This window comes from Lygodium microphyllum, chromosome 25 (assembly GCF_053477565.2).
Source record: "Lygodium microphyllum isolate KBCC chromosome 25, Lygodium_microphyllum_v1.1.10, whole genome shotgun sequence".
Classification (NCBI taxonomy): domain Eukaryota; kingdom Viridiplantae; phylum Streptophyta; class Polypodiopsida; order Schizaeales; family Lygodiaceae; genus Lygodium; species Lygodium microphyllum.
Genome location: NC_141159.1, coordinates 67,588,185 through 67,732,363, shown reverse-complemented (window position 1 = coordinate 67,732,363; position 144,179 = coordinate 67,588,185). Strand labels below are relative to the sequence as shown.

Here is a 144,179-nt window from a genome sequence, read left to right as displayed (position 1 = left end):
TAAGTGGGAACGGTTGGAATACTTCCGCTACGTGGCAAACTCAGAAAGGCCTAGATCGCAAACCCCGTAACATTCCATGGGAGTGCTGGGCGGAGCCTTCTAGACCTTCTCTCTGATGGGCTACTAAGACGTGTCTTGCACGCGAACAGGCAGACACGTTACAAAATACATCATAGTAGCCACATACTACCACACAAAGTGGGTAGCGGCTAGGGCAACAAAGAAAAAAGATACAAAAACCACTCCCAAGTTCCTTTGGGAGCAAGTCGTCTCTAGGTTTTTGGCTACCCCATTGAACTAGTTAGCAACTAAGGCACTCATTTCATCAATGAAGTAATCAAGCACATGTTGTTCACCTTTCTAGTCATCCATAGAAACTCATTACCATACTATCCCAAGCCAATGGTCAAGCAAAAGCTGCAAAGAAAATCTTGATCAATATGCTAATGAAAATTGTCTCTACTTCGAGAAGCGATTGGGACAATAACCTAATGGCAACCTTGTGGCCGTATTGCATGACCTACAAAATGGCTACTAGATAAACATGATTTAAGCTAACCTTGGAATGGAAGCAATCTTATCGATCAAGTTCTTTGGTCCAAGCTTGCAAATAGCTATTCAAGAGAGATGAAAAGGCCAGGAGGCATGGATTGAATGTTTAAATGAATTGGAAAGACTATCCGAAAATCTATTTATTGCCACACATGCGCTCATTTGTGAAAGACACAAAGAAAGACCTAGTTTGACAAGCCTGTCAAACAACACGGTTTTGAAAAACGTGAGAGCGGATTTTTGAGCTCCAAATGGGCCTAAAATTTGCCCAAAAATGTGGAATTTAGGGAAAAATATTCAACATCAAAGGCGGCGGCTCCAGCTAGGACAATTTTAAGCACCAAGTGAAATACGACTTTTAAAAGGCGCCCGAGCGACACTTGTTGATTTTTGATAATTTTTCAGACTGCTGTGTGCGGTGTCAGGAGTTACCGATCAATGTGGGATGATAAGCCGGATGTCCAGGATTTTTCAGAGCTCAAATCGGAGCCAGGACGGGAAAATGGCCACAAAATGGTCAAGATATGAAAAGGTGGACACTTGGGAGGCCAAAATTGGGCATGCCTTTTGAGTTTGGACCCCCCCTCTTCAAAATTTTAAGCATACAAGATGAAAAAACGTGGAGAGAGAATATGAAGGACGAGGAGGTGCCATCATCTTCATGCCAAATTTTGCACCCTCTCTCCTCTCTCTCATGATTGGGGGGTTGCATACAACCCATGGAACAGATCTTGGGCCTTGATTCCCCCCTGTGGGCCGAGCATATCACCATCCTTCGCTCGTCCAATGATGGCCTGAATGGAGAATTCTGATTTTATTCTTTCTCTCTCCTCCCTCTCTCTCCCTTAAGGGGCTGTTCTTGTGTGGAAGAAGACAGTGAAGAATGGGAGAAAAGCTTGTCCGGATGAGACCGGATTGCTTCCGGATTGAAGTAGACATGAAGATTGCTGATTGTGAATATGTTGGACATTGAATGAGGGCTGACTCACAGTCCCATAGCAAAACTAAGAAACCGAGACCTGAAAATAAGTGGTAATGCTATTTTTACAAAGGAAAATGATCTTTTTATGCTATTTGCTTTATGAAATCTTGTTCATATGGGATGAAAGTTCATTATGATATTGTTTGCCATGAGTTTCAACTGTTTGTAACTTGAAAATCAGAAAATATAAGGTTACATGGTCGGAATTAATGTCAAAATACATGAAAACACGCGTTTTAAGGGTAAATTTGGGGGTTTTGCTATATAAATGAGAAATATGATATGTCACACCAACTAAATCTGAGTTTTTACTGTCAATGAACCTAAGGGCCACAGTACACAAGAAACTTTCATTTTCAGTCATTTTTTATTAAAGAAAAATAAGAAAAATACCAAAAATAGAAAAAATGGATTTAAAATTAGGAAAAATAAAAAATGGGCTGAGAAAAATTAGGAAAATTTATATCTATGTTTGTACAATGTATAACAATGGCAAAGCACGAGGTTGGCCTCGGTTTGTCCTCGTTTCTATGTTTTATGCGTATTTATTGTTCTTTTAAAATGAAGAAATGCATAGAAACACTATCTAACCAATCAATGATACAAAATGCTAAGAGTTGGATGAAGAGGGGATGAAACATTGGAAGATAAAAGAAAAGATTTGATTTATGCATTGCACTTGGCATATAGGAAACGCTTTAAATAAAGAGAATGGTAGCATGAGTATATAGCTCAGTGCCTCCTTTCAACGCAGCACGCGTTAGTGAAATTCATGGAAAGAATGCTTTATGCACTATGCACAATGCTAATCTTTCTTTTGTCTGAGCACATAGCCATACACGATTTGCATTAAGCATAATAATTAAAAGGTATCAGAAAAACCTCATGGATGCATGGCACCTGTCTTCCTTAGGTTGAGACCAACGATGAGTGTGAGAGGATGTCCTAAGCTATAGGTTAGTCGTTGGGTCCTAAGGGGAAAGTGTAGTGAGGAATGGTACATCCTGGAACGTAAAATATTGGTACGTTGAGAGGAGTTTGTGCTCGTTGGTGTTATATATTTAGCAACGCATCAAAGGGCCAATCCCTGCGATGTAGGAGAGCTGCAGTGGGGCTCCGACTATTAGTCGATGGAGTGCCTCCTATGTGCGTGTGACGAGGCGTTATGCCTATGTACTTTGGGATCTCCCTCTGAGGAGTTTAAGGGAAACGTTGGACTATAAACTATAAACGCATGAATTAAGCTTTAGGGCGGTTTGTCCTTTAGCATTAGATTGACGCTCCTGGTCCTCGAGGTCGTGAGGGTGTTTGTGTGTCATGAGCATGAGATCCAGCTAGTGCTATAGCCAATGCCGGCCCATTTCAAGTCCTATCAGTGGTGCGTTTTCCGGGAGCTACCTATAAGTGGCGGTTTTCGAATCTAGGGTTTCAAGGGACCCTAAATTATCCATAAAATGAGGTTTGTTCAAGGATGGAAAAACTTGGCTTTCCCCATACAAAACTTACTAATGGACTTAGTTAGTTATGTAGAGCATGAGTCCTCTGCGGAAGATAATTTATGTGATGAAAAGAGTGGCCAATTAGTGGTTACCCCATCCTCTAATACGATGGCATGGGCCGAGGTTCGCCTTGGTGTGGTCTCTACCCAAGAGAAATCATGTTTAACCATCCATCAACCTAGAGGGCATGAAACAAGCATGTTAGAAACTATGGTAGTCATAGCATCAACAAGTTAGCATGCTAAAGCCATAATGCCATGGAAAAGTGCTGATATACGATGGAATATGCTTGTGGTTGAAACATGCCGTGTAATGAGCCACCATGACGACATAGTAGGCATCACAAGGATGTTAGAAGCCCTAGTTGTCAAGGGAAAACCGTTGCTTAAAAGGCACGGTTCCCAAGTTTTAAGAAGTGGTAATGATAAATCTACTTTGGATAAGGACCAAAAGCTCTTATATAAACCCGTTATGGACTTTCCTTTTAAAGGAAAAGGTATGGAAGACCCTCTAAGAGGGGATCAAAATGACATGTTGAAACTTATAGGACTCCCTAGACCACTCAGTGAGTTAGTAGAAAGGGATGTCAATGAGGATATTAACCCCCCTTACACCGGAAAGGGTGGGGATGGAAGATGTTAAAGACCCTAAGAGGCTAGACCCAGATCATGGTGAATATGAAGATTTTAATGACCCAGTGTTGATCCCAAAAGGAAGGATTAAATGTCCTCCTCTTTATAGGGATCTCCCAGTGTTTTATGGGTTGCCAGATGAGGATCCGATGATTCATTTAAGAGAATATGACCTAACTTTCATTGCAAGTGGGTTCGACGATATACATTGGATGCTTGTATTCCCGAGTACCCTAAAGGGAGAGGCAAGGAAATGGTACTGGAGCCTCCCAAGAGGGTCGATCAAATCATTTGAGGAGTCTTGTGATAGGTTTCTAGATGAGTATGAAAAGAAGCTCCCTATGATTCAGGTCTTAGGGCAGCTTATGCAGTTTAGACATGAGTCTTATCCTTCTATTAAAGAGTATGCTAGAGCCTTTGATAGTACTCTTAGGCATTGGCCAAGAAGAGCCAGTGCACTACCAGATGATGTGCTATGTGAGCTCTTTCTGAATGGCTTAGAAATTAATACGCAAATCCAAGTGGGACTGCGGAATCCTAACTCGTTAAGGGAAGCAAAAATGGATGCCATTGATTATGAGAGTCATATTCAGAGATGTTGGGAAAACTTTTGGAGTTTTCCCCGCTCAGTACAAGTGCATCCTAGCTTCCAATCATTTCTGCAAGAAGACAGCTCACTTGTTGATACCAAGACAGCCTATGAGGGGAACCTTGGTGGCCAAAATCTCAAAGCAGAAAATGGCCATCCTATGAGTAGTAATGACATGCCTCTCAATGAATAGGTGCCAAGCCATGTAAGTCCCATTAGGGCTTGCAACACTTCCACGAGAGGTAGTTGTGATGGCAACATGGATAGAACCAATGGGCCTATGAGTGTTGATAAGCATTCTATGTGTGGTTCTAATTTTGTTGCTAGTAAGGCTCTTGAGAGACCTTTGGTGTCGGAATCCTGATTCCGGGTGGATGTTGTTCCCTTCAGTGAAAATATGGTTCTTATGGGAAAAAATTTGCAGTATGGACGTAAACAAGTAAAGACATCTTTTGTAAAGAGGATGTAAAATTCTAAAATTCCACCTGTGCTTCACAAAGGTCATAAGGATGTGAGGCCATTTGGCCATAGGGATAAGTTTGCATTGAGCTCGTTAGACCAGTGCAGCAAATTGAGGGAATGCAAGAATATTAAGGGAAATGTGAGATGGGTTTGGAGACCCAAAATCTCCAAAAGTATGGCAGGAGTGTCGGATGCAAGGCCAAGGATCCCATCTGGATATATTTTGTCGAACCCCCAAGAGGATAAGACCGGATATACATCTAACAATATGCATTGCCTTGGGATACACCCATGTGATGTGCCTAGGCTTGAAGCTCTAGTTTGGGTCGCAGCACTGATTTATGTGAAAACCCAAATAGGGGAGGTTCGAATGAGTGCAAAGCTATGATTATTTCTGCCAAAGGAGCCACTTAGGCGCTTGAACGACCAGTTTATTCGGATTACAATAAATGTAAGACATGCAAGCCCACTGAGGCCGTTCATTCAGCTCATAGTGCCCAAGAAGGGATCGGCCTTATCGATGAGTTATTTGTGGAAAGGCTTGGACTTGTAGCTCTACAAGAAAAAACCTAAGATCAAAAAATACAAGATCAAGCTTTTAGCTAACTTGCATGAGTAGCATGGGGCTAGTCGACCTATGATATGTTATCCTTGGCACCCTGGGTAGTCTGATAAGGTGTGATGTATATGCCAAGGACATCAGTATTACATGGACTAAAATGATATATCTAGGTTTAAGCTAGGAAGGCTAGCTGCTTTGGATATTACGTCCAGATTTTGTTAGGCTAAGAGGGCCAGTTGTCTGTTTAGTGCAGGTGCGATTAATGGTTTCTTGTTTTAGTTCTGTGCTAGACAGGTTTGAAGACGAGCTTGGAATGAGCCTTTGTTGCACAGAAGCTTCTCGTGGCCCTATCCAGGTGATATCTCTCCTTTATGAGTACCGTTTTTTTATGCTATATGTGTCTGTGTACTTGTTGGGGGATTTTTCTTTTCTTGTTGGGGACGGGAGTCCAAGGCATGAAGTCCCAAGTTTAGGTTAGGTATGTCTGAGGGAGGTCTGAGTAGTCGTTGCCTCTTGTAAAGACATTGTCAGGCATCAAAAGGCATGTTTTAGAAGGTAGTCCTGGTGACCCTATTCTGCTAGCCTGCTAGGCAGCCGTTCTAGGAGTTCTTGTTAGTTGTGAGGCAGTTAGATAAGTGTGCCAGAAGAAAAATAATGATGATAAGGGAAAAGAAACCTAAATATCTTAAAGGCAATAAATATATACAAAGGTGTGTGAAAAGGGGTTCTAACCCCCTGTCAAAATAGAAAAGAAAAGAAACAAAAATTTATAAGCAGTTGATCATCGCCTAGCAAAGGTCTGGTAGGTTCCTAGGAACGAGTCCCCAACCCAAGGCCGATGCCTTGTCTTCCTAGGGGTGGCATCTTGCTAGAAAAGAAGAAAGTTCGGAAGGTTGGAGTGAAAATAAAAGTGAGCGTTAGAAAAGGATTAAGTGTCGCCTTGTGCCTTGCGAGGGCTTGGTAGGTTCTTGGGTACCGAGACAGGACCTAAGGCCAATGCCCTGTTCTCCTTGGGTCACTATGCTCAGCTTCCTCCTTTTTACATACCCGAGTATGGAAAATAAAACTCTAAAAGAAAAGATGTGCTAAAAGAAAATACTTCTTGATCAGGCTATAGGAGTCCTCGCCTAGTAGGAGCTCCTGGTTGTGTTGTCCTTAGTACGGTAGGTAGTTCAGACCACCACTTAGGGCAACCTCTTTGATAGTTCTTTGTAGTTTGGCCATGTTGGAGCAGTCGGTTAGTGGCTAGCTTCGGACCTTTTATCAGATTATACTAGGCCTACTCCTTGTGGATATCATGCCTTGGTTTTGTCAGGGGGTAGGGTGAGCATTGTGCTGTGTTTTTAGCATATGTCTATTTTGTATCAGCTTGATGCTTCCTTTGGTTGTTTTGTGCAGATCTATTATGGGATTCGACGGGCTGAGTCGCCCTATCCCATGGTCGGCAATGAGAGTGGATTTTTGAGCTCGAAATGGACCTAAATTTACCAAAAAATGTGGAATTTAGGGGAAAAATATTCAACATCAAAGGCGGTGACTCCAGCTAGGACGATTTTAAGCACCAAGTGAAATACAATTTTTGATAATTTTTTAGACTACCGTACAGGGTGTCAGGAGTTTTCGGTCAATGTGGGATGACAAGCCGGATGCCCAGGATTTTTCAGAGCTCAAATCGGAGCCAGGACGGGAAAATGGCCACAAAATGGTCAAGATATGAAAAGGTGGACACTTGGGAGGCCAAAATTGGGCATGCCTTTTGAGTTTGGACCCCCCCTCTTCAAAATTTTAAGCATACAAGATGAAAAAACGTGGAGAGAGAAGATGAAGAAGGAGATGGAGGTGCCATCATCTTCACGCCAAATTTTGCACCCTCTCTCCTCTCTCTCATGATTGGGGGGTTGCATACAACCCATGGAACAGATCTTGGGCCTTGATTCCCCCGTGTGGGCCGAGCATATCGCCGTCCTTCGCTCCTCCAATGGTGGCCTGAATGGAGAATTCTGATTTTAGTCTTTCTCTCTCCTCCCTCTCTCTCCCTTAAGGAGCTGTTCTTGTGTGGAAGAAGACAATGAAGAATGGTGGAGGAAAGCTTGTCCGGATGAGACCGGATTGCTTCCGGATCGAAGTAGACATGAAGATTGCTGATTGTGAAGATGCTGGACATTGAATGAGGGTTGACTCGCAGTCCCATAGCAAAACCAAGAAATCGAGACCTGAAAATAAGCGGTAATGCTATTTTTACAAAGGAAAATGATCTTTTTATGCTATTTTCTTTATGAAATCTTGTTCATATGGGATGAAATTTCATTATGATATTTTTTTCCATGAGTCAACTGTTTGCAACCTGAAAATCAGAAAATATAAGGCTACATGGCCGGACTTAATGTCAAAATACATGAAAATATGTGTTTTAAGGGTAAATTTGGGGGTTTTACTTTATAAATGAGAAATATGATATGTCACACCAACTAAATCTGAGTTTTTTCTGTCAATGAACCTAAGGGCCACAGCCCACAAGCAACTTTCATTTTCAGTCATTTTTATTAAAGACAAATAGGAAAAAATGCCAAAAATGGGTTTAAAATTGGGAAAAATGGAAAATGGACTGAGAAAATTTAGAAAAAATTATATCTATGTTTGTGCAATTTATAACGATGGCAAAGCACGAGGTTGGCCTCGGTTTGTCCCCGTTTTTATGTTTTGTGCGTATTTATTGTTCTTTTAAAAGAGAGAAATGCATAGAAACCCTATCTAACCGATCAATGATACAAAATGCTAAGAGTTTGATGAAGAGGGACTGAAACACTAGAAGATAAAGAAAAGATTTGATTTATGCATTGCACTTGGCATATAGGAAACGGTTTAAATAAAGAGGATGGTAGCATGAGTATATGGCTCGGTGCCTCCTTTCAACGCAGCACGCGTTAATGAAATTCATGGAAAGAATGCTTTATGCACTATGCACGATGCTGATCTTTCTTTTGTCTGAGCACATAGCCATACACGATTTGCATTAAGCATAATAACTAAAAGGTATTAGAAAAACCTCCTGGATGCATGGCACATGTCTTCCTTAGGTTGAGACCAACGATGAGCGTGAGAGGATGTCCTAAGCTGTAGGTTAGTTGTTGGGTCCTAAGGGGAAAGTGTAGTGAGGAATGGTACATCCTGGAACGTAAAATATTGGTACCTTGAGAGGAGTTTGTGCTCATTGGTGTTATATGTTTAGCAGCGCATCAAAGGGCCAATCCCTGCGATGTAGGAGAGCTGCAGTGGGGCTCCGACTATTAGTCGATGGAGTGCCTCCTATGTGTGTGTGACGAGGCGTTATGCCTATGTACTTTGGGATCTCCCTCTGAGGAGTTTAAGGGAAACGTTGGACTATAAACTATAAACGCATGAATTAAGCTTTAGGGTGGTTTGTCAATTAGCGTTAAATTGACGCTCCTGGTCCGCGAGGCCGTGAGGGTGTTTGTGTGTCATGAGCATGAGGTCCCGGCTAGTGCTATAGCCAGTGCCGGCCCATTTCAGGTCCCATCAAAAGGTGACTTGGTGTTGCTATATTTGATCAAGGGCCGTAAGTAAAAAATGAAGTTTTGTGCATTAGGGCCATTCAAGGTCTATCAAATTAGTAGAACTAGCAATGTGGAGCTCAAAACACTTGATGGGGAGAGGATTGGCTTCTTCAATGGAAGTTGCATCAAGAAATACTACCCACTACATGAGCCCCCTATGTTGATGCCACCTATCAACATATGAGATGTGTCAATCACTAAAATTGACTTGAGAAACCTACTGCACTAGCTTATCTAGGCTATGTGTTATGATTGCACAAGACCATGTCCTTGATGCACTAATTGATGAGGGAGTTGACAACAATATAATCACACATGAGGATTGATTGGCCAACCAATCCCTACCAGAATCAACCCGTATGGGGGAAACGATCATCCTTTCTAGTAAAGCACAAGATCATGATTACCATCAAGATTGAAATCCTTCCTATTATCTTTTATGTACTTCCAAATACAAAGGGAGTGGGACAAAAAACATTATTGGGATTGATCTTCAAGAAAAAAACTCAATGAAATGTTGATTATGAGATCCAACGTATTCATCTCGCTCTTACCAACAACGATTGAATTGAACTCTGGGCTTCTCTGTAGTAGCCAGCAAGACACCAAGACCCCACAATCGAAGCAAGAATGGAACAACTCTATGACACTGCAAGCAAGAGCCAAAAACTCCCCACGCCACCCACACCACCTCCATCTCCTCACAAGTGGAGGCCTAAGTGTCTAGAGGTTGCAACCCTCCCACATACATTCATGCAAGCTACACCACCAAACTCCAATTGGCAATTGGTAAACTTTGGAGAAAACTACCTCTTCATCCCTAGAAAGTGTGCCACACACTGTCATTCCTAATTCACCTACAACAACCACAACACCTCTAAACATACCAACACTAGACAACAAATAAGCAAATCCTTTAGAGAGGTAAGGTAAAGTATATCATTGGTAAGTAACATGAAACCCAAACTTCTTATTGAGTTATTTCCCTCTCACCTCAGACCTTCCATTATAGAATTTGGAGACATGGCTATTGATATCGGTGAGATTATTGTCAACAACATTTGCTATCTTGACAATATATTCACCCTATTCACTCACAACTATGACTATTAGATGAAGACTCTGCAACAGTAGTAAGAGGCTTCCCTTGCTCTTGGACATAATATGATTTCATCTTCACCAAGCATGCCTCTATTTCCAAATAGTTCATTCCCACTCAAGTTAGTAAGTAGCATGCCATACATGGCTGATTGATGACATCTTTCAAATGTAGCCACATGGAAGCTCCAAAAAAAAATAGCAGACCTAGAGAAGCTAGCCACATCAAAACATAAATTCCTAAAAAAATGGTTCACCTTATGTGCACAATAGGAATGATGTGGTTGTTAGATAATGACAAATGTGGAGTAACGATGAGCCATCAAGAGGATCATTGAGTACGATCCCACTTACATTGCACCCACTTCTTTTCATGTGCTAACCATTACCCGCAACAGTCCTTTGGAAGATCATGTGCTGCTACATCCATACTTAGATAGAATCTTATGTGAGGAGGAACTACACATTTCCAACCGTCTCAACATGGGTGATTTCCTCACAAACGTGCTCACTTATATCACACATGCGGGCATAAGGCCAAGTGACATGGACCACTATGTTGCCATGGAATACAATCCAAATTTCTATGATTGGCTTCTGCAGAAAGGTCCGACAAAATCTCCTTAGTGTATATACCATGTGTCTCTCACCCATTCACTTGTACAAACTTCATTTTCTTCCAATTTTTCATTTTCTTTTTTTCAGCTGTAATAATCTATTGTATTCAGTGTTCCCATGCCCTACCATCCTTGCCCTTGCAAGCTAAGAAGCATTGCTAATTTTCCCAGGAGGGGACTCGAGAGTGTTCAAATGCAAATGCAATCATTTCAACTTTATTCATTCCATAGCTCTATTGAAAATTCTTAAATTCTAACAAGCAAAAAATGTGTGGTTATGTATCATAGTTCAAATCTCTCTTAACCACGATTTTTTCCATTTCTTACAGGGATACCAAAATGGCTAGAGTCGATGAAAAGGTTGTCCACAAGAGACATGGAAAGCCCCAAATCCCTTTCATGAATGCAAAATAATAAAAGTATAATATGAATGTAGAAATATTGCAAAATAGAGACTTGAGGTACATGCAAATACAAAATCTCAGACAGGTGGTGGAAAATCAACAAAAGGCAAAGGAATTGGTGGACCTGTGCTTTCTAATGAAGTATGTGAAAAATTTTAGAGGCAAGTTCAACCACCCAAAGTGCACTAATTTCCTTACAAATTATGATATGGACAAAAGAAAATAGGTACCATCATGGTGTAGATTGCTAAAGGGTTGCATAAGGTGAAATTTTCACTTTCATTAGGTTTAATGCACAATGCCTTAGGATTGCCATAGCGCCCTTTCAACCAAAGACAAAGAAAGATATGGTGGCCTAGTTCAATTTCATGAAGTAGCAAATGGGCAACAATGGAATCAAGTTCGAGGCTATACCAGACCTTGACTTGCAACTACAATCCAAGTTCATCCACACAATGTTCTAAGGTGCTCGATACAATGCTTCCATGAATAGGATCCACCTATGTTCAAGGATTTGGTGTTAGGATATATATTTGAATGCTTATACAAGAAGCACCATCCATGCAGCAGCTACACTACTCATTGAGCCTGTGAGCTTTGAAGGAGTCACAATAGGAAGCCGTAAACCCACCAGGGAAAAGGCCACTCGGAGAGCAACTATGGTTTCCTTTGGAGGAATACTAATGACCATCATTTAAGAAGCACTAAATGATCTCAATACCCCAAGAGAAGTAGTGATAGGTGCTTGAGAGGATACAACGACATCCAAAGCACAAGACACCATGAGCAAGATAGGATCTAGTGAGTAGGGACAACATGAGCAGACACATAAAGAGGAAGGATCCTAGGCCACTCTTAGTAAGAAAAATAGAGAATACAAACCCAAAGAGAAAGGAAGATAGAGGACGAGAGGAGAAAAAGAGAAAAAGAGGCCCAACAAGTGGAGTTGGAAGCCATAAAAGAGCAGAAAGAAGAGAAAGCTAGAATCGAAGAGGAGCCACAAAAGGATGATCAAGAGAAGAGCAAGGAAAAGGACTCTAGAAAAGGGGGGAAAGAAGAAGGATGCCGATAAGAAGCAGGGTGAACAAGAGAAGACTCCATCAGAAAAACAAGATGCACTAGAGACTGCCATGGAGGAGTCTAGGAAGACTGAGGCAGAACGGCAAGTCAAATAGAAGAAAGCTCAAGAAGAATATCACTAGGCTGTGCAAAACTTAGTAGAAGAGACATGCAGAAGAGAAGAGACACCAAGCTCCACCCTAAATCATCCAACTAGGCATTAGTTCAAGCAGGGCTGAAAGTACAGCAAGTGAGAAGGGTACAAGTCAGTAGAAGGTAAGGGGAAGGCACCTATCCGTCCTCTGCCACCACCACCACAATCTACTCAAGTAATAGAGAGAACCCAACTATCACATGTGCCATTACCATTGCCACTACTTCCTAGATCAGAGGGGGGTAGCTCGTCGATCTCAAATGGAGGCCGACAATGAGTGGAAGCTATCTATTCAATCTTGTCATGCGATCCATCACTAGGATCTGCCCTCATAGGATCAAAAAGGCCTGCTATTATAGAAGGAGTAGAACATGAAAGAAGAACAAAGAAGGTGCCATGTCTAGAGAAAACATCATCCCAAATTCCCCTCATCACACTAAGTATGGGACAAGACTTTGACGACCTCCTTAAGACATTGGAATAAACAAAGGGATAGGAAGGAGGAAGAAAGGAAGCAAGCAATACTCACCCTCCTGGAGAAGGACAAGGAGGCATATGCAACATTGTAGTGGCAATACACCAGGGACATATACAGCCTTAGAATAGAGCTAGCCAACTTGGCTAGGAGAGTTATGAATGATGGCAAGTATGAGGAAGTGATAGAACAACATAAACATGAGAAAGAAAGTAGGGAGAAGGATGAAGCATGACAAGAGGAAACCACTAAAAGCATGGTTGAACTTGAATGGAGGTCTAAAGAGCAAGATTAACAAATTGTGCAAATCCAAAAGGACGAGCAAGAAGTAAATTAGGTGAAAGAGAGGACCCTCAATCTTGTAAAATAGTGGGAGGAAGCCACAAAAGACAAGATGACCTTAAGAAGATCATAGCCACACTCACCTATGAGAATAAGTAGCTTCAACAAAGCAAGTAAGAGCATGTTTCCATTATAGAAGCTCTACAAAGTGGCAAGAGCCAGGGCTAGAGCAACCTAAGAAAAAGATTGATCATTGGGAATCAGAAAGCTCAAGACCCATGTAGAACCTTGCTGGCAAATTGACAAAGGCAAAGCACAACAAAAATATAGCTGAGGAGGATAGAACCCAATTGGTTGAGAAAATGATAAAAATCTAGCAGAAAGATTTATGAAGACCCTCACTAAGGTGACCAACCTAGGACAAGAGGACTCGATGGAGGAAGTGAAGAGAAAGCTCCAGTTGGCCAAGAAAGGCTTGCAAAACACCTTGGCACCACTTCCACAGCTACTAGAATATGAGCCCACTCAGGAGGAAGTGGTTTAGCAAATTGAACAAGAAGGCCTCATATGGGGGCAAGTGGTAAGATTGGGGTTTGTGATTCCTGAGGAGCCTACTCCCCCATTGCTGCCAGTTGATTGGGATGTGGAGGATGTTCTTGAACCATCCTGAACATAGCAACAACCCAAGGAATCATCCTCTTCAAGTGCTCACTAAGACCCAAAGCAATGAAGGCAAAAACAATTGAGTAAAACTAAATCTGAGGGGTGAACCACAACAAGTGCATGAGGTGACCTTTCTAAGGGAGCCTCAGGAGGTTAGCATACACTGGGAGGAAGAGGTTTTAGCCCTAGAAAGATTGGAGCCTTGGGACACACCTATGATCAACATCTTCAACAAGACTTCCAACCTCAAGCAGGTAATGCCAGTGAATGTCATAAGGCAATTGATTGAGATTGGGGCCATGCTAGGCGAGACCAGAAGTTGCAAGTTCCAAACTATCTTAAAGGAGAAGAAGCATGATATTGGCAGAAAAAGGTATTTGAAAAACCTAGACTAGTTCTTGGTTTTGATTCACAACCAGCTTGGAGATAGGCTATATATTGGAGGAAAGTGATGAGGCTTAGATGGCCTTTTGTGGACCATTGCCTAAGGAACAAGGAGATCCTATGTACCTACCCTACCCATGAAGTCATGGACTTGACTACAACCTCAAACTACATGAGAAATATCACTTTCCCTTGATATTCAATGTAAAAGCTAGAAATTGTGCAGATAGTCTCAAGTTCCAAGAGCAGGATCTAAATCCCTCATTCAAAAAGTTTGTAGACACATTCCAATTTTTATTTTTTTGTGGCAACCTATAATTATCTACCAATGTTGTTGCTGAGTCAAAAGAGAGCAACAGAGGAAAAGGGATCACACCCCTTTTTTTAAAATGTAAATGTGGACATAGATGGGTATGTCATGGCTATGCTCATACTCAAAACTACTATGCTACCTACCTTCTACCTGAATCTTTTGGAGGATATGAACAAGAGCTGGTTCCCCAATTGCAATTGCCCCTTCTTGCCTTCAACAATAGTGAATACATGTCGATCTGTTAAGTGATACATGATGAGTAAAGCTTTCCTGGAAAAATCCATGAGATCCCTCCTCACGTCAACCCAAGATTACAGGAGGGACAAGGAATAGTTATGTATTGTTACCCAAAAAAAGGAGAGAACCTTCACTTCCCCCCACTTTCCTCATATTCATTTAGGGTCCTCAAGGGCTAGACATATCAAGAATTGGCAGACATGTCTCCTTGAATATCACCTCATTGCACCAAAACTTCTCACTGATTGAGTCCTCAACAAGTGTGGGACAAACCTAGGGAATCTTGGTTCTCCTAGCACAGAGCCATCTCCAAATCGACATCCACCCACTAACACCCCACCACCGCACAACTTTTCCTTGCAAGTATCTTGAAGACCTAGGAGCACAATTAACAACCACAATTAACAACCACCCTTTCCTTCAACAGTAAGTAACCTCTTACCTCCCCATGCATGTCCTAGTCACCTTCACCAGTGCCAAGGGACTAGCACTTGTCTAGGAGGGGGAGAATATTAACATTTTTGAAAAGAAGCCACAAGAAGCAGGAACCAGAAAGCTACTAGAGTACGTTGAGGGAAGCTAAAGATTAAAAAAGCAAGAGGCACAAAAGTCAATGAGCATTCAAGAGTGACAACCTGAAGGAATAATGGATGCATGCAGTTGGCAAAAATTCAAAGCCTAGAAGAAGAGTGCTCATCAAAGTGGAAAAAAAAGACAAAAATAACATAAAAGAGCAAGGTGCTCTAGAAAAAATAGGATTTAAGAGAGAGGACCAAATAAATTTTGTAAAATCCTTTTCAAGCACCGGGCTCACTCCTATGTGAAATTGTAATTAGTGCACATCTAATGGTGCATGAGTAAGTGAGTTTGGACAATTAGATGGGACATTGAGCTTAAAGAGCAAACATCAAGAGATTACGAGCGGTGGGTACCTTGAGATAAGAGGTCCCAACCGAAGTTTAAATTCAAAGGCCACATATATATGGTGGGAAACCTTATTGTAAATCATTCCTACAACTAATTCAAAGTAGGCTTATCTCTTTCTTCTCCACTGTCTTTGCTTCCATCTCTGTATATCCATCTCACACTTGTAAAAGTTTTGAGAGATAGGAGAGCTTGTGAGCTTGCTCTCTGTTGTGTTGAAATGACCTCTTTTTTTGGCTGATTTTTGTTGTTTTTGAGAGCTAAATGGTTGATTTTATGAGATGATTGATTGGTTTAGAAGTGGTTTGATAGTGTTTTGGATAGGTTGGAATGGTTTTATTAAGCTCATGATGTTTATTAGTAGAGATGTGAAGTTCTGTTGATGTTCTGATATGTTCTGTTTGGTCCTGATAGCTTCTGTTGAGCTTCTGTTTTGTTCTGTTTTCTCTCTGTATGGAAGGATGGAGTATTGATTGATAGGGTCTGAGATTGTTTGAAAGCTTATTGAGTGCTTTTTGATGGTTTGGAATGGTTTTGGTATGAGTTAAGTGGTTTTGATGCTTTCTGTTGACCTTTTGTAACTCTCTGTTGAGCTTCTGATGAGCTTCTGTAGACCTTCTGTATGCCTCTGTATGTGTTCTGTTGGATGAGAGTGTAGCTTGGGAAAGTTTTCTAGCCTTGGAAAGAGGTGAATACAAGTGCAAAAGAGCTAAAAGAAGTCAAAGAAGTAGCTGCTGAAGACTTAAGTAAAGACTGGAGTGAAGTGACAGTGGTGAGCTATGAAGAGTCACTGTAGTGGCTCTGGTGCCTCTTCATATCAGACATACCTCTTGGGAGGTGCATCCATGACCTAAGAAGGATTATTGAGGGTTATTATTGAGTGATTTTAGTGAGGATATGATGTACTATTAATGGAGAGAGAGAGAGAGAGAGAGTTAGAGATAGTCAAATCTATCAAAATAGTGTGATTGTATGTGAGAGATTGAGAGAGAGAACTATGAAGACATTGAAGATGAATAATATGTGATTGATTTCCATTCAAAGATGGTGTATTCCTTTAATTTCTTTGTTCTATTGATGGATTTTGTGAAGATGTTGAAGAATATGGTTGATTCTATCAAATCCGTGGGAGATATCTACTATGATGCTGCGTGAAGAATTGTTGTTTTCTTTGTTTTGATGATCAAAAGAATGAAATAAAAGCTTCTTAATGTTACAAGATAGATTTTCTTGAAAGATAATTCCCTTTTCCTTGGTTTTCCTCTTGGGGCTCCATGTTTTTGGTGCGCAGTCGGGGAAGCTTGCCATCAACAAGCACTAGAAGAGGCTGAAAATGAAGGAAATGGCATTGCCAAGAAGAGAAGAATTCAATGGATGTTTGTAAAGTTCCTTCTTCCACTAAAGATTTGGAATTTCTCATAATCAAAGCCACTTTCCACAAGAAGTTCATCCCACAATGGCGGAAACATATCACCATCATGATGCATGCTCTATGTGTTGGACAGTTTCCTCTTCCTGTTGAAGCAGCAAAAACTTGCATCTTATTGGCAAACTGTTTGGGAACAAACTGAAGAGCAGAAACGGAGACAATGACCATCCATGGAAGATTTGGCATTCATTGAGAAGTTTCCAGACATCATCAAGTGGGAGATTGTGAAGAAGCTTCAGGAGTCTTGGTCTGTAGAGGTTCACAAAGACAAGAAGGAAAAGAGTTGGAATTTGTTTGTGGACGCTCAACAGCAAGATACATGGGATGCTTGGTGTACTGATAATCTTCTGTTTGTTCAATTGGAAACCCACTGGAAGTTGGTAGACAGAGTGTTTTTCACAACATACACTGTTGAAACCATCAGAAGCTAGCATTACTATGATAATGGCACCACCACAATGCTCAGACGTATGCATTTTGACACCTTCAGAACCGAATACCTTCCTCTGTGCAGTGGCATGAAAGCAGAATTCAGAGTCGTTGAAAAGGAAGAAGTAGAAGAAATGTTGGCAAGAGAGTCCTCGAGAGACTGAAGTCTTCTGTTATCCCTTTGTGGAGCACTTACAACATAGTGGAGCCAACCCCCTGATGAATGACGCAATAAAGAGGCAAGTGTTAGAACAAGTCCAGAGGTACGTGAGAAGAGAGAAAGCAAAAATCAGAGCTGAGAACGAGCTCGCAGTAGAAGCCGCCTTTGACGCCCTTGCGGAACTCTTTACAGAAGTCCCAATGGTACATCAAGCCCTTCCTCCTCCTGTTGGAGGTCCACTTCCAAGCCAAATCCATCCTGGAAATATTGATGGTAGGCCAGCAAATGTAGTTCCATTGCCTGTTTTTAAGGGAGAGTACAATGAAGACCCCGATCTTCATGTAGCAGAGTTTATGGTAGCATGTGTGGCTAACAATGCCAGAACCCCTAAGCATTGGTTAGCAATATTCCCCACCACTTTCAAGGGCGCGGCATTTCAATGGTATGAGAGACAAGCAATAGGAACTTTTGGCACATGGGACGACCCAGAAGTTGGCCTTCCTCACTAAATTCAGGCGTGAAGGTTTTGAAGAGCGGATGCGAGAGGAATTTATGAATTTAAGTCAGTCCTTTGGAGAGAGAGTAGAAGCTTATGTCTCACGAATGGAATCCATCCTAAAGAGATGGACTAACCATAATCTAGATGATGGCATTCAAAAGGGGGTGTTTCTCAGAGGATTACAACCAGAAGTTCGTAAGTTTGTGGAGCTGCAAAGACCAGCTACACTGCAAGCTGCAACAGAAGGTGCAAGACTGTACGATGAAGTGGAAGCTAGATTGGTGATGAATCCAAGAAGAGGAGTCCTACCTCCTCTGATGCCAGGAATGATGTATCCACCAAATGCAATCCCAGGGACTATCCCCTACCCCTACCAACAGATGCCCCCAGTATCACAGTACAGAGCACCAAATCCACAGTGGCCACCATCAATGCCTCAAATGATGGTTCAACCACAACAACAATGGTCCCAACCAATTTCCCCAATGCCAAATCAGCAACAACAGTGGAACCCTACCAACTAGAGCCAACAGCCAATAGTTCAAACAGGAGCTCTGAATCAGAATCAGATGAGAGACCCCTCTGCACCGGCCCAACTTGTTTATGCAGTGATTACAGAGACTCCTCAAAACCCTACTGTCAGTATCTCAGGAGGAGAAAGCTTGAAGGATTATTTATCCAACTCAGTTGCAAATATCAAAAAGGAGTTGATGGATGTGATTACAGAGCAGCTACAGATACTGAAAGTGAATACCACTAGCATATCCAATGTTGCAGGAGCAGGAAGAGATGTGATGCGATCAAATATTTGGTGTGGTAAGTGTCATCAAGCAGGCCATTTAGCCACTGAATGTACACAAAAACCAACCATTCCTGGAGCCTTCTGTTCCTACTGTTTGCGGAAGAACCATAGAGAGGATATTTGCTCTTTGAAGGAGATGCACGTTAGGAGAAGGAAGGAAGAAGATGCAAGATTCAACTTGCTGGAATCCAAAATGACAACACAGGATATTGGACCCAAGCCTAGAGAGTTTGGTCCTAATTTCGGACCCAGAAGTGGAGTGTTACAGATGCGGAGAAAAGGGACACATTTCACCAAATTGTCCAAATCCCAGAAGGTCAGTGGATTACAAGTCCTTATGCAGCCGATGTAAAGGAGAAGGCCACACTGCAAAAGACTGTCCAAGCCCAGCCCCAGTGAAAAACAGTGCTACTGATAGTCCGGCCAAGGCCCAAGAGCCTACCTCCAATTTAGTGGGATTGGAAGTTGCTGCCATCACGTGTGCAAAGAAGAAGGAACCACCTGTCCAGAAAGAAAATAATCCTCCTGCCAGAACAGTGAAGTTCAATCTTCCAACATAAGAACAGAACAGAACAGAGCCTTACAGTGCCGTACAGAGCACTACAGGGCCACAGAGAGTCACAGAGACAGTTCCAGAGACAGGACCAGAGGTCCTGGAGATAGAAGAGGAGGAAGTGCCACAAGTGGCAGAAGAAGTTCCCATGATGCCCCTGTTGGAAGAAAAAAGGAAAATAAAAATGGGTGTTGCCCCATTCCCAAACCAGTTAGAGAAGCCAGTGGATCCTATTAAGGAATATGATCTGGTCAGAGATCTAGATACCTTTAAACCAAACCTCACATTCCGACAATTATTGATGTTGTCTCCCAGTTGCCGAAAAAGGTTCAAAAGTATACTGACAAGAAGACGTGGCTTAAGGATTGATCCCTCAACAACAACAAAGTCCAACAAAGCTCCAAAGCCTGTAAAAGAAGTGGACGTGGCTAACGCCTTCCTAGATCCTAGTACCCCGAAGAATGGCGTGTGGATAGAAGGCTGCTTCATTGCAAATGCACTAATTGATGGTGGGTCATCAGCGAACATTATGACGGATGTGACAATGAAGGATCTAGGCCTACAAGGTGTGCAACCAACCCAATGGCTCATCAGACTGGCGGATCAGAGCAGAATCAAGCCTTTGGGCATTCTCCCGTATGTGAAGACTATAGTGGCTGGAAAAGATTATTGGCTAACCTATCTGGTGGTGAAGCCAAACTCTTATGGTACATCCTACCCCCTATTACTGGGCAGACCATGGATTTTTGAAGCCAGAGCAAGGACGGATTGGTTCAAAGGAACCTTGACCTTGGGTAGAGGACCTAATAAAGTGGTGCTGAAGTTATATGGTGCTCAAAAAGGACATGGATCCACCTCCTTAGAATTACCTTCTGACTCCCCTAATGAGGCTATAGATGGAACATCAGCAGACGAAGATGCTATCAAACAGATCCTTCCCAAGAAAACAGTGGCACGTTCCTTAACAGTGGATACTGTAAGCATACTTCATGCCTGAACCAGGAATGACTTCTGAGATTACCTCTGACAGTGAGATAGAGGCATGGATGTACTACTCTCCCTGTTACATGGCCAGAGTAGAGCCAGAGACATAGGTAGAAGATGAAACAGAGAACCTGTTCTTCTCTTACAGAGCTCCTATAGAGACAGAGCCAAAGACAGCGACAGAGACACCGGACAGAGACAGAGACAGAGACAGAGATCGAAGAGGATGGAGATGATATGGAAGAAGAAGGTTATGAACGCAAGATGGAAGAGTCTATCCCACCTGAAGAGGATACATATGAAGAAGAAGTTCCAGAAACATCAGAAGCAGACAAGCTCATGCTGTGGGACAGAATGGCGATGGTACCATTTGGTCTGGTAAATGGATTTTCTCATATGTAAAATCTTTATAAGAAATGGTTAAAGAAGACCAAGCCGTCTTTCAGCAGTGGCTCTTGCCGCCCTCACCCACCTTTGCCAAGAAAAGATGATGATGATGCACTGTGCCAACAAACACCAGTCTCACGATTCCAACCGTCATCAGAGGGTCCCTGTTATGTAATGTTCCTGGACTCGTCATCAAAAAATGAGTCTTCAAGCCAAGAGGTAACTAATCTTGAAACCAAACCCGAAACGGCCCTAATCCCATTTCAACATCTCAAGGGGCAACCTAAGTCCTTACTGCAAAAAGACGTTGGGTCTAGTGGGACATTAGAAGAGGACACTGTTGAGAAATAGACAAATGATGTATGCTCCAAGAGGAGCTGTCCTGAATCCCATATGCACAGTGAGGAGAGTGGAACAACTCAAAGCCTATAAAGCATTGTACTTGACTATGAAATGAATACAATATCATGATGCTTTGTACTTTCAGTTAAGTGTCTGTCATTGTCAATTCTACACAAGATTGTGTTTATGAGTCCAAGCTAATCTATCTTGGAACCTAATTCACTTGTGTAATAGTTTATCTCTACTTGTCCATGTCATTATGAACTTGGTCTTCATCTTTGATCCACCATAGCTTGTGTCATGTCCTAGATCCGCATCATTTAACATGGTATCAGAGCCCAGTTGGGCATGTCACAGCTCATACTCTGAATCTCTAGTCTCCCTTCACCTCTGGTAATCTCTAACCAGCCCACATTCAGCTCATACCTCCAGTTTCAACTTCAAATCTCAGTTGGACCTTGTGGCAGCCATAGCCAGACTGCACCTACCCACCTTGGAGCACTTGGATCTCTCTCTACGGCCCATATCTTCAAGTGAATCCTTCTGGAAGTATCTTCCCTTGCTCCAAGCGCTTCAGCCTATCACATCGGACAGCAACATTAGCATCCACAGCAGGCAGCATTGCGCGATTTCCAGAAACGGCGCAGTCTGAAACTGCGTGACGGTTCGTACAGCTGCACGCACAACACGCAGCGCAATCGACACAGCAACCATAGGGCTTTTGTAGCCCATGACATAAGCTTCATGGCCATGTAAAAATTTCTGAGAATGATCAAGTGTGTAATGCACACAGACCAAAAAACCAGGGTGCTACAGAAACCCTAATCCAGGAAGCCATATCCAGAAATTTGGAAGCTTGGAAACCTTATTCCTCTTTCTCATTACCATCATCAACAATGATTTTTGATCACTGAGGAATACTCTCTGAAGCTCATTACTAGTCTGGAAGTGTCCAAGGAAGCTCAGAAGCCACCCACGAAGTTCCTAAGAGGAAGCAGATCAAGTACCGACTAGTATCCATTAACACTCAACTAGTGTCAATTTGACACTGATTCTCTTGTGTCTCTTGACACATTAAAATACAATTTTTTGCTGGTTAACTGAAGATTAGCAACATGGCCGAGCTTGAGCAAATAGCAAAGTTTAATGGAGAAGGCTTCCATGCCTGGAAGGAAAAGACCATGTATCACCTAATGCAGAAAGACTTGTGGGACCTGTTTGAAGATGATGCAGATAACAAGAAGGAAGATGATGAAGACGGGTTCGTTGAAGAAGAACAGTTCAAATCCAAAGAATGGAAGAAGATGAATAATAAGGCACTAGGCATCATTGCCTGGGGACTTAGTGATGACGTGTTACATCATATATCTGGCATTAGAAATGCTAGAACCGCCTGGGAGGAACTTGATAAAATGTTTGGTACTCAAGCAAAGAATTCAAAGGTAAAACTTCTCATGCAGTTTTATAAACTGGATATCAAAGACAGTGCTTCTATGACCATACACATTAATAAGTTTAAGAGTTTAAAAACTCAACTTGCATCTCTTAAAAAGAATATTGAGGAAGATGAAGCAATAGCCGTACTGCTTGCAAGTGTAAACAAGGATCCATATGAAAATCTTGTGTCCACTTTGAGTAATGTTCCAAGCCTCACACTTAAAGATATTGAGCACTCACTACTCGACGAAGAAGGCAAAGTAAAAACCAAGAATGCAAAAGACAATGTCTCATCATCTAGGGAAAATCTTTTGTACACCAAAGGAGCTGCTGGACCTAAAGGAAGAGGTCGAGGATTCATCAACAACAATAACAAGGATCGGATTACATGTCACTATTGTGGTAAGACTGGCCATGTAGCCAGTGAATGTTTCCACAAGAAGAGAGCCCAACAATTGCAAAGTGATCATCACCAGAACCAATACATGGAGGAAAAAGAAGAAGAAGAATATGCTTCCACTACCATCAACAACTCTGACAAATTGTTTTGAAGAACTTTCATTGTATCTCTCATATGTTAGTGAATTTGATTTATATAACCCTTGCCAAGATGTAAAGTCTCATGCCAAGATGTAAAGTCTCAAGCTTTAACTTGACTAGGCTGCCTATGAGCTAGTCTTCCGGGCCATGTCATCATGAAGGGGGGGCAAAAGCCAGCAAGTGTAGGGACTCATCATTTGAGGGGGGGTGTTGAGAAATAGACAAATGATGTATGCTCCAAGAGGAGCTGTCTTGAATCCCATATGCACAGTGAGGAGAGTGGAACAACTCAAAGCCTATAAAGCATTGTACTTGACTATGAAATGAATACAATATCATGATGCTTTGTACTTTCAGTTAAGTGTCTGTCATTGTCAATTCTACACAAGATTGTGTTTATGAGTCCAAGCTAATCTATCTTGGAACCTAATTCACTTGTGTAATAGTTTATCTCTACTTGTCCATGTCATTATGAACTTGGTCTTCATCTTTGATCCACCATAGCTTGTGTCATGTCCTAGATCCGCATCATTTAACAGACACCACCCCCTTGAAGGAGACGGATCTGTACCCAGAAGCAGTCCGTGGGACCTTCATCCGTGAAGTAGAAGGTGAAAGGTAGTTAACCTTTGTGGATGCAGATGGCACTGAACGCCATTTGAAGGTGGGTCTCACCCATCATGGTTGTACCCAATAAGAATGGCAAACTTCGTATATGTGTGGATTTCCGCAAGTTGAATTCCAAGACAAAGAAGGATCACTTTCATATCCCTTTCACAAACCAACTGTTGGACACAGTGGCAGGACATGAGCTTTATTCCCTTCTGGATGGATTCAGCGGATATAACCAAGTGCAGATAGCAAAGGAAGATCAGTCTAAGACAACCTTCACCACAGAATGGGGGACCTACTCTTACCGAGTGATGCCGTTTGGGCTCTGCAATGCCCCTGCTACTTTCCAGTGAGTCATGATGGCCGCATTCCAAAATCATCTACACGACTTTATTGAGGTATATTTGGATGACTTCTGTGTCTATAGTTTGATCCGTGAACACTGGGGACATTTGGAACAATGCTTTGACCGATGCCCGGAGTATGGGATTTCTCTCAACCTCAACAAATGCATCTTTGGGTCTCTTCTGGAGTTCTATTGGGCCACATTGTCTCTGCACAAGGGATATCAACAGACCCTGCAAAGATTGAAAAGATTGCAGCTTTGACAACACCCACCAACCTCAAACAATTGAGGGGATTCCTAGGACATGTGGGTTACTACAGAAGGTTCATAGCTCATTTTGCAACAAAGGCAACCTCCTTGCACAAGCTTCTGAGGAAATATGCAGAGTTTATTTGGACGGAAGAATGTGACAAAGCCTTCAACACTCTGAAGCAGTGTCTGATCGAGGCACCCATTCTGCAACCTCCTGATTGGACGAAGGAGTTTCATGTACACACTGATGCATCAGTTGAAGGGCTAGGTGCTGTCCTATGTTAGAAGGGCTCCTCGAAGCTGGATCAGCCCATCTACTATGCAAGCCGAAAAGTCACTGATAGAGAGCGGAACTATACAATGACAGAGCTGGAGTGCTTGGCAATGGTGTTTGCCCTAGAGAAATTTTGCCACTACCTATTGTCTACCCACTTTAAATTTTATGTGGATCATGAGGCCCTATCCTTCCTGATGAACAAAGCAGACGTGAAAGGACGAATGATGAGATGGCTCCTTCTATTTCAAGAGTTTGACTTTGAGGTAATCACCAAACCTGGTTGTTCCCATGTTCTGGCTGATCATCTGTCGCGTATCCCACAGACTGCAGACGAGGAGCAAGATGATCCAGACCTCCCTGATGCTTTCCTATTCCTGGTCGAAACTGTAACCCCCTGGTATGCAGACATTGCCAATCTGCTGGCAACCCAACAGTACCCTCTTGCCATTTCTAGTCGGGAAAGGAAGAAGCTCATGTTAGAATCAGCCCCCTACACCCTGTTAGGCGGTGCACTATACAAGAAAGGCATAGATGAAGTGCTCAGAAGATGTGTTGCAAGAGACGAGATTGGGATTGTTCTGAAGGCTTGCCATGATGAGCCATGTGGGGGCCACTTTGCAGGAGAAGCCACAGCTAGGAAGGCTCTACTAGCAGGATACTGGTGTGGCTGACCATTCATAAGGATGCCTATGATTACTGTAAGCGATGTGATGCCTGTCAGCGAATGGGGAAACCCACCAAGACAAGTGTTATGCCACTGCAACCTATTCTTCCTTTGAAGCCATTTGAGAAGTGGGGCATCGACTTCGTAGGCCCAATCGATCGACCCACTAGAAGGAAACATAACAGATACATCTTGGTATGTACGGATTATGTCACAAAGTGGTGTGAAGTTAAAGCCCTAAAGCGGGACGATGGTAACAGCGTGGCCCTGTTCATGTGCTAGAATATCATCACCCGTTTTGGCAGCCCCCTAGAGCTGGTAAGTGACAGAGGCACTCATTTCATTAATAAAGTCATGGAAGAGTTGACAGAGCTGTATAAGATCCGCCATCGCAAGTCCACTCCTTACTACCCCAAAGCCAATGGCCAAGTCGAAGTCACCAATCGCATCCTCTGCTCGATTCTGACAAGAACAATTGCCGCACATCATCGTGATTGGGATGATCGACTTACAAAGGCCCTCTGGGCGTACAGAACCTCCCATAAAGCAGCAACAGGATAGACACCCTTCCAGCTGGTGTATGGTACAGAAGCTGTTTTCCCTGTTGAACTGGAATTGCCCTCTTTGCGAGTGGCTATCAAAGAGAGTTTGGGGGACAATGATTCACTACAACGCCGTCTCTTGCACTTGGAATGTTTGGACGAAACTCGCAGGATGGCTCTACAGTGCATGGAAGCCACGCAAGCTCGACATAAGGCTTACCATGACAGCTTCATCAAGCACAAGGAGTTCAGAGAAGGTGATTTGGTCCTAGCCTATGATTCACGATTTGGCAAGTTTCCTAGCAAGCTTCAACAGCGGTGGATGGGCCCATATAAGGTACTTGCTGTCAACCCTAATGGCTCTGTCCAAGTGCAGACCGTTGATGCCTCTGATGATCCCTTCCTGATCAATGAATATCGCCTAAAGAAGTACTTTCCTCCTTGGGGATCTTGACAATCACGGTGGATGCAACCCTCTGTCCCCTCAGCACCACCTCCTGCCCCGGATCTCTTATTCTCTATTTTCCACCAGCGACAATGGCGAGGTGGGTTCTGACAAATGGTATTTCCACCATTCCCTTGCTTAATTCGAAAAAAAAAATATTGGGAGAAAAGGACTTCGGTCCCTGTCATGCCGACCTATTCTTCGAGAAAAGGTGGAGACACCATCGGGAATAGGGGACAACAAGAAAACAGAAAAAAAACAAAGAAACAAAAGGAAAAAAATTGTTATGGGAGAAAAGGAAGAAATTCCATGTCATAGCAGGCCTCGTTCCAAGAAAAGGTGGTTAACACCCTTGGGCGAGAAGCTGGCTGTGGGAAAGGTGGCAACACCCAGTAGCCCACAAAGTGGATTCATCAGTTGATATCTCCAAGATCCAGTTCCGAAGCTGCCTCCCTTAGTACGATGTGTCCTGTGCCTTTCTGCAGAGCGTTTGACAGTCCTCTAACAGACACCATGTTCCTATTTAACCCCACGTTCGATCTAATGGCTACCTCCCTGGGTATGCCTCTTCAACAACTGACGACGCGATCTTCATTGACAAACAATCGAGTGACGCGAGCTTTCATCCTAACCGGATGGGGAAGTGAGTATGGGTTGCCCTTTGTATCTATCAAAGAGTGAGACAGAGGGTGGGCCGAGAGACCAGTCTTTTCCCTTTAAATCAAATGAGAGGTGAGAAGTGTGAATGAAGTGTTGCACGCACGGGACGGGCCTCTCAATGCACAAAGCACGATCTGTTTCTGTGCATTGCACTATAAGGCTCCTTGGCCTTCCTTCTCGCACCGTATGCCGGCACAGGGCGGGATGCACAGTTGCATCATCCAATGCGCACAAGGCATACAACCTCTGCACAAGTGACCGTGAGGATAACATCAATGGGTTTCAGGAAAGGGCTGCCCTTCTGTATCTATCAACCGAGTGTGAGACAGAGAGTGGGCTGAGTGTGACTGGTGTTTCCTCAATCACGTATTGAGAGGTGAGATTGAGGGACGTTACAATACTTGGAGTCAGGTACGTTCCCGTTTCCCTATGCACCCACGAGTTAGGTCTCTACCGTCATCACAGGACACGTCACCCTGTTCTGTACACTGCATTGTAAGGCTCCCTTGGCTTCCTCCTTGCACCTATGCCAAACGGGTTGGACGCACTAATGCATCATCAACTGTGCACCCTGGCATACTTCCTTTGCACCATCCCCCTTGTTGATTCGTAAACCGGGGTGTGAGATATGGGTTTTCATTCTGATTTCCTCGAGTGATATTAGTCATGGGGCGAGTGACTGCTCTTTCATTCCATTTGAGTGATTGTGCGTTGAGTGCAACATTCATCATCATCGGCGACTTTTCTGCGATTTCTTCAACCAGCTACTTCCCTGGGTGCTGCCGCGTGGTCCCTGCCACGAAGGACGTGTGCTGTGAAGATGCCTTGGTACCTCTTGCAGTCGACAACGACAGTGGATGTGTCATCGACAGTCAACCTTGATTCTCGACAATATGGGCCAAGTTTTTCTAACCCTACACCTTCTGTTATCAGTGACGTTCATGTTTTAAGTGTGGGGACGTTAGCGGTTGGTCTGTTGTGTGGTATTAGGTCCGTGTTGCTCGGTTAACCCTGTCTGTGAAGGTTTTAACTGTGGGGACGCGTCCCTGCGCGTCTACATTGGATACCCCTCTACATATGCCTCAACCTACTCATGCATGTATGCCATGCCTTGCTTTTACCCTGCTGGGGTCCCTTCCCCACCCACCCGTTCCCTTTTCACCCACCCTCGGGGCTGTTCCCTTGTAGTCTTCCTTCATTCCCTGATTTTGCAGTCCTGCCAAGTGCACGTACCCTACGTTCACCAAAATCCACATCCAACCTTATAGCCCTGTTCATCCCTTTGAAGTGACCATTTTTCCTTTTTACCCACCCCTGTTCCAGTGCACGGTTCTCGAGTTATTAATTTTTGACTCATTTTGCGTAAATTAGTCGATTTTCCATGTGAACGCACTTTGCTTGCTTCGGAACCGTGATCTGACATCATAGCCTTGACCACCACTTTCTCCCTAACATTTTTTGTTTTTACTCCGTGTCATTTTGATTCCTGGTTTGTCCAATATTAATTTTTGCGGTTTCTCGAGACTTTTTCGTGCGTCTTTTTGACATTTTTCCATGTGAACCTGCCCTATTTGCATCGGCATTCCAATTTGATTTGACAGCCGTGTCCATCACGCCTTCCCCCACCTTTTTCCTTCACCCTCTTTCGCCCTCTGGATTTTTAATTATTAATTTTTAAATGTATTTTCGGGTGTATTTTTGGTGATTTTCGCATGTGAACCCCTCCTACTTCCGTCGGAACTGCGTTCTACCATGACAACCCTATGCCACCCATTCCTGCAGACCTTTTTCATTTTTACTGCATGTCATTCCGACACGCGGTTCGTCCAATATTAATTTCCGATTCCATTTTTTAGTCTATTTTTTGGGTTTTTCCCATGTGAACATATCTTATCTTAGTTGAAACCATGTTTTGACGTGATAGGATTGTTGGGCACGTCTTTCTGCCCATTTTTCCTTCTTTGTACACCTCATTCCGATACACGGATCTTCCGATATTAATTTTTGTTTGCGTTTTCGAGGCCGTTTTTCGTGTTTTTTTCCATGTCAACGCCATGTCTTCCCCCCGGAACCCCCATTGCACGTTTCTTCTGTCTTCTCCCTGCCGTCCTGCACACCTTTTGTTTTTACAACATTTTGTTTCAATGCCCGGATTGAGAGATATTAATTTTTTCTTGTTTATACGTGTTTCGCGCAACTCGTCTCGCGCGTGAACGCGCCTATTTTCGATTTTACACGTCTCCACACGCCCCGGTCGCGTCCGAGTGCCCCGTACCAACATCCGGGCGCTCTTTCAATCCCGTCACGGCAAATTTTTTTACCCCGCCCCGCACACGCGCGCAGGACGGGGCACGCCTTTCTTTTCTTTCCTTTCTTTATTTAATTTATTATTATTATTTTAAACACAAAAACCCCCATTTATTATCCCCTCCCCCCATGGGCACCCATTCCCCCCCACCCCCCATGGTCACCCTATCCCCCCTCCCCCCCCCCACCCCCCATGGGCACCATCCCCACCCCCCATGGGCACCCATTCCCCCCCCACCCCCTATGGGCACCCACCCCCCATGGGCACCCATCCCCCCCCCCCCGCCCCCACCCCCCATGGACTCCCATCCCCCACGGGTCCCCACACCCCATGCGCACCCACCCCCTATGGGCACCCTCCCCTATCACCCCCCACCCCCCTTTCTCTCTCCCCGACACCCTTGCCCTCCCAACCACCTCCCTCCCTCTCTCCATCTCCCTGCGTCCCCCCTCCACTTCTCCATCTCCATCTTCTCCCTCCTCCTCCTCTTCTCCTCCCTCCCTCCTCTCCTCCTGCCTGCTCCTTGCCCACGCCTGAGGCAGCCGCCCCTCACCCCTGGATGCTGACTAACGCCCTCCGCCCCGGTCGCTGCCGCCGCGACGCCCGCCACTCCTGCTCCCTGGTCGCGCCCCGCCACCTCCTTCACGTCACGTCACGCCACCTGGCACACCCCTACCGCCTCCTCGTGGAGTCGCCGCCGCTGTGCAGCCCCTTTAACGCCTGGGCCCCACCACGTCACCACGCCTGGCGTTTTTGCCCCCGCCCCCCCTGCTGCCTCTTCATGGAGCCGCCGCCGCCGTGCAGCCCTTCGGACGCCTTGTCGCCACGCCTCCCTGGCACGCCCCCGCCCGCTGCTGGATCCGCCTACCATCCCCCCACCCAAGCCCCCAGTTCCACCCTGTTTCCCACCAATCCCACCCCACAACCCATCTTACCCCCCATAAGCCCCTATTCCCCCTACAGGCCCACCAACCCACACCCAACCCCTCACAGGCCCCCATTCCCCCCACAGGCCCCGTACCCCAACCTCCAAGACAAAAACCGCCGAACCACGTAGAAACCCGCAAACACCATTCTCCACCCCCTGTCCCACACGCGGTGTGTGTGCGCGTGTGGCTGTTCGTGGTTGTTCAAGTTCTTATGCGGGAGTCCGTTCGTGGCTGTTCACGCACGGGGACGCGCGTTAACTGGTCCATGCGGTAGTGAGCACCAGCCGGTTGTTCACATGTAGCTGACACGTGGTCCATTCTTGGGTATATTCCCGGATTTTTAATTTCCAAAACCCGAACAACCTTAAAAATACATTTAAAAATTAAAAAAATCATTAAAATACAATTAAAATTCAAAAAAAATCCATAAAAATCTTTAAAAATTTTCCAATATTTCTGTAGGAAATTGAAATATTTTTCCAAACTGGAAATCTCAGAAATAAATTTCAAAAAATTCTAAAAGTAAAAATTATTTTAAAAATACCCACAAAATGAGCAAAAATTCATTACAATTGGTAAAAATACCAATTTAATTGCAAAAAAAATCCTGAAATTTCCATAAACTTTTTTGCTTATTTTTGGAATATTTTCTATTTGAAAATGTTGTCCCATTTTATTCCATTATTATTTTATGATTAAAAAATGCTTCATTAAATGTCTAAATTCATGAAAAATCCTCTTTAATTCCAAACACAAGCTGAAAAATCTGAAAAAAATCCAGATACCTTGATTCTTTTTGGATTGTTGACCTACATTTGGGATTGAGAAGTGCGCATTCATTGCATACACATACACCCACCTTCAGGTATTTTTCCTTTTATTTTTTTTTCGCTACCCCAAAATTCACGCTTAATTTTTAACATGAATCCTAAACACCACCATGGCACGTGCGCTCGCGCCAAACACACATTTTTCTAATTAAAATTAATCAATCATTCACTTAGCATGCGCTATGTGCGCTTAAGAGGCACTTTAATATTTTTAATAACAATGAACAAGCCGTCACAAGAGCACGTGCTGGTAAAAAAGCGCTCCACATCACCTTAATTTTTAATAAATGAATTTTCATTAGAGACTCAGTCTGGTATCGAAGTCCAAGATTCGGATTAATGCACCGCTTCAACCTAATAATTTGTAATTAAAATTTTAAGAAGGAACCGCTGTTTTCTTGTTAAGGTTTATCACTTAATAAAATTCACCCATTGTTAATAATTCATAAAATGAACCTTTCATCAAATTAATCCCCCCTCACTGCATTTATTTCCCCTTTTTAATGAACTCACTTCGTGGGATGGGCGCGTACAAATCTATTAGTTGACACTGATGGCCAAGTTATGGTCCAGTCTTGATGTTTTTTTTTTGTAGTCTGATTTATCCATGTGATACGATTAAGGGTATGGTGTGTAGTTTTTTTTTCTCTTTATTGCCTGATACAGGGATTTGGGTGTTTGTATGGTGTATAGCATGAAGCTTTCGATTGCATATGTATAGAGATCATGTCGAATTTTTTCTAGGCTGTGGTTTGCTTGGGGATAGTTGGTCGAGTCACGTTTTACCACCTTGGTTGATATCTTATCCTTGGTTTTCGTCTGTTGCTTTGCAGGCATTCTCTTTGTTTGTCTGTGTTTGTGGTGTGTGTGTGTAACCATCTGAATGGCACCCTCTCGTACTCCTCCCCCAATCCAATATGTTCCTTTGACTTTACATGATTATTCTTTGTTATTGGATTCGGACGTTGTTGCTAAGGCGGGCTTGTCCAAGTTTGTGAGTCTTTCTTTCCCACTGGTTCTAGATGATCCTACCATTTGTGACGAGTTTTTAACCTCTTACAGTAAGAGGTCTGGTCCAGTCCATGGCACTACTGTTCTTCTGACACCGAAGAGTCTAGGCAAGGCTCTTGGTCTGCCATATCGTGGGGAGTCTGTCCCTACTGCCAGACAATTGTTCGCCAATGACGATATTTTGAAGCTGTTGCAGAAGCAAACTCAAGATGTTCTTGATCCGAAAAAGGTCATTACCACGTCAGGAGTGGGTGTCTCCATGATTTCCAATCCCCTATGGAAATAGCTATGCCAATTCCTTCAGGACAGGTTCATGCTTGCAAAATCCCCATCTCATTATCTTTCCAAGGAGTTGTTTACAGCTTCACGAATGATTTTGAAAGGCATAACTATTGATTGGAGTGCTTACCTCCTCTCCAAGATGGATCACCACTTTATCCGAGCTACTCGAGGAAATGTGACTAATGTTACATTTGGGTCCTTCCTCTATGTCTTCTTGCTACATGCTGCCCCTGCAAAGGAAGTTCCTTTACCTCCAATTGATCCTCCAGAAGTTCCTCCTCCGCCTCATAATGAAGATGATGATGTGATTATTGAGGATGATGATTCTCCTCCTCCCCTTGTCATTCAGAGAAAACGCCTGAAGAGGGTAGCTGATTCAGTGCATATTCCTCCTCCAGTTCTAGTGACAATTCCTGCCCAGTCTTGCAGCACCTTGCCTGCATTCCTTCAGACGCCAAATCTTTTCAGAGCCCATAGAGACGGGATGCTAGAACTTACTATTCCTTCTGTTCACCGCCTGGTAACAGGAGATGCTATTCCGTTCCTGTGCAAGGATATCCAGAGTTCTATTGAACTTTTGATGACTCCTGTATCCAGCAATTATATTCTTCATTTTATGATGAAGTTCAGCAGTCTAAGGAGGAACTGAATAAGACCAATACTGAGTTAGCCTCTGCTCAGGAGAAATTCTCTGACCTTTGTATGCAAATGGAGCAGGAGACTAAGCTCGTGGATACTCAGAAAGCTGAAATCTCTAAGTTGAAAGCTAAGTTGGCAGAAGCTAGGTCTCAAGTGGTTGCTGTAACAGAGGAGAGGTATAAGTTACAAAAGGAGAGTCAAGAGATGAAGGAGGTGATAATTGCCCAAGCAGAGAAGTTTACATCCACCACAGCTATCTTAGACCAGAGCCATGCTCAAATCCAGCAACTCAAAGATCAGTTGGCTCAATCTCGGTCTAATACATAGAGTCCTGTGTAACCAGTTTCTCTTTTATCCCCTGCAGACTTGGCAGCTCTTCAGAGACAGGCTACATTATGTCCCTTATTTCAGGCCAAGGTGGAAAGATTGCAATCTCGCATGGATTTGTTATGGTCTTCTTTTGAGCAGTATCAAGAATATGTTCCACCAGATCATTCCTTTTTTGTCCATTATCAACAACAGAAGTTGGCCTTCTATATAAAACTTTCCACGATGGATTTACCTATTCCAGAGGATAGTTGGAGTGGGGCCTGGTCATCAGATTTGCTGATAGAAGTAGTGCGGATGGTTTTTGAAGACTCTGTCACTCCAGATACGATGCTTCTGTCCTATATGTATTTGAGGGGTGATTTACTGATTCCAAATAATGAATATTTGGCTTGGTATGTCGGAGATGTGGTATTGCAAGCTTCTTTGTATGCCCGACATTTGGAGTTGAGGATTGATGAGATGTTTCAGGGATATTCTTCAAAGGTGGCTGAGTATACTGAGTTTTTATGGCACACTATGGTTGATGCTGTCATTTTGAATCACCATCAGGTCAAAGCTTCAGCTCATGCTCAGAACACTAACCAACTGAGGGTGGATCTTTTAGCCTATCTCTCCAACCAACCCCTATTTGATACTTCTTTCTTTGAAGCCTATCATCGTAGATCAGCTTTAGGTCCGTCCTTACCATGCCTAACTCATTATCAACAAATGGCTCATAGGTATGATGCTTATATTTCCCTTTTTCAATCTAACCCAAAGGTCATTTTACCCCTTCTTTTCCAACCTCAAGGATCTCCTCAAATTCCTATATTTACCTATTGTTCTTTTATTGAAGATCGAGTTTTTCTACCTCCTGCTCCTTGTCCTTCCCCATCCCCTGACATTCTATCAACTTTTCATGCTTATCTTTTAACACCTTTCTTAACAGAATCTCCTCAATTTTCAGCAAATCTTTCTTTAACCCATTCTTCATTTTATGATTTTGCCTATCCATTGCTTCATCCTCTTTCATTAGTCCCTCTTCCGTCTCCTAACACTTCTATTTCTAATCCTCCTCAGTTGGTTAGTAGGTATCCAAGTTTTGATCAGAAGATTCTTCAAAGAGGCTGGAGTTCAAATGATTCCCTTACTGGACCTCAAATCAATTGGCCATTGATCCCAGGAGAATGGATAAGTGCTAGTCAGGCTTATCAGAATTATCTGCATTTTGATCAACAATATTCTCAGTCTGCAGATCCTTCTGTGCACTTAACTGCTCATTTTACTTGGTACTTGGCGTATATGCATAGTCATTCTCATAATGATTCAAAGCCTATTCCAAAGTTGTGCATGAATGTCAATGTGAGCATTGATTCCCAGCAACTGGATGTATTGTACTTTCATGCCCTCTGTTTGCCTAGCAGATACCTTGTCTTGTTGGACAGGATGTGCTCCCTTCAGTTTTTTCAGAATCCTCCCAAGACATTTGTAGATGAATCTTTGTCCATGGATCGTTTTCGAAATCACCAAGCTTTCAAAAGGGATTATCTCCATTGATACCTTTGCCATGTATTGTGGATGATTTTTAATGATAAATCTCTCTTTTTGGAGGAGTCATTCAGATGGTTGTGTTGTGTGTAGTGTTTGTGTTGTGGGTTAATTTATGTAATAAGATCGTGGTGGTTGCCTATTCGATTTGCTTTCCTGCGAGCTACATTTTTGGAGAATTGCGGTGATGGTGTTGCTGGTTGGATAGTTGAAGATGCTGATGCAGAAGAAGAAACCTCTTATATCCTTTACAAGTTTGTTGTGATTTCCAGTTTGATAAGAAGTGTTAATGTATAAAGGGTTTTCCTTTCGTTGTATTCTTTCTATCAGATATAGGTTATAAGTTGGGGTCGTGGTTGGATGGACTGTTTTTAAAGATTTATTGAAGATCGCAGTTGAGCTTTTGAATGAACTTGTATTCCCTTTTTCCTAGGTCGCGAGGACACTTCCTTATTAAGTGTGGGGATATGTTGAGTGTTGAAATGACCTTTTTTTTTTGCTGATTTTTGTTGTTTTTGAGAGCTGAATTGTAATATTTCCACACAATAAAAGTTAGTTGGTTAGTTCAAAAGTTAGTTAGTTAATTAATAAGTTAGTAAGATTACTAACTAAAGACTAACTAAGGTAAAAACTAACTAACATTAATTATTAATAATTTTTATTTAATTTAAAATATTTTATGTAGAAAAATCAAGAGTCGTAAATTCGATATTTTTTTTCGAATCGGCAAGGACTGTGGCCACCCTTCACATAAATTACAACGTGAACGAAACTTATGAGTTATATTAATCACTAGGATAATGTGTATAGTTTGGATGGTCTAAAAATATTAGACTTTTGGACAAGACTAGAATATTTTAGATATTTTAGAGATTATCTTAATTTTTTATTTTTATTTTTAAAAGAGATATGGAGATTTCTAGAACTAGATGTCATTTAAAAGAAAAAAATAAGTGATGTGTTAGTTAGTTTGAAGATTTTATAAAAAGAAAAATAAAGAAAAGTGATTGGCAAAATCGCGCGCGCCGCGATCGCAATTTACAGGCAGTAGACAGCACTTCGAACAGAGAAAAGAAGAATGAATGAACTGAGAGCTTTCTAACCAAGTGTCTTTAGGTTTTACCCCCCTTTCGGAGCCAATCGAACCATCAGATTTATGATCTGAGCATCAGATCACTGATCTTTCCAAGATCCCCCTCCACAAAGAGCTCCACTTCTCAACCACAAGCCCTTTTCTCCAATTCACTATAAATAAGAGGCATGGGGGGCACTTAGAGGGATATAAGGAGACCCCGAGAGGCTGCAAGAGAGAAGAAGAGAGAAAGAAGAATACTCCTTCAACAGGCTGCGAGAAGCTAGAGAGAGAGAGAGAGAGAGAGAGAGAGAGAGAGAGAATAAGAGAAAGAGAAAGAGGAAGAGTTTATCTCAAATCCCTTGTCTCGATCTTTAACTAGGCCATATTCTCTTACCCTCTCTCATCTAAAATCTATCCCACCTTCCCTATCTCTCAAACTCCTCGTGGACGATGGCTCCAAAGCGACGAAGTGGAAAAACCATGGAAATCAACGCAACCGGTCAAGCAACGGGTATTGCCAATGATACGGGAGTGCCCGAGGTTGTGGGAGTTGCCACTACAAATGGAACATCGGGCGTGGCTAATGCGAGCGCAAGTAAAGATGAAGTTCCTAATGTCGCCATGCTGCCAAACTAGGTTATTCATTACTAGATTATTATTTTACAATATAAGATAATTACATAAGATATTAGCTTCCATATTCTTCACTTACATATTAAACTGATAACTCATCTAGAAAGACATATTGGTACAAGCATAAAATGATTAATCACTATGATTTGTAGCTAGAATAATTGAGATACTAAGGCATAGAATCATGATAGAATTAATGCCAAAGGTTATTGTACATATGTCTTTATGCGCATTCAATATAGTTATGATCAAATGCGACGAGGTTAAGAATTGATTAGTGATGGTTATAGAAACTGATTGTCTATTTAGGAATACTATAGATCATCTCGTTGAGTTGTTGACACAATATATTTCCTTAAGGGATTTTTCTTATGTTGGATAAGTGAATCCAAATGGAAAACTCATGCCTTGCTTAACATGTTATAAGAGGTGTACTCAACATTTCTTTATGGGGAGAAGAATCCTCATTAGAATGTAAGGTTACCTTAGGATAAGGTCTACCTTGGCTATGTGAAGCTATGATTTACATGATGGGATGATTGTCATTGCATTATTTGATACATATTTGAAAGGACTGTTTATGTTTACTAGAATCTAGATTTTTGATTGAAATTATTGTCAAACAGAATAAAAGGAAGGATTGCGCTAGGCTACCCCCAAGCTAGCGGCGAGACCCTACTCCAAGGGGGTCATGATTATCGCTACGAGAGGCTTGGACCGGCTCCATAGGCAAAAGCTCTGTCAATAGGGATAGTCTCGGGCAATAGGAATTGTAGGTGCCAGAGGGGGCCCTGGTTGTAAATCCTACATTGTTCCAAGAATCTGACGAGCCCCTTCGTTACCCAGGATGGGATCCTGGAACCCTAAATACTAGTTATGAGGGTGGAATCTTGGTGGATAGAATGTCCTTATGGAATTCTGTGTATCTTCTGCTGGGACGGAATGATGAAAATTGTAATAAACTTCCAATATAATAAAGAAGTTTGCTTTACTGTTCGAATTGTATGCATGTTAGTGAGATAAATTATGTGAAGGAACGTGTGACTTAATGGACTAATTAAGGAAGCTGGTTGTATATGTTCCAATAAATGTGTTGTAGGTAATTAAAAAACTAAAGATGACCCATCATTAGAGAAAAGCGGGTGGGCGTAACCCCTGACGGGTGCGTCCAATGGTAGGGTGGTCCTAGTTAGCTGGGAGCTTTTCTACATCGGAAAATAGAAATAGGAAGACGATAAATTGACCAAGTAGTCATTAGGTAGAACCGACTTGCATTGTTTTAGGGGGCCGGAATGGGATTTTGCCTTATGGGCAGGAGGATTGACGTACCGCACTCCCCTTCGTCTCCCATTCTCTTTGAACCAAGTGCAATGGCAAGTCCGCTTCAGATCGAGTAATCCTCTAAAAAGTGGAACTCGAAATTACTAACGCTAGCTGGCTGCTAGGAGACCCATCCGATTTTAGGAACCCAAGTCTTCAGGTCGATCCTAGTGGGTTCGGCCAGAACTCTCCCCTTGCGAAGTAGACTCGGTAGGGCCTAAGTGACAACCCCGTGATGTTCCAAGGGAGCACCGGGCAGCATCATTTATGGGAAAACCTACTGATGGACTACTAAAAGGTGTACCATGGATTGGGACTAGCGGACACCTCACAGTTTGTATCAGAGCACACGTTAATATAGATTACGACGTAAGCTTAAGAAAAATATTATTTTTTCTAAGCATAGCCTAGGACATGTTTTCTTCTCTTTATTAACGTATATTTTTTTAATTATGGTAGAGTAACGAATCTTGGAAGCAATTCTTGATCTTTCAAGTAATGTTTATGTCAGCTATGCATTCATCCAGTTTTTCCTAGAGAATTTAGATGATGCGAGTACTAGATCAGTTGTACAACCCGCCGCCTCTATATCATGAAAGACGGTGGATGATTAGTGGAGGATATTGCTATATCGATGCAAGCCGTCTAGCTTATCTTCAAAATAATCTGAAAATGGTAAAATGGATGGAAGATCTTAAAGTTGTTAAGATCTATCTATTTCATGAGGCCACTGTAAACTCAACCCTATATACTAGAGGCAAGAAGATCAAACTAAACCAATATATCTTTGGGGAAGTTACGAAGATCCTTCCGGCTGACAGAATAAAATTCATAGGTCGCTCTAGCCGCCGCAACTACAAAAAATACGGATTTCCTGAACTCCCTCAAAAATATAGATTCCTAGATATTTACTCTCCGAATCCAAGTTACTTCATAAAGGATGTATCACAGTGTCATACTTAGATTGTAATAGGGAATCTTTTCCTGAGAAAAAATAAGATGAGCCTGTGAGCCATCTGAATAGTGTATTTCCTTCCATATGATTACCTTGTACATCCGTTGTAATAAAAGATTGATTGATACTTTATCAATCAAAGAAATAATGCAATCTTATTTTTTTTTTTATCTTGAAACCTCTGAAATTGCAATTTAACTTTAGCATGGGAAGAGAGTTGATTTGAGAGTTGTTTCAGTAAACTAAGTGAGAGATATTTTGAGTACTGAACTCTATTATTGACGCTACATAGAGTTGTAAAATTTAACTTACGAATTGCTAAAAATTTCCCAGAATCTTGTACCCACAACAATTCCCAACGAAGCTCAAGAGAAAAGGAATCTTTTGAAGCAAGTCAAACCTCCAGAGTTTGATGGGAAATGCGAAAATGTGGAAGCTGATGCAGAAATTTGGATCGAATCGATGGAAGATTATTTTACTGCTGCTGGAACTATCCCAGCCAACCAAGCCATGATAGCTAAGCTAAAATTAATTAGCGAAGCTCCACTTTGGTGGAAGCAGTGGTGCCGAGATCAAGGTGTCCCTGAAAATACCATTACTTTGGACTTGCTGAAAGAAGTTGTAAGAGGAAGGTATTTACCTCCAGCTTATCGCACCCAAAAGATGAACGAGTTCTTCAATTTGAAGCAAATGGGACTGACCTTGGAAGCATACTACTCCAAGTTTGTTTCTCTTCTTAAATATGCACCCCCCATGGATACTGTTCAACAAGTGTCCAAGTTTTGCAATGGGCTAAATTATCCTCTGAACACTCGTTTAGAATCAATGTGCCCCATAGACCTCCAGGATGCTTTGATTCGAGCTGCTCCTATTGTGCGGGAAGTACAATCAAAGCCTAATAACAATAAGTTCTAGAGCTACAATAACCAGAACAAAGGAGGATTCAAAGGTCAAGCAAAAAGAACCCAAGGACAATTTTTCCAAGGACAAAAGAAGAAGGCAAATTTCAGGATTTGAATGGTGAAATAGCAACTACACAAGGTGAAACAGGGAAACCTAAAGTTCAATTAGCAAAAGCTTCTCAAATTGTGAAAGGCTTGAAGAAAGGATTACCTGTTTACTTGATCAAGCTTAACAAGATAAATCAAGATGATCATGCAGAAGAAGAACCATCCTGGTTAAAAGAGTATGCTGACATATTTCCTAAAGAGCTAACTGAGTTACCTCCAGAAAGAGAAGTTGATCATGAGATCAAACTTGTTCCAGGAGCCGCTCCAGTGGCAAAAAGACCTTACAAAATGTCTATTCCTGAAGCCATCGAACTAAAAGAGCAACTCAAGCAACTGCTAGAACAAGGGTATATCCAGCCAAGTAGTTCACCATGGGGAGCCCCAGTATTATTCCAAAAGAAGAAAGATGGAACTCTTCGTCTTTGTATCGACTCTACCGAGGGCTAAACCAGGTGACAGTAAAGAATAAGTACCCAATTCCAAGGATTGATGAGCTTCTTGATCGTCTACAAGGAGCAAAGATCTTTTCTAAGATTGATCTTCGGTCAGGATATTATCAGATTAGAGTCAAGAATGAAGATATTCCAAAGACCGCCTTCAACACAAGATACGGCCATTTCGAATTTATCGTGATGTCATTTGGGTTGACAAATGCTCCAACTACCTTCAACAGGTTAATGCAGGACATTTTTAGACCCCATCTTGATGACTTTGTCCTTATATTCTTTGATGATGTCCTAACTTATTCTAAGGAGGAAGAAGATCATGAACCACATCTTTGCATTGTCCTAGAGACAATGAGAATAGGCAAGTTGTATGCCAAGAAGAAGAAGTGTGCCTTCTTCAAAAGAAAGATTGAATACTTGGGATTCATAGTGTCTGTTGAGGGTATATCAGTAGATCCTGCCAAGGTCAAGGATGTTCAAGATTGGCCACCCCCAACCACTATCAAAGAAGTGAGAAGTTTTCTAGGTCTAACAGGATGGTATAGGGTATTCATCAAAAACTATGCTCAAATTACAACACCTCTTACAAATTTACGTAAGAAGAAAGTTGCCATTAATTGGACGCCAATCGAACAGTCTAGATTTGAGCAACTAAAGCATAGTCTGGTAACTGCTCCTATCCTAAGGCTACCTGACTTAAGCAAGGAATTTGAAGTTGTCACAGATGCCAGCTCTCTTGCATTGGGATGTGTACTAATGCAGAAAGGACATCCTATAACTTACTCTTCAAGAAAATTGAAAATCCATGAGCAGAAATATGCTACTCATGACCTAGAGTTATTAGCTGTGATTCATGCTCTCAAATTATGGAGACATTACTTGCTTGGAAATAAGTTTTCCTTAGTCACAGATCATAAAAGTCTTAAGTGGATTTTTACTCAGCGTGATCTTAATATGAGGCAACGACATTGGATCGAGGTTCTACAGGAATATGACTTTGAAATTAAGTTCAGACCCGGTAAAGAAAATGTAGTAGCAGATGCCCTTAGCCATAAAGCCTTCCTTAATGCTCTTATCACTGAAGAACCATCTAGGTTAGAAACTATGGCTACAATGGTATCGATGCCGACTAATCCTATCATCGAGTTGACCAAGGATGAAGCAAGTAAGGACCCAGACTATCAACAATTGTTTTGGGAAGTTCAAAATAAGGAACAAGATCCCAAACTCAAGACTAAGTATTAGAAATTCTCTATAGATGAAGATGAAGGACCTGTTTATTTCAGAATGAGACTATGCATTCCTTCAAGTCAGACTCTCAAGAGAAGGATACTTTGGGAAGCACATGATTCTCCTTTTTCAAGACACCCAGGATATGCAAAAACTCTTAATGCTGTCAGGAAAAGTTATTACTGGCAAAAACTCAAGGGTGATGTACTTAAGTATGTCACTGAATGTCTAAATTGCCAAAGGGTAAAATTTGAACACGTCAAGTTACCAGGAAAACTCTAGCCACTTGACATTCCCCAGATGAAATGGGAATTTATTAGCATGGACTTTGTAGTTGGGTTACTTTCTATACGAGGATATAACTCAATAATGGTGATACTAGACATGCTAACAAAGGTCGCTCATCTTCTCCCAACAAAAACCAATTACAAAGCTTCAGATATTGCTAGAATTTTTGTAAAATAGATTTTTAGGTTACATGGGTTACCTAAAAAGATCATCAGTGATCGTGATTCTCTTTTCACATCACACTTCTGGAAGAGTTTATTTGAAGCCATTGGAACCCAACTTTGTTTCAGTACTGCCTATCATCCACAAACTGATGGGCAGACAGAACGAGTTAATCAAGTAATTGAGGATATTCTGCATGCATATTGCAGCAAGGAACCTAAAAGGTGGATTCAGTATCTATCCTTAGTGGAATTTGCCTATAATGCATCCTATCATCAAAGTATTCAAATGACTCCATTTCAGGCACTATATGGTCAAGATTGTCGTATGCCACTTAATTTTTCCGATCCTACTCTAAGGGTAGAAGCCTTGAGAAAAATGTTAGAAGAAATGGATGATCAAATCAAGATCATCAGACAGGATATTCAAGCTGCCAAGGATCGACAAAAGGCATATGCTGATCTAAAAAGGCAAGAACGAATCTTCAAAGAGGGAGACATGGTCTTCATCCATGTCCATCCAAAGAAGAGTTCTTTGTCTTTAGGAGAGTTTAAGAAGCTAAGTCCAAGATATTGTGGACCCTATAAAATTCTCAAGTGCCTAGGACCAAGCGCTTACAAGATACAACTCCCTGAGAATATAAAAATCCACAATGTATTTCATGTTGGCTTATTGAAAGCATACGTAGCTAACCCTAACCATATCCTTGATGATGAACAAGTTGTAATACCTAGCCAAGGAGTCCTTGAGCTACAACTTGACAGAGTAATTGATGTAAGGGAGAGAAAATTGAGGAGTAGAACCCTTAGAGAATACCTTGTCCAATGGAAGGATTACCCTGAAGAAGATGCTTCATGGATAGATGAGGATGCTCTTCAAATAAAAGTTAGTTGGTTAGTTCAAAAGTTAGTTAGTTAATTAATAAGTTAGTAAGATTACTAACTAAAGACTAACTAAGGTAAAAACTAACTAACATTAATTATTAATAATTTTTATTTAGTTTAAAATATTTTATGTAAAAAAATCAAAGTCCTAAATTTGATTATTTTTTTTCGAATTGGAAAGGACCGTGGCCACCCTTCACATAAATTACAACATGAACGAAACTTATGAGTTATATTAATCACTAGGATAATGTGTATAGTTTGGATGGTCTAAAAATATTAGACTTTTGGACAAGACTAGAATATTTTAGATATTTTAGAGATTATCTTAATTTTTTATTTTTATTTTTAAAAGAGATATGGAGATTTCTAGAACTAGATGTCATTTAAAAGAAAAAAAATAAGTGATGTGTTAGTTAGTTTGAAGATTTTATAAAAAGAAAAATAAAGAAAAGTGACTGGCGAAATCGCACGCGCCGCGATTGCAGTTTACAAGCAGTAGACAGCACTTCGAACAGAGAAAAGAAGGAGTGAACTGAGAGCTTTCTAACCAAGTGTCTTTAGATTTTACCCCCCTTTCGAAGCCAATGGAACCATCAGATTTATGATCTGAGCATCAGATCACTGATCTTTCCAAGATCCCCCTCCACAAAGAGCTCCACTTCTCAACCACAAGCCCCCTTCTCCAAATTCACTATAAATAAGAGGCATAGGGGGCACTTAGAGGGATATAAGGAGACCCCGAGAGGCTGCGAGAGAGAAGAAGAGAGAAGGAAGAATACTCCTTCAACAGGCTGCGAGAAGCTAGAGAGAGAGAGAGAGAGAGAGAGAGAGAGAGAGAGAGAGAGAAAGAGAGAAAGAGAAAGAGGAAGAGAGTTAGCTCAAATCCCTTGTCTCGATCTTTAACTAGGCCATATTCTCTTACCCTCTCTCATCTAAAATCTATCCCACCTTCCCTATCTCTCAAACTCCTCGTGGACGATGGCTCCAAAGCAACGAAGTGGAAAAACCATGGAAATCAACGCAACCGGTCAAGCAATGGGTATTGCCAATGATACGGGAGTACCCGAGGTTGCGGGAGTTGCCACTACAAACGGAACATCGGGTGTGGCTAATGCGAGCGCGAGTAAAGATGAAGTTCCTAATGTCACCATGCTGCCAAACTAGGTTATTCATTACTAGATTATTATTTTATAATATAAGATAATTACATAAGATATTAGCTTCCATATTCTTCACTTACACATTAAACTGATAACTCGTCTAGAAAGACATATTAGTACAAGCATAATACGATTAATCACTATGATTTGTAGCTAGAATAGTTGAGATACTAAGGCATAGAATCAGGATAGAATTAATTGCCAAAGGTTATTGTACATATGTCTTTATGCGCATTCAATATAGTTATGATCAAATGCGACGAGGTTAAGAATTGATTAGTGATGGTTATAGAAACTGATTGTCTATTTAGGAATACTATAGATCATCTCGTTGAGTTATTGACACAATATATTTCCTTAAGGGATTTTGCTTATGTTGGATAAGTGAATCCAAATGGAAAACTCATGCCTTGCTTAACATGTTATAAGAGGTGTCCTCAACACTTCTTTATGGGGACAAGAATCCTCATTAGAATGTAAGGTTACCTTAGGATAAGGTCTACCTTGGCTATGTGAAGCTATGATTTACATGATGGGATGATTGTCATTGCATTATTTGATACATATTTGAAAGGACTGTTTATGTTTACTAGAATCTAGATTTTTTATTGAAATTATTGTCAAACAGAATAAAAGGAAGGATCGCGCTAGGCTACCCCCAAGCTAGCGGCGAGACCCTACTCCAAGGGGGTCATGATTATCGCTACTAGAGGCTTGGACCGGCTCCGTAGGCGAAAGGTCTGTCAGTAGGGATAGTCTCGGGCAGTAGGAATTGTAGGTGCCAGAGGGGGCCTTGGCTGTAAATCCTACATTGTTCCAAGAATCTGACGAGCCCCTTCATGACCCAAGATGGGATCCTGGAACCCTAAATACTAGTTATGAGGGTGGAATCTTGGTGGACAGAATGTCCTTATGGAATTCTATGTATCTTTCGCTGGGACGGAATGATGAAAATTGTAATAAAATTTCAATATAATAAAGAAGTTTGCTTTACTGCTCGAATTGTATGCATGTTAGTGAGATAAATTATGTGAAGGAACGTGTGACTTAATGGACTAATTAAGGAATCTGGTTGTATATGTTCCAATAAATGTGTTGTAGGTAATTAAAAAACTAAGATGACCCATCATCAGAGGAAAGCGGGTAGGCGTAACCCCCGACGGGTCCGTCCAATGGTAGGGTGGTCCCGGTTAACTGGGAGCTTTTCTACATCGGAAAATAGAAATAGGAAGACGATAAATTGACCAAGTAGTCATTAGGTAAAACCGACTTGCATTGTTTTAGGGGGCCGGAATGGGATTTTGCCTTATGGGCAGGAGGGTTGACGTACCGCACTCCCCTCCGTCTCCCATTCTCTTTGAAACAAGTGCAATGGCAAGTCCGCTTCAGATCGAGTAATCCTCTAAAAAGTGGAACTCGAAATTACTGACGCTAGCTGGCTGCTAGGAGACCCATCCGATTTTAGGAACCCAAGTCTTCAGGTCGATCCCAGTGGGTTCGGCCAGAACTCTCCCCTTGCGAAGTAGACTCGATAGGGCCTAAGTGACAACCCCGTGATGTTCCAAGGGAGCACCCGGCGGCATCATTTATGGGAAAACCTACTGATGGACTACTAAAAGGTGTGCCATGGATTGGGACTAGCGGAAACCTCACATGAGTGGTTGATTTGATGAGATGATTGATTGGTTTAGAAGTGGTTTGAGAGTGTTTTGGATAGGTTGGAATGGTTTTATTAAGCTCATGATGTTTATTAGTAGAGATGTGAAGTTCTATTGATGTTTTGATATGTTCTGTTTGGTCCTAATAGCTTCTGTTGAGCTTCTGTTTTGTTCTGTTTTCTCTCTGTATGGAAGGATGGAGTATTAATTGATAGGGTTTGAGATTGTTTAAAAGCTTATTGAGTGATTTTTGATGGTTTGGAATGGTTTTGGTATGAGTTAAGTGGTTTTGATGCTTTCTGTTGACCTTCTGTAACTCTCTGTTGAGCTTTTGATGAGCTTCTGTAGACCTTCTGTATGCCTCTGTATGTGTTCTGTTGGATGAGAGTGTAGCTTGGGAAAGTTTTCTAGCCTTGGAAAGAGGTGAATACAAGTGCAAAAGATCTAAAAGAAGTCAAAGAAGTAGCTGCTGAAGACTCAAGTAAAGACTGGAGTGAAGTGATAGTGGTGAGCTATGAAGAGTCACTGTAGTGGCTCTGGTGCCTCTTCATATCAGACATACCTCTTGGGAGGTGTATCCACGACCTAAGAAGGATTATTGAGGGTTATTATTGAGTGATTGTAGTGAGGATATGATGTACTATTAATGGAGAGAGAGAGAGAGAGTCAGAGATAGTCAAATCTATCAAAATAGTGTGATTGTATGTAAGAGATTGAGAGAGAGAACTATGAAGACATTGAAGATGAATAATATGTGATTGATTTCCATTCAAAGATGGTGTATTCCTTTGCTTTCTTTGTTCTATTGATGGATTTTGTGAAGATGTTGAAGAATATGGTTGATTCTATAAAATCCGTGGGAGATATCTACTATGATGTTGCGTGAAGAATTGTTGTTTTCTTTGTTTTGATGATCAAAAGAATGAAATAAAAGCTTGTTGATGTTACAAGATAGATTTTCTTCCAAGAGAATTCCCTTTTCCTTGGTGTTCCTCTTGGGGCTCCACTCTCTCATGGAAAGGTAGAGACTGTGTCGTAGAGACAGAGAGCTAGAGGGAGTTTGGGAGAGAGAGAGAGAGAGAGAGAGAGAGAGAGAGAGAGGAGAGCTAGAGGGAGTTTGGGAGGGGAGAGAGAGAGAGAGAGAGAGAGAGAGAGAGAGGAGGCAAACTCGTGCGAGCTTGGAGGAACAAGCAATGGAGGTTGTATCCTTGCACGTGAAGGACGAAGAGTGAGAAGTGTGGAGTTTGTTGCAGCATGCATCAATGGTGGAGTCGTCGAAGCTTGGGAGCTCACACATATTTCTAGACTAAATGAGGTGAGTTCTCTTGCATTGACTAATATTCTTGAGTTTTCTTCTTGCTTGACGGCGGGCTACAAATCTATATTCATGGCAAGTCAAGAAAGTGAGACGAGATGGTAGGAAATCTCATGAGGTGAGAGGCCATCGTCAAAGTTGACTTGAGGGAGTGCATAATTGATATGCGCCATTCCATGTAGATCTGGCTACAAGTCTCCTAAAGATGCTTGGGAATTTTTAATGGATTACTATAGCACTACCACTAGTGCAATCAAAATTCGGCTAAAGTAGAAGTTCAATACCATGGAGAGGAAAGGACAGTCCATATAGGATTATGTAATAGAGATAAAGACTCTTCTAGATCAATTGGAAACTATTTGAACTGAAGTAGAGGATGAAGATTTACTTTATATGACCTTGAATGGTCTTGGACCTAAATACAAGTCATTTGGCACACCTATAGAAGTAAGATCTAAAATGCCTAACTTTAATGAACTAGTTGCATTGCTTATCCATGAACAGGTAAAATTGGATGTAGCTACTAGCTGTAGTAGCTCAAAAGGTAGAGATATAGTATTCTATTCTAATCAGAGAGGTAGTGGCAGCCATGGTAGGGGTTCCTTCCATGGTCAAGGGACTTATTAGAATGCATCTCAGCATGTACACAATCAACAAAGACATACTGTTAGAGGTGGTGGATACTCTCATGCAAGGGGGAGATCCAACTCTAGAGGTAGAGGATCTTGGCAGTCACAGAGTATGCATGATAATGCAAACAAGGATAAGGAATATCATTACTATGTGGAAAATATGGCCGCATTGCTAAAGAGTGCTAGAAGCAGCAAGTGAATAAAAGAGGCATGCAACATGGACATTATGCCTCATCTAGTCATGCTGAGCATGAGAGTGGTGACATTTTATTTTCTATGACATATGTACAAAACAAGGCTGTTAAGAAAAAAAGATTAAATGATATTTGGTACATAGATTTAGGAGGATCAAATCATATGACACCACATGATGGCGAGTGGTTTGATGAAATGAAAGCAAGTACAAATGGTTATGTATGCACTAGAATGACACCCATCATGACATAACTCATACAACAGGAGTTGTTCCATTGGTTATGCCTAATGGCAAGAACAAGAAGCTGTATGATGCCTTGTATATTCCATCAATCATGAAAATTTTGTTACATATTAGCTAGATGGCTGAACAAAACCTGCAAGTACGATTTAACAAAATTGCTATTTTATTAAGGAAAATGGCAAAGGTTGCAAGTTGCAAAGGAAAAAGACATGGCAAAATTTTTACATTGGATGCAAATATTCCTAAATTAAAAGTTGCAATGTTTTCTCATGATGATGAAGTATAAAAGTTGCAATGTTTTCTCATGATGATGAAGTATAAAAGGTAATATGCAAGGATAAAATCCTACCCAAATGTGATTATTGTGCCATCAAAACAAGCTAGAAATCCATCATCATCAGCATAAAGCAATACTTGTCAAAAATGTGATAAATGAGTAACTTTTAGAGCCCTGTGAATTTTTGGATATCATTAAGCAATAGGAACTCTTGTATAAAAATGGAAAAGGAAGGGAGATATACCAAAGTGAGGGACTCGATAGACATTAGTATGTCTTTATGCTCCTCTTCAAGTAGATTACCAATTTTCAAGTTAACTATGTCAAGCTCCTTTGACATAGCCTCCCTTGCTCAATGTGTAGGACCTCCTCCATATCCGTGTCAGCATCCTCAACATCACTTATTCTCTTGCAGGTGTGGCAAAAGCATGTGGAATGAACATTGGAATATTTTCTTGAAATCTTCATGAAGTTGTTGGAGTCTTTTCTCTATGGCTATATTTTGATTGTACTTCCTTCCTTGATATGGTAGTGTATGAAGATCTTGAAATCTTCAATAAACTTTCTAACTCCACTAAGTCCTTAAAGGTGTTGATCTCCTCTTGCACAAAAAATATATTGGGCATTATAACCTCTCTTGTGTTGAAGGGAGCATCGAACATTGTCCAGAACTTGTATGAGAGGGATGCATTGTTAACCAATCTTGGAGCTTATAGGTTGTTGGATACCACATAACATCCTCTTTTTGTATTGTAGCATGTAAATGCCTATATGAAGTTAGATGGCCACCTAGAAGAAGCCATGGAAGAAAAATTTTAAGGTATTGATAAGAAATGAGGTTGTAATGGAGTATAGATAATACAAAAAGGAATTCAAAGGAATTGAGGCACCATAACAATGAGAGCTATGAGATGAATACATACAAAAAGAGCATGAACTACAAAAAAAAATTAAAATGCCCCTTAGACCAAGATTAAAAGTATTTTGGTTTTTTTAATTTAAGACAACTTTAAAGAACTCTACATTTCAAAAAGTCACATGAAGGTGCTAACACTAAGAAAATAGAGGAAAAAAATATCATTATCAAGGACAAGTTCTTTGGCTAAAATTGCTTCATGAGGATAACTTTGAGGACCCCTTTTCACCTTTTTGCTATTGCTAAAAGAAGTTTGGATGAATTAGTAGAGTCAAATGTTACATTTTTGTCTATTCGTTAGTTTTCCCATTAGTGAACACTAAAAAGGCTCATTTTCTTTGGCCCTAATGTGACCACGTTTTTAACAAATATAGGGGATAATTAATTCCAACAATAACGTATTCTCTTTGTGATAGTTTGGTAGGATATTATTAGGTTGCAAGAACATCTACAATATTTATATACCATGGGTTTTGACTAAATATAATGAGGTATTTAGAAGGTCCATTTCTCCTCTATATATGACTAAGGGATTCAAGATAGATGTTTACTAGAGCATATGGGAAAAACCATGCTATATTACCACTTCAAATTCAAACTTCTGGAAAGGAGTAGGCATCATATCTTGCAACATTTCACATAAGCTTTCTTCATCAACAAGGAAAGGGCCTCATGATCTACATGGAATTTGTGATGGGTAGATAATATGTAGTGAATTTGCACATTCAATGACTCATACTTGATGTTGTTGCTCAATAGGATAAGTAGTCTTTGAGGCTTTCACCTCTTAAAATTGTCGTATTATGATTTGGCTCCTTTTTGCTTATGATTCTACTCTTAAAGTGAACCTAACATATTGACTAATATGTGTAAATCTAGAATAGAAGACCTAAAGCAAGAATGACCTTTGGCTATCCCACACCAACTGTGTTGCTTCACTAGTTAGGTCAAGCTATTTGATGAAGGGGTTATTTTTATTAATCAATTAGATGAGGAATTACTCATTGTTTAGATGAGGGTCATCACCCAAGAAGTAAGGTTTTGTAAGCTACTTGTCAATACCCTAGGGTGCAACCAATGGTATATTAGCACAACATGAGTTTACCAATCACTTGAAGCTTGGAGGAGATCAATGAGGCTATGAGTGCATAAAAATCCCCATGGCCAAGGACAAGGGTACTTCTATTTTTGTTCCTAACCTAGTTAGCAATTAAACGACCCACTCTGAAAAAAAGCATAAGGATCAAAGCAACTAGATCCCAATAAAATGAATGTGACCTTATTTCTGAGTGTTATGTTTGATAATACCATCCTTGAGTCATATGTTGGTTAGAAACTCTAGTGCATCATATAGAGACTTTGTTAAGTATTTCAACTCACAATGTTTCTAGTCCAACACTTTAAGAGATATGGTTACATCAAACTCATCTACTAATGCAATGTAAGAAAACAGAACATAGCATAGTATAGCAGATTTGTAAGCAACGAATAGAGAATATGGAGAATCAAAAACTTGGATTATTGTAGATGATACAATATAGATAGTTGATGCTTTCAACTTGTGTGGACACAAGAAACGGGAGAGACAAAAGGTTGTGCATGTAGAAAAGCATGGCTAAAGCTTGTAAAACAAGCCACAAGCCAATACACTAAATAGTACTAGCAAATGCATGTTTTTTCGAGCATGTGACCAAAATTAACCACTAAACATATATTTTATAGCTTCGTGAATTACACGTGGTATTTAGCACAATGGCCCTTTGGCACTTCAAGGGGAGGGTTGGGGGGAAAAAGGGGGTGTTGTACCACTTCATACCTCTTCCCAAGAAGTCTCATGGGAAAAGCCATGCTAGGACAAGTCCTCTAGATAAGGACCTAGTGTTATGGTAATGACTCTACAAATGCATCTAGTCATGCTAGCAAAGTGCCAACCCCCTCTTTGGTTTGTCTCTATAGCTATCTGGCCACCATCCAATGTTGAAATCATGACCTACCATGTAAATGTGCCACTCATAAACACCTTCTTCTCGTATGTCAGGCTCACGAAGATGGAGTCAACAACTACTTATGGAGTTAAATGAGGGATGGAGCATTCATCTCCATCATGCAAGGTGCCCTTGGGACTTCAAACAATTGCTTGAAGAAGATGATGTTTGGTTCATCCATCTCCAAGAGAGCATGTTAGAAAAGTGTAACTAGTGGTGTGATCCGTGCACCTTTGTAAGGCAACAATGCATGGCTACTAGCTTCAAGACAATGACTATATACACTCATCGACAAATAAACTACTTGGCTAAGTTGATACAAGTATGCAACAACAAAAGACATGTCACACAAGAATGCATTTTAGTCTCTCCCCCCTGACTTTCAACATTTTGTAAGAATTTGACTCTATTGGCTACATAATTTTGAAACTACTATAATCAAGTTAAGGGCCAATAATCACTTCTAAAAAAAGCTTGTTATGAGTCCATGAATCAAGATTATCCTCAAACGTATGTTGGCTCCAAAATAGATATTCTTGAACTCCATCAATCTACTAATCATCATTGCATTGATGGATACATTAGTCTACAACTAGCCAAGTGTTACCTTTGTGTGTAAGTTGAGCAAAAAAGCAATGGCTTCACCAATTCAATGATCTCTTCAACTTTGTGCTAGATAAAATTCATTTGAATCAATGAAACATATTCCATCATGTTAGCATGTGTTGAGCATTCTCTTCATGTCAAACTTTCCTTTAGTGTGTCCTTAATCTACTTCGATTTGCCAAGCACAAAATAGTTTGTAGGCGGACTATGATGCAAAAAAGGTTCTTTGGCATTTATCAAAGTTTATTACAATAGTATGTAGGTGTACATGTACTCCATTGTAAATGTTGCTACACGATTAGAATCCAACAATACAATGAATGGTAGGTCCCCCACATCTTTTAAAAGCAAGTTGAGAATATGGGCCATATAAGGAACCCAAGTGATCTAAAAATACTCAACCATGATGTGTTCTCCGATGATTTTGTATTTGGTTGCATTATCCGACATGATGACATCATTTTTCAACATTTGCCAATCTCATGATGGATTTCTTGTATATGCTTTCTATGAAGCAAAGAGTATTTCCACAAATAGAACTACCGATGGCTTCTAGAATAAATATATCCCTTGGACATATAGTGGGCACATTAGTTGATGGCTTACATCAGCTGATCAATCAACAACCAAATACAACTATGTATCTATCCAAAGAGCAAAACCAAATATTGGCGCCTTAGAAATGTCTCCAACTCAACCTTCTATTCAAGTATTAAGTGCACATTTTCTTATAGTTTGGCAAAGTGACTTTTTCTTTAACTATGGTCACAATAGAATTCTAGAAGATTGAATTATGAATTGCATTGAAGGTGAACACCATGTCTAATGAATTACTTTTTCCATTTTATGTATAATATCAATGTTTTTAAAAGCTTTCCATTGATCCTTGTTGTCATATAATGTACTACCTCTATGTAAGAGGAACACGCACTAGCTACATTGGGGCTTTTATATTCAATGAGCCCAGGATGCTTGTGAGGAACAACTAGATTGATATTCTTTGGCATATTATTATTTGACATCTCATCAACTATTTGCTACCCTAATCTAATATATGAATTAGCTAGTTTTGGCATTGTGGAGAATATTTAGCCAATGAAGTAGTATACTTAAGCTAAGCTAAAAAGCAATGGGGATGGTGAGATGCATTCTTGAGCAACATGTCTTATATGTTAGCTTCAATGTTGCTTCACGACCGATGATAGCTAAAAGATGTATCAAAACTTTATTGCAATGCCTTATTAGTGATAGCAGCATTAACATTGGCTTGATTTTTTAGCAAAGTAAAGTGCACCATGCTTTTTATATGCAAATGATTAAGCATCATTATGCTTGAATGTAGAAAGACCCTAACATTCACAAAGCCATAGATCAAGTAAAAGACGTTTTCTTAGACATACGTATACCATTCATCCACTCAAGATACAAAGTCATCTCAAGCCCACGTTTTATAAAAAGACTTTGAATTTATCAAATCAAACTGACATTTGAGTTGCAAATTTGAGATGCAAAACTAGAATTAATAGCATGCATCATAATACTTGAGCAACAACTGATGCATGAATTATGAAATCCAATATAAGGCGCCTTCCCTAATGTCAAAGAGCCTATGAGAATGGTTAAATTTGCACATTTGAATATCTTTACAACATACTTTTCCTCTAGGAATACATCATCTAATATTTTCATCTCACTAACCAACCCCTTGACCCCACCGCACAACTTGCCCAAAGCAAAGTTTAATTAGCTAAACCTTAATAACCCTAGGCTTCTTGAGGACTTTTCACATCTTCAAGTAGCTTCTCCTTGGTGGGATTCGAAAGTATTCTCCAACTCAAAGGTTTTAGAGGTAAGATCATGAGTATCTTGAAAGAGTGGATGTTTCATGATCTTGCTTCCATACCTTATATTTGTAAGCTGTTGCAAAAAGCTACCAAAGGATGTAAGGGTAAGTCTTATTTATTCCAATATTTGAGTAGGCCTAAAATCATTATTATGTCAAAGGCTTTTCTCTCAACCTTCTAAATGAAAAGAAAAAATCCACTAAATTTCTCAATGCATAATAACCTCAAGCTCAAGGACAAGGATGTTGGGGTGTGCATTGGCAACACAAAATTTGTTTGCCAAGCATTATGATTTCCTTGAAACCCTTGGGGATGGTGGGGTGTACAACAGCAATAAGAAACTTCTTTACTATCATGTATAATTAGTCTATGTAATCCCTAAAGGTGTAAGAGGGTGTCATGAACAACAATGTTTCACATTGGCCAAACACTAAATCCTAAACTTGTTTTTATATCATCTATGTAGGATACAAGTATACTAAACCAAGGTGTTATATCCTACATACCCTTCAAGGATGTTATGTTTCATTTATTTATTTTACTAAACTAGCCTAAAAGCATGTTGGTACAAGGTGCAAGAATAAATACACAAAGATGCGCAAGCCTAAACTTATTTATATTTTAATATATAGATATGAGTGTTACTTATTATCATTTCAGATACACTTATAATCATTTCATATACCTATAAAATGCTTGTGCAAAGTATGGTGGATAGCTACCCCATTAGGGCACAAAGAAGGTAGATACTAATGAAGAGGAAAAGGAAAACTCAATTTGTATAAGGGAGTGTATCTATCGTACGATAAATTTTATTGTTCAATTTATTTCAAGTTTTATCGTATGATATACTCTATTGCAAGATAGATTGGTAGCCATAAGGCATTACTGCTATTATAAGCCAAGTTTAGGGGTATTCATCAAATAAGATGCACCTTTAAGAAATACGACTATATAACCTTAGCCTATTAACTCCTCTCTGGTCCCATGCTTGGCTTCTTCCTTCCACACCTTTTGTGTCTATCTTTACAGCAAATTACATTGCTCATAGTGAGTTGTAGGAGGAGGCTTTCAAGAACCTTGACTCACATAAAGCCATGCAACAAGGCCATTGGGACCAAATGGGTTTACACACAAAGTTTAGAGTGGATGGTATTGTTTGGACAAATGCAATTCCTTTTGAGTAATAGAAGGGTTTTGTCAAAAAGAATAGAGTGGCTAGGAGGAGACTTTAATGCCATGGTTGGCCTAACCTCCATGTTAGGATTGTTATTGGCATTGGATATTCATTTCATCAATCTATCAAATGGATGTCAAATGTGCCTTTTTAAATGGTGTCTTATAGGAAGAAGCCTACTTGGACCATCTCCACCAAGCTTCTTGATCCCATGGCATGAGGGAAAAGACATTCGCTTCCAAAATTCCATTTAAGAGTCATTGAAGCAAGTCCCCAAAACTTGGTACTATCAAATCAATCATTCCAATCCTCTCCATATGATCCAAATCTATACATTTTTCATGATGTTGAGGGGGCATGCTACACTTTGTGTTAGGTGGATTACTTAATGATTATTGCCTCTGCTACTAAAAAGAAGTCTATCCCTACAAAGTTGACTTCCACATTTCACATGGTTGACTTTGGTCATCTCTCCTATGTTCTAGGCATGGAGGTTGTTCGATATCTAAAGGCCATATTTTCTCACAATAAAAGTATGCCCAATAGTTAGTGAAGCAATTTTTGCCTATTGGTTCTACTCTCATCGCCAACCCACAATATCCAACCCTTAAATATTTAAAGACCTAGATAGACGTCCTCACGATGAGCATGACTATTGCCAAGTAGCTAGATGTCCTCACGATGAGCACGACTATTACCAAGTAGCTAGATAATCGATGTAGCTAAGTAATAGAACTTACCTTACCTACCCTGTATTAACTCATGCACAATATTTTAATGCACCTAGTGCTTTTGACTAGAGTGATGGATATGAGAACCTTGAGATATCTTTCTAAAACTCACAAGTTTTGATCATATTTCAATTAAGGACCAACATTATATGCTTTCAAATGATTTGGGCTAAAGACTCGAATACCCAAAGATGTTGAGAAGTAATCATAGTTAGCATGTATTACGATTAGGATCCATGACCAAATGTATCTCAAACCTTAGTTCATAGCCTTGGTCTTATCAAAGAGTGAAGGGGTAAGAAGGCAAATGGATCCGAGAAAGTATCCCGCACTTTTGGGAGGGTACCTTTGACCTAGGATTGCCTCTTGGTGTAATCTGATGTGCCCTAAACATGTTATCCTTTGCCTATTTTTAAGAGGCATTATCTAATAGAGATAATGTGTGTGTGTGTGTGTGTGTGTGTGTGTGTGTGTGTGTGTGTGTGTGTGTGTGTGTGTGTGTGTGTGTGTGTGTGTGTGTGTGTGTGTGTGTGTGTGTGTGTGTGTGTGTGTGTGTGTGTGTGTGTGTGTGTGTGTGTGTCCCCCTCTCTCTCTCTCTCTCTCTCACATCACTTACACCAAAGTCCTCATTAGCAAGCACTCTGTCATGGTATCAAAGCCTAGCTCTTGTTGTAGCCTTCTCTAAATCCTCCTCTCATTTCAAACCTAAACCCTAACTACCCACCATATCCTAGCTTGCAAGGCATTTCCCACTTTCATCTAGTATTGCTTCTTCAAGACATCACTAATCTTTAAGCTTTCATGCACAAACTAAGGACCATGTTACAATCTTCCGACAATAGACTATAAAAACCCTGTGATTTTTTCTCAATCCAATCATCATATTGAGCACCCACTTACTTTTTGCAGAAAGGATTATTAATATTTTGGTTCCCTCACACTACATACTCCACTTTTGGCCCAATCCTTTCGGATGCTCTCCACTTGTGTGGCTAGCCCTTCTTCAAGCTTAACTTCTAGTTTCTTATTATAATCCAAATAGCAATTATAAAACTAGAGGTTTTGTGCTTTTTCACAATTGTGTAATAGTGTCCCTTGCAAGGTGTAATAGAGTGAGATAGTGTGGATATTCCATTTAAACCAATACAACCTCTTTACTATGATAGTAAGTTTCAATGTCTCCATTGGAAATTTAATGGCCAAGGACTTCCCTCATCTACTCGAATTACCTTTCTTTCAATACATAAGAATTTCAAGACTCAATAGATTCCAATTGGAGTGAAAAGAAGCAGCATGCATTGTCCCTATTAGGCCTCTGTATTCCTCAAATGATTCATGCCGCTAATGTCCAAGGAACTAGCATGCAAACTTGGGTTGAACTAAACAAGGCCCCAACACTAAGATTAAAGAGCTAGATTTAAAAGTAAAATTATGTGGCTTAGAGCAAGCGTATAAAGATCTTGTAAACAACATTCATAAAATTGAAAATATCATGGTATAGTTAGATTGTATTTATGCTTTAAGTTCCAAAAAAAAAGATGTCACGATACTATTTATCAATCTACCAAAGGAATAGTAGTCTACCAATGATACACTATAAAATATGGAGAATGTTGCCTCAAAGCATTGCCCATCTGCATTATTATTCACTCAATAACTTTTCTTTACAAGTGGAAGCAAACTCGAAATGAAACCCCACACAAGTCATTCATATTGACAACCAATGTGCCATAGCACTAGCTCATAATCCTATTAGATCTCCCACAACCAAGCATATGGGGTGTACATTTCCACTTTTCAAAAGAGTATGTCAAGGTGGATACCACTTGGTTGGGTATTCATACCTTTATCAAACCATGCTAGTGTCCTCATCAAGGCAATGAATCAACCAATGCTTCAAGACTTGTGCAAGGGTATAGATCTTGATCCATCTCCCCCTTCAACATCACAAGGAAGGAGTGGAGCATCGACTCCTCTTCCACCTTTGGCATTGACATTTTCTACACCTAGGAACTAGTTTGTCTTGTTTACACTTCGAACATTGACATCTTTTCTAGCTTTTACATTGATGATTTGTAAAGATCTTGCACTCCCATGCAACATCACTACTCAAGTGGCAATGATGTATTAGCATTCATTCACATCTTGCCTTATCATTACATTACATTTTGGGCACTTGAAACGGTGAAACCCATTTTCGGTAACTATCCAAATAAAAACCCTTGTAATGTGTAGCATGCTTCCCATTCACTTCAGTGAGCAAAGTTTTGTGGGCACATTGCTCATAATAAATCGTGGACAAGATAGTGGTGTCATGCAAAATTCCTTACTTACCTCACCATTTTTCTTTATGGAAACCCTTGGGGGTGGTCTAGCACTATGGTTCCTTCTATAAGGGCTTAAGAATGTGTATAAAAGTTTGACTCTAGAAAACAACAAAAGGGGCTGAAAAGAAGATATCCATCACCTTTTGTGATAATGGTAGACCCTAGGATAGTCCTTTGTGGCGCCCTTCGTTTCTTTGCGATGGGATCTTTGAATGGAGCAAAGAACCTACTTTTCATTTATACATTTTTAGCTTGAGGGGGGAAGTTAAGCTACACCAAAAGTTAATCTCAAACAATGGGCTAACCTCTTTCGACTTTTGTTAAGCCCCAAATTAAAACTCCAGATAAATTAGGAGAAAGGTGAGCTCCGAGAATTTGGTGGGACAATTAGCTCGCAAGGTACAAAAGGAATCCATGTGCTTGCCACACTCTCTATCCCAAACCATCCCCATCATTGTCATTAGCTTCCATCACCCTTGTCTACATCAATGCCAGCTACATTTGTTGCTTAGCCTCATCAATCCCAACCTATCTCCCCCATCACTATCACCTCTTTGTGTTAAAGAGTGCCTAGCACCTTGTGTTGCTGTCATGTTCTGATTAATGACATTATTAATTGTTGTCGACTCCCTCTAGTGCCTTGTGTTTTTCTTGTTATTCTCTATCATAAAACTATTGCCTCTGGTATACAAACCTCCCAACCCTAGTAGAGCCACCTACCTGCTATGCTTTGTGGTCCTTGTGCACCACCTACATCAGATCCAGCATTGAGCTTTGCTGCATCCAAGATCCAATCAAGCATGACAAACTTCTTTGGCGTCTCTCAACCCACACCCCGAGAGATCGGCTGTTGGACAGCCAGGTGCCCCACGGCCGCTCCTTGTATCACATACCTCGACATCCTAGTTTTTAGTTCATTGGGTTCCATTCATTCATTCATTCATCTCTCGTTCTCTGACTCCATGTTGTTTGGTCCCTTCAACCGTACAGCTGGTCGCCTGCATCCTGCCCATGGCCAGAGAGCTGCTGCATTTTGCTGCTCAGTCTGTGGTTCCTTGGCCTTGGCAACGTCCTCACACTCTGGAACTACTGCATTTGGCAAATTCTGCTATCTTGTTGCTATTTAGAGTGCTTACATCAAATTGGTCAGAGTACTCTGGTGGACTACTGCATTCCGGATCCATCAAAAGTACGACACACGTCTTCAGTACCCCTCAGCCCACTCCCCAAGAGAGAGCGGCTGTGGGACAGCTCTTCACTCCTTGATCGTTCCTTGTATCAAATACCTGCATGTACTTGGAATGTGCATTAAGTTCCATTCATTCTAGTGTATCCTCTCAAAACCAACTCTCTGGTTGCATTTTTCCTTCCAGCATGCAAATTTGAAATCCACCATGCAAGAGGTTCATATCACAGAAGTGTGCTACACCATACAACTTCAACCTACGATGCATGCCCTTGCCATCCGAACCAAAAGTGTGTCTGGACAAGAGCTTATGTGGGGGCAGTAGTAGCAACAATAAAAGCTTTGATGGATGCAGTGCTGTTTTAATGTTGTGTTTGTTCGTGGAGCTATCGCAGATTGTCTGAACTTGCAAGTAGAGCCTAAGATCAGATCATCATTCGCTTCTATGTCAGAAAATTTTGCTTCATCTAAATTTATTCTAAAACCATGTCGATACCTTTACAATCAACTTGATACGACTATAAGAGACAAAGAATTATAACCACAAGTATATAAAGGGGAATCATGGTATAGACCACTCCTTATATTCCTCATAGAATTACAGCAGGATCAAAAAGGTCATGGCCATCAAGCCGAAATTATTTGGTCAATTGGGAGTGGCGTAAAATAAGGTACATCTTCTGTGGCAAACAATCAGTGTTGTTAAATTTGACTGGCACGGGCTCTGAAACTACTCAATTGGTTTTCTCAACTTTACACAATTTGCAGAGCTCATTCAAACTTCTGTAAGCTGCTTCATAAGTCTCATAGACATCACTGTATCAACCCATCTTTCCAATTAGGCTAGCTCTGTGCATCCAAATGATACATAGGTAATGGCATGCATTTTCAAGGTCCTCTCGCATCCATGCCAACAATATCAAGTTATACAGCTTGCTTTGTCATTACCATGTTGCACCTTTGAAATTCCTTGCTAGTAACGTCTATAGCAGGGCACTGTCCAAGTTAATGGTACGCATTCAAGAAATGAATCAAAACTTTCTCGAAGCCACAGCATCATGAAGCAAAGCTACCTTTGTCACTGTGGAGACTGATTTTTCTCAATCGAAGATCCTTTCTCCAGTTGCAAATGCATTCCACACGACAGTTCCACAAAGGTATAAACCAACTGCCACTTTAAACACATCATCCCAGCTCCCTGAACCATGTACTAAATCAGGGCCAAAACATGATGAAAAAATATTTACACAACAAAACACCAAACCACCAGCTTGACAGGCAAGGATATATTCTCAATATTAACATAGCCTCATCAACTCTGTATCAGAATAACCACAGGCACATCCTTCACTCGAGAATTGCATTAGTATGGCTACTGTGTAGTCTCCAAATGTTGAATACTGAGTGGGAAGTAGCTATGTATGGAGAAAAATGACAAAATTTGTAAAAGGTCCAGCAAAAAAAGCCTTCTAACAATGTATGACTTCTGTCTTTAGCTATTCCCTTCCCATGGAGACATTTTTATCAGTCAAGTTTTCATGTTTTTCATTCTTCTTCCCCTCGATTTTCTGGCACTGACAGAGTGACACCACCAAAACTAAGTTCTTATGAGACATGGTAACCTTCAACCTGTGTTGCTTGAGCAATCGTTGGTCCATGTAATTTTCTTATGTGGCAGTGTTCCATACTAACAAGAAACTAATACTAAGCCTGACACAATCAAATATCTCAAATAAGGCCACAAGTATATAACTGCAATTGTATATAAATGACTAGTTTGTTTGCAGAAAACTGTACCATGCTGAAGGATGTATCCTGTTGCAGCCGTGCCAATCACGCCTGCAAGTACTCCTGCTGTGTTGGATAGCCCTAGCAGTACACCCTACAAGTCCCATAATAGAACAGTGAATGTATAGTATAGTCAGCATGCTTTGGTAGCTCTTTGTAATTTAGGCTATAGCTATGTCAAGACAAAAGATTGTAACCTGGCAAGATGCAATTTGAAATTTTATCCCTACTTGGAATCAAAGGACACATGTATTGTCAAATGCAAGACTTTATCTTCCAGGTTTGCATTCATTGGATAAGAAGGGAAAAAATCATTATGTGGTTTGTATTTCCAAAAACAAGCGGCTCTTAAATAATAACACATGCACATCTCAACAAGATGCAAGTCTTTGTCTTTTATGGGACTAAGCCACTAAGTATTTCTGACAAGCAAGGGGTGCGAATCTAAAATAAACAGACAGGAAAAATGGACGATCATGATTTGCTTAGGTTAAGCAAATGAGAATCTGAGGAAGTCCAATACTAACAGGAGAGGAGGATATAAAGTGGAAGAAGGAGATCTGTCACCTAGCCCTAACATATAACAGCCACTCAACAGAGTGCAGTTTCAATATACCAGCCCTATGTCATATCATTATACATTTCCTGCATAAGGCAAGGAGAAATGTCTACTTTGTGAGATCATGCCAGTGCATAACCTCCTGTCCCTTTTGTGCAACCATAAAAATAAACTCCTATAATTATGTTGTTTAGTTCCAAAAAGAAGAGCTAGCACCATACATGACTCCTTTTTTCTCACCAATCACCAAGTTATCACATAAAAGAAAAACAGTGCTGGAAATATCATACTGCATAGCGAGGACCGATATCCTGGTGATTTGAATAGAGACCAGATTGTGAGAAAGCATCAGTTCCCTGAAAAAAAGTACAATTGCTTGTAACAAAACTGTATACAAAGCATGCATCATTGAAGAATGTTATTCAAATTTTGCCACACCTGTGAGCACATCATACAAAGGACAGCTAGAGTAGGGGATGTAACGTGGCTGAGCTGGGTCAAGAAAAAAGCTGGACCAAGGAATCCAACAGTCTGCATAACCTGGCATTTTGAACAACAGATGAGAGAAATAAACAACAGAAAGAAGTTCCACTCTTATGCCAAAATAAGAGGGGATGGGGGACAAGAGGGAGAGAACTCAAGGGGGAAAAAATACAGTTTGTTAGTAAAAGAGATCAGATTTGTTACATAAAATAATAGAAACACTTCAGATGCCTAGACAATCTAATAAAATAGTGTCAATACTTTCAAATGCCCAGATTGTCTAGATGACAGCAGTAATGATTAGAATAGACAATCGAATAAAAGAGCAGAAACACTTCAGATGACCAGACTATCCGGGTCTTTAAGTGTGTATCGATGTCTATGAAGAATTCTACAGAGAGAGTTAAAGCAATCAACAAAGACTCCAAATATTGATCATGTTTCAGCTGTTACCAATTAAAAAGAGGCCTACTGTCTTGAAACATGAAGCAATCGGATTGATCACAAACGAAGACGCCTAGACAGTCTAATAAAAGAGCAGTAAAACTTCTGGAGCCCAGATTGTCTAGACAAAAACAGCAACGCTTCAGATGCCTAGACAGTCTAATAAAAGAGCAGCAATTTGTCTTAGTTTTTTAGTGTGTTGCAAAATGCGAATGAAAATTCTACAAAGAGAGTTCAAGCAGCCAACAAAGACTCCAAATACTGTTCATGACTCGGCTATTACCCATCAAAAGAGGTGGACTATCTTAGAAATATGAAGCAATATGATTGACCACAAACAAAGATATCTTTTTCAATTCGTGCACTGTACCTTGCGGACTGTGGTAACTGAAACTCCTCTGCTGACCAGTGAATCAGCAATCCAGCCACCCAAATTTGCAGCTAGGGCCATGGTAAGCCATGGAAGAACTGAAAACATTCCTGATTCTGTAAGGTTGAACTTCAGTACCTGGTCACAACACAATGAACTCCAATGCAGAATATTAGAAAAACGCTAGTCAGAAAATAAATTGTGAGCAACCTGCAACTTGCCTAAATTTGATATACGGATGGTCTCTACTTCTGTTGCACCCATTTGAACCAGAAAGTGAACATGCAGTGAAAAAGTAAGCACATTCTTGTATGCAAACACTGGCATTGTCAAAAGATTTCACATAAATGAACATACTAGTTACGCAATAAATAAGTTCTCAAAAATAGACAATCAGCTCTCTGACTGTACTACCAAAGGTCACTCTTGCCCTCGCACTTATCTGCGGTTGAACAAAGAATCAAAGGTAGCATCCATACTACTGTTGGATCTTTAGCAACCTTGAAAAGGAAAGAAATGAGCTGCAAGCTGCTATAATGAACGACAGATGTTGAAGCTTGCACCTAATAAATCCTTGCAGTTGAGATTTCCCAATCCTCACAAACAGACAAAAATAGCAATGAAAAAAGTGCAGAGGTTCATGTCCATGCAGCTCCATACTGCAGCATATGATGGGCATTACAAACAGTGAAAATCAAACTTACCATGATAGAAGCTTGTGATACAACACTCGTTGACTTTAAACATATTTTGAGAACCACATAACAATCTCAATAGCAGCACCAACATTTATGCTTTAAGGCATTTTAGGTTGAAGACATAACAAATAAATCCTTATTTGTTCCTTAGACAGGGTGCCTGAAAACCCACCTCACAGTAGTACGTTGGCATCCATGTGAGGAGGATGAAAGTCCCCCAGTTATGGCAGAAGTGACAGATAATGAGAGCCCAAACAGGCGCTTTGGACAAGAGAAGCTTCCAAGGAATGCCTGCAGCAGGTTCTCTTACAATGTTACTTCCCAGTATGAGTTTCTTCTCCTCTTCACTTATTGTGGGATCTTCAAGTGGAGAGCTAGATGCCTGAAAAATATTAGCAACAAAGGTGAAGGTATATCAGTTAAACAATTTACACACTTTACTTCAGAGAAATAAAAAAGATAAGCTACATATTTCTAAAACACCACACTTCCTTTCAAGAAAAAAGTTCCAAAGAACAAAAATTCTTTGCCTTGTAATGAACTGTTATAAATGAATATTTTCATAGTTATGCATGTGCAAGTTCTGGAAAAATTAATAAATAGCACGGAATGACTGCAAAGGGACTGGTAACTCCAATCAGGAGCCTCCATACCCTTCCAAATCTTTAGAATAAATATATAACGAATTTATTATGTAGGATTATTAGAGGAGGCACAAGAGGAAGCAGCAGAGAAAGGATGAGTGGGCACTGGCAACTAATGCAAGGAAGTTTCTTTCTTGATCTGTCGCGTCTCCCTGCATGCAGGGAGGTGCTGCCTCAAAGTGCACAAAAAAGTATGGCAATAGCATGACACAAAACTTTCCTGACATCATATGTGGTCAACATGTGGACATGGTGCAGATCAAGCATGCATTGGTAGAAGGCCTTAAGACTATGCAATAAAAAGAAGAAAGCATGGCCGGCAGGAGCTGAGAAGGAGGTAATCAAAACTGCTGCCTGTCCAGTAGTTCTACCAGTGCATGCACCTCACCCTTCAGCCAGTCACAGACAAAAAGAAAAGGAGCCCAGACCAGCCACTAATAAAGTACGACATCCTCCAGAGAGAAGTTGGCAAACCGTGGAGAAACAAGGACAAGACTACCTCTGAATCCCACCACACTTCCAAGTATCCATTCTCTCCTGGCACTGGAACTCACTAAACAAAGAAGAAACCCTTGCCAATGAATCTATACTGGTGCAGAGAGGCTCTAGCTTAATAGGCTTTGTACTGAAAGCCTTTTCTTTGGGCGGTGCTCTATGCTCCCAAGGCATGTACTGATCTTCTACAAGCTGAGAAAAAAGTATGCATACTTTGTGAACAAAGGAATAACTAAAGTATTCAAGCTATATGAGGACAATGGCCTGAAAGTTGTGGCAGAGGTCAATTTCTCTTCTTTCCTGGTTGCATGTTACCTTTGCTGGAGTCTGGAAACTTCATCAAACATGTTCTGAAAGGATGATAAAAAGGATAATAGGAAGGAGATTGACATGGATGGTCAAGTGGAGGTTGGCAAACCAGTGGATGCTCCAGCTATTGAGCCTTAGAAGGTGAGCCCAAACCGATCACTGACTCTGCAAGGGATAACAAGCAACCCATCCAGCAGTCGGCCAAGGGAGATAGAGTGCAGAGCAAAGCTGAATCTTCTAAACAAGTAGCTGCTGCTAACGAAAAAAACATATGTACAAAAGGAAAGATGTGGCTAAGCCTAACCGTGGATCTGAAACTAAGCAGACATCTGGCTAGGCCTAACCGTGGACCTGAAACTAAGCAGACACCTGGCAAGGAATCAAAGCAGAGATCAATCTCAAGAAGTAGGGAGGAACATCTATGTACTGCTGAATAGGGAAGAGGAGTTGGAGAGAGTCGCTACTGGGTATTGAAATTGAGAGGCCATATACAGAATCACTACCATCTCATAGAATGTGAGAGACCTCTGTTCTGAGAAGAAGAAGCAAACATGCAGAAGACTTCTAAAAAGGAGGAAGCCTTATTTCTACCAGTTTAGGAGACCAAAATAGGTGATAAACCTATCAAGTTTCAACAAGATTGGCCCTTTGAAGGAAGAATAGTCATGCTGCAATGACAAGGGATGTCTGCCACCTATCACATAGCTGATGGAGAGTCGAACGCAAGGAGGAGGCAGGTTGTAGGCTGGCAATGGAAGATGGATCAAACGCAACAAAGGAGTGAGAATCTGCATCAAAAGGATAAGACTCAATGGTGCGCAGCCTGTCTATTTATACATGAAGGGTGCCCCAAACAAATAGGATTTTGGGGGAACACTAAGACACTCTTGAACCACGCACCACTTTTGTGTTTTTCATTAATTAAACATATCTAGGGCTGTTTAAAGATGCTATTCAGATGTAAAGCATGTTTCAGCGCAACACTGCATCTAAAAGGAAAGAGCTGCAATGCTTATCCCAAGGCATCCCACCCTAAAGCAGCTAGGGCATCGGACAAAGGGTGCATGTCGGCTACCCAATGGCCTACCAAGACTACAAAGGCAATGGTTATCTTACCAAGGGAGCCCAAGTAGTAACCCAAAAGAGGATAGGCATTGGACAAAGGGTGCTATTTGGCTGCCTAATGACCTGCCAAGCCTTACAAGGGCAGATGGAACCACATTAAACTTTTTTTAAAATAAACTTGATAGTTATTTTTTGGGTGTCGGTCAATTAAGTAACACTGACCCAAAGGACGAGAGTAGGAATGGTACACCCAACATATCATAAAACAATACAAGCTTACCCATTCACTCAAGGCTGTTGATGACAAGGGAAAGGTGATGAAGGATCTTGGAAAGAAGGATAATGGTATAATCTACCAATGGAAACAGCTTGGAATCCGTCCAATGGTGCTCTACACAATGGGATGCATAGAATGCATAGTTGTCACGTACGAAAAGTACGGTACGATAAAATACGGTACTAAATGGTACCTTAAGATGTTATAAGGTACGGTACGATATTAGTACCAAAAAAAAAAAAAATTTCATTATTTTGAACTATAGATGATAGAACAGATGTTTAAAGTCTAAATAGCAATGCTATTGGAGTATATAAGATGAATATTTGAGGGTAACACGCCAAAACCTCTATGGCATATGCCGCATGCGCAACATGCGCTACAACTTACAAGTACATACATAGGAGTGGATACATCATACATGAATGATCATACAAATAAGAGGCATGTATGCTTGAGAGAGAGAAGGTTGAGAGAGAGAGAGGGAGAGAGAGAGAGATGAAATGACATGAGATGCTTTATTAACGTCTACAAGAGGCCAAAATGACCTATGAGACCAACAATTACCAAACAAACCACCAAAGGTTTTGGTAAAAGATTTATGAATTTTGTTATAGTTTTGTTTGGCATTGCTAAGGCTAAAGTAGCTACCGATGGTACATTCACTAATTCGTATACTCTTAGAAGGTACATTAGGCCAAGCTATCCTCTGGCCTAGTTTTATTAGCAATGTGTACTAATGCTTTGGGTTGGATGGTGCAAAATGAGCTATGAACAAAGGTAAAATCAATAGGATTAAGTTACTTGATGATTTTCTCAAATGGTGCTGAATTTATTTATTGATGGCACTAACATATTGTGAAAAATGATGGGACATCAATTAGAAACATTTGGAACTGCTTGAATACCTTATGTATGGCCTTTGGCTCTAGGATAAATCATAACAAAACATGTATGAGGAGTCTAATCAAGCTTCCAACCCCTTTCTTGGTTGATCGATCAAGGCTACAAAATCACCACCACCACCACCATAACAACAACAGTCAACAACAGTCAACAACAACAACCACGCAAAAAAAAAAATGCTTGTTTTTTTATATAAATTCGAACGAATTCGTACGGTACGGTACGGTACGGTACGACCGGTATAGTACGAACCAATTCGTACTACATACGAGTGCAACTATGATAGAATGCTACATGCTAAGGAATGCTCATGCAGTGCCATTTGGACAGTGTCTCACGTAGGGAAAATGTTTGCTGGCCCAAGTGCCCTAATACAAAAATGATGAAATCATGCAATGCATAGAGGATGATACAATAGGGAGGGAAGGCCCATATCGAAGACAAGTGCCAAAACCTATAGAATACCGAGAAGAGTAGGAACCCCCTCTCAACATCGATATCAATGCCGAAGAAAGAAGAGCACCCTAAGGATGTCAATCTTTGTGTGGTGCCAAAAACCATGTGGAGGAAGATGATAAAGCATACCTATTGAAAGAGCAAGGATATAAGTCACTGCCATTATAGCATCAAGAGAGATGTTGCACATTCTGCCACGGGTGGGGAAGCCTCTATGCTGGTAGAAGAGCAAAACTCCAAGTAGATGGAACCATGAAAGAAATGGTACGCAACTTCTATCTCGAGCTCGATAAGGATTGATACAAACCTACATGTTAGCCCTACACTGAAGTACAAAACCCTGCAGAAGAGATCAAAATTTGCAAGCACAAAGGTGACTAGTGAGATGCTCCAAAGAGCAAAACCGAAAATAAAGGAAAGCAAAGCTAAGTACAATGCAATGAGTATGCAAGTATGCAAGTATGCAACAGAAGTCCAAAAAAGGAAAGAGCTAAGTGTGTGGCCACCATCACGTATGTCGAGGTGGGAAAGAGGTCGTAGAAGTTGCAATGGATGCCCTAGGAATGGATAGGTAAAGTGCAATAGGTGAGTCACTAGCACACCGATCAGCTAATTCTTCAAGAGTAGTGAAAGATATAGATTGCTAAGGCTATCCGCGTGCCACATGTCCACTAGCCACTGTGGTAGATGAAGTAGATGGCACAAAAGCCAAAGGCATAGCCCCATTAGATTGGCCAGCCGAAGTGGAGGTGATCACAACAGTTTGTTGTAGTTTTCTAGGTGGAAGGCCCTAGGCCTTGGTACGACACTCCTTGTCCACATGACCCCCTGATTTCTGCCAGTGTGTGCGAAACCTATTTTTCTTAGGGATTTTCTACCAAAGTGGTTGTATTTCTTTAATTCCGTCAAAGAAAGGGGAGTCGCCCTTGTTTTAGCTTGTCTTCGTATCTTGCAAGTTCTTGCTAAAGTTGGAAGGGAAGGCTATATGGAGACTTTATTGTGGACTTGATCATGCAACCTCACATAACGCAAAAATTGGCACTCAAACTTGTAGAAGGTCAGAAATCTAGGTAGTGAGATAATGTGCTAAATAAAATGAAAGTATTTGTCGAGCAACTTGTTTAAGAAGAACGTGACCTGATCGTCATCTAACTTCGGGGAGCTAGTAGTGGCAAACTCAACGATTTTAGATCATTCCCTTCCTTAATGGAAAACTCTTGAAGCTCGAAATCGAGATTGATGTATCGAGTGTAATCTCGTGCAGCTAATCGAGGGTCCAGCATATGCTCAATACCAACGACAAGGTCCCAAAGATCCTGAGATTCAAGCACTTATTACATGAAGTTCGACCAAGTGATGAAATTTGACCCATTAAAATGACTCTTATCTGTGAAGGCATTCTTGGCCATTGCAACAAGTGGTAGTACTAGGAGACAGAGAAGGAGTGTAATGGGAATAGAGTGGATAGGGAGGATAGGGTGGGGGAGTGTGTAATGAAGGAGACCTAACTGTCCTAACTAAGAGGAAAGAGAGAGAGAGAGAAGGACTGCAAAAGAAGAGGGAGAGGAGAGAGAAAAGCAAGAAGAAGAGAGAGAAACAGGGAGAGAGGAAGAAGAAGAGGAAGCCATGGAAGCTTGAGAAGGTGAAAAGAGAGTTTCCTGATAATGTCTGTGATACCTCAAAATACCCTCTTACACCTTATATACCGTCAGTGTGACTGGTATGTTCCCATGCCATATTCCTGTGATCCCCGTTCATTGCAAACCATCCCTTCTCATAAAGTTTTTGTCCTCAAAAACAAGGGATGTAGTCATGGACTGTAAGAGTGTGCTTTAGGAAATCAGCCATAACTTTATGTGGGCAACTCCGAATGGGACAATTGAGGTGTCCTTACGGAGCCCATGAGATATACTTTCAGCCCATGTGGGTGAGGCGGGGCTGCAATCAGGTCAGGACCAAAACTGGTACAAAATAAAGGGCTGTCCAGGAATTTCTAGTGTGCAGTTCCAGATGGTATGGCTGGAGAAAAACAGCCATAACTTCCACTAGGGAACTCCGATCGGGGCAAATAAGGTGTCGGCACGGAGCCCTCGAGGTATACTTTCTGGCCATGTATGGAGAATGGGGCTGAGAGTGGACCAGGACCAAATCTGGTACAAAACAGGTGGCTGTCCAGATGCAGACTGCAGCCCAAAACAGGGCTCATGGTGAGGTGCCAGCCAACATAGCCTTCTTGAGGTGTGGAAATTCATCCAATATAGATGCTGGGCGCTAAGAGGCTTCCTCTATTGGTAGGCCTTGCCGTTTGATCAAGTATTCATATATGGAACGGGGGCGGAGTTGCTTTTCACGTTGCCCAATGACCGCTTCCGGAATGTACTGAATAAGGCCCTCCTCATCTATGGGTGGAAGCTCCTCTGCATGATCTTTGGGAGTGCCAATGAAAGGTTTCAATTGGCTCACGTGGAAGACATCATGGATCTTAGTGGTGGGAGGGAGTTGGAGGCGGTAAGCCAAGTCCCCGACCTTCTTAATGATCTTGTAGGGTGGCTTGAAACTTGCGACATTTTTGTCATGATGTGCAGAATTCTTGGGATATATGGCTGCACTCAGCTGAATTTTCTTACAACAACTCCACTCATTCAAGCATTGAAGTCTCTCCCTTCGAAGCATTGTATGGTTATCGGGTGCCCCTTCCTACCGTGATCTTCAATGAAAAGCTCAACCCCTTGGGAAAAGAAGAGCTGAATCGCATGCAAGCTCTACTTCAACAATGTAAGGTAAACCTCAAAAGGGCTCAAGAGCACATGAAGCTCCATGCTGACGCAAAAAGAAGACCCCTTAACTTTCAAGAGGGTGAAATGGTATGGTCTATAAAGATGAAGGGATCTGTGAATCTAGCTGTCCTTCCCTTTGTGCTGCAAATAAATTGGTACAAGAGAGGAGCATCCTTGTTGAGGGTATTTAACCTTTCTTCTTGTGAATCAATCACAAGACCATATGACTTCGTACTTGCCGTGCAAGTCCTGCATCGTAATATGCGATGAAGCAATCCGTTTCGGTTTCTTTAAGCTGACGTTTGTCAGACTTAGGGTCTCCTTTTATTATTTTCTTTAAGAACCTCAGGGACAGCCTAGTTCTTTTACGTTACGATTTATTGACCCTACAATCAGGGAAGGTGGACAAGTATTTAAGGTATAAACGTTTCTTTGGATTTAAATCATTCCCAATTCATATTTCATAGCATAGGTATTTCTAAGTTTATATTAATTCGGTTAACTTTTAGAAGGTAATATCGAGATCACCTTGGCACGATTTGTTATCTATGTGACAATTGATTTTTCAGTCCTAAACTTTATTGCTTTGTGGTTAGGTAAATTCAATTAATCTTCCTTTTTTCTTGCGAACAAAACTCATGCCAAATAAACAATCTTTTCCTTGCTAAGATATGCAGTTAGCAATGATAACTTCCTAGAGTTTAAGTAGCGCCAAAAACCTTTGTGGATCCATTTTCCTTTGGGAATAGGTAAAGGCTGCAACAAGCCACCCAGTTTAAGAGAGCTATCTTTATTTTGTTGGCAAGGCACACATCTAGACACAAAGTCTTTTACATCCCGCCATAGGCCTTTCCAATGAAAGCTTTTTGAAACTCGATCATATGTTTTGAAGACTCCTAAGTGGCCAGCAATTGGGGAAGAATGCATCTCTTCAAGGATCCTTTGGGTGAAGGGAGAGGCGTGGGGAATCACAATACGGCCATGGATCCAAATGAGGCCATTACGGAGCTGATATTGGGAATTGTCATCCATGACACCTTGCTGTAATTTCTAGAAAAGAGGGCTGAATTCAGCATCAAGCAAGTATGCCTCTTGGAGCTCTTCAATCCAATCATAGTGGAGTTCAATGATGAATGAGACCTTGCATCCCCACATGCAAGAGAGTGCATCGGTCACTTTTCACCTTAAATCTGCTGCCATACAAGTAGTGATGCCATTTTTTGATAGCATGAATGACTGCCAACATCTCCTAATCATAGACATGCAACTCTCTCTCTTTATCATCCAATTTCCGGCTCTCAAATGCTATTACCCCATGTTCCTGCAACAAAACTGCACCAATACCCCGTCCACTAGCATCACACTGGATGGTAAAATCCTTTGAAAAATCGGGGCATACAAGGATGGGGGCTGAAGTGAGCAAGTCTTTCAGCTGCTGAAAACTGCGGGCAGCCAATTCATCCCATAGGAAAGCCTCTTTTTTCAGCTGGTCTGTTAACGGAGCTGCAATTGTGGCATAATGGCGAATAAATCTCCTATAAAAGGAGGAGAGACCAAGAAAACCACGCGAGGTAGTGATAGTGGGGGTGGGCCACTCCCGGACACATTGCACTTTTTTTGGATCAGCTTGGATGCATTTTTCACTAACGATGTGTCCTAAGTACTCAACCTCCGTTTGCATAAAGACACACTTGGTTTCTTTGGCAAAGAGGCGGTGCTCTCTTAGTACATCAAAAATCTGCCTGACATGCTTCAAGTGCTCATGCATTGACTTGCTGTAAATGAGTATACCATCAAAGAATACCAACACAAACTGGAAAAGCCATGGCTGCAATATCTTGTTCATTAAGCTCTGAAATGTGGCGGGGGCATTTCTGAGCCCAAATGACATGACAAGGAAATGGTACAAGCCACGGTCAGTCCAAAAGGCTGTTTTGGCTTCATTACCCGCCCTCATTCTGATTTAGTGGTAACCGGATCGCAAATCAATCTTAGTGAAGTAGCGTGCACCCTTGAGTTCATCAAGCAAGTCATCAATTCGAGGGATGGGGTATCTATTTTTTATGGTGATCTTATTGAGATCACGGTAGTCAATGCACAACCGGAAAGATCCGTCCTTTTTCTTAACCAATAGGACCGAGGAGGCATAAGGGGAAGAGCTAGGCTCTATGAATCCCATCTCAGTGAGCTCCTTGACTTGCTTTGTTACTTCCTCTCTCTCACATTTAGAGAGTCTATATGGGGGTTTATTGATGGGCTTGGCATGGGGCTCCAAGTCAATCGGGTGATCCACCAATCTTTTAGGGGGAAGGATAGTGGGAGGATAGTGGGAGGCTGAAATAGGTCCTCATACTCAGCCAAAAGTGCTTTTAGTGCTGCATTTTGCTTCCCCAAGGTGTGTTGGTCATCATTATCCTTATACAAATGCAAGACAAAGATTTGGGAGCGCTTCTTGAATTCCTTTTTGAGTTGTCTTACTGTTATAAGCTGAAAATCTGCATTTTCTTTGATTCCCTCCAAATGTACAAGCTGCCCATGCATTACAAACTCCATGTACAGCTAAGAGAAGTCCATAGAGATTTTTCCCAACTACTAAAGCCAATCACATCCCAATACAACATCCACGGGGCCCATATCAAGGGTAATCAAGTCCACCTTTGCTGTGTAATTTTCAGCCAGCATGAGAGACACTTGTGTGCATACATGGGAGCTCACTTCCTCATTTCCATTGGCCACTTGACCCCGAAGGGGTTGCTGTAATTCAGTGGGAACACATGTCAAACGGCTAAGAGTTGATTTATTTACAAAGCTGTGTGCTGCCACTATCTATGAGGATGTTACCATGCACCGTAAGGTATTCGGACTCCTAGAGCCGGTCCATGCATCCATGGAGATTGAGCAGGCTGATATAGCGGTGAATGAGGGGTGCCAAGGGTCATTCCCAAGCATGTCATCAACGGAGCAGCCACCGGGGTCAAAAGGAAACCGGTCCGGTGAGTCATAAAACTGATCGGGATCAGTATCCTCCTCATATTCAGCATTTTCAGCGAGTGTCATTATTTGAGAGCTGTCATGCATGTCCTCTTCCAGCTTGTCACTATCTTCCAGCACATATATGCTATTAAACTTAACAGTGGCGTTCTTAAAGGGGCATTTGGATGCATGATCAATCGTGTACTTATCCCCACATTTAAAACACAAGCCTTTAGCTTTTCTATCCTTGACAACTTCAGGAGGAATGAATTTCTGACCGTTGGGACCGAAGCCATTCCTGGCCTTATTTTCAGCATACTTTGGGTCACTTTTGGAGGGTGGTGCTGTCCCAAAACTACCATATTTTCTTTCAGTATTAAAAGTGGGGTAAGTAGGAATTTTGGGGCTGCCATTCCCTGCATTATTGCTGTGATAATTATTAGCATATGGGGGTTGCCTAATAGGGTATCTTTGCTGTCCGGCAATGGGCTGCGTGTTCTCATTGCGGCGGTACTTTCGACCATAGCGTTCGGCCAATTCTATGGCTGCAAACAGGGTGGTTGGCTTTTGAGCCATTACATTAGCTGAGAGATGCGCATCCAACCCATAAATGTATTTATGCAATTTGGCCTCATCACTAACTGCCTCAACATACATGGATAGGTTCATAAACTGGTTGGTGTACTCCCTCACAGTGAGATTTCGCTGATCAAACTGATACCATTGCCTAGCCAAGCGTTCTTTTTCCATCAGGGAGACAAAAACTTGGATCATGTGCATCTTGAACTCTTCCCAATCACAAAACTGCTGGTTTTCTCGTTGAACAAATCTCCACCATGTGTGGGCAAAACCTTCTAAGTGAAGGGAGACAAAAATGATCTTTGCTTCATCAGTACGGGGGTAGATGAGAAAATAGGCTTCCAATTTAGAGGTCCATTCCTCTAGTTCAGCTGGGGATGAGGATTGCCCATTGAATTTTGTAAACACAATCTTGTCACGCAGCTCATTTGGGCCTGGCTGCCCATGAATGCCATGTGCTACATGCTGCCCATACATGTCTTGCTGTCCAAAATTCCCATGGGGGCCATGCTGCGCGTGCATTACATGAGAACCAAATTGCCCATTAGGACCTTGCTGCCCAAAATGTCCATGCTACCCATTACCATATACATGCTGCCCATTGCTATATGCACGCTGCCCATGCACTCCGTGCATTCCATGCTGCCCAGGATTTGCATTGGAGCCATTCCCTTGAGTGTGCAAGTAGCTTCCGTTACGGGGGAGTTGGGGTACCAATGATGGGCTGGAAGGATTCGTAACGGAGGAGGGAAGGAGGGGCTCATCATGTCGAGTGGAGGACTCACCCGTCTCATAAGTACTATGGGGAATGCCATGGGTACCACCAAGACCTTGTGGGCTGCACCCAGTCTCCAAGAGTGGAGAGCGGTTAGCCTCACGGGGAGGGACATACTCCTTGGGTCGATCCAGGGGGGGGGGAGGGGGGAGGGGGGGGGACAATGGCAGGAATGAGGGCGCCCATGCGCTCTATGAGTAAGTCCATCTTGGTCATTATCTCAAAATGACGCTGATCTTGACGGGTTTCCATCTCCTTGTGGCGTTGCTCCATCTCTCAATGTCGTTCACCATGACGGGTCTCATGTTGGCGTAGGGTTTGGTTGAGCAGAGACAAGCGATCTATCTCGGGGCCACCTTCTTCAAACAAGTCTTCACGATCCTCCTAGGCTGAGCTAGGATCGTTCATTGAGGCACGGGGGTCCCTTATTTCACGCTGAAATTCCTCCTGGGCTTTTGCTTCACCCTTGTGGCCTGCCATTCCAAGTGCAGTCTACTAGACCCCTCGTTACAGAAATGATGATAACTTGAGCTAGGGAACTCCGATTGCCAAACTTTCTGATTCAAATGAAAGCTCTCGATCCCCTCTACGAGGCTATGTAAAAATATCTCCGACAGTAAATGATCAAGGCTTTGCTGTAATCACTTTTTGTGGACAGACTGTGTAGGACTGCTGCCTGTCCCACAATACCTCGGGGCACAAAACTGAGTGTATCTCCCAAACCGTAGGGCGGAATGGGGAGATTTTTAGCTCAGATTGAAGGGGAAGATACCCTCTTCGAATCAAGCTATAAAGCTCACGCTCAGTCACACGAGAAGGCTTTGCTGTAATCAGTTTTTGCGGGCTAACTGTGTAGGACTGCTGCCTGTCCCACAATACCTCTGAGCACAAAACTGAGTATATCTCCCAAACCGTAGGGCGGAATGGGGAGGTTTTTAGCTCAGATCGAAGGGGAAGATGCCCTCTTCGAACTAAGCTATAAATCTGGCGCTCACTTACACAAGAAGGCTTTGCTGTAATCAATTCTTGCAGGCTGACTGTGTAGGACTGGCTGTTTGCAATATCCTGCAAAGGCTCCCTCAAGGAGCATACTTTATCCCAATGGTGAGGGTCTCATCCCAGACATCCAGGGCCTCAATGGTGGCTCTCAATGCCCCATAAAGCCATACATTCCTTGCATCCGTAGCTCATTGCTGAGACCAGTTTCACACTGCATACCTTGCCCTTCTTGCATTGCATCCACCATACATTACCAAGCGGTTCATGACATTACCAATGCATGTAGGGGTTTGTAGGCTCAAGTGATCAGGGTTCGGGTTATTCCATCAAATGTACCTGCACCTGCAATAATTCTTTGGGCTCCAGATCACCGGGAGGTGGGCAAAGTTCCCCTCGGGCCGGGTTGTGCACCCCTTCAGGATCTTTGATGGCAAGGGGGGGTCACCCCTCTTTTGTCTTGCCACCTCGCCTAGCATCGGGCTTTTCCTCACCCAGAATATACATAGCAGACATTTATTAATTAAACAACTAGCATGAGATGCATTTCTGAAATCAAAATTTTGGGCTTTTCATGAAGTGCATGGAATTGGAATGGGGAATAGGGATAGGGAACTTACTAGCAGTGACTCACTGTTGGAGCGCGCAGGTAGCGGAAGCGTGAAGATTTGCAGCAGAGGAAGTGAACAGGTGAGTGAGAGTGAGAGTAAGAGTGACGAACAGATTTGGGTTTACCAACAATGTGTTGGTACACAATGAATAAAATGTATTTATACTTAGGGCCCGTAAGGGTGCATTCACATGTACAACATAAAAATACACGTGTAAAATACACGGAGGTTGTTGGAGCGCGCAAGTAGCGGAAGCGTGAAGATTTGCAACAGAGGAAGTGAACAGGTGAGTAAGAGTGAGAGTAAGAGTGACGAACAGATTTGGGTGTACCAACAATGTGTTGGTACACAAAGAATAAAATGTATTTATACTTAGGGCCCGTAAGGGTGCATTTACATGTACAACATAACAATACACATGTAAAATACACAGAGGTGAATAAAGGACCTTTACATCCCAACAACCTCCCACTTAAAGGTCCGGAGTGAACCTTTAACCAACTCCCACTAGTCGTATGCAATGCTCATGCTGAGCCTTGCCTAGACTTTTAGTGAGAACATCTGCAGGGTTGTCCTGTGTTTTGATCTTGGTCAATGTGATTAGACCATCCTCCAGAATCTGATAAAGTGATATCGCACATCAATATGCTTTGTGCGTGAATGATACATGGCATTTTTAGCCAGATACACAGCACTCTGGCTATCACATCCCAACACTGGAGTACTCATAGACATGCCGAGATCCTCTGCGAGTCTGCTCAACCATATAGCTTCCTTAGAAGCTTCAGTAGCTGATATGTATTCAGCTTCAGTACTCAGTGCGACGATGTTCTGCAACCTGGAGCACCAAGAGACGGCCCCTCCAGCAACTGTAAAGACATACCCGCTAGTGGACCTGCGAGTGTCTAAGTCACCTGCCATGTCTGCATCACAATAACCCTGCAGATTAAGTGCATCCTGCCCATAGCAAATACACTTTCTTTGTGTACCCTTCAGATATCTAAGAATACTCTTGACAGCCTCCCAATGTGGTTTGCCAGGATTTGACATAAACCTGCTGACAACTCCCACTGCATGAGCAATGTCTGGACGAGTAGCCACCATAGCATACATAAGAGAGCCACAAGCTGATGCATAAGGGACTCCCTTCATAGCATTGGCTTCCATGTCATCTTTTGGGCTGTTGGCTTTACTAAGCTTAAGGTATGGAGGTAAGGGTACTCGAGAGGCTTAGCTTCAGCCATGTTAAATCTGTCCAGTACCTTTTCAATGTACTTTTCTTGAGATAAAAACAGCAATTTCTACGTTCTATACCTACGAATCCTCATGCCCAATATATGCTCTGCATTTCCCAAATCTTTCATGGAAAAAGCTGATTTCAGCTGATCTTTGAGAGCATCCAAGCTAGTCTTTCTCTTCCCAGCTAGCAACATATCATCCACATACAAAACAAGTATGATAGGGCTGCCATCAATCATCAATTGACAAAAGTGCATCAATCACATCAGCCTTGGTGATCTGCATATCCTGCATGTGACATACAAAGGCATCATAATCCATTGCACATAATACATCAGCCTCTGCATCTGAGAGCTCCTCTATGACAACACTAGAGGCCACATTGGCCTTTTCCTTGCCTTTACCTACCTCAGATGCATCTGTCTTTTCCTCTTTCTTCTTTTTGTCTCCTACATTCTTCTTTCTCTCTTGTTCCTTCTTGTAATACCTACAATCAGGCTTCTTGTGGCCCTTCCGACCACAATGATAGCATGTAACATCACTCTTTTCTTTTCCTTTGCTCTTGCTCCTACTTATCTGTCCAGCATTTGCATTTTTCTTTTCGGCCCTGCCTCTAACATTATAAGCTGAGTTGTTGCCTTCTCCACTAGACTTACATCTAATTTCTTCATTCAAGATCGAACCCCTCACACCATCATATGTGAGATTGGGGTTATTGCTGAGAGAAACAACCAAAGTCTCCCAAGAGTCAGGCAATGTCATTATCAAAAAGATCGCCCTCAACTTATCATCAAAATCCAAACTTGCATCCTTGAGCTGATTTAAAATGCCAGTAAATGCACTCAAGTGCTCAGCTGCAGGCTTGGACTCATCCAGTAACAGGTGTGGTGATCTCATAGGTAGTCTTCAACTTCTCCCATATTGCATGACCAGTGTCTAAACCCTTAATGTATGTCAAAATGTCATCAGTGACACCCATCTTTATATAAGCCACAGCCCTTTTATTGACTTTGGCCCAATCCGCCTCAGACATTTGTGCAGGTTTATCCATTTGCAAAGCATCCTCACAATCCTTTAGGAACAGTATGCCCTGCATACGATCTTTCCAAAGATCAAAGCCCTAACCATCAAATCGCTTGATTTCCATCAAACTTTTAATGTCAGAACTGGAAGAAGTTGCAGCCATTTTTCACAAGTACAAGTGTAAAAGCACTGAACTGCAAGAGCACAAGCTAAATCAGCAAATACACTGCTGTTCTTGCATAACTAGCAATAAACCAGCCTCTGCTGTTTTGACATAAACCAGCCACTGCACAGGCAAATAATGCAGAAATTTATCAAATTCTGCACAAAATCCCAAATTTCCAGGTCCAAATGTGCGCAAATGTTAGCCAAACTGAGTCAGCTGAGCAAAATTGCATCAATACATGAAAAGCCCCAATTTTCCTTGGTCCAATGCCAAGAAATTTTACTCAGATAAGCAAAATTCCAACAAATTTTGAAAAATCCCAAAATTAATTGAGGTCAATGCGCACAATGTCTGCAATTTCTGACACAGATGTCACTATCAAGCATAAACAGCATCAAATCCGGGAAAAGCCCCAAATTTCCAGGTTCAAATTTGACCAAATCTGAGAACTGTGCTTGCGCGCGCGAACTCCCGTCAATGGCAAAGAGGTTGCTTGCAGTAAACCTTAGAAAAAATTTTAAAAATTTTTGGAAGAAAAAACGTGTCGAACTGAGGCCGTTGACCTACGCTGCCTGCGGCAGCTTTGCATGAGCTGTCACCTACTCAAAAACGTGACGAAAACAGCATCGTGTGACCTGTCCAGCCTGCGCCTGATGCTCATGACCTGTTCGTGACCTGCGCTTGATAAAAAACGACCTATCCTGGCTGCTCGTGACCTATTTGACTGCCGCCTGATCAAAAAACGACCTGTCCCTCCCTGCTCGTGACCTGTTTGACTGCCGCCTGATCAAAAAACGACCTCTCCCTGCCTGCTAGGTCAAAAACGACCTGTCGCCTGTCTATCAGGCTGTCGCTTGCACAAAACGTGACCTGCAACACTGTCGCCTAGCTGTCCAGCACATACACGTGCCTGGAAACAGTGACGACCTGGCCTGTATGAGTGACGACTTACTGATTTCTCGCGAGCGAAGAGCTGGTGTTGTCTCACACGGACTTCGAGGAGCGCGAACACCTTAACCTCAGCTCTGATACCAGTTGTTGGAGCGTGCAGGTAGCGGAAGCGTGAAGATTTGCAACAGAGAAAGTGAACAGGTGAGTAGAGTGAGAGTAAGAGTGACGAACAGATTTAGGTGTACCAACAATGTGTTGGTACACAAAGAATAAAATGTATTTATACTTAGGGCCCGTAAGGGTGCATTCACATGTACAACATAACAATACACTTGTAAAATACACGGAGGTGAATAAAGGACCTTTACATCCCAACACTCACTGCCTACTCACCCTTATACAATGGATTTTTTTATCACTTCTTGGCTCAACCAATTCACAAGAAGCCAAACGGGTTATGGGTAAGCAAAATATAATCACAATGAAGCTTCAGCACGAGTAAAATCCATTTCAGCACTATAAGATCAAAGGGAAATGACTGGGACAATTAATCAGCATGCATTCAAGGTCTGGGCCTCCTATTATCTACTTGGACTCGTACATTCTCTCAAACAAATGGATGGGATTCAACAAGAGGCTTAAACGGAGAGAATGAGAGCCAAGAATCAGTTACCTTGAGTCTTTTGGAGAAGAAGGCAGCCACTAATGCCACCGCAGTCCTCCATGAGAGCTCCATTTGATCCCGAATGCTCCATGGCTCCAAAATGGGTATGCTCCGTCAAGAAAGGGTGAAGTCAAGCTTGGGGCAGGATGGTTCAGGACCTCCCCATGAAGAGTTCTTGCTGAAATTGAGGTCCTACTCCATAGCCATGGCTGCCCACAAGTGCACCTTCAAATCTTGCTTGTAGTCTTCTTCCTGTTCTTCTTGATGGCTGAAATCTTGAGCAATGTTGAAGAGGGGCTCTCGGGGACCAAGGAGAGACCAAAATCTTTAGGATTTCTGAGCTTGATGCCAAGGTTCCATGGCTGCCATGGACTGCACCAGACCAGGGTTTCTTGAGTGCAAAAGGGGAGTCCAAGGGCTGAGGAAAATGTCTCTGATGCTGCCCAAAAGAGTTGCCAAGGGCCAAGGCTGAAATCAGGAAGGAGGGGAGGGCTGGGAGGGCTGCCCTATAGGCCAGGAAGCAGCCCGTTTTTTGCGCCGCAAATTTCGGGCTGCTCCTGGGGGGGCCACAAGCAGGGAAGACCAAGGGTGCTGCTGCTCAATGTGCTCCTCCAACTGAGGGGGAGACCTTAGGACAAGCCAATCTTGTTGAGGAAGAGGAGGGGGAGCAGGATTTCTGAATTTCTTGGGCTGGAGCTTCCATGGCAGCTTGGGGAAAAGAGGAGAGAGAAGGTCTTCTTGAAAAGTAACTGAGTTTTTGGCCTTCTCTAACTGTGCTACCCTCCTTTTTGCCCAAAACCCTAAAAAACTTACATGAAAATTAGTGACGACCTGTCAAATTTGTCAGCCCGCCTCCAAATTTGTCCATGGTTCTTAGGAAAGCTCCAAGAAAGGCTGCCACAGTCTTCAAGAGGGCTGACAGCCTGCCTGAGTACTCCTGTGTACCTATGAAAGAGATGTAACTAGAGCTTTCTAACTGTGGGAAACTATGAGAGCCCTAAATCTATGGGGAAAGAGAAGGATCAAGGACAAAGCTCTGATACCACTTGTAATGAAGGAGACCTAACTGTCCTAACTAAGGGGAAAGAGAGAGAGAAGGACTGCAGAAAAAGAGGGAGAGGAGAGAGAAAGGCAAGAAGAAGAGAGAGAAAGAGGGAGAGAGGAAGAAGAAGAGGAAGCCATGGAAGCTTGAGAAGGTGAAAAGAGAGTTTCCTGATAATTTCTATGATACCTCAAAATAACCTCTTACACCTTATATACTGTCAGTGTGACTTGTATGTTCCTATGCCATATTCCTGTGATCCCCGTTCATTACAGAGTGTAGTACACTTGGGAAGCAATCCCAAAATGCCCACCGTGTATACAAGAAGTGTGCACGATGGTTCTAGATGTGGGCATAAGGTGGACTGGGCATGGGCATGGTAGTTGCATGCGAAACCCATGGTGGAGGTCTAGGGACACATGGAGCAAAGAATGGAAATCCTTGCGTAGGAGTGATCCAAGGGATGTGTAAATACAGTCCATAAGCAAAGGATGGATATCCCTACATTTGAAAGGGTGTTAGGGAGGATTGTGAGTGTCCCGGGGTAGTGAAGGGGATGCCCCTCATAGCCATCCCAAAGTGTAAGGACATGGAAAAGTGGGGGTATGTGGAAGGTACAATGTTAAAGGGTGGCATTATCAGAAGTGGATGCAATGATGGAAGCATGGGAACTTTTGTAATAGACTACTGAACACAAGAGACAAAGGAAGAGAAAGAAAAACACTACAAGAGATAATAACACTGCACACAGAACTCAAAAGCAAAGAGATACTCGGAAAATTGAATCCATGTATCAAGATATGAGACAGTACAGAACCAATGTGAGTTACCGGCTACGAAGACATTGGCACCTAGTCCTCTCCCTCCGCCAGAACCTGTCAGATGATGAATGGCAGATGATGCATGATACATGACTATGGTGGAGGAGTGCTTGAAATAAATACGCAAAAATAATGCCATAAATTATGTCTGGTCGGCCAGCATAAAATGCTAAAATGACCATCATAAAATGCTAGATAAAATGCCTAAATAACCTAGGAAATGTCCTACTATCCTAGCCCACTTACATGCACAAACTCAATCATGAACTGGCGTATCTCAGATCATGGGTAATAAATATGGTACAATACAATATACAATGATAAGGTCCCATCATAGTACATATAACAAGAACCACAAAAGTAGAACCATGGATACCTAAGCAATGGGTGCGCAAGCCACCACCAAGGTGCCTTGGAGAGAACCGATGATCAATGTCGATCGTATCAGCTCCTAAAAAAAGGGAGAGCAATCATAGCAACTCTCAACATTTGTCGACAATGTCTCGTAGTAGCATACAAGACCAACTTGTCAAAAATGCCTCTAAACATATATGACCGTGGATTCCACAGACTGCCAAAGTGTCCCCTCATGTGAGCTCAGAATCCCGCTCTCTATCAAAGAACCAACTGATCACGAACCTGGATGTCATTCTTGGCTCCAGGATTTGAACCTGCCAGACTTCGATCGATGTGTTAGGAAAAACCCTTGTGGCAACATATGCACCTATATACTTGTATAGATAAGGCTCTCTGACCCCATCTCACCACCCTCTTACGCTCCCTCTCTGGCACCAGAAAGTTGAGGGATGACCCCATCATTTGTACTAGCACCGATGAAGGGAGGCCCTTGTAGCCATCGCCAGGGCCACAAAGTTGGAGCCTACACCTAGACATGCAGAGGAGGAAGACTCATTGAGGGAGTCATCACCCTTGGTCACCATTTGCACTTGCTCATCGTAAAACTGCTAATGTCCTACAATCCTTCCAAAGGTGTCCTTTATTACCACAATAATAGCGCAGAGATTTCCTCTTCTTCCACTAAATGGCACCCCTTTTTGAAACTCAAATAGCTGAAGCACCAAGAGATAGCATCCTCACAGATTCTTGAAGTTGAAAACACTTTCCAACATAACACTTGTAAATGAGTAAAGAATGGCTACATGCGGACCATCGAGAGGAGATGCCGGAGGAGCTATGAGGGAAATACAGAGAAGATAAAGAAAAGCAAGGGATCTTCAGGGAGAAAAGTATGCCAAAAATACAGACTCACAAGGATTGCACTAGTTCAAAGCAGCACATAGAGAAAAGATCAACAATAACCAAAGTGTAGTGATGAGAACATGACAACCAGATCCATATGAACCCTCTCTAAAGCTGAGCCTAAAACCAGATCCATATCACAAAAGGAAAATACAGACCAAACACAGCCAAAAAATAGCCTAATACTTGGGAAATGGAATCTATATACCAAGATATGAGATAGTACAGAACCAATGTGAGTCACCGGCTGTGAAGGCACTAGCACCTGCTCCTCTCCCTCCACTAGAACCTATCAGATCATGAATGACAAATGATACATGATACATGATTGTGGTGCAAGATTGCTTGAAATAAATAGACAAAAATAATGCCATAAATGATGACAAGTTGGCCAGCATAAAATGTTAAAGTGATTATCATAAAATGCCAAATAAAATGCCTAAATAATCTAGGAAAAGTCCTATTGCCCTATCCCACTAGCGTGCACAGACTTAGCCATGGATTGGCATATCTACTAACAGGCATTTCCCCTAATAATGCACCATGAGGTGTAGTGAATGGAGGATAGGTAGATGGTGGGATGGGGAACAAGAAAGTGGTAGGAGCTGAGATGGACAATCCAACCCCCAATGTGCTTTGAGTGGAAGTGGAGTCTAATCCCAAATTTTGGAATCAAAATGTGATTAGTTCAGAATATGAAAAAGATAGTGGTGGAATGGAAGGGAGTTGAGAAGTGTGGTTTACTTGTTCAAATGAAACAGATGGTAGAGATATACCTGATAAAGGGTATCTCCCTCAAGAGCCTTTTCCATTGAAGTTAATGCATTGAAAAACATCCGGATCCTGCACACCAATAGGAGAAACAAAAGAGGGTTTTGGCTCATATGATTCAAAAGGATTATAATAACCTAACACAAGGCGTAGCTATGATGGAGATGGTTCTCAAAACCTCCAATGATAGAGAAGCTTGATAGGGCATCATAGAATCCCCAAAAGAAGATGCCTGAGACATAATGAGTCAAAATCGAGTCGCATGTGAGTCTCGCACAAAGACTAGCCTCCACAATCACTGCAACATACTCTTTAGAAGAGCATCGACTCTAATACCATGTCAAGATATCCTAGAGTTTTCACTAAGGAAACACAACATGTACGACCAAGACTAAAACACAAACTCTGACAATGATAAGCAAAACTCAAACACAAAGAGGACAAACTTTGAAGTGGATGAATGCTATAAATGAATGTAAGAGTATACAAAATGCCCAAGAGCAGAGCAATGTCAAAGAGTGATGTCCACCGGAGACAAATCCCAGGTGCTATGACCACTAGTTGGAGTGCGAAAGACGAGGAAAACACTAACTGCTGATCACCAAGCACTCAAAAGACAGAGGCAACAGCAAGGATGATGCCTAAAGCAGTAGGCAATAGTAGGAAGCTGCAAACGCAGCTGTAGGATGACCATCAACAAGGAGAAGATGGTCACCAACGAGTAAATGATGGTCACCAACTACCACTTGGGGGAGAAAAGGCCAAACGCAGACTGCAAGCCTGATGCCTCATGACAAGGGAGAGTTGCCACCTGTTACCTCGCTAATGGAGAGTTGGATGTAGGAAGGAGGGGGTAGTTTGTAAGGTGGCGATGGCAAATGGATCAAATGCAGCAAAGGAGAGAGAACTTGCACCAAAGGGGTGAGACTGCATGGTGAGCAGCCTCTCTATTTATAGACGTTGAAGGGTGCCCAAAAAAAATAGGGTTTTTAGGGACCACTAAAACTCTCTTGAACGGCGCACCACTTTTAAGTTTTTCATTAATTAAGCATGTTTTGGGGCTGTTTAAAGATGCTCATCAACTATAAAGAGTGTTTTAGCGCAACACACAAACCCCAATGGAGTAACAGACACGTAGTGCCACTTGGCATGCAAAAACTTAATTGTGCTTTTGCTTGCTACTAGCCTATGGGGATGGTGGATTGTAGTAGTCCAAGCACAATCTTCTTCATGATGGTCGACGATCACTATCAAGATAATCACTACATGGCCCGCAAGTCATGGTTGTTAAGCCACCAAGAAATCTCCACTTAATTAATCATATTTTCAAAGCACTCAAAACATTCCCAAAAAGGACTAAATCAATTAATATGAGAATTTAGATGATTTGACAGAGCAACTAGCTTGGAAAGTTCTATAGAAGGGACTCGGTGTGCACTGGCACTTTCACCCCTTGCTCTAACACTCCTACACCAGCCATCCTACCTCCCCCCGCTTCCCCCAAACCTGTCTTCAGCATTCTCTCTCCTCTTTCATCATCATTTCTCATCACAAGCTGCCACCCTACTTCCTGCAGTCCTCAAGTGCTGTCATCTGCCTTTCCAGCCCCTCCACAGTGGTGTACTTTGATTTCAAGCATCCTCCAATTGCTGTGTTGTGATTCCAGCCACATCAGTCTCCCCCAGAGGCAGTGGCCAAGCTGCTACAATGCTGTATTTATCAGTCCAGTCTTCTCACATTGTTGTGTTTTGATTTCCATCCTGCTTTTCTGCTGTTGTGTGCTCTCTGTCATTATTTATCCTCTAACTGCTGCATAGGAAAGTCCTCTATGTCAAAGCTGCTGCCAATGTGGTCTACATCAGATTTCTGCATTGAGATTGGTGGTTTGCTGCACTGAAGATTGGTTCATGGGTGATGAGTCTCTCCCTCACCCCTCCCATGAGAGGTGATGGCTGTTGTGCAGCCTCTGCTCCTTGAGCACACAGTCATATCTCTACCTTACTCATTCATCATTCATTCAGCACTCATTATGCCTTAGCACGGAGAAAAATGTCTTCATACTTTCTTCTTCTTATCCTTCTCCAAGTCTCCCAGATTTTGGCCAAATGGCAAACATGGTTTCCTTGAATACATACAAGAAGGTGGCCCAACTTGGCCCCACAAAATGGTCCTTTGTCTAATTCGGCATAGGCTAATCAACCTTCTTGTAGGCAGGCTGGAGGGAAGTGCATATCTAGCAGTTAGGTCCTTCATCTTCTCTAGTCTCCTCTTTCACATAAACTAGCTTAGATCCTTACATTGTCGGTGTTAGGCCTTTTGTAGGTTTCCCTACTTATCCTCAAGTACTTGCCACTTTGCACCCGAGTGTTCTACTGCTGGTAATGCCATCCACGCACCATGCACCTCCAATCTACTTGCTAGTGAATACCCCTATGCTTCTTGGTGCTAATGTGTTGGGCATCACCCCTCATACATTTTACACCTTTACCCTTAGCCACTCAAACGCAAGGATATCTATTTTGTGCTTATGGTGCACCTATCTCCCCTCCTTGGGCTACTTAGATGAGCCATGCCCACATCTAGTCAAGCTACTTAGATTGTTGGATCCACTGTGCACACTTCCCTAATGCATGGTGGGCGCTTTGGGGCAAATCCCTGAGTGTACTCCACTCATCCCTTACTCTCTAGTTGCAACAACCAAGAATGAACTTCCTGATAAGACTCGCTTTAATGGGTTTAACCTCATGCAGCAAGTGCTTGAATCCTAGGTCTGTAGGGACCAGTTCTTGGTCTAGACGCTATGCTTGATTCTAGACTTGCCACCCTAATCCGGTGCATCAATAGAATGCTCAAAACACTAGGCTAATGCAAGGGATCTTGCTTGAATTTCACTCTCGATTATATCATTTCCCATTCGCATCTACTCATTGGTATTATATTATTGATTGCTATACTGAGAGAGATTGTGCTTGACATATCAATCTTGATTGTGAGCTTCAAGAAATCTCCATTAAGGAAGGGCATGATCTAAAAGTTAAGTGGGCTGAAAATAGCCAATTTCTTGTCAAGTTTCCCACCACTAATATAATCAGCTCACTTTATTTTTAAATGAGCTACCCCGTTACTTTACCAGTATTTTAATTTTATGCAGCAAGTTATCTCGTTGCCCACATTGCCAACCTTCTATGATTTCAAATGTCAGACCGAGTCCAAAAGAAGACCTCTTCTTCTCCTTTGTTGTCATCAAACAGGGCTCCAGTTCCCACTTCTTTGAAGAATGGAATCAAGGGGTTGCAAGAACTCTCTAGATCACAAGGAAAGTTCTAAAAAGGGCAACTCTCCTTCCTCAAAGAAAACCAAAGCCTCACTACCAGTGCCAAGGTCATATGGACAAGGAGTGTTGTTCCAAGGACATAGGGCAATCTCCCCAAATAACCTCCCAACACCTATCAAACCTTGAACACACCCAAGGTGTGGTCGTCTCCCTAAGCAACCGAGAGATGGTCTTCCTCCCGCAACTTCTCCCATTCTTCCTATCCCTCTTGGTGCCCATACAATCTAGTAGTGATCTACTCTTAATGTGGTTTATGGACAAGCCCCTCAAGATTAACACCTTACAGGACACCTCAAGGCATGGTTGACTAGTCATGTGCCTCAAACTTTACTCCTCAGGGTCATTGATCAATGTGCATCCATAGTCCATGCAATTGACCCATTTGAAAATTTCCCTCGGCAAAGACTTGTCAAAGGACATGCAAGTTGGTGGCCTTATGCTTAGGCTAGATCCTTCTAAGTCCTCTAAGGTAGGTTAGACCGGTATCTCCTCAGACTAGTCTAGCTCTTTCTTCTCCTAGCTACTTAGAAAAATTCAGTCAGGCCCATAGGTTAGTTGTCCGTAGGCTAAGTAACTTCTTAAGACCTGTTTCTCGTTCTCTCTTCCATTGCATCCTCTCTTGGCTTAGCTTTGCATTCTTACCTTAGCACCAAAGCATCTCAATATCAAGCACCGATATGCAAGTTTTGGTAACCCCTCCAATACTTTCGTGGCCTCCTTCCACCATCCGATGTCCTCTCTCCCACATCTAGCAACGTGTTCTTCTTGTGTTTTGCATCACTAGAGCATCTCCACCAACAAGCATCATCTTCTTCCCATCTGGCATCACCCTGGTATCTATGTTTGGTAGTTTGGAGGTCTGTACACATCTTGGTGTCATCATTCTCCAGCTTGGCATCAAGTTTCCTACTCAGGCGTCAATCTCCACCTACTGATGTCAACATCTATCTTTGTGTTTGACAATTAGGAGGCATCTGGCATTTGTGTTTTGCATCTTGGCTCACTCCTTAATGTTTGAGAACTGCAGTTCGCTCCCTTGACATTGTAGGCCCTCATGCCAAAACTTATGTCACAGCCCTTTACTTTTTAGCAAGAGCAGTTGGTAGAGAAAATGGCGAGCAGGGCTGAGAATATCACGAGCAAGGTAGAGCAAGGTTGTGTGTGCAAGGTTGCATTCAAGACTACATACGGGACTCCGTGCAAGCTGAAAATGACACCAACAACTCCAAAACCGTAGCTTCTCTTCCTTTGTTGGCTGAGGAGACTTCACATGGGTGGCACCAGTTTGGAGAGACGGAACCCACATATCTAGGTCTGATACCAACTCTTGCAAATGGAGAGATCTGAGAGAGAGAGAGAGAGAGACTGAGAGAGAGTAGACACTATGAGCTGAAAATGATAGATTGTACTTGCTAAACTAAAAATGATAGAGTGAATGTACAACCTTAGTTCTAAGGTAGACAAAACCCCTAACTAAACTCAAATTAGCTAACTCTAGAACTAACTCTAGAAGTGGTGACATAGCTTATTAATGTAGTTGTGTTCACACTACATACCAACTAACTAAAACACTAGGGCCTGGGCACTGCCCATAGAGTTGGCAAATTCTAACGATTGTTGCGAAGATAGTGGCTATTGGACAACCGCTGAACAACCACTGCTCCTCGGCCACACACTTGTATCTCTACCTTACTCTCTTATTATCCATTCATCATTCATCTTTTTCTTCATTTGTGGTTTGTCTGATTCCATCATGTTTGTTGCATTTTACACTCTTTTGTGTTTTCTCTACAAAACCTAGTGTACCCTCATAATGGCTTGTCACCCTTTCAGTTCAATGTATCCTTTCTAGAGGACAGTAGAATCACATATAAGGTAAGACAAGGATAGCTTGCTAACTCTAATTGCACTATTGATCCCACTAAAAAAATGGAGTAGGCACATGAATAACACAACCTCCTTTGCAAAGAAGTATGGAAAAGATGAGGAGAGTACAGCATGATTGATTGGTTTAATCTTATGAAAAGAAAAGCAAAAATGAGAAAGGAAATGAAAACAGCAAAAATTTTAAGTTCTGAGGCATTTCCAATAACTATAGCGATGAGAAAGGTGGAAACAAAAACAAGAAGGGAAACAATGAAATGAAAGAAAATGAAGTTTCATGGAGTTTCCAATAACTTTGTTTCTGAGTCATTGTAGTGATGCTCTTTCTGCCATCCTTAGAGATAGTGTGCTACTTTCTCACTTGCTGAATTTTGAAAGTTACATTAAAGATATAGAAGCTCTCAGACTTCTAAGTGCTAAGATTCAACTAAGGACCAAGTAGGATTTGATAGGTGATGCTCAATCATTTCTTTTTCAGATAGTGGAGGATGACTGTAGCAATGTTATTATAAGATGATGATGGCATTGTTGATGTGTTTTGCCTCACCTAGCCTCCACTGTTAGTATGTAGGTACTGCGCCAGAGGAAGATGGGCACAATGCATGTAGGGCTAGTGAGTTTTTGAAAGTGGTAGAGAGGAAGATTCGTACTCAGACAGCTAAGCTTCTGTATAGGCCCTTTACATGTGAAGAACTAGAGCACACAGCTTAAGAAATGAAAAAAGCTTACAGCCCCAAGCCCTAACAGGTTCCTAATCGAGTTCTTCAACATCTTGCAGGATGTTTGTAGTGAGGATATGTATCGAACATTTAATCAGGTCAGGAATAGAGTACGGGTCTGATGCCAAAATCCCTTGCCAAGGGTGTCATCAAACTCATCCACAAAAATTAGGGAAGAAAGAAGGTAGGCCATTGGAAATTTGGCACCCATTGATACGTTGTATAAAGTCACATGCCATGACAAAGGCATTAGCTTTAGAATCAAAATTTATGCTGTCTTCTGTGGCTCAGTCTTCCCATGCAGCAAGAATTGTTGAAAAAAGATTGAGGCCCCGTTTAAGAACTTCATCTGGTCTCTTGGTGGCCATAAAGTATCATGGGAACAACTCACGGTTACTGCACAGGAAGGGGGTGTCAGACTTGAGATGTTGCATGAGATATTGATTAGGCTTTGCTCTGGACTGCTGAAAGGATTGGATTGTCGCTAACCTTGGCGGATACTTGTACAATTGGACTACATCAGCTAAACTTCCAGGGGGTCCTTGGAATGGACTTACTTGGGAAGATATCTCTTTAGCCAAAAGAGAGGGTTAAGATTAAGAGGTTGGAAGTTTCTCAAAAGTCGGTAGACTGTTTGAGAAAGTGTGTAAACAATCTACACTGACTGGCTTGAAGGATAAGAGAGGTGATCCATTCTAGAAATAGCCCATCTAGTTGCAAGGGGATGCGTACGAGGATGAGTTTTTAAGCCTTGCTGTCAAACCAAGACTATATTGCAGTATATATAATAAGAGATCAAGATTTGAGAAGGTAGATACACACCTTGAATAGTCATGAGCTAGCATGTATGTTGTTCGAGAATATCAAAAACCTCTTTCATCTCAATAATGCAGAGATAGAGAGGTTGACACTACTGAGAGTGGAAAAAAGATTATTGGCTTGCGTCAGTAAGGAGGTGGCCAACTAAAAGCTTGGGTGAAACAGGAAGGGGAAGACTGCTGATCTGCTTAGATTTAAGAAGGATTTTGAGGTGCTTGAGATTGTGGATGTATGGAGAGGAGAAGAAAAGGAGGTGATGGATGTGCTTCAGAGTTGAAGTTGATATGCCCATAAATTGTGCCAAAAAAAGTAACGGGGTGTTCATTCTAAGGTGCAGCATAAGAAGACAACACCATCAACATCAAAGCCTAGCCGAAAGTGCATTTAAGATGAAGATCTAATGAGAAGAAGGGTTTGATACTTCAGCAACATGAAAAAAGGGTTATCAACAATCTTGGAAAGAAACTCCAGCATACAAGTTGTATGTTTTCTAGTGGTCTATACTTTCCACAGCTTGCAAAATCTTCCCAACATCTCCACTTTGTAAGCTATGTGAGTGAAAGAATCAAGACAGTGAGACATCTATTTCAGGCCTGTTCAAAAGTAGTAGGTCTGTGGAAGAAAATTATTGAGCTTAATCAGGATTCAAGGCTCTTGGCTTGCACCATATTGTCAAATGGAGCCAGGCGCTCCTAGGTGACAAAGTCTGCTTAAATGTGGAATGTATGCAGAGCTGTTGGTATGAGGAGGAGTTAGAGCCATAGGAAAGCAGCGCTTTTTGGTTATACAAGAAGAGATATTTTTCATGGAACTATATGGATTGCCTTAAAAGAATTCAAGCCGTTTTGGAGAAATCTAATAAAGCCAAGTCCTTGAAGTCTTTGCGAATTGTAAGGAACCTGATGAAAGAGTTTGTCTAGTTTGTTTTGTTACCTTTCTAAGGCTTACCCAAATACATACTTAATAGCAATGTGGTATTACTTTCACTTTTAAATTCAAATTTTAAGGGTATCTACAAAGGTTTTTAAATACTTTAGAAATGGGAAAGGAGAGTGACTGAACGGACAAGTATTGCCTTCAAATGTTAATTTGAAAAACTGTACTTGCATCTGACTTGCATAATCAAACTTGAACCATACAAGTAACCAATATATATCAGAAAAGTTGGAACTTACCAACTGCTGCCATGCCATGAACCAAAAAGCTCCCAGTGAGCCAAAGGAGAAGAACACTGAAGGCCAGCCATACTTGTGCACGAGTGAAGGAGAAAAAGCAAGACCTGTAACAGATCCCAAATACATCCCACTATACACAAGTGCTAGAGATCTGCTTCTTTCACTGACAGGAATCCACCTGGACAGCAGATTATTCATAGCAGGCATTGCAACTCCCTACATTTCCACATTGGAAAAAATATAAGTGCAAACACAAAGCATATAACAACCACCATTCAGCCAGGCAACAAGCACTTACACCAACTAGCATGAGGTCTTCCAAGCATATGACACAGCCTACAAATATTTAATCAATAAATTTTAACCAAGAATTTCTAGGAACATTGGTGCAAGTTGCTTGAAGTTATCCACTGCTCAGGAATATATGGCAAGACATAGAGAACATTAAAAATACCTCACCAACACCCATGCATGCACGAACAAGCAGTAGACATGGCAGTCCAATCTTTGCTGCAATAGGTGTAGCAACAGTAGCTAGTGACCACCAAATTACTCCAAACCCCAAAACCTGCTTTCCCCCAATGCTATCAGCCCATATTCCCCCTGCGACCTGCAGCATTGAGCAGATGATATGAATTTATAATGTTTTGAGTGCATGCAGAACATACACAATCTCTGTCAGACTCCACAAGCATCTGCTACTCTACACTCCTCACTTAAGAAGTTACATCAAGCAAATGACTCTACCACAACAAGTTAAGGTGACAAATAAGGTGCGAATATGAAGCATTGAAAGACTCGTTGAGTATAACCCAGTATCACTTGGAGCATGAAAATGAATAAGAGACTGTTGGACACATTTGGAGCTGATCCACACTAAGCAAATATAGTTAGAGAATACTGCAAACTAATTTCTTCTCAAAATCCAACTGTTGTTTTTATATTTGTGAAAGACTAACCTCATCTTAATGGCCCATTTAGGTCAAATAGCAGCCTCTTCTTGGAGTTACTCCACATAAATGTATCATTACTAGTTTAAAACAGGATCTTTCTGTGGCAAACTCACTTTCTGGTTAACCATAACAAGAGAAGCAACCAACAAATAACCCTATCAAACATCATGGAAGCGAGGACATGAAGTTGTTGAAGTTAATAATAATAATAACCTGAGTAAGAAGATAGCCCCAGAAAAATGAGGACTGCACCAACCCAACAGTAGCATGGTTCCACTGGAATTCTACAGACATAGGTAAAATTGCTATACTCATATTCACCTGTCAATATCAAAGAAAGAATACATCAATGTGAGATTGCAAAGTTTTAAAAAATCCTCAAATACTCAAGTTTACCCAGCTACAGTGAATACTTCAATGGTTCAATGGCATTGGACGAACTTTTGGGAATAACAATTTTACTTGGCAGCAAGAGGTACAGAAATCTCATAGAGACTTTTAGATGGGCTTAATGCCCAGCTACACAAATATAAGTTTGCACTTATTTGCTTCCTTGTACAAATCCACTGCAGAGTACACTACTGCAACATTGTGAAGCTGACCTTTGAAACAGCTTGGTTTCAAATTCCAAGTTGATTATGAGCAAATAACAGCTCAATAAGCTCATCACAAATGTTGCAGAATTATCCCCAATCACAGATTCAAAACTCACAAGAGTGGTGGAGATATAGCTTGTAAAAATTGCAAAACACATGCTTTAACTCAAATGGGAAGTTAACAAGATACAGCAAACAAAAATGCATCATGGCTAGAGGATAGAGTTGAGAGGAATGGTACTACCTTAGACTCGAAATACAGCAAACAATGCATTACAGTTGGAGATTAGGGTTGACTCTTGAGAGAAGAGAATGTGTTTCTATGCACACAAATCCCTTAAGGAATCATAGAATTGGAAACAGTTACAATCAACTTGAGGGTGAGCATGGAGTCACTAATACTAGGGTTTGCAATCAATCATTAATATCATGTATTAAAACCTAATTTAGTCTCCTTACAACGCAACAAAAAGTGCTCAATTATGGGACTTAACTTGTTCATGTTTTACCATGGTCTCCTACTAAAGACTATCAATCTTTGATTCGACATCATTGTTTTGAGCAAGTTGAGGTTGTGGATTTTCCTGAATACTTGTGTCTCCCACAAGTATAGCAGCTAGTTTGGGAAATGTGGTGTGTCCACCTCAGCCAAAACATGTAAAAAAACAGGAATTATATCTTATGGGATACTGATGAAGAGAAACTGCAAGCGATTCAGATAGAAGTGGAAAATGTCAAGGTATAAGGGGGCAATTCTTTAAATTGAAATGGGGAATGCTCACAGGTGCATGTTATGCCTGCCATAAGTTTGGTCACATCTCATCGGGATGCCCATGTCATGGAAAAAACAATGCAACAATCATAATAAAAGGTTCTAATTAAGCAACAACCTCAAGGGGTGCAAACTGACAAAGAGAAAGCTAAACTTGAAGCTGTCACTTGCCTATACATGGCAATGATAATAGTTTGCAATTGAAAGGAAAAGAACTTGACATCAGATGGTAGGCACACTTCTAAGAGGCCAACAGTTTCTCAAAAGCGCATGGGGCAATCTATAAAGTCTATTCCATCTGTTGTAAAGGGTTCAACTAATGTACTACCCACTATGGCAATAACTAAGTTATGGTCAAAAATAGTGAGAGAAGGATCCTCTGGATCATGATGATACTACTTTTCATGACGCAAAAGGAACTATGTTTACATATGACATCGCAGTGCATGATGATTACATCACGTGAACACACTTAACCTGCATTAAATAAAGTTCAATTTAGCCGGTGTGCCTCTTGCCCTACATAAACATGGCTGTGTACCTTGAATAATATATGCAATAGCTGCATGAACAACCAATTTGCTGGGCTGTACAATTCAGAAAATATTCTACTCCAATGAATACTTTCCAATCCAAAGAGTTGGCCTGCTATGTTTGTCAAGGAGTCCGTTTGAGGTACACAAGAATCTTTCACCGGTTATAAGTGAGCTCATTGGAGAAAGGTCAGCCTGATGTCTTACCCTCAAAGTAACCAAAAATTGCTTTCCCATGAGTTCGTCCAATTACTAAAGCCTATCGCTGATTGCACAATGCCGCTAGCATAATAGATAGGGCTGCTTCTGTCAAGAAAATTGTAGCAACATAGCTTTTCGAGATAACGTATGAATGGTGAGATCTTTACAGCACCACGCTTATTTGGGGAACATCCATTAGAAACAGCCATCAACCTAATGCCTTTCCTATTTGTCTTGGTTTTGCTTTGCAAAGAATGTCCATAGCCATAGACATGAATTTGTCAATATCTACTTTCTGCCACATTACAAATGGAAGAAAAGATTGAGTGTATAGCATTGGATGGATAGAACAATGGTGAGATGCATATGAAGAGGCCAAGTGGATAATTTCGAATACTCTAATTTTTGACACAATTTCTGAAGCGCGCATTGAACCATTTGCTGCAATGTAAGATTACAACCCAATGGATAACACAAATGTCTAACAGGTGACCAGTGTGTAAATCACTGGCATTACCTTCATTGGCCTTCAATCTGAAAGTGATTCACAAACAATTCAGCTAAAACGTCTTTCCATGATGCATGCATTAGACTCTCGTTGCATGCCTTATCTATCATGAAAAGTTTTGATTCATCAAGCAGATTCCAACAATCCTAAAGAATTCCACTATCAAGCCATCCCATCGAGATGATTTCCATCAACCCAATGAATGCAAAGCATCCTTCAGTTGTGCCATAGTCAAAGGTTCTTCCAAACCCAAAGTATCTTGATGAGAAATAATGGACTGAACATGGTGTACAAGACTCAATCTAGCTTCAATCATATCAAGAGTAATAAAAGCTTGCTGAAAATGACAAATGTAAGGACACTTGTCTCTTCAAAATGATACATGTCCTATTCTAAATGCCACATGTCACTTTTCTAGAGAAAGAAGCTTCCAAACATTCTACCCTAAAAATCTCTCAAATAGTTAAGCATTTGAGATAGTTGCTAAATACAAAATTGTTCCTTGCAAAATTCCAGAGCCTGACACAAACAAAATTTCCATTTGAGCAACTTCCAAAAATAGTAACCTCCTAAATTTTACAAGTCACCAAATTTAGCTTCTGGAGAGCTTCACTATATAGGCTCACCGATTCATGGTTTGTTTCTTTGATCATGAGCATCTAGTTTCTACTTTTTGAAACTCATTGTATGGGCTTCTAATCAATGTGACTATCTAAGTGTAAAAGTCTTAGTCATTATATGGGCTTCTAAAACCACTCATTATATGGAAAATCATTGTGACTATCTAAGTATTAAAGTCTTAGTCATTTGCACTTTCAGGTCAATCTAAGCGCTCGACCAGACTTTTAAGTTCTCTTGGGAATCTCGTCAACGACAACCCAAGTATAAATATAGGGCATTCTAGCCATTGGCCACCCTTACATAGAAAGATGAACATTTAATCATATTTTGAAACACTTAAATAATACAAATTGCCTTTCAAAGTACACGAGCATCAAATTAATTTGGAATCATTGAGCCAATATGTCTTCGTAACAAATGATATATGGAAGATTTGTTACATATAGTGAAACAAATATTTTTTGGTGTGTTAAACATGGTATTGATATTAATCTATCTCCACTTCCTTTGGGGATGAAATGCATTAGTCCTTTCGAGGGTCTCTCTAACATAGTCAGTAATAACATAATCTCCTAAGTCTCTGAACACCTTGTCTAGAGTATTTAGGCCTTGTGGAGTGGAAAAAATCTCTACTAACCCGGTCGCCCCACTAAGTCCAAAAAGAAGCTCTTGCGTGGAATATGTACTCCAATCTAGCTTCCTTCATGGTATCAATCCTTACTCTAGTGGTCCATATCCTCTCATGTGTCCGTCTACATCTTGGTCATCTCTCCCCCTCCCTCTGTGAATAGCCAATGATGATTTGGCAGATCTTTCCTTCTCTAGAGCTCTGTCTCCTCCTCGTGGCCTCCTCTCTAAAGAAGGAACAAATCTCCTATAAGCTCTCATCCAAGTCACAGGCTGCCTATCCATCTGAGAAGTGTCCAGATTTCCAAGTTTGTGCACCTCTCTCTCCAAGATCGTCCTCATAGAACAAGTGCTCTAGAATCCTCAGACTTAAGTGAGGTCTTCCTACTCTCTCAAAAGAAGTATCTAAATCAGTGAGTGGTACGAGAGGATCATGCTAGATATGAGGTCGCCTCTATTGTAGGCTCAATCATCCACATAAAATAAAATGATCCAAAGAAGATCCTAGCTCCCACCACTTTGTAACCCTTGGATAATTAAAGTAAACCTCTAGACTTGCAAAACTCTACTACCACAAGACTTGGAATCTGATATGAAATAAGAACTCCTCCCAAGCAACCTACTCTCCTCCCCTAATGAATTTTTGTGTTTCTCTCTCTCCTATTCTCAAGAGCCTCCACCACATTAAGGTCAACCCCTACCATCTAGTGATCGACTTATGGCAGAGACTAACTAAGAATATTCTAGGACTATCTCATATCTCGTTGACCATCGAAGGCATAAAAATGACCAACAAAGCAATGAGTACCTCCTTCACTCTCACCGAGACCCACATGGCTCCCCCTCAAATCAAAATATCCTAGCCCTATACTGACTGAGTTCACTACTCCTCAACACACTCTAGTCTGTATCTCCATGGCATCTATAGCTACTACCCAATAAGTGTGGCTCTGACCTGATAGTAACTTCCCATATCATCGAGATATCCTATCTACCAAAAGATGCTGCTCCTATGACATGAGAAAAACAATCGACCCTCCTAACAAAGCTTGGTGCAAATCCTATCACACAAGGCTTCGACCTTGCCTAAACTATCATCCTCCAAAGCCTCATACATTCCATAAAGTACCCTCATGGAGAGTGTCTCAACCTCTTAGACCAATGTGGTTCTACACCCCATGCATGCCTCTATTGCCTCCTAGCATACACCTTAACCTGTGCCCTCTTTGCTATCTCTACTCTACAGCTGTAGTGGTGAAAATTCCTCATCTCCTGCTCACTCTTCTGGGCCATCACCACTTCCCTTGCCTACTAAGTGTTTGATTTACTTGTCTTCTATGCTTCTTATTATTGTGAGAAATGGCACCAGCTATGGAGGAGAGAGAAAAAGAGACAAGGAGAGTGTGAGAGCTGAAGTGAAAAAGTAGAGTATACTTGCTCAACTAAAGATAGAGTGAAAGTACAACTAATGTTTAGGTCAAGGGTTAACCTAACCAGCCTTCCACCAGCTAACTAGAGTTAGGTTTATTATCTCTAGAGCCTAGTGTCACTACTTTAATGTTCTAAAACACTAGGTGTGCACACACTACATTGACACTTTAATAAGTCTCAAAGGCACAAAGGATTTGTGCATCTGCTTTGGAAAGCAGAAGGCATAGTGCGCAAGTCGGGGAAAAGCCCCAAATTTCAGGTGGCAGATGGGCTCAGATGCAGACTGATGCACTAATTGGTGGCAGCTGGGGGCTGAGGGAGCTCAGCTGAAGGTGGCATGAGCAGGGCAGCTCTGTGGACAGGGCAGCACAGGAGAAGAGGGTGGTGGTGCTGTCTAGGCAACGCACAGGGCAAGGTGGATGAAGTGGGCAGCTAGAACAGGGCAGTGCACCTATGGACAAAGCTACACAGGTGGCAAGACACAAGGCTGGGCAAAGTATTTATTGTGGCAGAGGGACCCCTCAGCCAGCTGCCAAAAACCTCCAGATCCACCTCCAAATGGCTGGAAAATGGTTGCCCCAACATCTAGTTCAATGGCCGCTGTTTGATCAGCAAGCATCAACAGTGCCATCAGAGGAGATCACATGAAATCAGATGTGTTGGCTCGGACAAGATGGGTCAGACAAGAGTTGCCATCCTTTGGACATACACAACCTCACTTCAGGGGTGCCACACATTCATATTATGATCTCAGGACAGGAGAGGAGCCACATGTAACTGAAGAAGGAGAAAGAACCAGCAAACAAAGGAGGACTACAAATGGAACCCTAAGCCAAACAATAGGAGGAACTAAAATGGAAGGGAGCACACAATCACACCACAAATGTGGAAGCAAAGGAGCAATGTACCTACATATGATGCCCTATACATTGTAAAAAGAAAAAGAGGCTCAATGCCCCTTTACAAGAATTTGGCCCGCTTCATGCAGTGATTGATTTGCCACATTATTTCTACTTGAGCTCGATAAGCACACTTACACCATCTTAAAAGACCTTGTTCCAACCAACCCTGCTTATTCCTCTTCCCCTAATGTCTATTCTTCTTCAAGTCCTTGAGTGAGTGAATCGACCCAGACAGCATCAGTGTTTGTGAATTTTTTCTTGCCAGCCTATGTTGTGGTTACTCATAAAACAGGAAGGCCTGCGTTGTGATCACTCATAAAACAGGAAAATCGTGGACTAGCAAAAAGCATGCAGCCTTCCGGTGTGAACAAAACAAAAGAAATAGAGAGAGAGAGAAGCACATACCCGATCCATGTTACACAGAAGAAAAGCAAAAAAGCAGAGCAGAACAATTATCCAACGCTTTGGAAGCTGCCGCCACCATGTTGAGCTAACAACAACTTCAGTGTCACCTTGCACATATCCCTTTGCTAAGCTAGTTTCATCATAGGAAATGACACTCTGTTCTGCTGCAGTATCAACCTGCTTCATGGGTATATCTGAAGCAATAAACTCGGATGGTGCCTCATATTTAAGATCTCCAATTCCAACACTGTCAGAATGTGGACCCTGCCCATTGCATAAAACATTTGATTTTTCAATCTTGGAATTGTTGATAAGTCTATTCGCCAAGGGATCTGAAGACAAGAAGCATGTGACCTTCCGAAGTGACTTATGCTTAGAGTCATTCATGGCAAAACTCTCATGTTGAACTGACACAATTAAGTGACCCATCAGCCCACTGCTGCCCGATCCAAAGCTTGAATACTCACTTGAGTATCTTCCAAGGGTTTTTCTTCTTACTATCCTCTGTGAAACAAATGGGTTTCCAACTTTTTCCATTTTATTATCACACTTGTACATTTCCTGCCTTTTGAGATTCCTTAGATTATATTGTCCTGCAGATAAATTGAAGTTTGTAAGAATCATTCCACAGTAAAGTCTACATAACAAATCACAAATCTATGTTTGCCCATGGGAACTTGAAAAACTAGTGAAAAACTGCACTGTTGGTCAGCAGGCCCATGAAAAACATGAATATAAATAACAAAATTCAATCCCTTGACCTCCAGTATCAAGGAGCAGTAGAGCAGGCACGGTTTCTCTGCTTTTCCACTAAACAGTCAGAAGAGAATTCGATGCAGTTTGTTTGACAACAGCATCACTTCACTTACAACTATTGGATGCACAGCATCCTACAGCTTTGTGGAAATGTGAAACATATGAAATATGCCACATCAAATTCAGTGCATATCACAAAACTGTCTTCTTTCATGTGAGGCTACACACGTTACTCCCTCAAATTGTACAACAGCAATTCCCAAATAAGGATATTTTCAAGCAAAAAGCCAATCACTTGGACATTAGAGGCCACCTTGAACAGCAGTGGTCAGCCAGCAAACAACAGCACGCAGCCTGAAAACACTTCATAGAGAGTAGCAAAGCAATAGTCGGGGCCAATGCAGGAGTAAAACACAACAATTTACAATGAAGTAGCAGCAAAAGATGCACTTGCAACAGCCACAAACTGTGATAGGCCTTATTTCAACAATATATAATAGAGGGTAACCAAGAATCACAGCCTAACACACACACACACAGAGGCTGAAACACAGGCATAACCTGAGCTGGGGAAAGCATCTAGAAGGGACATCCCTATTATAAAGACTGAGAGCAGAAAAAGCAACGAGCAACACGATGGCCTACAAAGCATCAACTAGTCAGGAAGAGGAAAGCAATAGCCAAAAACGACCCTAGAGCTCTATTACCATGTTGGCAACAGAAACTCAAACTTAAGGAGGAGGGTGAAAGAACATGTGAGAAAAGCTTGCCCCATTGATTGACCTAGTCAAAGTAGGTGAAATACAAGAGTGCCTATGTAAAGGCACACATCAATTGGAAAGGGATCACATAGATGCCTTACAAATCTCAAAAGACTTCCAACGTAAATCCGATATTAGGTATACATTGTGAGTTATGATAACAACCTAGAACTTAGAATATACAGTTATTATCCCTTCTATGTTCCACGGATTGCCATCAAGGTGTTAGAGATTTGGTCACCTCCAAGAGGTCCCAAAAGCATATCCTGAGATGGTACAGAGACAGGTGGAATCGTAGCATGTAGGTTCCTCCCGTCGCACTACTGCTGCTGCCATCATGCCCCGTGCTCCCCCCCATTTCTCCCACCCTGCCCCCCCGTGGCGGGCTGCGCCTCCCCCTCCCGCCAAGCAAGCCCCCCATTCCGTCAGGCCCCCGCGCTGCCCCCGTCTCCCTCGCCCTGCGGCCCCCATCTTGTCGCACCCCCCGTGCTGCTTCTGTCTCTCCCGCTTGCCCTCCTGGGGCATGCTGCGCCCCCCTCCCCGCCAAAAAACCGCACATCTGCCCCTCCTCGCCACCGCCCCCCTACCACACGACATCTCCTCGTCTCCAAGCTGCCCCTCGACCTCCCTCGACCAAACCCCCCCCCCCCCCCCCCCAATAGCACAGCAACTTGATCAGTAGGTCCTCAACAAGGATGCACAATGGAAACCTCTGGCCAGACGCCGGTGCATTCTGCGAGTGCCCCCAAGTCAAACACCTTATGCATTGTCCTTTTTGAGAAACAGCTCTTAGCCGTCCATGCCACAGAGCTGGAACTAAAAGAAACAGCAATCTTTGGTAAGGTCATAAGACACTCCCCATCCAAGGCCCAGCTTTGGGATTAGCTTCACTCCACGCTATGCATTGGCACAGCGCAGATTGCGGAGGCAGTCCTCATGGGTCAAGGGGTCTCCATGGTTCGACTCACCTCCGCAAACACAACCCATGAGCTAGTGGATAGCTCACCTTATGCCTCCACAAAGGGGGTCATCTATATGGTTCCCTGGTACAGTGGAGGAATTCACACTCCACAACAAGTTTCTTAGACACCCAGTCACCCTACTATTCCCCGGATTGGCGGTAGAGTATCGTCAGTTAATGGAGGACTTTGGACAGCTCTTCTGCACAGTTCTTCCTACCTCCTTCGCGGATGCAAAGACAACCGTAGGAGTCCCGAAGGTACGGGTGGCTATGAAAGATACAAAGAACATACCTAAGTTTCTCAAGATTGAGGCAGGTAAACATTCCGTCAGGCAGCACGTTATTGTGACTGGGCAGCCTAGGCAGTGCCTACGATGCCATGACTTTGGGCATCAAGCAACAGACTACATGCGCTTCAGAGCCAAGGCAGCTCCGTCGACAGGCCCACAGGTGGATGCCGACAGGCCCACAGGTGGATGCTAACGGTTTTACATGGGTCCAAGGACGACAGAGAGGGAGACGGTAGGGGAAGCCTCAGTCAACCTCTCAAACAGCCACGGCAGCAGAGAGCAGAAGGGCAAGCGACGTACCCTCAGTAGAGCACCCCCCAGCTCGTCCAACCCAGGAAGATCAGAGACCTCCATCTGTTGAGCTAAAATATGCATTACTTACTGATTAGCCTCTTAAACAACCCCAAAACACACTAAAAATGCTCCTTTTAGAGTAAAACCCTAAAACGGGGAGCGGTTCGAGAGAGTTCAATGGAAACCCTAAAACGGGGAGTAGTTCGAGAGAGTTTAGTGGAAACCCTAATTTTTGGGGTGACCTTCCACATCTATAAATAGACAAGTTGCCCCCATTCAGCCATTATCCTTGTTTGCAGGTTACACTAGCCCATACACCCTCTGCTGCTGTTGGCGCCCAGTTTCCAGCCTGCAGCCCGCCTCCATCTGCTGTCCAGCCATCATTGACTGCAGCCACATTATCTTCAGCCTGTCCATTGCTGTAGGTGACAACTCTCAGCTGCTGGCAACTGCTCCAGACTGTCCCAGACTGCTGTTCAGCCTGCTGTCCATCATCTCCAAGGTCAGCCAGCCTCCGTTTTCAGCATTGCAGACCCTCACACTGTAAACGCCCCGAACAACGTAGTATGCTTAACAATTATGATATTCGCTTGTTTTCGAAACTTAATATAAAAGAGAATGAACACTTAAAGCTGAAAGTGAAAATTACTCACAAAATTACAGCCATGAAAATGTAAAAGTAATGGAGACAAGATTGAGGGTTGAAGATGGGCAACCCCCCCCGAAGGAATGTATTTCTGCTCAATCCAAGTCCCTTAGGGAAGAGCTCAGTTACAATCAACCTGAGAGTGAGAAGAAGTAATTCTCACTCTCACAAGATCATGCAAAGATGTACAAACACACATGCATTATCTATTATGCAATGATAAAAACTGATTTCTTTACAGTATGAGAGAAGAAAAAGGGGAATTCAGCCTTTCTCCATCGTTGATCAGCAGTACATGGATAGGGCTTGCTTCTTGTAGCTAAAATGGAAGAAAGAGCTCAAGAAGGAGGTGCTGTAATGAATTTACAGGCTTGCTGTCTTGTAAAACAACAGTGATAGAAGAGAGAATATGGAGGAATTTGATAATGGAGAAGTGGGGGATGATGATGGGGATGGATGGGGCCAGTTTTTGGCTATCTGTGGGTTCTTTACATGAGTTTACAGCAAAGAAAAATGATGTTGAATGAAGAAAAACGAGCTCTTATTTATAGGAGAGGGGAGAGCTAGTACAAAAGGGGAAAGTGGAGTAGCACAAGACAAGTGTCCAGCCACATGTCATGAGATGTGACAAGTGGTGGGACACTTGGAAACTTGTGTGACAAGTGTCTTGACACTTGTCTCTTCTCTATGGCCTTCCTTTTTGGGTTGAATACTGTCACGAATAGAAACAACCAAATTTAGTAAGCACAGTCAGAGTACAGAACTTACTATTTTTAGAATGACATCCCTATTTTTTAGGACTAGCATTTTTAGGCTAATTCGAGGCTCCTAAAATTTAGGGATCTCCTAGAATTTAGGAACCCCCCCAATATGGGTATCATATGAAAGCTTTTTCCGTGTACATCGCAAAAATGGTATCCGAATCTTCATGTGACTTTCCTATGCAAAGAAATGTGCATTTCAAGCTTTCAGCCCACACATGCACATTATACAAGCATTTCATGATCATGCCATCTTGTTGATTGTAACTGTCTGTTCTGGTGGATCTAGCCCACACTTCAAGGCATCAATCCTTTCTGTGTGCGAGTCTAACCCTGATATGCGTGAGTTCTAGTCACAGGCGCCCAATCGGGTCATATAGGTGGAAGTGTGAACTATCTTTTCTCTAACCCACCGTGTGGGTCCACCATAACCTCTGACCACTCATCAGTGGCCAGCTCCAATGCACTTTTCTTTATATCTAATTAGTGCAAAGGAAATAAAATTAATAAATCATTATATAGACAAATTAATGAAAAAGGATACAAATTCTGTTTTTATAGAGTTGTGACAGCCCTCTGGCTTTTATTCAGCTGTCCTCAGCTGAAAATCTTCTTGATATTGTTGTAGAATATTTGGGTAATCCTTCAATTTTTCATCTACCCACTGTGCATCTGTGGTGGGTAGATTCTTGAATTTTAGCAAGAATTTTCGTGTCACAAGGCCACTTCTCGTGGTTCGATCCTTGAGAAACAAAATCTTTTCAGGTTCCAAGAGTTGCTCTGTTTCTTCAACTTCTGGGGGATCTTCAGTAATGGGTTCCTTTGGTTCTGGTCCTATGTAAGGTTTTAGCAAACTTACATGAAAAGCATTGTGTATTTTCCAATGAGTAGGAAGCTCAAGTCGATAAGAAACTTCATTTATTTTCTCAATCACTTTGAAGGGTCCAAAGTATCTACTGGAGAGCTTTGGAAAAGATGAATTTTGACCAAAACCTTGTTTGAGCCTGCTTTTATCAAACTTTAGCAAGACATATTGACCTTTTTCAAAAGCCAAAGGTCTTCTTCGTTTATCTGCTTGCTTCTTTTGTCGCTCTTGGGCAACTTTGATAGTGGCTTGAACTTGATCCATTGCGGTTTTTAAATCTGAAGCAAACTCATCGGCAGCAAAAATCTTATCTTTAGTGCGAATAATTGGAGGAGGAATCACTTTACCCTGTACTATTTCATTTGGAGCTTTCCCTGTGGATGAGTGCACTGTATTGTTGTAAGCAAACTCCAATAATGGAAGATATTTCTCCCATTGTGACTTATGTTCACTAACATAAGCTTTCAACATATCCAAAAGAGTGAGATTCATCACCTCTGTTTGGCCGTCAGTTTGAGGATGAAAAGCTGAGGAGAACTTTAAAGTGGTTCCCAAATTCTCAAATAAAGCACGCCAAAAGTTACTTGTGAATTTGGAGTCTCTATCTGAAATGATCTCAGAAGGCATACCATGTAATCTGAAGATATGTTGAATGAAAAGTCTTGCAGCTTGTGCGAATTTCAATGTTTTATGACATGGAATAAAATGTGATTGTTTACTGAATCTATCAATTATGACCCAAATCATATCATGACCTTGAGGTGTTTTTGGAATACTTGAGATGAAATCCATTGTGATAGATTCCCATAGATCTTTGGGCACTGGAAGAGGTTGTAACAATCCTGGAATCTTCTGCCCATCATATTTGGATTTTTGGCATACCAGACAAGCCTCAATGAAGTTATGTGTATCTTTTCGTAATGTTGGCCAATAAAAGTAGCGCTCAATTGCACTTAGAGTGGCTGCCCTCCCTCTATGCCCTGCATAAGGGGGTTCATGACTTTCTTTAAGCACCTTTTGTCGAACAGGAAGAGTGACACAAAGGCGATTGTTCATGAGAAGGTAACCGTCTTTGATGGAATAATCTGGATGAGAACCTCCTTGCTGTAAATTTGACCAAATTGCTACAAAATCAGTATCTTCATCATAAGTATTCTTCATCGTTTAAAAATCTTCATGATGAGCCACTGTAATAGTTGCAATGCGAGGCACTCTAGAAAGTGCATCAGCAACTACATTTTGTTTCCCTGGAGTGTACATAATTTGAAAATGAAACATAGACAAGAAATTTTCCCATCTTGCATGTTTCTCCTGCAAATGCTTTTGAGTCTTGAAATACTTCAAGCTTTGATGATCGGTTTTAATAAGGAATTCATTGCCTAAAAGATAATGTTTCCATATCTTTAAAGCATGAACCACTGCTAAGAGCTCCTTTTCATAAATGTCATACCTTTTCTCCACATCATTTAGACGGCGGCTTTCAAAGGCTACGGCATGGCCTTCTTGATTTAGCACTGCACCAATACAATCACCGCAAGCATCTGCTTCCACCACAAATGGTTTTACCAGATCTGGAATGATAAGAACAGGTCCAGAAGTAAGAGCTGTTTTCAGCCTTGTGAAGGCTGCCTTCTCTTTTTCCTTCCATTGGAAAGAGATCTTCTTCTTTGTAAGGTCATGAAGTGGAGAAGCCATATGTGCAAAATGCTTGATGAAGCGGCGGTAATAAGAACATAAGCCAAGAAACGATCGCACCTCATGTACATCACGAAGATGAGGCCATTCTTGGATTATCCTGATCTTTTCAGGATCCATCTGAATCCCTTCAAAAGAGATGACATGCCCAATGTAATTTATTTTATGCATGAAAAATTCACTCTTTTTACCATTTACCAAGAGTTGATTTTATTGTAGTAATTGTAGAACAATTTCCAAGTGTTGATGATGCTCCTCTTCATTCTTGCTAAAGACAAGAATATCATCAAAGAAAGTACCGACATATTGTCGATGCTCTCTAAAGATGCGCTCCATCATTCGATTAAAGGTGGCTGGTACATTGGTTAATCCGAAAGGAACCACCAAGAATTCATAAAGACCGTATGAAGTACGGAAAGCAGTTTTGTGTACATCTTGTGGTATTACCCTAATTTGATGATAACCACTCTTTAAATCAATGCGGCTGAAAACCTTTGAGCCTCCTAGACGATCCAAAATGTCGTCAATTCTGGGAATAGGAAACCGATTCTTCACAGTGATTTTGTTGAGGGCTCGATAATCAATGCACATCCTGAATGTGCCATCTTTCTTTTGAACAAGAAGAACCGGTGAACAAAATGGTGAGCTACTTGGCCTAATTAGCCCATGGTTGAGTAGGTCTTCGACTTGCTTTCTGATTTCTTCTTGTTGAGGACGGCTCACACGGTATGGTGCTATATTAGGAGGAGAACTGCCCGGGATAATATCAATATGATGGTCTTCTGGCCTTTCTGGGGGAAGCTGATAAGGAAGATCTTCCGAAAAACAATCTTTATACTTTTCCAAGAGCTGAAGTTGCTCTTGGTTTTTAGCATTCATATTATCTTTTACATCAGTGACATAAAGCAGACAACATTGAACACACTCCTTAATTGCTCTAGAGACTTGCATATGGCTTACCATAGGTATGGTGTCTCCAGAAACTCCAGCTTGGATCTCGTACTTCTTGCCTTTGTTGGTGAGTTCTACCTTCTTTTTCTGAGAGAAGATGGTTGAATCTACTCTATGATTCCAAGGCATGCCAAGAATCACATCGCAACCATCAAGGTCTCCGATACAGAAGGTATCTTCGTCACTGTAGCCTTGAATTTGAAACTTGAGCTTGCCAATGTAGGGTATCACAGTCTTCACTGTGTCACCTTCATCAGCATTTAAAGCTTGGCGAACTTCTGCCGGAGTGTCCATCTCTTCGTTCTTTAATCCAAGCTCTTTAGCTAATTGCAAGGAAATAATATTTTCATTCGCCCCAAGATCTATCAAGAATAGTGCTTGCTTACCTTGCAACTGTCCCCAAGCTTTTAATAATTTGCGCGTCTCTGGAGTGTGAGTTGTGTTTGCAACTACATCACTGATAGCATTGATTTTCACTGGCGACTTAGGCTTGTTGTCAGAAACCTTGCTTTGTCCCTTGTTTGGACATTGCTTCGCTATGTGGCCTGTTTGTCCACATTTAAAGCACTTCCCTTCTTTCATGAAGCGTTGCTTTTCTTCTTTGGAAAATTGCTTTGCTTGTGGATATAGATTGGAGCGAAATTGAGGAGCATTAGGAGGTGCATAGGGCTTCATCTTCTTTTGATTTGATGGTGGCTGCTTTTGCCACTGTTTTTGTCCTTCATTTGGGGCTGAATACTCCTCATCATCAGCTACTCTCTTCTTATCATTCTTTTGGAATGATTTGTTGCCATTGTGCTCCATTTCCCATGTCTCAGCATGGTCAATGAGTTCCCTGAGACTAGAACAATGATAATGATTAAGAGCAGTACGAAGTTTAAAATGCAAACCTCCTTGAAACTTCCTAAGCTTTTCCGAACTGCTGATCTTCTTGAAATGTTGGACCTTCAAAAGTAGCTCCCAAAATCTCTTGGTATAGTCACCAAGTGACTCATTTTTCTTTTGCCAAAGCCGATCCCATTCCATTTTTACATCTCTTTTGAAATGAACAGGAAGAAATTGGCTTTGTATCAGGCAAACAAAGGACCGCCATGATTTTGGGGCAGCATGATCATATTCCAACCCCGTCCACCAAGTATGGGCTAAGTCGGTTAAATGTAAAGCTGCAAACTTAATCTTTTCTTTTTCTTTATACTTGTCACGACCATACAAAATTTGAAATTGACGAATAAACTTCAGAAGAAGATCAGGATTTCGGGAACCATCATACATACTGAACTTGATCTTTTTTTCAAGTTGAGATAGTGACTTAGTCTTCTTCTTCTTCTTATGCCTTCGTCCATGCTCAGATCTTGAGGTTGAAGATGATAAAGTGCTTGATGGGGATGAAGATGGAGACGAGGGTGAAGAATGTCGACGCCTTTGACGATCATGAGGTCTTCCACGAGAAGGGTGTGACTCTTCATTACTAGAAGAGGATCCATCAGAATAGGCGCCAGATGACTTTGAAGAAGAGGATGAGCTTCGACGCGATCTCTTTCTTTGTCTTGAAGTAGAATGGGACTGCCTCTTAGAAGTAGTTGGACTTCTTGATCGACTCCTTTCATTGGTATGGCTTTGTCTTCTTGAAGTAGATGGGCTTCTTTCCTTGAATTCTTTGAGATTCTCAACTTTTTCTAGTTTGAGAAGTTGCTCACGAATTTGCTGATTCTCCTCTCTAAGACTTTGAATGGCTTGAAGGATAGCACTCGATTGATCCATTGAGACTAAAGAAAAAAAATATGCTCAAGCACTCAATGCAAGGGCTGAAAACAAACAAACTTATAGTTGTAAGCACTACCAGTGTTGGGGGTGAGGACCGAGCCAAAGCTCTGATACCACTATAAACGCCCCGAACAACGTAGTATGCTTAACAATTATGATATTCGCTTGTTTTCGAAACTTAATATAAAAGAGAATGAACACTTAAAGCTGAAAGTGAAAATTACTCACAAAATTACAGCCATGAAAATGTAAAAGTAATGGAGACAAGATTGAGGGTTGAAGATGGGCAACCCCCCCCGAAGGAATGTATTTCTGCTCAACCCAAGTCCCTTAGGGAAGAGCTCAATTACAATCAACCTGAGAGTGAGAAGAAGTAATTCTCACTCTCACAAGATCATGCAAAGATGTACAAACACACATGCATTATCTATTATGCAATGATAAAAACTGATTTCTTTACAGTATGAGAGAAGAAAAAGGGGAATTCAGCCTTTCTCCATCGTTGATCAGCAGTACATGGATAGGGCTTGCTTCTTGTAGCTAAAATGGAAGAAAGAGCTCAAGAAGGAGATGCTGTAATGAATTTACAGGCTTGCTGTCTTGTAAAACAACAGTGATAGAAGAGAGAATATGGAGGAATTTGATAATGGAGAAGTGGGGGATGATGATGGGGATGGATGGGGCCAGTTTTTGGCTATCTGTGGGTTCTTTACATGAGTTTACAGCAAAGAAAAATGATGTTGAATGAAGAAAAACGAGCTCTTATTTATAGGAGAGGGGAGAGCTAGTACAAAAGGGGAAAGTGGAGTAGCACAAGACAAGTGTCCAGCCACATGTCATGAGATGTGACAAGTGGTGGGACACTTGGAAACTTGTGTGACAAGTGTCTTGACACTTGTCTCTTCTCTATGGCCTTCCTTTTTGGGTTGAATACTGTCACGAATAGAAACAACCAAATTTAGTAAGCACAGTCAGAGTACAGAACTTACTATTTTTAGAATGACATCCCTATTTTTTAGGACTAGCATTTTTAGGCTAATTCGAGGCTCCTAAAATTTAGGGACCTCCTAAAATTTAGGGATCTCCTAGAATTTAGGGACCCCCCCAATATGGGTATCATATGAAAGCTTTTTCCGTGTACATCGCAAAAATGGTATCCGAATCTTCATGTGACTTTCCTATGCAAAGAAATGTGCATTTCAAGCTTTCAGCCCACACATGCACATTATACAAGCATTTCATGATCATGCCATCTTGTTGATTGTAACTGTCTGTTCTGGTGGATCTAGCCCACACTTCAAGGCATCAATCCTTTCTGTGTGCGAGTCTAACCCTGATATGCGTGAGTTCTAGTCACAGGCGCCCAATCGGGTCATATAGGTGGAAGTGTGAACTATCTTTTCTCTAACCCACCGTATGGGTCCACCATAACCTCTGACCACTCATCTGTGACCAGCTCCAATGCACTTTTCTTTATATCTAATTAGTGCAAAGGAAATAAAATTAATAAATCATTATATAGACAAATTAATGAAAAAGGATACAAATTCTGTTTTTATAGAGTTGTGACAGACACTCTCAGACATTGTTTCAGCCTGCTGTTTACAACAGACTGTGCACAGTTTCCAGCCTCTGATCGGTGGTACACTGCTGCGTTTACCAGTTTCCAGCCTCCAAACTGCTGCATTTTGGTGATTTTGGTGACCAGCCTGCTGCCATTCACTATTCAGCACTCCTACACTCTTACTGGTGGTCACAAACTTGGGATCCGTCTTCAATGGACGTCACACTCCAACATTGCTCTGTCCTTGAGCACACTGTACACTCTTACATTCATTTACAGCATTCATTCACTTCAGAGTTGTGTTCTCTCTCTCCCTTCTTCAGTTTGTGTTTGAGTTTTGAATTTTGCGTTTAGGGTTTGAGTTTTGCCCTCTGTGTCTGTGTCTGTCTCTTTGTGTTTTTGTCGTGGTCGTACACTCTATGTGTCCTCACTGCAAACCCTAGCAGTTTCCTTCACACCACCTCCACCACCCACGAAGGCATCACAGGCTACACCACCCAAGATACCACAGCCCCCTCACCCACCCCCTCCTTATGGATCCCCCCCAACCCTATCCCACAACCTCCCCCTTCCAGGGCCACCCACCCACCCCTCCCACACACCCGCCTCATACCTCCGATCACCCCACCATCCCTCGATCTTCCTCCTCCCCACCATCTCCCCCGTCGATCAATCCCCCTAATCCTCACCTAGTACATGTGACTCCCCCCCCCCCCTTCCCACAAGGGGTGACAAGCCTTACACACCTATATCTTCTCCTCACCACTTTAGCCCCCCCTCCCCACATAGCCACTAGCTCATCTGACCTAGTCGCCAGTCACATTTTTCCTAGACATGCACAGCTGCTCCCACAGGAGTTTTTCCACAGTGGTCCGTGATCCTACTTGAGAGTTGCGGAGCACAGAGAGTTTCCACTACCTCTAGAGGTAGGGATCTTCGTGGTCCGCAAGTCAAGGAGCGACAAGGTCCATTTACTAGCACCATTGGATGGGCCAAACTATACTTTCTTCTTTCAGACCTCTCATTCAGGAGATTGGACGATGACACAGATAGAGGAGGAGGTGAAGGGCCAGTTTGCAAACCACATCTCCCAGTGGATGGGAGAAGGAGGACTATCACTCTTTTCCCAGCCAGTGGCCAAGGTGCATGATGGACATTATCTGGTGGGCTGGAGCCGAGGTCCCACATCTGAGCATTATTATTCGAGCCCCTCCACAGTGGAGAGCATCGATGGATGTGATTGAGTGACCCCTCGCACAAGCTGCCCACTTCTACCATTGTACAGAGTCATGCCTCTCAGCCTAGCTGATAGATGCCCCAGTGGTACCGCCTAGAGCATCTATTACCCCCATGGTCCACCCAAGAGCCGCCATGGGGGAATGGAGTTCACCTTCTAGGCTTGCGGCAAAGAGCATTCCCATGCCCCATAGCTCTTCTTCTTCATCAGCAACTTCCACACCGAACAAATGCATGTTTGGTCAGTCACAAGCGTCCCTATGAGCTTACACCTAGCATCCTAGAATGTGAATAGCCTCCACTACAGTGGGGCATGTGGTTCCAGGAACTTGATTGTTCAGCAAGAGTTACAGCCTACCCTTGCCGGACGGATCGACATCTTACTTTTGCAAGAGCACAAGCTCACCCTTGCCTAGGCCCATCGGGTAGGGAAGGTACTTCCAAGCAACTCACACACCTACTAGGTGTACTCCATCGATGCCCACAACAGGAGTGGAGACGTATGCACCTCTATTGGCCCGAGGCTTACCGCCCGTGTGTGTGACCACGGGACGATTGTGGAAGGGAGGGTCCTATGGATTAAACGAACATAGGGGACTCATGCCTTGGAGTCATCAATGTCTATGCTCCTACGGAGGTTAGGGTATGTAGCAGGTTCTGGATGGAGATTGCAGCATGACTTCCAGAGGTGGGTCTTTTACAGAGACCGAGTATCGAGTAGCATCTTCTACCACTTATGAGACCATTTGGCTTCAAAGGTTATTAGAAGGGTTTGGTTGTCCACAGTCAAGGGCTACCACCCTACTATGTGACAACGAGAGTTGCATAGCCTTGGCACGGAATCTCGTATTTCATGTGAGGATGAAGCATATCGAAATGTAATATCACTTCATCCATGAGAATATCTTGGATGGGCTGTTCTTCATCGACATTCCAAATCCTTGAGCCTTATGCCTGTCCAAGATCTGAAAGGGCGTGTTAGAGATTTGGTTACCTCCAAGATGCCATGGTCAAGTATATCTTGCCCTCATGATGAGTTGATGTTGGAGAGAGTGAGACTAGCTCTGGAGATGTTTTGCACTGCAACTAGAGCCAAAATCAACTTGCGAAAGTTGGTTGGTTTTCTTGCAGACCTGGACTCTAGCACAGAGGGGCGTCCACTTGGGGTTCAGATGGGTGTGCAGGGGACAGACCATCCGATACCTAGGGTTCCAGGTTGGGCTCGATATCACTCTTGCCCGGCAATTTCTTCCAGTTCTCGACTATATCAGGCGAAAGCTGACTACTGGAGTACTGTCTGCCTTTCCTTAGTGGACTAAGCCTTGGTGATCAGCCAAGTCCTCCTAGCGGCGGCTTGGTACATAGCCTTGTGTTGGTGCTTCTCCTTGTCTTGTGTGGTTCAACTTCGCCGCCTAGTGCGGAATTTTCTCTAGGCTTGCTCAGACGATTCCAGGGATTCTCGACCAAGGTGGCATGGGCGACCATCATCTGGCATCGGTCAGAGGGAGGTCTTGGGATCATAGACCCAGAGTTCTAGAGCCACGCCCTTTTGGGCAAGCTAGTAGTCCGTGGGCTCACACCAGGAGGGAAGACCTGGAAGGTCCTTTTGCAAGAGGGTCTCCAAGAGTGCAAACCGAGGCTTGGTGGTGGTTGAAGGCCATCCTTGAGATGGATCTTCACGACTGCCCAAATCACGCCACCCAGATCTTCCTTCCTCCGCAACCCACTTTGTGTGTGGCAAGGCCTCCGCAAGGCCCTAATTCAGAGGCCCCCAAGATGCCACGAGGAGATAGACCACCAACCGGTGGTCTAGAACCCCCAGGTCAGAGATCGGGACAGGATACAAATTGGCGAGTCCCCCCCCACATCTAGTGGGCTGGATGGAAGGTTGGCCCTACTCGTACTATCAGGATGTGGCGAGAGGTGTACAGGATGGTGGACTAGGAGGTGTTGCAGCGGGCATCAGGCTGTCACCGAGGAGCTGAGCTGAGGAGAAGGGAGATTGACTCAACGATCCCTTACGAGTGGCTTGACCCCCCGATCCGAGAGCCGATGGAGCCTGGTGAGGTGTGGGCCGCTAGATTCTCACCGGCAGGTATCCCCCTACATGTGACAAGTAGAGTGGGAGGCGCCCCCTATGGGATTTTCTTCACCATACAAGATGGGGGGGCATTTGGTTCTTGATAGAGGGTAGCAGGATGAGAAGATCATTGTCCTTCCTTGGAGGAGGATTCGTGTGGTTGGTCTCCAGTGGAAGACCACTTTTCACTTGCTTTTCATGCAAGTTGAGAGAGATTCAGATGTTCATACATTCACAGCCTATTGTACATATTCTGCTTTCTATATTCAGCATTCATTCTCTACAAACTTCAACATTCTTCTCTCTCTCTCTCTCCCCCCCCCCCCCGGTGTTGATTTCTTTCTTTCATTCAAGTCATACACCTCTGCACCATTGCACTTTGACACTTGGCACCACCTATTCCAATGCATGTCCTTCCCAATCTCCTAGACAAAGACAAATATCGATGGCTCCAATTGGGTGATCTAGTCATGCAAGATCGAGTATATTCTTCACAAACTTGACCCTAGGATTTTGTAACCCTCCCTGCCCCATTGTGGATCCTCAAATTGGGTCTACATTGGATTCCATAGGTTTGGGGGACCGGCTCAACTCCCGAGCTCATTCCTTCCTCTACATGATCTGCCACAATTCAATTCTCATCCATGTAAGATGCATACGTAAATCCTCCAAGGTTTGGAAATAATAGTCCTCTCTTTATGAGGTTGAAACCTTTGTGCACAAAACTACTCTTGAGATGAAGCTATGACAGCTCTATGCCGCAAATTCCCCGACCATGAAGGATCAATCACAAAGATGGAGGAGATCTAGGTTGAGCTTACATCCCTTGGAAAGCATGTTCCATCGAATGACATGGTTGCAACTCTATTGTCACATATATCACCCCCAAAGTACAATGTCTGCTACACTAGTTTTCTCACTTCTTATGTTCAGGACACTATCACCTACAAGGGGTTAGTCCCTGTGATTCTTGAGCAGGATTAGCAACATCATGAGATAGGATCAAGAGGAGAAAGATTCACTAGTCATGCTTTTGCAGCTCGCACATTATCAAGGAAAGGACAAAAGAAGAAGAAGAAAGGAAAGAAAACTTAAGTTGGAGCCTTCTTCTAACTCAATTACTAACAAAGAGGACAAGCCAAAAGGTTTTCCCAAGTGTCCACACTACAGAAAAACTTAACATTTCCCAAGAGGTGTTGGAAGTACCCTCACCTTCATCCTAGCGCAAAGGATGGAATGAAGGGGTCTACGTCTTCATCCACATTTGCTCCCATTGTTATGACCAAGTCAATCTTCCCTAACATCCATTAAGTGGAGAGTTCTCCTTTGGCTTTCTCATCTTCATAGAGGCACTGGCTCATGGATAGTAGTGCTTCAAGTCACATGACTTACAAGTGTGATTGGCTGGAGGATTTGTGTCTCCAAGAGGGTACCATCGCCATTGGTGACATTTCATCAATGCCTATGAATGGTGTGGGCACTATGCTGATTCTACACTACCATCCATCTTTGAGTTCTATGGTGGACGTCCTCCATGTCCTAGATGGGGATTCCATCTCTTCTCAATCTATAGCCTTGCCCACATTGATACATAGGTTATCTTTACAAATCGGAACATCTTTGTAGAGAACACTACTGCAAGAATTGTTCTTTGGACAAGTTGTCACAACCATGGGCTTTATCAACTCTATTCCCCTTCTATTGGGCAAGGTCCTTAGCATCTCACCATTGTTGAGCTAAAAATGAATTAAAAACTGATTAGCTCTTCAAAATAGCACCAAAACATGTAAATTACCAAAAGTTTCAATAAACAATGCACAGTCTTAGAGAATTTCTCTGTCCCATAAGCAAAACCCTAGTTTGGGAGGATCCTTCTATATGTATAAATAGATAAGCTGCCCACCATTCAGCTTATCCTTGTCTTGCAGGTTTCTTTGGCCATCATGCCTCTTTCACAAGCTGCCCAACCTCCAATGACTACTAGTACATGGTCCTATTGCTACCCCTGATCAGTTGCCATGATCTTCAAGCGATAACATTGCTGCATTTACTAGTTCCAGCCCCAGAGACTGCTGTGTTTTGGTTTCCACCCTGCTGCCCTTCCATTTCTGGCATCACCTTGATTTGTGTTTGCATCTATAGCAGGTCATTTTTGTATTTTAAGCACTTTTCTTCATCAACATCTCCTCCAACTGGTGGTTACTGGCAACCACACTTGGGATCCATCTCCGGTGGGGACAGCACACATCAACACCTCCCTCGACCTGCTCAACCCACTCCCACGAGAGCCATCCACTATTGGACAGCTTTGCCCTTGAGCATTCTATACATTCTCTCATTCATTTATAGCATTCATTCATTCACTTCAAAGTCCTCTTTCTTCTCTATTTGTGTTTTTACATTTTGCGTTTTGCATTTATTGCGTTATCGCATGAGTCATTGTGTTTCAACCATGTTCATATATTCTGTGTTCTCTCTGTACACACCCTAGCATATCTTCACATGGTATCAAAGCCGCTACTCTTTTAAAGAGTATCCTATGGTCTTGTGGAGGCTTGGTTTTGTGTGAGATACACAGACAACACGTAACCAATTCACAATGTCTCTAACTCCTTGTTCTTGAAATCCCAAAGTGTCCTTTCAAGCTTCTCCATCACTAGAGACCCAAAGGAGGTATTATGGACTTCACAAGGAAGACGATGTTTCACCTTTATCTTCACTTTCTTCACCTTTTCCTGACTTCATGATAGATGAGGAGTTTGAAGAATTCATGCGCCACAAGTATGGTCCAACTACCTCCCTCCTATCAACTTTTATTCTACATCTAAACCAGTTTGGTGAGGCTCACCACCTCTCCAACAAGAGGGACATACAGCATTTGGGACAACTGGTGAACAATCTTTTTCATCTCAACCAAGCCCAATGTCAAGTTCGTATAACCCCTTTAAGCCATATGAATCAAAACCCTTCCCTACTTTTCCTTTTGGTGTGCATGATCCAAATATTATTCCATATGTCAATTTTAATGGAGGAGGCTCTAAACATAGATATACATCTATAGGCATACCTAGTATTGTATCTTCTATTTCATTTGAGGATGCAAGTTGCCAATTCTCTTTAACACTTCCTTTCTTGTTGAGCTAAAACTGCATTAGCTTGACTTTAATAGCCCCAAAACACACTTAATTAATAAAGAAACCTTATTATTTTAAAGGAAATACAATCCTAGAAAATAATTGCGTCCTACATGCCAAACCCGAATTCGGGTGCCCCAAACTTTCTATAAATAGGCATGCAGTTCACACAATTCACCACTCTACCTTAATCTCGTTTTTGCAAGTTTCAGGAGCCATATCTCTATTGCCCACACCCTATTCGTGGAGGACATCGTGGTTAGACCTTCCCCTTGCCGTATGCTATTCTAGTCTCCGACTCCACCTGTTGGCTATCGCTTTCCTCCTGTTGGTTGTTGCCTGCATCTTGGAGCTGCCACTTGTTGATACCAGGAGCTATCACCTGCACCCTAGAACTTGCATTCATTGCTAACATCATCAACTAGAGCTGCCGCCATTAGTCACACACTGTTGCAACCTGTCAGACATTTGTGTTTGCTGAGTTTCTCTCTCCTCCAACTATCGCCTACACTTCCTGCACAATCGCCTACAATCTCCAACTATTGCCTAGTTTTTCTCTCTCCTCAGGTACCTCCATTTTTAGTATTTCTCTTCTCACTACCTGTCTACATCACATCGAACCTCTTTGGCTGTGGTTGCTAATGTTCAACACACGGAAGCTACCTTGCTGTGTTTCAGGATACATTTCGGAATATGACACACTCTCTAGCTCATAATCTCTGCCTTGGTCCCGGCAATACAAGAGTTCGAGATTCAGTATTCACTACATAGTGTATTTGCTGTATAAGCATCATATATTCAATAGTCATTCACTTCATTATTCATTGTGTTCACTATCTGTGAGTTACCCTAATCCTTATTGTGTTTTGTATTATCAATTTGTGCTTTGTCATACAATTGGTTTTCTCTTATTCATCTTTAGAGCATCTCTGCACATTGTATCAAAGCTACGTACTCTCCGAGAAAACTTGACCTTTGATCAAAAAGCTCATCCGCAAAAGTAAGAAAACAAAAGGATCAAATGACTTCAAATGCATTCATACCACTACTCTAGTCTCCATAGCCAAACATGGACAGAAACAATCATGAGTGGGCCTCCCAACTTGCTATTGCCTGTTCTAACATGGGTGGAGAATCATCAAACTACTATAGAGTCCAAAGACCATATCAAATCTTCGCCATTGAGTATGATTTCAACCTTATGCATAGGACTCAGCAAGAAGTTAAAGGTAAGCATGAGTTATCTCCTTTAGATTTGGTACATAGAGCTAATGATCTTGCAGAACCTTCGAAATCTCCACTACAAACTGGCCATCCGCAGGTGGAACCTGCCTTGCATTACGCTCCACTTTCACACTACTACTTTTCTCCAATGCCAAGTATGAACCCTATTATGTCAAATTCTATGCCAAATGATTCAGTATTACATAATTTACCTCTATGGCATTACATAGTGGACCATGTGGTCATTATGCGACATTTGGACAAGGCTATCATGTCCCACTACCTCCACCTCTACCTTTAGTACCATATGGAACTATTGCAGTTTCAATGTCTCCACATCAATCAGCACTCATTGGACATTAGTAGCTTATTTCTACATGTCCACAATTACCCCCTTCTCCTCCCCATGCACCACCATCTTTTCCTCCACCCTACCCCAATAGTTATGTTACGCACAATGGTTTGATCAATTTCATGACATGTCCTCAATAGAAGAGACTCTTGTTCCTTCTTCTCAAAAGGGGCAGCAAGGCAAGGACAAATAAAACTCAAATCAAAATCAAAATCAAAACAAGGTTAGTGAATCCCAAGGAACCACACAATCTACTCTCAAACCTAGATGGCAAAATATACCTATGAAAAATAGGTATTATCAACATTGTCAAAAGGCCGGCCATTACGAGGAGAAGTATTGATCTAAGGCAAGAGGCACACCAACCAAAATCCAAGAATCAAACCCCCATAGCCCAATCAAGTAACTCCAACAAGAAAAGCAAGATGGTGACAACCCCCAACAGGGGCAATGCCATCATTCAGCCATCACAATCAGCAAACTACTCAACTCCAGAGGGTTTATCTAACCGATCTGCAGACGCCCACATCATCCCTAGAGACATCCAATGCCAGTCTCATTAACATCTATGAGTTGCCTCCCAAAGAGGTGACTGCAAAGGCCCACTCATCACAACTCAGCACGTCAGCACTTATTTGGCTTGTGGACAACAGAGTCACTTAATACATGACTCCTATAGAGGACATTTCATTTCCCGAGCCCTGTGGTCAACAAACCGTCACCTGTGTAGTCTTGGTAGGTCAAGATGCACACCCTTTGCTCTATGCCCTAGCTGCTTTGGGATGGGATGCCTTGAGATAAAAGAAAATCAACAAAAGGGCTTATTGCTCATGGCTCAGTTTTGGACTTGAGAGGGGATATTGAGCTAAATATGCATTACCCTAACTTAAATAGCCCCAAAATATGCTTAATTAATGAAGAAACCTTATTATTTTGAAAAGAAATGCAATCCTAGAAAGAAACAATGTCCCACACGCCAAACCCTAATTTGTGTTCCCCAAACTTTCTATAAATAGGCATGCAACTCGCCACTCTCCCTTAATCTCATTTTTGCAGGTTTCAGAAGCCCTCTCTCTATTGTCCAGGCTCTATTATCCACACTCCGTTCATGAAAGACATCACGGTCGAGCCTTCCCCTTGCTGCATACTATCAACTCGTGCCTAATTCCAGTCTCCAACTCCACCTATTTGCTCTCGCCTGCACCTTGTTGGAGCTATTGCCTGCACTTTGGAACTTGCATTTATTCCTAACATCATCAACTAGAGCTGTCATCATTACTCACACATTGTCACCACCTATCAAACATTTGTGTTTGCTGAGCTTCTCTCCTGCAATATCCGTCTATACTTCCTACACAATCACTTATAATCTCCAGTTGTCGCCCAATTTTTCTCTCTTTAGGTACTTGCGTTTTTAGTATTTCTCTCTCCTCCTTGCATATGTGCATCACATCCAACCTCTCTAGCTGCATTTGCTAGTGTTCGACACATGGAGGCTACCTTGCTATGTTCCAAGATCCATTTCAAATACAACACACTCTTTAACTCATAGCCTTTGCCTTGATCCTGGAGATACGAGTTCGAGGTTCAATACTCACTCCATAGTGTGTTTGTTGCATGAGCATTCTATATTCAGTAGTCATTTATTTCATTATTCATTGTGTTCACTATCTCTAAGTTACCCTAACCCTAACTGTGTTCTGTGTTATCAGTTTATGCTTTGTCGTAGAATTGGTTTTGTGTTTTTGGTATTCAAAAGCATTTCTTCACACTCCTATCCCACCCATATCTCCCAAATCTCTTTCTCTTGCAATCAATAGTCTAGGTATGTACTCCACTTTTGCATTCAACACACTAGGAATTGGGTCTTTTATCTCTACTCTTAGTTCCTTCTCTCTCTCTCCAACCTATGTCATCTATCCTCCAGTGAAAGCCACTTTTTCACCCCAATACATTGTTAGGGGAAATGCCACCCTTTAACAATGTGCCTTACTAACACCTGTGTTTGTTTACCCTAGGACAGTGGTGATGGGTATCCCTCTGACTTCCCCCAAACAATCACTCCCTCATCTATAGACCTCTCAAACGTATGAATTTTCATCCTCTACTTATGATGCATTGTCACACACTCCATGGTTCACTCCCACACAAGGATTTCCATACTTTGCCCCATGTGTCCCTATCCCTCCTCCATTGGCTACTCATGCCCATGCCTAGCCAATCCATTCCCACTTTTGGATAAGACTCATTTTAACTAAGAATGCCTTCATGGATAAGACTCATTTTAATAGATCCAATTTCACTACTTGTTCAAACTCCATGCAACAAGTGCTTAAATCTCAAGATCTTTGGGCCCTAGCCATTGATCTAGAGCCTATACTAAACCCTAGACTAGCTCACCCAGATCACATCTGTCAATGGAGAGCTCGCAATGCCACAACCAATACTGAGTTAATGCAAGGTTTACTTACTAAGTTACACTCTCAGTTACAACATTTTTCCTTCGCATCTAAGCGTTGGTATCATCTCATTAACTATTGTTCAACACAAGATCGCACTCGATGCATGAAACTCCACTTTGAGCTTCAAGAGTATTCCATCAAGAAAGAGGATGATCTGAATGTCAAGTTGGCCAAATATTGCCAATCACTTGCTGAGTTTGCCACTGCTAGCTCACTAAAGTCAAATGACAATCAAGTTATATTCTTCTTTAATAAGCTTTTTGAAAAGTATTTTCACTTCATCAAGCACATTCTCTCTCGTTGCCCTGATTACCAACCTTCTATGAGTTCAAATGTCAATTCGTACATTATGCAAGGCTGTATGATCAAGTCCACAAGACACCAAGTTTGGCAAATGCATTAATCATGTCAATATTGTTATACATTGGATTTTTCATTCCACTTGCCATACCCGGATACATTGGTTCTCCCCATGCCCATGGCTGAAGCATTACCAGCCCCTACTCGGAAACCAAACCACCACCATCACCAAAGTATGCTAAGTGGACCACATTAACATGCATGCCTTGTTGTCCAAAAATTGTAGGATTGGCACTTCCAAGTTGGCCTTACATATGCATCAACTATCCCACTGGCATCATTTGCTTGTGCTCATTACCTACATTTGGAACGTTACGCTACTGCATTGCTTCTTCCTTTGGTACATCCTATTGTTCTAAAGCTCTTAAAGGATTTCCTCTTCTTGTCTTTGCCACCCTCCTTTGAGGAGTTCAAAAAGTGCATAAACCTAGGATCATTTGCCAATTGCACAAACATTTCAGCTGTTTGTCCTCGGTCAACAAATTCCTCTTCCTATTACTAGTCATTATCTTCAAGAGGCATAGAAGGACTTGCATTTTGGTCTAGCCAATATTCTCCACTTGTTGCCCATGTTGTGTACCTTGCCCAAGATCGCAAGCATTGCATTTTCCCCTCCATTATGTGCATTTTCAGACTAAAAGGCACCATCACTGCTTGATCACATCTCACTATACAAAGACATGCTTTTTGTAATGCACTCAACCACAACATCAGCCCTCCTCCGAATGGGTGGTAATAACTTGATTAAGCACTAATTACAGCAAGCATAAAATTCACACGAACTAAAATGCAAACGTTACCACTTAATCTTGGAAATTAAACACCCAATTGACCCCAAAATTGGTGCCCCTTGCAGTATTTCTTTAACATGTATTGCTAAAGGTTGAAATACACTAAGCCAACCTGATCTCCTCTTGGATTGCTTGGGGATTGGCATACAATTGATCCTTGACCGGTCAAATGTAGCTCCAAATCCAATTGGAATGGTTGACTTCTTCAAATTTTTGGCAATTCCTCAAATCCCAACTATTGATTTTAAGTACTTTAATAACTTGGGCAAAACTTGGAGTGGCTAACGCCTGATTTCTATTGTAAATTAGGATTTGCAATAGCAAAACCACAATTATTGTTCGCCAAGGCCTAAAAATGGCTGAAATTTGTTAAGGGATTTCTTGTAGAGGAGAGAGAAATCTCTGATATCTATTGTGAGAAAGTGCTCAAATTTGCTACTGCCCTGTTGGGAATAATTGAATTACAGCAGCTCATTACCAACAAGAGCTCCACATGCAATCTACTTCCCCTATGGACCCCAAACTTATTGTCACCTGCCTATGACAGCCTACAAGGGTTGTCACTTGCCTTCAATGGCCTCCCCATCAGTTGGCAACAGCTCTCCAATAGTCTCCACTGGCTGGGCTAATCAACAACGGCTGGAAAATCACAACAACAGCTCTCTCTCCTCTTCTCCCAACCTCCACCATGTTGAAATGAAGCTCCAACAACCTCTTTTAGCCTTTCCCTCACTTGCATGGGCAATTATTGACAAGTGATAGCCTTCTAAATGCATTTTTCAACTATTTAATAAATTTTCACAATTAATAACTCTGAAAATTAATTTAGCCATTTGCCCCTACCCAAAAAAACTTGCAGTGCCCATCCAAAACTAAATTGGCTAGGCCATTTTAACTCCCAAGTGGTCCGATGCATGGATTGACCCTTAGCTAGCATTGATTTATTAATTAATTCCTAGTCCCTAATGTCACCACTCACACTTATCGGTCAAATAAATGCCCTAGGCCAAAATCGACACCAAGCACCACCTAATACCTATCTAGTATAGCTTATTACAACTTTGGCCTTTGGTACCAAAACTAATATCTCAGAGTCCTTGGCCTAACATTGTGGCTTAACTCGCTTGCACAACACATGTGCACCTCACAATTAAACATTTTATCAATAACTAAATCAATGGTAAGCAAAGCATTAAAATTTCACATCCTCATGACATCAATAGGGGAGATTTCTCACCCCATGAAGAGAGACAACAATACCAAAGACCATTGGTGCTAATGCTATTGTACAAGTGGACCAACGGAGACCACGACATCCCAAGCTTGCAAGTCAGAGAATAAAGCCAAACCACTGTAAGATCTAGTGTCTCCAAAAAGCAGATGTAGCTATTCTATCCATTCCTTGAGAACCACAGCCAACACATGACAACAACATAGGAGGGTGCCAAGAGGCAATAGAGATGGAGTGAATCCAAATGTTGCAATCATATTGTCAATGTGGTGAGTGTTGTAGGCCTTCAACAATGTCAATACTCACCTAGGCAGTGCCGATTGGTTGTCAGGTCCCAACTCTTTAATCCAATCAATCCAGTTAATAAGTGGACCTACATTACATAGTCTAGAAACAAAGCTTACATCACATTGCAATGACAAGTTGGTTAAATTACCATTGAATTTTAGACCAATGGGATTGCCTACCTAACAACTTACCCATCATTTTGGGAATTGAAACTTATTAGACGCTAATGCAAGTGAGGGTTCAAGCAATGTTATCCCATTTCAAGTCTCGTTGAAACTCCTCACATCACTAAATCAAGTCTAGTCAAATATATGGATAGTGTATGCCAACCTACAAATAGAAAGTCTCAAACTTCAGCCCAAAACAAGTGACATCAAGTTGTGTGACAATGAGTCATTGCATGCTGAATGTGAGTTTGTTTTGTGGTATAGTGTGTTTTGGTTCAAAACAAGTGAGATCAAGCTTTGTGAGCATGAGTCATTGCACGCTAAATGTAAGTTCATTGTATGGTGAAGTGTCTTTTCCTTTGCATTTCCAGACCCAATGCTGATCATGCATGTGTACTCATGTCATCCACCACATTCGAGTGCTTAGTGCTTGTCTATCATCATCATCTGACATCCCCGTATAGAGTGTATGGGTGACAACAAATTACCTTGGCAAAAAAGTTTCTCTACACATGACAGAAGTGAAATGAGAGAACTGATGTACCAGGCAGACAAATCCACCACAAAAATTTAGTTTGTTCATGTTTGGGACAATAATGTCCTCTACGTTCATTTACATGTTGCTCAATGCAAATCAGCACAAATACCAATCCTCTTGAAGCAACTCTAGTACTCTTGTTGGCACCTCTATTTATTAGCTTACGCGACCAAAAGAAAGCGGTTTAAGACTGCGCATAAAATCAGGATGACTTAGTCCAAAACTTGTGTCCTTAGATACATGTGACTCTGTGAGCATCCGACTAGTGCCCCTACAAACTTTGAAGCAGCGGAGAAGTTGATGGTAATAGGAAGGCTCCAAAGGTTTGAATGCATAGGTTTATTTGAATGAATGAAAGACAAGGGCAAAAATAGGGCATATTAAGCAAAAAAACTAGGAACACTAAAGATCAAACCTATGCAGCAAGCTGAAGTAAACATGGCCGGCTTCAGGAATGGAATAGTTGAACACGCCATCAGTATACTGGCTGCACTTTTATTACATATAACCCTCTAGTTGAATGGTGCGACGACCATTGCAAAGTCCATTTTTCTATTTGCACACAGGGCTTCACAGAGTGCCTCGAAAGTAGACGACTGCTTATACTGGACCATGGCAACAGCCTGGCCAAACTACATCAACACATGCAAACAAAGCCTCACAATGTACAGAGTCCCATTCAAGCTACGATAATGGGTCTAATCATTTGAGAAAACGCAACTGTTATGGTGTATCCACGTTGAAATATAGCATTGTGAGCAACCAAACATAAACAGATTGATGACAGAAGGCTCTGCATTTGACAGTCCTGGAGTCGAATTCATTCAATCCCAACTATGTGCAGCAAGACAAGGCAACATATTGTAAAAGAATTATCTTGCATATACAATTGAAGTGGATGAGACTATGACCAAATTAATCTCCACAGCTGTTACCTTGGCACAAGGAGCTATAAGTGTTCATATATGGAAGCATGCTTCCAATTGTCATCGTGCGGAATCAGAGTGGCACCCACGTTACACACAGGGCTACGATTTAATTCAATGGAGTGCAGCACATCATTTCCCCACCATTGAAGAAAATGCGCCCTTTCCGGATTGGAGCAGAGCTTAATAGCTCACAACGCATGCTCGGTGGACCGAATGCGGGCGGCTTGAACTATCGGGAGTTCAGGATTATGATTGGAAAAGGACCTCAATAATGCTGCTGCTTTGAAAAGCTCTTATTCACTGTATGCTCGCAGCTCTTTCTCCTGCAGCTCTGCAGTAATGCACAGCAGGAGGCAAAAAGAATGCGCATGCTTAAGGCAGAGGCATGGATAGAATACACATCGGGGCGGCAGCAGAGATTATTTGGGGGCCAAATGATGAGACATCAGTGAATAAAGAAGCCTTTCTTCCGCCTCTCACAAACACCTGGCGCAGCGGCTTCGCTTCTTCGTTATCCCACAGTTGGAGATATTTGGGCGCCGTTCACCTGCTACAGACCTTCCGCACCCGGAACCTTTCACCGCCTCTTCCCGGTCACCATGCTGACGTGGCCTCTCGTTTCACCCTTAGTGCCGCGTCGCACCGGGGGCGAGTGCCGGGAGTGCTGACGGCCCACCACCCGCCGCCCCCCCCCAAAAAACTGGGACGTGGTCGTCCAATAGTGGGGAAACGGGACCCCCAATCATTCGCGCCCCTGCACTAGCGCACACCATTTCGTTCTTCTAGCAAGGGCTAAATGCTACTAGGCGCTCCGCGCCTAGAATTGCCTTGGCGCTTCGCACCGGGGTGGGCGCGATTTTTGCGGGGGGGGGGGGGGGGGGCGGGTGCCACGCGTCCCGCCCCCCATCTCTCCTTAACTAATAGTATAGATGTAAACTTGCACAATGAGTTTTTTAGACCCACTTCAATTCCCACAATATGAGGTTGGTTACACACAAGCCTGAACAACCAATTTTGCGTGCTAAAGGAAGGGGCGATTGGCTGACGTAGCTACTTCCGATATGTTTCGCGAATCACATGCAACATTTTGGGCAGGGAAAGTCCCCCGTCCAAGGGAGAAATGACTATGCAAGTGGAATAGGACAAATGCAATAAACTAGATCCTAAGTTTGTGAAATGCATCTTTCTTGGTTATGGGGATGCAGGTGAGATAGGCTATCGCCTATGGGATCCACAGGCTCGAAAGGTCATCTACAACCATGATGTTGTTTTCTATAAGGAGAAGATGCATACATAGCTTGAGTAGATAGTTGAGATATACAATGTAATCCTTTAGGAGGACCCTCATGTTACCATACAACCCACTAGACAGCCTATAGAGCGAATGTTCCAATGGCCCATGATCATGGTGTTGGACATGATGTATAAGCCCCATAGCCTGTTTTGAGATAATCTACTAGAGATAGACGTAATCATGATCGATTTGTGCCCTCCATGACTTGTTATGGTGACAAATTCCAATGAGCCCCTTAGTTATGAGGAGGCCATGTGTAAAGGTGATGCTCACTATTGGGAGAGAACCATGCATTCTAAGTTTGATTCATTGTAGAAAAACCATACATGGGATTTGGTTCATTTGTGTAGTGGGAAACATGCATTGCTATAAAAGTGGGTGTACTAGTTGAAGAGTATCATTGGTTTCCCTAGGCTAGCATAGAAGACCAAATTGGTTGCTAAGGACTTTAAATAGGAGCATGGTATTGACTTTGATGAAGTATTTTCTCCTATGGTCAAGATGACTACCCTACGCTCAGTTTTGGTCTTGGCTGCATAGTTAGATTTGGGCCTTTATAGCATGGATGTGAAAATAACGTTTTTGCATATGGACTTGCTATGCAGTAGCCTAAGGGCTTCATGTAAAAGGGAAGGGGATACCTAATATGCAAGTTGAGAAAGAGTCTTTATGGTCTTAAGTAGACACTTTAGAAATTGTACTCTTAGTACTTTATGTCAAGGATATGTTGATTATTGGGAGAGTTCATGATGAGCTGGATACTTTGAAGACTCAACTCAAAAAGAGCTTTGAGATAAAGGACATGGGGTAGGCCTTATATGTTGTTAGTATGCGCATCATATGTGATTGCTCTAAGGGGCTCCTTTACCTGCTGTCATAGTAGGCATATATATAGAAGGTGCTTGAGTGATTCCATATGTAGGATATTAAGACTATTGTTTGTCCTTTACCTTCTTATGTGAAGGTCAATCAAGTTTATTGTCCCTAGTTGGATGAGCAAAAGGCCAAGATGGTTAAGATTCCTAATGCACCCATAGTGGGTGGTTTGATGTATGGCATGATAGTCACTTGCATTGACATAGCATTTGTAGTGGGAGTTATGACATGCTATATGGCTACACCTTGCCAAACGACATTGGGATGTTGTGAAGGGTATCATCATGTACTTGAAAGGCATTGCAAATATGTACATTTCCTAAGGTGGCCAGGATACTAGAGTCATGGGTTACACTAACTCTGACTATGTAGGACATATAGATATAGAAAATCCACCTCTGTGTATGTCTTTTGTTGGAGGTGCTCTTTCTTAGATATCTAAGGTGTAGAACTGCATGGCCTTATCTACCATTGAGATAGAGTATATTGCTGCCATGGAGACTTACAAGGATGTCCTATGGTTAGGTCGTCTGGTCATAGATCTTGATATTACTATTACTCCCATACTACGTTCGAATTCTATGAGTGCTATTTACTTGCTGAAGAATTTGATATTTCATGTAAAGGTGAAGTACATTGAGGTGTGGCATCATTTTATCAAAGGGAGGTGGTAGATTGAGCTTGTCAAGATCTTGATTGATGAGAGTCTTGCAGATATGCTCACTAAAAGTCTCTCAATGGAACATTTTGCTTTCCTCATGAAGATGATGGACGCAAGATGAGACGACGTATATTCCTCATCCTATTGTACTTTGTATGTTGTCTCTTTTTTCTTGTTCTCTCCTCACTTGAGGCACATTTATTTTAAGTGGGAGGTTTTTGGGGGTAAAGGCATATGTGCCTACACTACCCTATATTTACTACACACATCGTGACCACAAACCTATAAACTATAGGTGGCGGGCGCCCATGAAAGTGACGGTACAATCATGGCAAGATACAAAGGATGATAATAAGATAATGCATAAAAAATGCCTACATAAATCACATGACAAAAAAAGAAGAGCATGTGCGCTCCACGAATCCAAGGGTGAGCTATAGATCCTCGCCATCTGAGACCTCGTCCCACCGCAAAGGAGCATCGAATGGACTCTGCAAAAAAAGAAACAACTACACATCAATCCACCATACAATAATGCATTTTAATTACAATCAGTAACTACGGACAAGAAAGATGAGTGACTTACTAGGCTGTTGCATCCATACAATCGGTCGATCAACGCAGTGAGATCGTCTCTCTTTGCATATCGGTCTTTAGGCTATTGGGATCGCGGTTTGTAATGGAGTGCTACAAAGAAAGCAAAATACAATTTTTAGAAACACGATTGTCAGTACAGGGGATATTGCAAAAAAAAAAAAAAAAAGTAGAACAAAAGAAAAACTTACAAAGTCCTCTAACTCCCAAAATCAGTACAAACTCCCAAGATGATGGACCACTTCTACCTCCAATCATACCCTTGCTGCCTCACGTTGTTGTCTCCAACATCCTAGAGAATCTGTAGCCTCCTTCCTGAGTCAGCGCCAGTCATTTGCGTCTAGCCACTCAGGCTTTGAGACCCCACTCTTAAGTGCCTTGTGTGTGTCTGAACATCTCTGTGGCATGTACGCATGCATACACTCCATCATCTAGCCTGTGGAAAACCTATCTGCTGCGGCAGGTATTGGAAACTCCTCATGCAAGGATGCTACTATGTAGTCCTTGCTCCCCTCCAGTATGCTCTTCTAATGATCCAAGACATTGTGCCGAAAAACTTGTTGGCACAACTCTCTCATATGAGCCATCACCCTCCTCCCCTCACCATTCATGATGATGGCTCATGTCCTATAATCTACAAGGTATCCATACCCCTTTGGGTTATGCCCAAGATATGTTCTCTCCCACCTGTGATCATGCTCTTAGGCATATCTAGGAAACCCCTATACATTTGGTGTACCTACAGTGTAGTATCTCTCGGAGTAGCACCCATAGGGGTGCTACATGCGAAGAACGACTGAGCAAAAGTTGAAGTGATTGGAGTAGATGTCCCCATAGGTGTGACATATCCCATAGGTGATGCAACTCCAACAGAACAACGAGATGGAGACATTGCATCGGTACCTCCACAGCAACCACTTGAGCTACGCTCTCTCGAACTTGCACGAGAGCGGGGAGTAGCATCTATATCCCGAGCCGACTGCGGGCTCACTGCATCCATGTCTCCGCAACATCCCCCAAAACCACTCCCTCCATCTGGAGTGTTGACCTCGTCTACTAGAAACTGAAGCATCAGAGCACACCAAAGTAGATCTAACAGAATGTCCTGATGGTGTCCGAGACAGCTCTTGGTCCGCCATATCTCTGAATCGAGACATCTAATCTAGAGATATACGTGTGAAGATATCCTGTAGCTCCTCATCGCCCATCCCTTGACTCATCGTGCGGATCCAAATATCCACAAAGGTCACCTGCACATGCAAAAATTAAAGTTAGTATAATCAATATAAATCAAGCAAAGCACGGTAATATAAAGCTTCAAAAAATGATCTTATTTAAAACACATATATTATGTACCCTTATAAGCGATTCGTCAATGAATTGAGTAGGTGGATGCTCCAAGTATGAAGTACCCTATGGTCCCATGTCAATCTCCTAACACAACTCCGCATACATTGAAAAGTCGATAGACAGGTCGCCACAAAAGGATGAGTCGACCTCGTTCTCAAAGAATTCTTGGACTCCTGTATTTCCATGATTGTTACCCGATTTTGGCTCCTCTACATGCTCCAAGCTTTCAGTAGCCTCCACCCCTTGTAATATCGACTCCTCTATTTGCATACTGTCCTTATCTATGCTGGAAACATTGCTTTGATCATATACTCTTGCACTTCGGGGAGCTGAAGGTACAGCATACCACCATCGAGGTTGTCGAGGGTTTGGATAGAAAATTACTTGTTCAAAATCACATATAAGAGAGATTTAACTTTTGTGACATGTACCATGTTGTAATAAAATTAAAAACAACATGAGTTCATGCACATATTCACAATGGGCCGGCAATAAAAACATCTCACATAAATCCGTCCATCTTTTTTCGGAATCTATTTTGAGAAATCCAGATGGACCTCATTGAATTGTTGCCCCAGCTCTTTCAAGTACCACTTTGAACCACTGCACATCGAATAGGATTATGGAGAAGCTACGGTAATCCACCGTGATAATACTTTGCAAGTTCCCAAAATACTCCATCTCATCTATAACAGTGTTTGGATCCGTTGCTCGTCATTTTCTCTCTTGCTCAAACTTTGCCATGATACCACAATTTGTTGTGGAACGCATTTTGTCAATACGCTCCACGTAAAAATGCTGTCCACGCGACCACACTGCAATGTGTATTTTTTATTGTACATTGAAACAGTCAATTAGTTATCGCATATAAAATTTAGATATGACAAACCCTAAACACGTCATCACCTTTGGACTACATCCCCTCAAGAATTCCCACTCCTTAGTTGAGACCTCCGCCCCTTCACGAGACGTTGCGGTCAATGCTCCATGTAACCATTGTGTTGACATGCGACATCTCCTCCATGCCCTCGGGATATCGAATCGGTTGATGGTGCGTACTACGTCAAGATTTAGATTGTGCTTCTTCCCGATCTTTCCTGGCTTGCTTGTACCTAGTGAGCCACATCTCCATGGAGGCATGGTGCAACATACAAAAACAATTCACTTTCTCCTTCATTGCAGCATCCATTCTTTTTTCCACCCCATTTTCAACCACCACATCTTTGGTCAGTCTATCATCATCCTTCAACAACCATAGCATACTATTTTTCGAATCCATCATTCGTAGCCATTGTGAAATATGCACTAACACCTCACACACCAACCAACCTTTAGCCATGCTACCTTCTGGCCGAGCTCGTTGTCACACAAAGCCTTTTAGGGTTTTCATGAAGCGCTCCAAAAATAACATCCATCGCGTATGGACAGGTCCAGCAATCTCCTGTTTATCTACAAGATGCACCAGAAGGTGGGTTTGTATCGTAAGCATACTGGTGGGCAGGTACTTCTCAAAGAGACATACCGTCTCCACTGCTCCCCGCCTTGCAGATTCAATAGAGTATGTCTTGATCTCCTTCTGTGAGATCCATTGCACTAAATTTGACAACTTGTAAATCACCCTGCATATTTCTGGAGTAAGGCATCATGCGATCGCAATTGGTAGTACAAACTGCCACAAATGAAGAAGCATTACGAACAATGACTACACTCCAAATAGCTAAATACGCAGGCCACTTATAATCCATTCGTAGTACAAACCTGATATATCTTATACCAATCATGGGATTTTAGCCCTAATAATTGATAGTCTTTAGAAAATGCAGACCTGAGAGAACGCATCATACCCGTCGGAGTGTGGATAGACTTGATAATTTGCTTCATAAGGCACTCTTCTTTAGTAGACAAAACCCAAGGAGCACAAGGTAGTTGCAAGCGGCCATCAGTACTCGACTACAGCCAAAGCGTCTTCACCTTGTCTACCTCCTTCAAATCCATTCATGCCCTTGCAGTGTCTCTCTTTCCTGTGATGTGGTCCCACAGTAAGCTGCCCACATTCTTGAAAATATGCATGGGATCCAACAAGTGGTTGATCTGTAAGTGGGTTCAATACGGCAACTTGTAGAAAATTAGAGCTTGCACTAGACTCGCCTTCTCACCTTCGTGTGTTGTAGTCCAAATAACTTGGAAGGTTTCTTTGTAGCCTCACAATTCAAGCATGGTGCCTTGATATATTTCCATTCACTACAAGGATATAGGAGAATAGCGACGACCATTTCTAATGCATATTAGCAGCGTCGCTATTTGCATCGCAAATAGCAATGGTACCCAAACAAAAAAAAGTGGGCCGAAACCCGAGTGCGACATTTTGCGCATAAGAGCGAAAGAGAGAGTGAACTGCATCATGCATTTGAGAGGGAGAGGGAGAGAATGAGAGAATGAGGGAGAATGAGAGCTTCTCGCCGCGGCCACCATCATTTGTGAAGAAGAGGAGGAAGTGTACGAAGGGGGAAGAGGAGCCGCCAAATCCATCCTTGGACCTTTGCAGTGAGTGCATTACTCTCTCTTGGTTTGTTTTTGTTTTTTCTCTTTTTTTTTGCTTGTTTCTGTTAAAAATGATATGTACTGAGAGAGAAAGAGAGGAAATGAGAGAGGGAGAGGAAGAGAGAAAAAGAAAGATAGTAGCACCAGCAGCACCAACAATAGCAGCAATTCTTTAATTTCTTCTTTTCTTGTTTTTGGTGGTGGTGGTGGTGGTAGCAGCAGCAGTAGTAGTAGTAGTTCTTTAATTTCTTATTTTCTTGTTTTTTGTTGTAGTAGTAGAAGTTTTTTAATTTCTTATTTTCTTGTTTTTCATAGTAGTAGTAGTAGTAGCAAATCTTTAATTTCTTATTTTCTTGTTTTTGGTGGTGGTGGTGGTGGTAGCAGCAGCAGCAGTAGTAGTAGTTCTTTAATTTCTTATTTTCTTGTTTTTTGTAGTAGTAGTAGTAGTAGTAGTAGTAGTAGTAGTAGTAGTAGTAGTAGTAGTAGTAGTAGTAGTAGTAGTAGAGAAAGAGAGAGATTTTGTTAAAGGTGCACATTTAGTGTGTTCAAGAAGGCAAGTAGTAGTAGTAGTAGTAGTAGTAGTAGTAGTAGTAGAGAGAAAGAGAGAGATTTTGTTAAAGGTTTAGGGTTTAGGGTTTAGGGTTTAGGGTTTAGTAGTAGTAGTAGTAGTAGTAGTAGTAGTAGTAGTAGAGAAAGAGAGAGATTTTGTTAAAGGTGCACATTTAGTGTATTCAAGAAGGCAAGTAGTAGTAGTAGTAGTAGTAGTAGTAGAGAGAAAGAGAGAGATTTTGTTAAAGGTGCACATATAGTGTGTTCAAGAAGGCAAGTACTAGTAGTAGTGGTGGTCCATTGCATTACCACGGTGGGACGGGAAACACTCCGACATATGGTAGTTACTCCCTCATCCCCATGCATAGCATATTAGACTTTACATATTGTAGGCCCATCCGTAGGCAGGTGGAGACTTTATATATGTTAGTTTTGTTGAGTTACAAGAGAAGAAATCCATTCTCAAATAATTTAAGAAAGAAAAAAAGAATGATAACAAAACCAAATTGTTTGTCGTAACGTAGACCAAATGGAAAATGATGAAGGCCGTGCTGTTCAAGATCGCAAGGCGTATCTTAATCAATGTGTCCCATGTCCTTTCTCTCAATGTAAGTTGGCAATTAGACAAAAACGTCAATTGTATATGGAACACGTATGACACTTCGACGAGTTTCAATCAGAGATCATTGATCAGGCGATCTCAGATTTTGAGCAAACAGTAAGAAAAGTGTATATCAATCATACATTATATTCGCAAACTAATTGAATATCATATACAAAAACATTGGATGTAGTCGTAAAATTTATTACATGGAGGTGACGTCTCATCCCAAGGAGGAGCACACCCTTTGTAGCTAATTAGAAGAGTTCATGGGCGTGTGATGGATGGAGTGCCTGAGCCAATCCACCACTTGGAAGGTACTACCCAATCTATACTATCAATACCAGAGGAGACAAGGAGCCTTCCAAAATTTCTACAATCTTAGAGCCTGAGATGGAGGCAATGATTGATGCATTGATGCCCATGGATGTCGAGACATCTAATCCACTTAGAGAGGAAGCATCCATACCAATCTTAGAGCCTGAGATGGAGGCAATGATTGATGCATTGATGCCCACGGATGTCGAGATATCTAATCCGCTTAGAGAGGAAGCATCCATACCATTATATGATGGGTGCCGAGTATCTCGCCAAAAGACACTGCTTGCACTCCTAAGTGTGCAAGCAAAATATAGGTGGAGCGATGCGAACGTGACCGAGTTGTTCAGGTACCTTCTGCGTACGCTTTGTTGATTTCTTTTTGGCATTATCATTTAAAAAAATTGTATTTTTTCATGGTGTTTTATGATTTTTTTTAAGGTTACTAAAGTATCATATATTATCACTTACAAATACCATGCCTGAGTCTCGTGATGATACACAACATGTTTTACAAAAGCTTGGCATGGACTAAAACACTATCCATGCATGTATCAACGATTGCGTATTGTTTCGAGGAGAATACAAGACTATGGAGACATGTCCAAAGTGTGGTGCTCACAGGTATCGATAGGACTTGCAAGAGCAAACCATCCCTCAAAAAGTTCTTAGACACTTTTCGCTTATCCCCCGTATACATCACATGTTTCATACGTTCGACATGGCGAGCTTGACAATGTGGCATGCACAAAATAGATCCACAGATGGAGTCCAACAAATATCAGTGGATTCACGTGCATGGAGCCACATTGACTCTACCTTTCTAGGCTTTGCTTGAGAGCCAATGAATCTTTGGCTTGGTCTTGCTATGGATGGTGTGAGCCCATTTAGTCTACACTCAACTTCTTACAGTGTGTGGCCTGTAGTCTTTGTTAATTACAATATCCCTCCATGGATTTCTACGAAGAAAGGACACCTCATCCTTAGCTTTCTCATTCTCGACCACTACAAAGTCAATAATATGGACGTGTATCTTTGTCCATTAGTTGATGAGCTTAAGATTTTGTGGGAGGAGGGGGTCGTGGTGGAAGATATGAGCAAGCACGATGGTCGATGGTCTGCCAATATTCAAGCCATTCTCATGTGGACCATGCATAATTTTTCGGGATTCGGGGAGTGCTCAGGTAAGTAGGCTTTCGTTCTCATTGGTAATATCTATCATAGCTTGTTCAAGTTTATATTCACTGGATAGAGGTGTTGGGACAAGGCTGGTTACCTCAAGTTATCATGCATGTCCATTGTGTCCCCTGAAGGTCACAAACCATGAAGAAGATGGTATATCAAGGACATGTCGCTTTCTTGTCGGAGAGTCATAAACTGAGGGAAGGTTTTCTTGGATGACCTCCAGCACGAATGAACGCCCAAAGCTGGTACGAGCAAAAAATTGTCCACATGGAGTCACATCCAAACGGAATGCGACGAACTTTGAGATTGAAATATGAGCCAACTATGTGAGAGTCATTGTGTCAATGAGTTCTTGAAATCCTTGAAACAATAGGTCCAATGTCCCATTGTTGAGCATAAGGACCAATATGTTTAGTATCATTGTTGAGATAAGGATGGAATCAATCACTCAGTGTGATATCCCAACTTTGATTTCAAACCTTCCTGTCTTCTCGCAAAATGAAGAACTTTAAATCATTAAATAGAGAAGATCTTGAGCAAAATGGTCAAAGGTTGGTAACCTGACATTTTCCCAGATTGATAAGGACTGTAGCCATCCCTCACGGAAGTCACCATGTGAATGTGAGTTATGAACCATAAGTCAAATTTAACCAAATCCATTTAAAACTTGGCAAGTAAGATAAATCACAAAACTTTAAGCTTTAAAGCTTAAAAACATTGAAAATAAAGAAGAAAGAGAAGAATATGTCGCGAACAGGCTGCCCCCCTCCCCCCCTCTTTTTTTAATTGAAAAAAATGGCACCATGAACCCCCCAATTTTGGCATTCTTGATTCTGGATCAAAAAGCCTAAATTCACCTTTAGTAATTCAGTAGTTAACTCTAGCAATCTCCCCCTCTTCTCAATTCAATGAGAGGCTTGGATTGAAGCAAGATCATCTGAGAGCCAAGTGAATCAGTCATGGCAGCTCTGGCAACCTCTCTAGGCCTCAAAGATCAAATCACCAGCATCATATTGCATCTTGAAAGCATCTAGATTGTTGATTTGCCAATATACCCTCCATAAAGAGCTCTTCTTCTTGGCCACAACCCTTCTTCTTCAATTTAGCTATAAATACGAGGGATGGGCAGTCATTGAGAGCAGTCCGATCAAGAGAGGAGAGACCCTTCTTAGGAGTATAGAGCGAGAGGAAGTGGGGCAAGAGAAGCACGAGGACAAGAATCCTCGTCATGAAGACAAGAAGGTAATTCCGCGAACTCTTAGAATCAAATTCTCCATCCCTTCTATACCACTTCTCTATGGAATCAAGACTCTTCTCAAATTTTCAAAATTCTTGGTGATCGCCTTCCCCGATCAATCAAAATTCCGTCAATCTAATTACCCCCAAGCTCCTTTGCCAAAAATTTTCCTTTTAATCTTGCAATTAAAGACCATGGCCCCGAAGAAGAAAGTTACAAAGGTCGTGGAGGCAAGAGTTGCAAATAATGCTACGGACACAATTACTACAAACGGAATGATGAGTACTACGGTTACAAATGAAGCTATGAATACCATCAACCAAGCACTCGTCATGGATCCCCAAGTTCTATATTTTATAATTAAGGTAGTCTAGCAGCCATCCCATGAATAGGGGCAACAAATGCTGCATTCGTAAAATAAGATTTTATTCAATTCATGTATATAATCTTTTTAAAAGATTTCTTAATCGCAAATTCCAAGGGGTAACTAGGGTATGTACAAGATGAACCTAAGAAAGTACAAGAAGGTACTGTGTTCCTAAAAGATTTAATATTTTTTATTTGTGTTGATCGAACGAAACCTCTAATGGGTAATCATAGATCCTTGATATATAAGAGACCTCGACGGATCGAGACCTATGGCTGGGTGGACTCGGTAAGTGGAGAGCTTTCCTAAGAAGAAATAAAAATCGCATTTTTGATGGACCATTAGAGATCAGAGAGCCTGACTTGCATCACTTAGAACCCTAGGTAGACTGGATTAAAGTGTCATACTTCTCCTGCTCTCTTTGAACTCAGCTGGTGCGCAGATCGGTCGCAGTATGCTCACGTAGTGAATCCCGAAAGGTCCCCAAGAACAATGAACTCTATCTTTTTGCACAAAAAACAATGTAAATAGCATGAACGACAAGAGCAAGAGACCAATTGGGTTCAATCTCCCCCCATGCCTTGTGTGAGCGCTTCACAAAGCATGTATTTTATGTATATTTCCATCTTCATGCTCAATAATAGCCCAATTTACAAAAATATGACAAGCTTTTAGCTTTTGAGTTTGCTTTTACAAAAATAGGAAATAAAGCTAATGGACGGTGCCCATAGACTCTGGCACGCCCAATCTCAATGTCCAAATAGAGATAACATATCTGTGCGCATAGGCGCATACAAAATAATAATAAATACTCGATGCCTCAATAGACATAACAAAATATAGGCGTGGCGCCTATCAAAATATAATCCATAGGTCGAATACTCGCTAGACTCCAATGCTTTCCTCCGCCACTACTGCTATCTCTACACATCAACTGAAGCATTCACAATCGTTAGTAAAATAATACAATTAAACCGACAAAAGTGAATACCTAGCAGTCTTCAGCTACATAAATAAATCAACTGGTTAGAAATAAATCCTAACCTTAATTTATTACGAGTGTGCACTCTAAACTCATAAACGTTTATTAATTTAATATGCATTTTGCAGAATCACCCGCTATGGAATCACCCATGTACACACTAAATTAATGAAACGCCCGAAAAGGACAGGCGTCCCCATCAACTTCTCGCACAAAGAATCCTCTTTGTGTATGAGTCCCGGTCATCTAAGTTTACGGAATCCACCGTAAAACCTCACGGAATCCACTGTGGAATATGCCTCCTAGCATCATACCCCCGAGGTGGGATAGCAATTGACCTCTACAGGATGGTTCTTAAATTTTACTAAATATCTAGAATACCTTCGGCCAGTTCTAGTGGTCATAAAGTCAATGTCTATGATAGCTTCTGGTTCAAGTATTTCAGTCTCTTCCTCTAATAAAGGTGGGTTTTCATAAACAGGATGGATAGGTAATTGGCCTCTAAAGGGTCTCAATAAACTAATGTGAAATGTATTGTGAATTTTCCAATGAGATGGTAATTCTAACTTAAATGCATTATCATTAATTTTATGAATGATTCTAAATGGTCCATAGAATCTAGGAGCTAATTTGACAACTGGATGTCTATCTACACTTTGCAGTCTACGTTTTTCTATTCTCAGCCAAACATAATCATCAACTTTGAAATTCATGGCTTGTCTTTTCTTGTTGGCTTGTTTGGTATATGATTGCTGGGCTTTAGCAATCATATCCTTAACCTCATCAAAAATACTATTATGCATACTAGCAATATCATCAGCACTTTGAATTCTATTAGACAAAGATGCAACAGGTGTAGATAATCTATATCCATAAATGACTTCAAACGGTGCTTTCTTTGTAGATGCGTGCGGTGTATTGTTATATGCAAACTGTAATAAATGCAAATGAGTGTCCCATGTCTGAGGTTTAGAGATAGTATATGCACGTAAAAGATCTAGAATGGTGCTATTTGTGGCTTCTGTTTGTCCATTTGTTTTTGGATGAAATGCAGATGAGAAATCAATCTTTGTGCCTAGATTAGCAAACAGGGTAATCCAAAAATTGTTACAAAATCTAGAATCACAATCTGAAATGATAATTTTGGGCAATCCATGGTTAGTAAAAACAGTTTTCAAAAATAATTGTGCTGCTTGTGATACTGTTAAAGTTTTCTTACATGGAATGAAATATGCTTGCTTACTAGATCTATCTACAACTGTCCAAATCATATCATGGTTAGATTTAGTATTTGGTAAACCAGTAATGAAATCCATAGAAATTTGTTCCCAAGGTTTAGATGGAATAGACAAAGGCATTAGTAATCCATACTGTTTACCATGATGTCTCTTAACTCTTTGACAAATCAAACATTCAGAAACGAAATTAGATACATCTGCATCCATATGCAGCCAATAAAAATCTTCAGTTAACATACGTAATGTAGATATGATACCTCTATGACCTTGATATGGGGGATAATGAATTTCATTCAAAACAAAAGATCGGAATGGAATAGTAACACACAGTCTCTTTTTATAAAACATAAATCCATCATTATATGACAATGAATCAACAGGAATGAAATTATTTTGTACTAATTTATTCCAATCAGAATGAAAAGTAATATCCTGGTGATATGTATCTTTCATAGCAATCAAAGAATCAAAAGATATGACAGAAATATTATGAATTGCAGGTCTTCTACTCAATGCATCAGCAACTACATTTTCTTTTCCAGGTTGGTATTGAATGATAGGATGAAAACTTTGAATGAGGGAAGCCCATTTGATATGACGGTCAGAAATTTGGGGTTGGCTAAGTAAATGTCTAATACTTTGCTGGTCGGTCTTTATCATGAATTCTGAACCCATTAAGTAGTGTTTCCACTGTCTTAATGCTTGTACAACTGCTAATAGTTCTTTGTTATATGTGGAATATTTCAGCTCAGAGGGTTTCAGCTTACAACTAGAATATGCTATTGGATGATTGTCTTGCATTAGTATGGCTCCTATTCCTGATCCGCTAGCATCAGTCACAACTAGAAAGAATGGTCTATTAAAGTCAGGCAACTGTAAAACAGGGGCATTGGTTAATGCATGTTTCAGTAAGTCAAAGGATTTCTGTTGATTTTTAGTCCATTGATAAACAATTCCTTTCTTGAGAAGTTTTGTTAATGGTAAAGCAAGTAATGAGAAATTACGTACAAACTTCCTATAGAAACTAGCAAGACCAAGGAATGAGCGTAACTCATGCACGTTTTTAGGAATAGGCCAATGCAATATTGCATCAATTTTCTTAGGATCAACTTTAATTCCTTCAGATGATACAATATGACCTAAATATTCAATTTCTGTCTTAAAGAATTCACTCTTTTCAGGATTTGCAAACAATTAATTTTCTTTCAATAACTGAAAAACTAATGACAAATGCTCATAATGCTCTTTCTCATTTTGACTAAACACCAAAATATCATCAAAGAAAACAATCACACAGTACTGATATTTCAAAAAGATACGGTTCATCATTCTACTGAAAGTGGCAGGTGCATTAGTCAATCCGAATGGCATGACTAAGAATTCGTAATGGCCAAACTGTGTTCTGAATGCAGTCTTAAATATATCAGATTTATCTAGCCTCACCTGATGATATCTAGACTTAAGGTCAATTTTACTAAATATAGAAGATCCTTGCAGTTTGTCCATAAGGTCATCAACTCTAGGAATAGGATATCTATTCTTTACAGTGATCTTATTTAAGGCTCGGTAGTCAATACACATACGATAGGTATTATTTTTTTTCTTGACTAAGAGTACAGGTGCACCGAATGGAGAATGCTAGGTCGAATTAAGCCTCTATTTAGTAATTCTTCAACTTGACTCTGGATTTCTTTTTGCTCTATTTGATTGTGCCTATATGGTGCTTTGCAAGGTGGTTGTGTTCCAGGGATTAAATCAATCTTATGATCTTCTGGACGTGAAGGTGGTAAACCTGGTGGTAGGTCTTCTGCAAAACAATCCTTAAAATATGCAAGAAATTCCTTATGCCTAGGGTGCATATGATTTTCCTTTGCGTGCAATTCATTCACCCAAATGAGATATGATTTAGTACTCTTGCGTAATGCACGTTTTGCTTGAGTATGCGAAAGCAGTGGAAAAATATTAGATGCATGCATACCATATAATGTAATAGATTTTCCTTGAAAATTAATATTCATTGTGTGTGTGGAATAATCTATATTTGGATTATGCTGGTGTCTCCAAGGCATTCCTAAAATAATGTCACTTGATTGTAATGGAACAACTAAGAAATTTATTCTTTCAATATATGAACCAATTTGAATCTCTAAATCTTGAACTTCTTGTGTGCCATTGTACCTAGTGCCTAAAAATGCAGCTTTTATGCGATAATGCGTAGGTACAGTCTGTAATTTTAATGCCTTTACCAATTTTGCTGAAATAAAGTCATGAGTACTACCGTCATCATGCAAGATAGTTCTTTCCTTTCCATGCACCAAACATTTCATAGTCAATAATGAATGTGGAGTAGGCATACCTGGTAAAGTGTCGGAAGTAGTAGTAGCATCATCCTCATCTTCAGTGAAATCAGGCATATCCTCATGCTCGTCTTCGTCCATGGCTCCAAGATAGTTGATATGTGCTGGTGGCTTCTTTGAATGACAATTTGCTGCGAGATGCCCATGCTGGTGACACTTATAGCATACTATTGGCTTGGCTTTGGTTACATTATTTGCAATGGCTGGAAGTCTGGGTACATTTGGATTTGCTTGTGGAATAGGCTTAGAATTTGGATTGACATTGGATGGTAATGCAGGTGGTTTAGCCCAATTCTTGCGGAAAGATGGTGAAGAGAAATGACTTGGATTAAATATTCTAAAATTGGAATTGAATTGTTTAGATCCATAGTTACCATTGGCTTGGAATTGCTGTGGTCGTCTGTCTCTACCACGTATCTTATCTTCAGTGTCGTGAGCTAGTGAGATGGCATCTTCAAGGGTAGCAGGCTTGAACATGTTCACTTCAGCGTAGTAATGTCCAAGAAGTCCAGACATATACTTCCGCTTATGTGTCGTCTCTGGTACGTCTTCAAGCATGCATAGCTGTAAGAGTGCATTCCAAAAACGCTCTGTATACTGTGGTATAGGTGCACGATCCCGTTGTTGAAGTAGATCCCATTGCTTAATAGCCTTCTCATGAAATTGCGGTGGAAGGAAATTCTGCATGAACTTCTTCTTGAAATCTTCCCAAGTAGCAGGACATTCTATGCTCTTGCGTACTACAGTCTACCAAAGTGATGCTCTGTCTACCAAATGATTAGTAACACACTTGATTTTATCTTTTTCTGGATAGATTTCCTCATGGAAATAGTCATCAAACTGGCTAATGAATGATAAAACAGTCTTTCCTTCTCGTATGCCATTGAAAGTGCGAAATTTGAAACTTCGTTTACTTATCTTTGATTCCTTGCGAATGGTTTGTGCTTCAAGAGTGGCGTCGATGGTACGTCGAATCAAATCTTCAGCTTGAGATTCTTCTTTGTCGGTAGACGCTCTTTGTAATTTTGCCAATTGCGCTTGCAATGCTTGCCTAACCCTTCGTTCTTCTTCCAATTGCAGCATGATTAGATCCAGCTTTTGTTCCATGGTAGGCTCAGGTAGGTCGTCTTTAGCCATAGGATCATCCATATGTGGTTCCGTCATCCTGTAAAACTCAAAAGACCTTTCTCACTCAAAATCAGGTTAGCGGGATGAGCGTAGCTCAAATTCGGGGTTACAAGGCTATGTGTTTTTGGGTATTTCTTTCTCAATTTTCAGAAAATCTGCGATATTTCTTTCTTCGTATGCTGAAAATACTTCAACGAACCTGCGTATTGGTAGAAGCCACGAACAACTTTGCAGTTCGGAGTTTCTGCGCAGGAACAACCCTTCTAGGAGTTTTGAGCACTAGTCAGTTCTGACTCCAGTTGACTAGTCTGACTTGCAGAGTTGCAGACTTAGCCGACTTGCAGAGTTGCAGACTTAGCCGACTTAGTGAACTTGCAGGACTTGATCACAGTCGACTTGCAGGACTTGATTTCAGGAGTGCAGGACCTGAAGTTTATGAACTTGCTTGCTTTGTATGACTGGAGTGATTTAGCTTGGACTTAAGAGATTAAGCTTGAAAAGCTTAATCAGTAGGTCGTCTGATTTCGTGGGGGGGGGGGGGGGGCCGTTTTGTTGACGTCGTGAAAAACGCGGGGGGGCTCCTGAGATACCACGGCTAAAGAATTTTGAAGCTTGAAGCTTTTTAAAGCTTCTAAGCTTAATCTTAAGCCTTGTTGTAGTAATTAATTATGACATGAAGAAAGCTTATCTCTGGTTTTTCCACGACTTGATGAAGGAGATGGATGCGTGGTCCTCCGCCTACACAGCCTGGTCCTTTGCGATCTGAGAGTAGAAACAGGGGTTCTTGATCGCCAGAAGTTTGCCTGTATCGATGATTCGCGATAAGATTGACTGTAGAGCCTGATCGTTCCTGGAGCTCCGCCTTCGCTCGAGATGGGTAGCAATTGGAAGCTCTTGCAAGATCTTAGCTCCGCTCTGATACCACTGGTGCGTAGATCGGTCGCAGTATGCTCACGTAGTGAATCCCGGAAGGTCTCCAAGAACAATGAACTCTACCTTATTGCACAAAAAACAATGTAAATAGCATGAACGACAAGAGCAAGAGACCAATTGGGTTCAATCTCCCCCCATGCCTTGTGTGAGCGCTTCACAAAGCATGTATTTTATGTATATTTCCATCTTCATGCTCAATAATAGCCCAATTTACAAAAATATGACAAGCTTTTAGCTTTTGAGTTTGCTTTTACAAAAATAGGAAATAAAGCTAATGGACGGTGCCCATAGACTCTGGCACGCCCAATCTCAATGTCCAAATAGAGATAACATATCCGTGCGCATAGGCGCATACAAAATAATAATAA

The 144,179-nt window shown here is 41.8% G+C and overlaps 1 protein-coding gene across 2 annotated transcripts; it reads right to left on the bottom strand.

Annotated features, from left to right (window-relative positions):
- Nucleotides 1–59,504: 59,504 nt before the first annotated feature.
- Nucleotides 59,505–126,122, bottom strand: LOC148014327 (sodium-dependent phosphate transport protein 1, chloroplastic-like). 2 transcript variants are annotated; one of them, XM_087666201.1, is made up of 12 exons: nt 125,607–126,122; nt 99,501–100,093; nt 93,118–93,225; nt 92,406–92,561; nt 91,952–92,167; nt 63,453–63,662; nt 62,583–62,720; nt 61,724–61,825; nt 61,576–61,641; nt 60,736–60,820; nt 60,012–60,136; nt 59,505–59,934 (listed from the first exon to the last, which is right to left on the bottom strand). In XM_087666201.1, exons 1-11 carry the CDS (start codon nt 125,659–125,661, stop codon nt 60,039–60,041), a joined length of 1,827 nt encoding a protein of 608 aa, XP_087522327.1. In that variant the 5' UTR covers nt 125,662–126,122; the 3' UTR covers nt 59,505–59,934; nt 60,012–60,038. The 2 variants fall into 2 exon arrangements, with proteins under 2 accessions (XP_087522327.1, XP_087522326.1); XM_087666200.1 differs by having other exon boundaries at nt 59,505–59,921; nt 125,607–126,121.
- Nucleotides 126,123–144,179: the final 18,057 nt, after the last annotated feature.

Bases quoted from the DNA above. Each gene is read 5' to 3' on its own strand.
- LOC148014327 (XM_087666201.1), bottom strand. From the start codon at position 125,661: ATGACAATTGGAAGCATGCTTCCATATATGAACACTTATAGCTCCTTG. The intron at 92,168-92,405 runs GTATTTTTAATG...GTGGAAATGTAG, and splicing joins CATGCATGGGTGTTGGTGAG to GGAGTTGCAATGCCTGCTAT. The intron at 61,642-61,723 runs GTGTGGCAAAAT...ACTTTTTTTCAG, and splicing joins TTTGTATGATGTGCTCACAG to GGAACTGATGCTTTCTCACA.